The sequence below is a fragment of the Siphateles boraxobius genome, unplaced genomic scaffold (assembly GCF_051911475.1).
Source record: "Siphateles boraxobius isolate OS27281-9 unplaced genomic scaffold, OSU_SipBor_1 204, whole genome shotgun sequence".
NCBI classification, from domain to species: Eukaryota; Metazoa; Chordata; class Actinopteri; order Cypriniformes; family Leuciscidae; genus Siphateles; species Siphateles boraxobius.
Window position 1 is genome coordinate 2,416,876 of NW_027508816.1, and position 144,179 is coordinate 2,561,054.

The 144,179-nt window shown below is 44.9% G+C and overlaps 3 protein-coding genes across 5 annotated transcripts in view; all 3 read right to left on the minus strand.

The window, feature by feature from the left end:
* Positions 1-4,049: 4,049 nt before the first annotated feature.
* On the minus strand, positions 4,050-64,303 carry LOC143745476 (GTPase IMAP family member 9-like). Its single transcript, XM_077237597.1, has 5 exons — positions 64,245-64,303; positions 64,067-64,157; positions 63,930-63,968; positions 13,896-13,973; positions 4,050-4,748 (listed from the first exon to the last, which is right to left on the minus strand). Exons 2-5 carry the CDS (start codon positions 64,125-64,127, stop codon positions 4,096-4,098), a joined length of 831 nt encoding a protein of 276 aa, XP_077093712.1. The 5' UTR covers positions 64,128-64,157; positions 64,245-64,303; the 3' UTR covers positions 4,050-4,095.
* A 23,636-nt stretch (positions 64,304-87,939) lies between these two features.
* LOC143745484 (A-type potassium channel modulatory protein KCNIP2) lies at positions 87,940-105,885 on the minus strand. The gene is made up of 8 exons (XM_077237606.1): positions 105,765-105,885; positions 103,523-103,647; positions 103,298-103,367; positions 94,020-94,090; positions 93,653-93,760; positions 93,445-93,549; positions 88,651-88,713; positions 87,940-88,031 (listed from the first exon to the last, which is right to left on the minus strand). The coding sequence occupies exons 1-8, from the start codon at positions 105,877-105,879 to the stop codon at positions 87,984-87,986; spliced, it is 705 nt and encodes a 234-aa protein (XP_077093721.1). The 5' UTR covers positions 105,880-105,885; the 3' UTR covers positions 87,940-87,983.
* An 11,841-nt stretch (positions 105,886-117,726) lies between these two features.
* tp53bp2a (tumor protein p53 binding protein, 2a) overlaps positions 117,727-144,179 on the minus strand; it is a 38,902-nt gene continuing 12,449 nt past the window's right edge. The window contains exons 7-21 of one of the 3 annotated variants that reach the window (XR_013205996.1): positions 142,037-142,218; positions 141,375-141,539; positions 138,799-138,982; positions 137,565-137,615; positions 136,870-136,989; positions 136,062-136,186; positions 134,780-135,140; positions 131,377-132,122; positions 129,147-129,285; positions 127,845-127,977; positions 127,177-127,343; positions 123,854-124,053; positions 120,017-120,069; positions 118,666-118,733; positions 118,171-118,223 (exon numbers count right to left, since the gene is read on the minus strand). Coding sequence is in view for 1 of the 3 variants with exons in the window: in XM_077237607.1 (XP_077093722.1) it covers positions 120,028-120,069; positions 123,854-124,053; positions 127,177-127,343; positions 127,845-127,977; positions 129,147-129,285; positions 131,377-132,122; positions 134,780-135,140; positions 136,062-136,186; positions 136,870-136,989; positions 137,565-137,615; positions 138,799-138,982; positions 141,375-141,539; positions 142,037-142,218 (2,615 nt within the window). In the remaining 2 variants the exon portion in view is untranslated. Of the gene's footprint in view, positions 120,070-123,853; positions 124,054-127,176; positions 127,344-127,844; positions 127,978-129,146; positions 129,286-131,376; positions 132,123-134,779; positions 135,141-136,061; positions 136,187-136,869; positions 136,990-137,564; positions 137,616-138,798; positions 138,983-141,374; positions 141,540-142,036; positions 142,219-144,179 lie in introns of all 3 variants that reach the window. The other 2 variants (XR_013205995.1, XM_077237607.1) reach the window with 2 other exon arrangements.

Genomic DNA, 144,179 nt, shown 5'->3' on the forward strand with positions numbered 1-144,179 from the left:
GGCCTACTACCTGGTAACCACAATCTGTGGGAACTCACATTCAGGGAGACCCAGAGAGGCCTACTACCTGATAGCCAACGTAAGTGGGAATTCGCCTTCAGGGAGGCCTGAGTGGCCTACTACCTGATAACCACTGGTAGCTTTGAGCCCTGAGTCCGCGTGATAGTATAAGGTGGCCTGCTAAGGCCAGCCAGCTGGGGACTCGGCTATCAGGGAGGCCTGGTCGGGCCTACTAGCTAATAGCAAGTCATATTCTGCCATAAAATACACTGTTGGGAACCATACTACACAAGCATAATTTACTAATGGGCATCCAGTAGCGCTATAAGGTATGTCCCACAATGTTGGGACTCACCTCCGAGGAGGCCTGTTTAAGGCCTACTACCCATCAGTGAGTCAACTGCCCGAACCACCAAGGCCAACCACGTAAAGTGAGCTGGCCTACAGTGCCCTCTAGGGGGCTGTCCAATCAAGGAGGCCTGCTGAGGCCTACTACCTAATGGCGCTGCCTTCGTTGGCAGAAAAGCTGTTTAGACAGCGCCTACAGCATCCTGGTGCCTAATCACATTGCCCATGGCAGTGTACTCCTCAAGAAAGCTAGCACCCTTAAAACAAGGGGAGTACAACATACGCCACTCTGCCTCAACGGAGGCCCCAGTTAGTCAGGGGCCAACCATGTAAGCATGGGCTTCAGCTCAGGGCAATGCTCTGGCTTCAGGGGAGCGTACTTCGACCAAAGAAGAAGTGAAGCTTACTTCATACTCGACCCGAGCCATAGTGGTGCGAGGTAGGATAAAACAGAACTGGGAGTGAAGTGCTCAGACCTACCCTGTATCACAGGGGAATACTCACACCTCACCTTGAGGTTACCAGGGTGCGGGCCTGCCAGCGGCTCTAGGGGTGACAGAAATGTATCTGTGCCCAACCTAGGGGAGTGGGGCTTGAATGAAAGCCAAACCACCTACAAATCAGCGCTCGGGGAGTAGCTAACCGAGGTGAGTGAAGCCTAAACTGGCGGCCTAAATCCGTAGGCCAGTTCTGCACGGCAGGGTCGGGCAGGAAACCCAGTCTTCTTCGTGAAGCGAAGGACGGCCTAACCCTGCTCAGTAAAGACATATATACCACGGAGGCCTATTTGAGGCCTACCATGTCCTTATAAACCATCCTCTGCACCACGCTGCATTACTCTAGTCACCCCAGAATGCAGAGAACGGGGCGGGCCTTGGCCAAACGTCTCCCATGGGAGGAGGCTGTTTATACAGGGATGCTAGAAACCTACATTCACAAAGTGAAGGGTCAGAGGAAGAAATGCTAAATTTTTAGCAGAGCGCCTCTATTATCCCTGGCACAGCCTAGGCCAGCTACAGAGGCGGCCCTGGTGAGGGCCAGCCTGCAAGTATAGATCTATCTGAGGGCTCAGAGGAGCCACAGCCTTACTAAAGAATATAGTCTGTATTATTCCATACAAAGAGCTGCAGAATCGCTCAGCCTAATGAAAACCCAAACACAGCTCAAGGGGCGACATACTCAGGAAGAAGTCAAACGGACCCGTTGGCCGGACATAAGATCTATCTGAAGCTCTAGCGTCAGTCAACACTCTAAGTAAAACAATTTCAAGAGAGAGACCAACCACTCTACCCTGAGGTGGCTAGCAGCCCGAAGGCTAACACCGTTACCGTTCTGGCCACCTAACGGGGAACTTCAGGGCCCTGATAATCCAATAAAGTTCTCTTACCTTATTACCTTGACATGACCCCATGACTCTATACAGGGAACGAGGTCTGTAAAGAGAAATATGTTATTTTTTAATCACAAAAAATATTCTTTGAAAAGACCAGCAGCTCACCTGCGGCGTGCAAAGTGAAGACTCGCCAGATAGTTCTTTACAAACCTGGGATCCGTCACTTTACATGCCTGAAAGGGGCGTTTCCACTAACCAAGCCTAGGTGGGCCATCAGAACATAGTTCTCATCATAGGCCCATCCCCAGGCCTGATGTAATGAACGCCTGGGGGTCAGGAGAGAGGAGAGGGCAGATTTCGTGACCCTCAGGGGAGGTTATCCATTACCGATGCTGTGTGCGTTTGTGCTGGATAACCTCCCTCAAATATCTCCTGTTGCAGGAGTCACGCCTCCTCTGCGACCTGCTCCTCGAGAGAGGGGGCGCACGAGAGGCGACACTGGCTCGCTGGCCCTGCCTACGGTCCTCAGACCGTGAGGGGCCAGGCTCTCTCGCCTGCCCTGGTGCGGACGCGGATCTCAGCGGTATACAGGACTTAAATGCTGCTGAGCGCGCCTTTGCCTCTCTAAACTTCCCCACCACCGCCTCTACGGAGGTGCCAAAGAGTTTGGAAGGCGAAACTGGCGAATCGAGGAGAAAGGCTTTTTCTTTCTCCCCGATGCCAGCTAGATTTAGCCACAGATGCCTCTCCGTGGCCACCATCGCCGCCATCGAACGACCGATCGCGGCAGCGGTTTGCTTGGTAGCCCGGAGAGCCAAATCTGTGGTACGGCGCAGCTCAGCCACCGCCTCAGGGGACATCCCTGCCCCCTGGTCGAGATCCCCCAGCAGGTCGGCCTGGTATGCCTGCAGCACCGCCATGGTGTGCAGTGCAGCACCGGCCTGACCTGCTGCCGTGTGTGCTCTACCATTCAAACGAGCCGTTGTTTTCAGCGGTTTGGATGGCAGGGTTGGAGCTTTCAGTGTCGCTGCCCGCCCAGACACGAGATAGTTTGCCAACGTCTCGTCAATGGGCGGCATCGACACGTACCCATGCTCTCCGATCCCCTCAACATCAGCGAAACCGGCCCGCTGATGTTGGTGAATACGGGCAGAGTATGGGTTCTTCCATGCCTTCTCGATCTCCATGTGAAGATCAGGGAGGAATGGAAGGCTCACCTGAGCTGGTGGTGTATGGCCGGGGAGAAACCGATCATCGAGCCTACCGTGAGCAGCCTCTCTTCTAGCGCGCTGCCCAGGCAACTGCAGCCTACCAGCAGCGCGCTCCATAACATCCACCAGCTCTGCATACACGGGGCAGGATGGCTGAGCGGGTTCAGGATCTTCCTGATCATAAACCTCCTCAACCATGTCCTGCGTGTCCTGAAGAGCAGAAACTGCAGGAACAGTCGGTGAGTAATCTTCCCCATCGACCTGCAGTTCGCCCTCGTCAGCCGTCGAATCATCTGAGAGGTTTACAGCCCTCTCGAGGCGATCGACGAGCTCCATCTGGGAGCCCCATGATGCAAGTCGCCGCTCGGCCTCGGCACGAGCGGGACCTGCACCCTGAGGACCAGACGCTGAGCCCCCTTCACTCGAGAAGAGGGCCAGACGAGAGCGGAGCGTTTTAAGAGAAAAACGCTCGCAGTTTGCACAGAGGGCTCCTTCGAAAACCTCCCGTGCATGCTCTTCTCCCAGGCAAAAAACGCACAGTTCGTGTGTGTCAGCCGGTGTTAGGAACCTCGGACACGGGTCGGCACACTTACGAAAACAATCTGTCTTTCCTGTGCGTTTCAATCTCTTACCTTTTGCTCGTAACTTTGAGTAGCGTTTCAAACAAACAGTCCCTGAAGGCGATGAGAAGGTTTGTCATAATTGCAAGGCGCCCTTATATACTTCCAGGTCGCACGTTAATCATTCACGCTAATGATTCACGGGCTGTCGCCGGTCAATATGATTGACGTGATTTGATAGTGATTTCAGACACCTGTCACGCCTGAGGCGTTCCCCATAAAGTCGTTGACGTATTGTTGAGTTCCCTTCGAAAGGGAACTACTAAACTAGTAGTTTACTGAGAGTACACTTTAGTGTGTACTTTCATAAACTAAAAAAATTACTACTTGTATTAATATAGTAAACTACGAGTATACTTAAAGTTCACTTGTAGTACAGATGCATTACAAATGAGAAATCTAGTTGTGTACTTAAAGTTTACTACTGCTACACTTATAGAACACTTAAACGTATACTTTTATATACTAAAAGTGGGCCAATTTAGTCCAAGTATAATTCAGAAAATAAACTTGAAGTATACTTCTTTTTCATAAGGGATGGGAAAGTATTTTCGTAAGGGTTATGTCTCAAAAACACAGAAAGTCAAAGACACTTACAGAACTTTGCTCTGTCTAATATCTTGCTCTGAGCGGCCTGGTACATCTCGTTAGTGTAATGATGCCCTCCGTTCGCTTCCACCATCGTCTCAATCTTCTCCAGCAGTTCAGTGACCTGAGAGCGGTTCTCCATGTTTTTATTGTGGAATGAGTGAAATCTGCCTCCACACTTCTCAACAAGAGCCTGGAGATCATTACTTTCTCTGATATACTTATCTAATGGTTTCCCGTATAGTGCATCAGCGTGAGAGAACAGAATGATGGTGTAGCGTGCAGCTTCTTCTCCAAAGTTCTCCTGGATCCATTTCACTGTGTTTTTCTCCTCTTCTGTAAATCTCACACCCAGTCTGATGACCATCAGAAACACATGAGGACCAGGAGCAGACATGTAGACACACTTTTCTATTTCCTCCTTCAGTTTCTCCCCTGCCATTATCGTATCAAACAGTCCTGGAGTGTCGATGACTGAGATGCTCTTCTCATCAATCTGTTCTTCTTTTCTCTCACAGGTGTTAGTAACCGACCCTGGTGAAGCATCCCCTTTAAAACACTCTCGACCTAAGATGGTGTTTCCTGTCGCACTCTTTCCTGAACCAGTTTTACCCAGAAGAACAATCCTGAGTTCAGATGAAGCTGATCCTGTGAATCAGATTATAATTTTTAGGATTAAATAGAGCATTTAAAAATAATTACAAATATAAATTAAAACTGAGATCCGAAGTTTTAAATAAACTTGTTAAAAAGCTGGGAGTAGTAGAGCAGGAAACAACCTAACACTTTCTGACTTTCTCAGTTTGTGTAAATCCACTTAGGATTCAGGGAATTTATTGTTCCCACATTAATTTCCCTAGTCTAGTACAATTATGTGGTTTTGTTTAATTTATACAGTGCATAGTTTTTTCTTTAATAACCCTGAAAGAATGGAAGTGAAATGTGACAACATGCCCCAAAGGGCATACAGAAGAGTCTTAATATCATAGTCATACTGAAGACTAAAATTTCACTGTTTAATGTTATTTTCAGTATTATTTTCCTTTATTAATGTTCATAATAATTTGTATAATGTATTTTGTAAAGTTAGAGAGATATGGGATGAGCTATATTTTTGCATAGAAGTATGTGTGCAATGCAACATATGTTCCACTGATGATGATGTGTTCATCTGTTGTACGGTTGGCCTGTTCTTTATAATGAAAGAAATGTTTTCCCCTGATGCATATGTACCACGAATGTATACACTAAAGGACAGTTTTCTTTATATGGAAAGTGTAATGTGCCATGTATAAGCGTGAGATATGCGTTCCATTTTAACAAGGAATTTGTAAGGTCTTCAGTGGTGTATATAAGCTCAAATCCTTAGTGTAGGACCCCAGAGAAACACAAACAGCTGGCATGAGAGGGGGTGAGAGGGAAAAGATGGGGAGAGAGGACAGAGAAATGGGGAACAGAGAAATCTGGAATGAAGTCCACCTCGCCTGTAACCTTCCTCTTTTATGCCTGTTTCTCTACTGTGCTGACACATAAAAATAATAAATAAGGGATCTCTTGGCAAAATAATTGGTGTTGCTTCCGAGATTCAACCATAACGAGGAAAAGTTTAATTTTGAAGTCTACACTGTGATGGATTGTCTGCCTCTCCCTTGTAATCAGCTGATGAGGAGAATTGGTGGCGTGTGATGAGGCACACCTGACGAGAATGAAGCCTCATCACCGCCGCTGTTAAATGCTGAGCGTGCCTCTCCTCGAGAGACCGGTCTCTTCCCTGTGCATGCACACTGGTGTCTTCGTGGGTTCAGGAAGGGTGTTTGCGGAGGGATTCCCGCTTCGCTGGAGCTGTGAGTCGCCGGACCCGCGGTCTGAACGGAGAACACGCGTAACGCCGCTGACAGGCTAGGATGCCGGGCCGCTAATCCCCTTCGTTGTCGGGGCCAAGAGAGGACAAGTCGCGATGCCAAAGCCGCCGCCCCCTCACGCCTCAACCCAAGGAGAGAGAGAAGCGCGTGCGACCGCAGAACACCACCCCCTTACCTGGACCCATCCCATCTCTTCACTACCTTTCCTTCACGATTCCCTGGCACAACGAGGACACCAGATCCCCTTTTGTTTTTACACATTATTTCCCCATTTTTGGACATTTTGTGTTTATTTAATTTAATAAATGCCTCTCCGAGGCTTGAAACCACTCCTTCTGTGTCTGTTGTTTGCTTCCCCGCCACAACACTTACAGAAAGTCACATTAAGCATTCTCTTTATGACCGATTTCTAGGAGAAAAACGTCTCGTTACGTATGTAACCCTGGTTCCCTGAGCAGGGAATGAGAAACTGCAATAGCGGTCGCTATGGGAACACACTCCGGTGTGACGAATGTCTGAAGCCCTTATACCATCACGCCAATTTGATTGGCCAATAGCCAACGCTTTGCTGGGAACGGAAAGGGACCGAAGCGACCGTAGGAACATACCCAGTCCTAGGTCACAACAAGACTTTAACCAACCCCGTGGCAAACTCCATACAAGGAAGGCTAATAGAAAGAGCCTGCAGATCCCCAATTCTCTAGAGGGAGGATAGAGCCACTAAATGGCTTGAATGGTGATTCACCAGCCCTTCCAGAATGAAAGCTAAATCCCAAAAGGGAATTCATACAGGATGGAAAGGCCTAAGCTGTCTAGTCCCTTGTAGAAAAAGAGAAACCGGGGGTAACATCCTACAGAAACAATTCCCAAGGGCACATGCTCAGGTGATATAGCCGCCACATAAACCTTAAGTGTGGCAGGGGCTGCTCCTGCTGAAAAACGACTCTGTAGGAACTCCAGTATTGAACTCACAGGGCAAGGAACTGGGTCCAGGTTGTGTTGGCCATACCAAGAGATGAACAGCCTCCATTTAAAAGCATACAAGCGCCTCGTAGAAGGGGCCCCAGAATTAAGAACAGTGTCTGTAATCTCAGCTGAGAGAATGGAATGGATAATCATGCCCCGCTCAGGGGTCACACCCACAACTTCCATAAGTATCCATAATGGGGATGCCAAACCGTACCCTGGGCCTGAGTCAACAGGTCCGGTCTGAGGGGAACCTCCCAAAGAGGGTTGACTAACAGACTTACCAGGTCTGAGAACCATATCTGAGTGGGCCAAAACTGGACCACAAGCAAAAGACGTCTAACCTTGGCTGTTCTCACTCTGAGAAGAACCGCCGAGAGTAACCGAATTGGTGGGAAGGCGTAAAGTCTGGCTCTGGGCCACTCCTGGGTCGGTCTCGTTCTCCCTAGACCTGTGCGGGATGAGCTGGCGAAAAACTGCGACTGCGGTTTCGCTGCTTGAAATTTTTACACCACAGTGGTCACAGACTCACCAAATAGGGCGTCTTTTAGATATGGGGGCATCCAGCATGAAGGTTTTGTCCTTTTCTTTGATGTCAGTAAAAGTGAGCCAAAGGTGAGCCAAGTAGCCCGCCTGAGCTCCTCTTTAGCCTCTGGTGTCATACCTTCCCCTTCATCTAGCTCTTTAAGTAGCTCTGCTTGATAAGCCTGAAGTACACCCCCAGAGTGAAGAGAAGCTTCTGCCTGTCCAGCGGCCATGTATGATTTTCCAACCAAAGCTGAAGTAATCCTGCAAGGTTTGGATGGCAGCAAGGGCCGTGACTTCCAAGCTGGAGCTGAAGTCGGGGCGACATGGGCCGCAAGCATTTCTTCAGTGGGCGGCATTTCCACATAGCCATTTTAGGAACCATGGCGAAATCAGCGGGGTTAGTAATGCGTGCCGAAAATAGCTGCTGCCAAGACTCGTGGTGGAGGTCTTGGAAGAAGGGGAGAGGCTTAAGGGGCTAAACTGGCTGGCCAAATATCGATCTGCCAGTTTCGACTGGGCCTGAGTTTGCGCTGGCTCGCACTCCCATTCTAGTCCCAGCTTGTCTACAGCTCATTGTACGACAGAGAAGTGCGTTTCTCCTTTTGAGAGGTTGTCCACTGAGCGTTTGTCCACTGAGGGAAGGAGAGAACTAAACCCATCGCCTATGAGCTCCTCAGAGTCCTCAGAGGCCGCTGTAGACAGTACATCATCGTCAAACGGGCCACACCCAAAAGAAATATGCGCGAGGTCTTCTTTTATCAGAAAGCAGGCGAGCCTGGAGCGCAAAACTTTTAAACGCAGGCTATCGCAGTGTCGACAGTCAGATAGGCCGCTAAGCGCCATCTGAGCGTGATTAAGGCCCAAACATAGCATGCACCTGTTGTTAGTGTCTCCTCCTGCGATGAACCTGTCGCACGGGTCGATGCATTTCCTGTAGCTCATCTTGTCTGCTTGAGAGGAGTGAAACTTCTCTGAAGTATGGCAACGAACACAAGAAATACCCTTTCTTACGGGCAACAGAAAATCCGCTTCCTGAAGGAAAAAAATCATGATCAAATAGCGCGCAGCACACTGATATGAAGCTACTTGTACTCTTAGTATTTTCTGGGCATATTTCTGAAGTCACCTTCATTTATACTGCGCTTTTAATAATACAGATTGTTTTTAAGCAGCTTAACAGTGATAATAGGAAATTAAAGTAACAGAACTGTTTTGGCTTTACAGCAGCTCTAGAATAAAGTTATTGTCCAGCTAAAGTTAGTTTTGATTGATTAACTTCCGTTGCAACGATCATTAGTTATTAACTTAGGGGCCGCTAACACGACACTGTTCTAACAGAAAACCTTTAATGTGATCCGGCCGCTCATTTGCACAAAACAGTGCCTAGTGGCTTGAGAATGCAAACCATGAAATAGGTTCCAAGGTACAAGCCTTGAAAAATTTATAATACAGAATTTTTTATCGCTTCCGCGTAGCCACGTAAACCGGAATTATCCATACGTTTTATCTGTACAGAGGTAAAGGGAAGGAGGCCTTCACAAAGGAGAGACTAGTGACACTTCACGACTGCGTTGTCGCCGTGTCCAGGCGCAGGTAATTCATCAGATCCGGATACGGCCTGGATCCGGCGGACTGCGGTAAAGCTTGGGATAAACAGAGTGACTAATATTAGCGTAGACGCCATCCTTCTTATGATGTAATGAGTACATCAGGATATGAGGGAAGTGTTGCCGGTTTCTGCTGACCTAATCTATGCAGCCTATAATGTGTCATGTGTAAGTCTATAATGTGTTATGTGTATGCTAGGTCAAAGAGATGTGTTTTAGTCTAGATTTGAACTGACAGACTGTGTCTGCTTCCCGGAGAATGTTAGGAAGTCTGTTCCAAAGTTTTGGTGCTAAATAGGAAAAGGATCTACCGCCAGCAGTCGGTTTTGATATTCTAGGTATTATCAACTGGCCAGAATTTTGAGATCGCAATAGACGTGAAGGACTATAATGCGTTAACAGCTCGCTCAAGTACTGGGGAGCTAAACCATTTAGTGCTTTGTAAATAATCAGCAATATTTAAAAATGTATATGATGTGTAATAGGGAGCCAATGCAGTGTTGACAGAACCGGGCTAATATGGTCATACTTCCTGGTTCTGGTAAGAACTGCTGCATTTTGGACCAGCTGTAATTTGTTTATTAAGCGTGCAGGGCAACCACCCATAATAGCATTACAATAATCTATCCTTGATGTTATGAACGCATTGTCACAGTGTTGGTTTGTGTTTTCCCCGGGTGTCCACTTGAGGTCTCTTTCCCTTACTGTCACCATTCATTCTGGAACTGCATTTCCCACGATCCTTTGTCTGTTCTCATCACTCATCATTGCACGCAGCTGTTTTCCATTACATTGTTTAGTTCTGTGTATAAATACCCTGTCTGTTTCAGTCCATGTCACGGAGTCGTTGTTTTATGTCCCCACACTTCTGAGGTTTGTTTCTGCTCGTTTCTCGTTTTTGTTGTTTTGTTCTTGGATTGCTTATACGGTGTTTGACCCTTGCCTGGACTGGATTACGTGTACGGATTACCCAATAAATATACTGCTACTGAATCTACTGTTTCCCTGTGTGTGCGTCGTGACAGAACGACTCCGTCATCAAGATCCAGCGGTATGTTTTTTAATATCTCTTCCCCAGCCACCGAGCGGGAGAGAAGGGATTTGTTTGAGGGGACCCGGTTGGTCAAGTTTCGCGGGACCCGTGGAGGTCGCAGTGGAGGAGGTGGTCGAGAGGAATTCCAACACCATTTTCCACTCAGGCCCCTCTTCGACCCTGGGCTGGTGCGATTCAGTCCAGAGTTTCATCCGGCGCTGTTTCCATCCAGCCCAGAGCGCGCACTTCACCAGCGGAAACGGCGGAGGAGGAGGAAGACCTCTAGCTTCTCCAAAGGCCCGGAGGCCGTGTCCCAGCAGCCCGCCGCTTTTCTGGAGGCTGATTCAGAGATGGTTCACGTCCCGTTTGCCCAGTCAGAGACTGTTCACGTCCCGTTTGCCCAGTCAGAGACTGTTCACGTCGCGTCTGCCCAGTCAGAGACTGTTCACGTCACGTCTGCCCAGCGAGAGACTGTTCACGTCACGTCTGCCCAGTGAGAGACTGTTCACGTCACGTCTGCCCAGCGAGAGACTGTTCACGTCACGTCTGCCCAGCGAGAGACTGTTCACGTCACGTCTGCCCAGCGAGAGACTGTTCACGTCACGTCTGCCCAGCGAGAGACTGTTCACGTCACGTCTGCCCAGCGAGAGACTGTTCACGTCACGTCTGCCCAGCGAGAGACTGTTCACGTCACGTCTGCCCAGCGAGAGACTGTTCACGTCACGTCTGCCCAGCGAGAGACTGTTCACGTCACGTCTGCCCAGCGAGAGACTGTTCACGTCACGTCTGCCCAGCGAGAGACAGTGCACGCTCTGTCTGCCCAGTCAGAGACAGTGCACGTCCAGTCTGCCCAGTCAGAGACAGTGCACGTCCAGTCTGCCCAGTCAGAGACTGAGCACTGCCAGTCTGCCCAGTCAGAGACTGAGCACGTCCAGTCTGCCCAGTCAGAGACTGAGCACGTCCAGTCTGCCCAGTCAGAGACTGAGCACGTCCAGTCTGCCCAGTCTGAGACAGATCTGGAAATGCCCATTTGTGTGGCCGCCAAGGCACTTACGGACTATCTGGAGCGTCTGGCTCGGATCCTGGACATGCCCGTGTCTGCTGTTCCAGAGCCGGAGCCAGTGTCTCCTGTTTCAGAGCCGGAGCCAGTGTCTGCTGTTCCAGAGCCGGAGGCAGAGCCAGTGCCTGTTCCAGAGCCGGAGGCAGAGCCAGTGCCTGTTCCAGAGCCGGAGGCAGAAACAATGCCCGTTCTGGAGCCGGAGGGAGAACCAATGCCCGTTCTGGAGCCGGAGGCAGAGCCAGTGCCCGTTCCAGAGCCGGAGGCAGAGCCAGTGTATTTTCCAGAGCCGGAGGCAGAGCCAAGGCCTGTTCCAGAGCTGGAGCCAATGTCTGTTCCAGCGCCAGAGCCAGTGTTTTTTTCTGTGTTTGTGTTTGTTCTTGTGACTGTTACAGTTCTTGTGTCTGTTCCTGAGCCGGTGTCTGTTGTTCCTGAGCCGGTGTCTGTTGTTCCTGAGCCGGTGTCTGCTGTACCTGAGCCGGTGTCTGCTGTACCTGAGCCGGTGTCTGCTGTACCTGAGCCGGTGTCTGCTGTACCTGAGCCGGTGTCTGCTGTACCTGAGCCGGTGTCTGCTGTTCCTCAGCCTGAGCCACCGTCGTGGCCGCCCGAGGGGTCTTCACCGCCCTGGCCGCCTGAGGGGTCTTCACCCCCCTGGCCGCCCGAGGGGTCTTCACCGCCCTGGCCGCCCGAGGGGGTCTTCACCGCCCTGGCCGCCCGAGGGGTCTTCACCGCCCTGGCCGCCCGAGGGGTCTTCACCGCCCTGGCCGCCCGAGGGGTCTTCACCGCCCTGGCCGCCCGATAGGTCTTCTGGTTTGCCCTGGTCGCCCGATGGACTGTCTGCTTGGCCCTGGGTGCCCGATGGACTGTCTGCTTCGCCCTGGCCGCCCGATGGACTGTCTGCTTCGCCCTGGTCGACCGATGGACTGTCTGCTTCGCCCTGGCCGCCCGATGGACTGTCTGCTTCGCCCTGGCCGCCCGATGGACTGTCCGCTTCGCCCTGGCCGCCGGCTAAACCATCACCCCCTGTCTCGGTTTCCTTCCATGGACCTGGCCCCCCATCCCTCCCCCTGATCCTCCACCGTTCCACCTCCCTCCTGGACTCTTGTTTTGTTTGTTTTTTGTGGGTCTTGGAGCGTCTGGTAGCCACTCCGTAGAGGGGGGGTTATGTCACAGTGTTGGTTTGTGTTTTCCCCGGGTGTCCACTAGAGGTCTCTTTCCCTTACTGTCACCATTCATTCTGGAACTGCATTTCCCACTATCTTTTGTCTGTTCTCATCACTCATCATTGCACGCAGCTGTTTTCCATTACATTGTTTAGTTCTGTGTATAAATACCCTGTCTGTTTCAGTCCATGTCACGGAGTCGTTGTTTTATGTCCCCACACTTCTGAGGTTTGTTTCTGCTCGTTTCTCGTTTTGTTCTTGGATTGCTTATACGGTGTTTGACCCTTGCCTGGACTGGATTACGTGTACGGATTACCCAATAAATATACTGCTACTGGATCTGTTTCCCTGTGTGTGCGTCGTGACACGCATGAACTAATTGTTACGCATTTGTCATTGAGAGCATATGACGTAATTTAGATATATTTTTAAGAAGGAAAAATGCAGGTTTACAGATACCAGACATGTGACTTTCAAATGAAAGAATGCTATCAAAGAGCACACACACACACACACACACACAAACACACACACATACACACACACACACATACACACACACACACACAAACACACACACACACACCCAGGTTCCTAACCGACGACGAAGACTTGACAGAGCAGCCATCAAGTGTTAGACAGTATTCTAGGTTAGTAGGCCTATGTGAGGAAGTTTTTTGTCCAATAATTAGTATCTCTGTTTTTTCAGAATTAAGTAGTAGGAAATTACAAGTCATCCAGTTTTTTATATCAGCTATGCATTCCGTTAATTTTGTGAATTGATAAATTTTGTCAGGGCGTGAAGAAATATACAGCTGAGTATCATCAGCATAACAGTGAAAACTAAAGCCATGCTTCCTAATGATATCTCCTAAGGGTTGCATGTACAGAGTGAACAGCAGCGGTCCTAGTACTGAGCCTTGTGGTACACCATACTGAACTTTTGACCTGATCTCTTAATTTACTGCTACAAACTGATAACGGTCAGATGAGTATGATTTAAACCATGCTAATGCAATTCCACTTATGCCAACATAATTTTCAAGTCTATTTAAAAGAATGGTGTGGTCAAAGGTATCAATTGTCTTTTAATATCACTGTCTTAATGCATTGAACTGTTTTCTTTTAAATGGGTTTCTTTTGGAGGAAACAGCTTAACGTGTAATTAAAGGTGTTGTGTTCCTATGCTGGGCTCATCTGCTTTTCTGTACACATTATGCTTTATTAGTTTGGTGTTTACTGAGTTTGGTCTGTTAATGCCACTGCCTTATTACTGTACATTAAGCCACGTTAAGCGTTTTTCACCTTAAGTGTTTTAGAATGTCCCTTTAAATGTCCCTTTAGAATGCATTTAACTATAACATAACCATAAACAAAGTCACTTATTGTCACTTTGTTAAAAAGACATCTTTTTAATCTTTTAAGCATTTCAATTCTAATCAATCCTATGAACTTGTACTTTCAACTTTGCATTGTGTACTGTGAATATGAATGCCTCTTATGACATGATTGTGATGTTCCTCATTTGTAAGGTCATTTGGATAAGTCTCTGCTAAATCAATAAATGTGAAATATATACTTGTAGTTCTGTCTTCTGTCCATTGCTGTATCCTTCCATGATTCAGTGGCCTCCGTCTCACAGCAGAGGATTTTCTTCCTAAAATGACATTGCATATCAGTTGTGACAGATGCAAGCTGCATTTGATCAAATAGCAAATGTCAAATGCTGAGCGCTTTCAGAAATAAATGTCAATGTAAAGTCAATTTATACTTCTGCGTCGAACTCATGCCGCAGCTATGTCGTAGGCTGTGTATGGCGCGCTTACCCTTCAGTGTACCCTGACGTGTATGGCGAGTGCATAGTGCCACGGATAACCTACCGAAGGAGACAGTCGTGTACTTTTATGTGAGAGAAGCGGTACGTCGCACTACAGACACATGACACCAACGCGTGACTCCAACGTCGTTGAGAAGTTTGTCGGACCACAGACACGTGACACCAACGTGTGACTCCAACGCCGTTGAGAAGTACGTCGCACCACCGACACGTGACACCAACGTGTGACTCAATTTTTATATTTCCTTTTTTATCTTTCTTATCAATACTAACTTTTTTCTTTTCTTTTCTTGTGTTCTGATGACATTGAATATATAATTGATAAAAATTGTGTATTGTATACAAAGTTGTGTATGTCATTAATGTCATCTCTGAATTGTTTACAAACATGATAAAAAAATATTTAAAAAGAATTCACTCACTTTCTACTGGAGATGAGGACTATGCAAATTATACACTGTAGCAAGGTTCAGTTGTTTTGGGAAGAAGGAGGCGAGAACCGGCGAACATTCAAAAACTTTAATAATAAAATAAAACAAATACAAAAACTATATGTCTGCCAGCAGCCCCTCGCGGACGACTGCTGGCTACACAAAACACAAATAAAACACAGGCCTGTCCTCTCTCGATCATCACAGTTGTCACTCCTCCTTTATGCTTCCGCTCCTCCGTGAAATATGCGACACGGGTGCGTCGCGCAGATGTCGTTCATTAACAATCACGTCACCGGCCTCGCGCCATTCTCTCACGTCCCTCGGCATCGCCCTGCTTGCCACATACACCATCAAAGTCGAAATTTTATGTAATTTGCACAATTATTAACAACAACAACAACTTTAAAATTGAACAGATTAATTAATTAATTGTAATCTATAAAGATAATATTCTGGAATGTGTCATTCTGAGTTTTACCTTTTGATTTATTATTTAAGAAAATGATTATTCTTATTTTCAAGAAATCAACAATGACAAAATATAAGACAGGAAAATAGTATTTTAATCACAAAATGCAAAACAATTTAGGTGCATGTTCAAATGTTTTAACTAGGGCTGTCAGTAACGATTATTTCATTTATATATTTTTTGGTAATAAAGATAGATCTAAGTGAACAATAGCCTTTAGTATGACTTAAATATATATAACAAATGAGGCAATAATAATTGGTTCAAATAAAGCAGAGGTACTCAACAGGCGGCCCATCGGCATTAGTTTTATGGCCCGCGTCATGCAAAAGATGAATGCACTTTTTTTTATAATTTGAGCTCAAAGGTTGCGCAAATATTAGACAGCTTGACTTATGTAGCCTATGTATACCATGGACGCTTTGGATAATCCGTGGGTCGATTAATAAAAAATAACATTCATCATCGTCATTGTGATGTGTGTGGAATGTTTAATGGGACTTTAGGCTATATAGCTAGCTACTTGATATCTTCGAAATATACCATTAACTTGCTAAGCGCAACAAATAGCGAAACAAGCGGTAAAGCTGTCAGGCAACTTTTGTGTGCGCGCAACGCAAAGCTTGTGCATTCAGAGCTGCGCATTTTCACTTAATTGAAATATCACATTTTCATCATTTAGAGCTCATAACTTAATAAAACAAGCTGTGTTACTGTATGACGAATGATTACTTCAAATGTTGATGTATGTGCGATGTAGCCTACTTTAGGCTATCTGAATTAAATACATAGCCTACACATCTCTCAGTTTTGCTCACTTGCCAGCAATTATAGGCTACTCCTCCGTGTGCCATAGGTTGCCGACCCCTGGCATAGGCTATTAAAGAAATGTAATTTTGCCAAAGATGCAGCCTACTCCACTGTAATAGCCTGTGTTACGATAGCATCGCGCTTAACACTGGGAATTTTAATTGTAATGTGATGATCGGGTGCGGATCTCTAAATCTGAGAAAATCATTGGTGATGGTAAGTTTGTTTTTAACAGCTGATTCGGGTGACTTTAGAGCTGATCAGCGCATCTCTCTGCAATGTGTAATTGGCCGATGGTCCTCTTAAAATTCAAATTGTCAATGGGTTATAAACAGAAAGTAAGCAAAAAGCGCTCCCATTACAGTGACGAGCTGTCATCATGTCAACGAGTTCATGGCACTCTTGCAAAACCTCCCGTTATAACTGGAAATTTAGTTTGGAACGGGGCACGGCTCGCATGAAACTCTTTTTTTGCATTAATATTGCTAGAAAACTGTTAATCCACTTTATTGTTCCAGATTTAAAAAAAAAAATCATGTTCAGTATTACTTTAAACAAAGACTAGCAAGACTTACCTAGCAAGATAGGTAATAAACTGCATTTCTAAATAAGTAAAAACTGTAAAAATTGTCGTAAATAAAGTCTTACGATGCAAGTTGTAATTTGTGGCCCTTCACATATTATGTGGTTTAAATGTGGCCAAGTTTGCATCTGAACTTGAGTACCCCTGAAATAAAGTATCAAAAGTGAATAATTACATAATTTTATTCAACAACACTATTAAAATACATGAAGAAATGTATAAACAATGTACTTATGTATATTATGTATGATAGCAAATGCCAGAGGCCTGACGATTGTTGTTACACTTTACATCAAGAGCAAACCATTGTTTATCTAATGTTTAATTGCACTTAATCTGTAATGTTTAGCTATAGCCAACAGTTTCATTTTGAAATCTCAAACATCTATTTGCATATTTATAAATATATTGGTTCATTCTCTTGTGATGTTGGCGTATGTTTTTAAGTTGCTAAATTGGTTCAACAGCACAAGTATCGTCCATATTCCCAAATGCACGTTATTGTGGGAAAAGTACCAAAGCATAGAATAAAATAATATAAGGAATGTACATTTTTGCCACAAACTCAACTCTGTTGAACAGAATAGGACCAGAGGGTTAAAGGGATAATGATCTTTATGTTGTCCCTGTCACATAATGCACACAAGAAAAGGTAAGATCCAAGCGCAGTTTATTAGGGTAATCCGTACTCACAATCCAGCCAGGAAAAAGGTCAAAATCCATAATCGACAGTCCAAAAACAAGAAACAATCAAAAGTGGAACCGAGAAGTGCTACAAGACAATAAACAAGGAATCCACAATGAACACAGAAACAGACAGGGTATAAATAGCCAGGTGCAAACGATGTGAGTGGGAACAGCTGTGTGCAATGATCAGATGATGAGTACAGACAAAGGAATATGGGAATTGAAGTTCTTGATGGGTTGGAGACCATAAGGGAGAGAGACCTCTATTGGACACCCAGGGAACCCCAACCCAGACATTGTGACATAACCCCCACTCTACGGAGCGGCTACCAGACGCTCCAAGACACAACTTCAAAACAAAACAAGAGTCCAGGAGGGAGGTGGAACGGTGGAGGACCAGGGGGAGGGATGGGGGGCCAGGTCCATGAAGCGGAACAGGAACAAGGGGTGACGGCTTAGCCGGCAGCCAGGGCGAAACAGAGAGTCCAACAGGCGGCCAGGGCGAAGCAGACAGTCCATCGGGCGGCCAGGGCGAAGCAGACAGTCCATCAGGCGGCCAGGGCGAAGCAGACGACAGTCCATCGGGGAGCCATGGCGGAGGCGACCCTTCGGGCGGCCACGATCCCTCGGGCGGCCATGGCGGAGGAACAGGAACAGACCCAGGCTCAGGAACAGGCACAGACACTGGCTCAGGCACAGACACCGGCTCAGGCACAGGAACAGACACCGGCTCAGCGGTGGCTATCTTGTCCAGAGACACTGGCTCGGCAGACGTGACGTGATCAGTCTCTGGATAGGCCGACGTGACGTGAACAGTCTCTGGATCAGCAGACGTGACCTGAACAGTCTCAGGCTCGACAGGTGGCATCGGCAGGGCAAGGAACTTGGGCGGCGCCGACAGAGCGAGGAAACTGGGTGGGGCCAGCAGAGCAAGGAACCTGGGCGGTGCCAGCAGGGCAAGGAGCTGGGGCGGTGCCGGCAGGGTGAGACGCTTGGGGATGGCTTCCAGGCCCTGTGGGATCGCAGACGTCCCTCTCCTCCTCCGTTTGCGAGATCTCGGCGGTGCTGCAGCCTCTCTGATCACCACTGGCGGTGCAATAGGGAGAGTGGGCATCTCTGGGACAATCGAAGTCGGGTCCTCCAGGGCTACAGCAGGCTGCTCGGGGACAGCCTCCGAGGCTACAGCAGGCTGCTCGGGAAGGTCCTCCGGGACAACAGCAGGCTGCTCGGGGACGGCCTCTGGGACGGCCTCCAGGATGACAGCGGGCTGCTCGGGAGCGCCAAGCTTTCCGCCTCTGGAGCCGCTGCAGGTTCTCCGAGGTCCACTGGGACCGCTGCAATTTGCCTCACTGGAAGGTTCTCTCATCGGTCCTGTCCTCTCCTACGGCCTCCACGAGTCCCAGAAAATCTGGCTAGGCGGGTTCCCTCAAAGGATTGTTTGTAGTAAGGAGTGCTAGCTGAACAGGTACCCGTTGTGCTGGCGGAAAGGGGTTCCGGGGAGCTGCTAGTAGCAGTATTGGACCCTCCCTTCTCCCACTTGACATCTGGCAGCTATGTTCTCCTCAGACCTTCAAGCACACATAGCAAAAATTTCAAATAACGTCATAGGAGACCCAGATCGTAATGCACACAAGAAAAGGTAAGATCCAAGCGCAGTTTATTAGGGTAATCCGTACTAACAATCCAGCCAGGCAAAAGGTCAAAATCCATAAACGACAGTCCAAAAACAAGAAACAATCAAGAGTGGAACTGAGAAGTGCAACAAGACAATAAACAAGGAATCCACAATGAACACAGAAACAGACAGGGTATAAATAGCCAGGTGCAAACGATGTGAGTGGGAACAGCTGTGTGCAATGATCAGATGATGAGTACAGACAAAGGATTATGGGAATTGCAGTTCATGATGAGTTGGTGACGATAAGGGAGAGAGACCTCTATTGGACACCCAGGGAACCCCAACCCAGACATTGTGACAGTCCCACACCTGTATTTATTTTTCTTTCTTCTTTGGAAAATAAAAATAACATAGAGAGAAACACACATAATCAGAGAGTAGCTTATTTCTTTTAGTTTTGAATTGTTTTGTTTAAAGACATTTCAAGCTCTCTATAGATATATGTCTCATGTCTGTGAGGCATAGTTTCGGTTAATTTATATTGAGATGCGCACCAGTTTACGTGCAATGCAAGTGACCGCGCCCGCGCCTCCATGATATGATTATATTGTCTGCTGTATTTGCTTATTTTTTATTAAATACAGGCAATTGGTTAATGGAAAAATTTATTAAAATTAAGATACAATTTATACATAATGAAAATTCACTTTAAAGAAAGGCTTTCTTAAAAACAAAACTTAATGAAGTGGTCAAAATAATGTCTGACCCATTCCATGTCTCCCAATATATTTAGAATCCTATCTTACTCATGCTGTTCACTTTTCATAATAACATAGATGGGGAAAAAAATAACATTATAATATTTTAACAAATATGAAACTAAATGCGCTTATGTAATGGCTACAATACGTAGCCTATAGTATATAGGCCTACAGACTCTTTATTTGTACAAATTGCTGCAAATTCATTTAATTCTGAATTGATGGAAGTGTCTCAGTGGTTCATGTAGGTTGTCTACAAACCGGAAGGTTGGTGGTTCTATCCCTGGTTCCACCTGACCAAGTGTAGAGGTCTCCATGAGCAAAACACCTAACCCCAGCTGTAGGAGCCAAAATGTATTATAAGGGTTATGTGTTGTTCTCATTTTTGACCATTGAGTGGCGCTGTGATATCAGTGTATATAGGTAGCCTTCCTTATGTTGTAGATAGGTGTGTTGACCCGGAAGGGCAAAAAGGTTTTGACCACAAAAACGAAAGCGGTGAACCAATGTAAACTTCTCTTTAATACAAAGAAAAAGCAAAATTGAACATTATGCACGGTGGTGTTGTGTAGTCAATAAACGTGTACGGTGATGCAACGGAAGAATGGTCTTCTCTTTTCTTATGGAGGAAGTAAACAATGTAACACCAAACCGCAAGAAAGTGATTCAACCTAATTACTCCGGGACCAAACAACTCAGTAGCTTGAAGTATTGGATTTAGCTCCTACAATTCAAGTCAAAACCTTGCATGTGGAACTTTGTTTGGAACTTCAGTACGTTTGGGTACAAGGAAGAGGTGTATGTTAACGCGATGTATGTTAACCGGAGTCGCTGGATTTTGTCTGTGCAAATGCGTTGCTGTTTGCAGTCAGTGTAAAGGACGTCACGATGCTGGATTGATATTCTCTAAAACCAGTTGAAGAAACAAAGGACCATCTAATGTCGCCCAACGCACTGAGGTATGTGTAGCGCTACACTGTTTTATGGCCATTAAGTTGTGTGCACACGGAATTAAATGAAATAAATGGTCTGATCGCCAACGCGGGCGGATAAAAGACTTTGATAGTGACTGTGTGAACTATTAAAAAAAAGACTAATCCTTATGGAGACACAAAAAGTAACTGTGGGGTCTGGTGTATCAGCTGTAAAATCAAATATGTGGTTAGCAATGTGGAAGTACAAACTGAAAAACATGTGGTTAAACTTTTATAAAAGCATTAGCTGATAAATTGGATAAGTTTCAAGCTGGCAGAAAAGACAAATTGAATAAGGCAGATAATATAAGAAAATCCTTGCAAGAGTGTATTCAAAAGGGTGACAAATTACAGGTACAATATGCACTTAAAGAGTTCATTGAGGTATGTGATAATGCTAAAAGCATTCATGAGTCCGTATTGGGTTTATTGTCACCTGATGAAAGAGAAGAACAAGAAACGTCCCGGGTTACGTATGTAACCCTAGTTCCCCGAAGGGACGGACGCTGCGTGTAATCGCAGTGGGAACGCCCTCCAGCGTAACGCGTCTGAAGCATGAATGAAATCAGTCAATGGAGAGATGGAGCGTCATAGCGAGTGACGTCATCGACCAGGAAGCTATAAATATCCCCTTAGCACACAATACGCCAGCTTAAAGTTACTGAAGCAAGCGACCCAAGGGCATGCCGGGAGTATGGCAGGACACGCAGCGTCCGTCCCTTCGGGGAACTAGGGTTACATATGTAACCCGGGACGTTCCCCTTCAGGGACTACCGCTGCGTGTAATCGCAGTGGGAACGCAATACCCACATCCCCATACGACCAAATCCCCGTCGTGTGTCATTAGGAGACACAAACCGACGAGAGAACCTGAGCCCCGGGAGTGGAGCTAAGATCAAGGGAATAAATTCTAACGAAAGTGTGCGGTGAGGACCAGCCTGCTGCATCACAAACGTCCTGAAGAGAAGCTCCTGAAAGAAGAGCTGTAGAGGCAGCCATACTCCTGGTGGAATGAGCCCTTACAGCCAAAGGTGAAGGCTGATGGGCCGAACCGTAAGCAAGCGAGATGGCCTCGACCACCCACTTGCTCATCCTTTGCTTAGATGCCGGACACCCTTTCTTAGGTGACCCAAAACAGACAAACAGTTTTTCCGATCTCTTCCACAGGGCAGCTCTGTGGACATAAGCATCTAAAGCCCTAACGGGGCACAGCAAATTAAGTCACTTCTGGTCTGACGTCAGAAAAGGCGGAGGACAGAAAGCCTGCAGAACTATAGGTCTAACAAAAGTAGTTGGCACCTTAGGAGCATAACCTGGTCTCGGACAGAGAAAGGCCTTAACCATACCAGGAGCAAATTCCAGGCACGAGGGAGCCACCGAAAGTGCTTGAATATCTCCAATTCTTTTTAGAGATGAGATAGCGAGAAGAAGGATAGTCTTTAGCGTAAGAAACTTTTCTGAAACTTCCTCGATGGGCTCGAAAGGAGCTAGGGAGAGACCTTCTAAGACAATGGCCAGATCCCAAGCTGGTACCCTCGTGCGAACTGCAGGCCTCAGCCTCAAGGCGCCACGAAGGAAGCGAGATATAAGTGGGTGTCTCCCGAGAGAACCTCTGCTCGAAGGGGCGTGGTAAGCAGCTAAGGCCGCCACGTACACCTTCAGTGTGGAGTGGGATAACCCTGTGGAAAGACGGTCCTGCAGGAAATCCAGCACTGTACCAACCGGGCAGTTAACTGGGTCCTGCTGGCGCTCTCCACACCAAGAGGTGAAAAGTTTCCAGCTCGCGGCATATAACTTCCTCGTGGCGGGAGCTCTGGATTGGAGGATGGTCTCAACGACCTCAGTCGAGAGACCAGAATCTATGAGCTGGGCCCCCTCAGAGGCCAAGCCCACAGCCTCCATAGTTCTGGGCGGGGGTGAAGGATCGACCCACTCGCCTGAGAGAGTAGATCTCTCCTGATCGGTATCTCCAGGGGAGAGCCGTCGAGGAGAGACACTAGGTCCGCAAACCATACTCGGGCCGGCCAGAACGGGGCTATTAGCAGAAGACTGAGCCCGTCCCGGCGAACCCTCTCCAGAACTCCCGGGAGCAGAGCGATCGGGGGAAAAGCGTACAAACGTGACCTCGGCCACAGATGTACCATCGCGTCCAACCCCAGTAGGGCTGGCAGGCTGAGAGAGAACCACAGTGGACAGTGTGATGTCTCTCGGGAAGCAAATAGGTCTACCTCGGCACGACCAAAATGTTCCCATAGGAGCTCCACCACCTCGGGGTGAAGACTCCATTCCCCGGGCCTCGGCCCCTGCCTCGACAGGATGTCTGCCCTCTGATTTAAATACCCCGGGAGATAAATAGCTCTCAGAGAAAGAATTTTCCCCTGGGACCATAGAAGGATCTGACGTGCCAGTTTGTAAAGTGGGCGAGAACGCAGACCCCCCTGATGGTTGATATAAGAGACCACCGATGTGTTGTCTGACCGGACAAGAACATGGTGGCCCCTTAGGTCTGGGAGGAAATTTTTCAGAGCCTGAAACACTGCCAACATCTCTAGACAATTTATGTGCCATAGACGGTGACGGTCCTCCCAGAGACCCTGAGCTGGGCGACCAATCATGATCGCCCACACCCCGTGAGAGAGGCATCTGTCGTTAGCATGACGCGACGACAAGGAGCTCCCAACACAGGGCCTTGGGACAGAAACCGAGCATCTTTCCACATAACCAGGGCGTGATGACACCATCGCGAACTCATGATCATGCGAAGCGGATTTCCCCTCGGGGAGAATCCCCTGGTTCTGAGCCACCACTGTAACGGTCTCTTGTGCAGGAGGCCAAAAGGTATCACGTTGGACGCAGCTGCCATGAGACCTAACAGTCTCTGGAACTGTTTTACAGTGGATGACTGGCCTAGCTTGACCTGATCTACTGCGGCGAGAATCGAAGCAACACGAGCAGGTGACAACTGTGCCTGCATCGTCGTCAAATCCCACACTACACCGAGAAAAGTGGTTCTCTGTAATGGAGAAAGAACACTCTTCTTGGCGTTGCGCCTCAACCCCAACCTCTTGATGTGAGCAAGAACGACATCTCGATGCCGAACCGCATGTTGTTCTGATTGAGCTAGAATTAACCAATCGTCTATATAGTTCAGAATACGGATGCCCTGCAGCCTCAGCGGGGCTATAGCCGCATCCATACACTTCGTGAACGTGCGGGGTGACAGTGCTAGACCGAACGGAAGAACCCTGTTATTGGTAAGCTTCGCCCCCGAAAGCGAACCTCAGGAACTTCCTGTGTTGAGGTTGGATAAATACGTGGAAGTAACCGTCCTTTAGATCTATCGTGACGAACCAGTCCTCGGATCTGATTTGACACGATCTGCTTAAGAGTGAGCATCTTGAATTTGAGCTTTCCTACAGCGCGATTTAAGGGATGCAGATCTAGAAAGGGACGCAGCCCTCCATCTTTTTTCGGAAAGATGAAGAACTGGCTGTAGTATCCTAACTCCCTACTGGGTGGAGGAACCCGCTCTATAGCTCCTTTCGCTAAGGGAACCAGCCTCTCGAGGCTGGCCTCTGGATGAACATCCCGAGTGACAGACACAGCGCCCTGTAACGTACTGGCAGGGAACAGCTGGTCTGGGCACTCCACAACCCTCCTCGGAGGGGGCGAGCGTCCCTCGGGAAATCGCTCGCCGAGTCTCTCTACGCCCTGTATAGGCAGGGTTAGTAGAGCAGACCCCTGAGGGCATCGGGAAAGACAGGGCACCGTGTTTTTGTGCAGTGAACTCAAGTCTTCCACGATGGGGACCACCCTCAGAGTCCTGACGTTCAGCACGTCAGGATTTTTTCGACGCGGCCTTCTTGGCGATAATGACTGTCCTCAGATCAGCCCGACCCCGAGAAGGTCGCGCCGGAGAGCGCCCCGCCTCGTCCCTCCAGTTTCTCTGCGGGGGGGCACGAGACGCGACACTCCGTTTCTGCTCCGCTCTTTTTGAAGTACTCGGCGGCTGGGACTGCCCTCGCTCAGCAGCCCCAGCGACACGCACTTTAAGGGGCATAAATTTCTGAAAAGCAGCCGCCTGTTTCTTCTCTTCCTGGAACCTCTCCGTGACAGAGTGAAGAGCGTCACCGAAGAGGCCCGCAGGCGAAACTGGAGCATTAAAAGGAGAGTCTTATCTTTCTCCTTCATAGAGGTCTGACTCAACCACAAGTGTCTCTCTGTGGCCACCATGCCGTAGACCGGCCGATAGATTTAGCGGTCTCCTTGGTGGCCCGGAGAGTGAGATCAGCAGTCTGCCTGAGCTCATTAATCATATCCACAGAAATTTCACCCCCCTCACAAGCATCTTTAAGCAGGTCAGCCTGATAAGCCTGCATAATGGCCATAGTGCGCCGAGTAAGCCTTCCCCACTAACACAGAAGTATATATATATATATTTTTTTTAGTGGCTTAGAGGGCAGAGCCGGTGCTTTAAGTGAAGATGACGAAGCAGGAGAGAGATAGCTCCTCTGCCTTCGGCATGGTCACGTACCCTGAAGCTTTTGCACCAAAAATGTTTCTATAAGCATTAGCCTGGTTAGTATAAATTTCTATTTGAAACAGGTCTAACCCAGGTCTTTGAAACCTCAGAGTGAAGATCTGGGAAGAATGGTAAGCACCGGCGAGAAGGCTGAGGACGTGCAGACAGAAGTCTATCATCTAATTTGCTTTCATTTCTAGACTCCTGCCTATCAGTTGGCCACTTTTTTTATTTTTTCGACTTTTTTTTTTTTTTTTTTTTTTTTTTACAGCCCGAGATAACACATCTGTATGTGAGTGACGAGTCAGTTTCTTCTGATGCAAAACTTTCGACATCTAGCTCCTCAGAACTGGATAATCTAAGTTCGACATCATGTGCCTCGACCCGGGCAGAAGTAACCGCCGCAGCGCGTGCTTCCAGAGCCGGGTGAGAGGCAGTAGATCTCGCTGGAGATAGCTGAGATAGGGCGGAGCCCGTCTCAACGTCGCCAGTGAGATCCATCTGCGAGCCCCAAGACAAGCGCCGCCGCTCTGCCTCAACAGAAGCGGGACCCGAGCTTCGGGGAGCTCGCAGCAAACCACTCTCCTCGAAGAGCGATCGCCGCGAGCGCAGAGTTCTCAAGGGAAAACGCTCGCAATGCTCACAATCGACCCCCTCGAGAGCCGACTGGGCATGCAGCAATCCCAAACATGCAACACACAGCTAATGTGTATCCCCACCCGTGATGTATCGTGTACAGGGGGAAACACACTTTCTATATTGCTCGCTCGTCACTTTGACACTCATATTGTTTTTTATATATATATATATATATATATAGTGAGAAACTCCTGTCTAAACAGACAAACACAATCGCTAGATTTCAGACACACACAGAGCTTGCTGAAGTAACAAAAAGCTGGCGTATTGTGTGCTAAGGGGATATTTATAGCTTCCTGGTCGATGACGTCACTCGCTATGACGCTCCATCTCTCCATTGACTGATTTCATTCATGCTTCAGACGCGTTACGCTGGAGGGCGTTCCCACTGCGATTACACGCAGCGGTAGTCCCTGAAGGGGAACGTGGTTTAAGGCAAAAACTATGTTTTATGATGAATGCATTGCTGATGCAAATCAATGGGTTTTGTGTAATGAAGGTAATGTGTCTGTAAGAGAATGTGATGTTATTGATGATGGTATTATTAATCCAAATGACAGTGTGTCCAATGTGGAAAGTAAATGTTCAAAATGCAGCAAGAGCAGTAATAGAAGCAGCACTGCATCCTCTGCCAGGGTAAAAGCAGAAGCAGATAGAGCTGCACTTGTTGCTCGTGCTGCTTGTTTAAAAGATATGCATGCTCTTGAGGAACAGGAGCAGCAGTTAAGGAGAAAAAGGGAGCAGCTCGATTTGGAGGCTGCATCTACTGCTAAATTGGCTGTTTTGGAGGCTTTTGAATAAAAAAGCTCTTCTCAAGGATCTACAAGTGTTAAGAGTTTCCAATTGGAAAAGGAAGGAAGTAAATCTGGCAATGAATTAAATCCTATGGCACTGGCATACAAACCCGGACAAGTGAAATCAGTTCAACAAAGTGTTCATACATTTCTCCCTGGCCAAATAGTTGATGTGCCACCTAAAACAAGTGAGAGTTAGATTAACATTGTTACAAGCCAACAGTATGCTGTTGATAAACAACGACAGACAACAGCTGCTCATGGAATATCACAACACCCAACTTTTCAATTAAAGGACAAGCGGTCTGTATGTTATGATGCCACTGGTCAGAATACATCTGATGGTATACTTAACATCATGCATAAGCAAAATGAAATCACAACTGCCATGCTTCAACATCAGCGTTCAATGTCATTGCCACCAAGAGATTTTCCCATATTTGATGGAGATTCTCTTTAATACAGAACCTTTATAAAAGCTTTTGAACAAGGTGTGGAAGAAAAAGCCAGTAAAGCAGATTGTTTGTATTATTTAGAGCAATTTACTCTTGGGCAACCACGAGATCTGATACGTAGTTGTCAACACATGGCTCCTGAGCGTGGTTATACAGTAGCAAAGAATCTTTTAAAAGAACACTTCGGCAATGAGTACAAAATTGCTACTGCCTATATTGAAAAGGCTCTGGCTTGGAAGCCTGTGAAAAACGAGGATGTGAAATCACTGCAAGCTTATGCACTGTTCTTGCGTGGCTGTTGCAATGTAATGGGGGAGCTTCAGCACATGCAAGAAATGGATATGCCTGTAAACATGCGAAATGTTATCTCCAAATTGCCATTCAAGCTGAGGGATCAGTGGAGAGTAACAGCTTATGACATAATGGAAACAAGTAATCGTCGAGCTTGTTTTGCCGATTTGGTCACATTCATAGAACGTCATGTCCGAATTCTTTCTGACCCCTTGTTTGGTGATATACAGTCGTCATTATGTGTCACTGGAACAAAGACATTGACAAGATTTAGCTCACAGCCCAAGGAAAGAATGAAGGGAAATAACTTTGCTATCACAGTAGCAAACATAGACTCAATTTCAGGATCTGGGAGTTCAAAATCAGACTCAGCCAAGGCTGAAAAGGATGATTGCCTATGTTGTTCTAATAATCCCTCATGGAAGCAGTGTGATCAGTTCGATTTAATGAAAGCATAAGGAAAAGATCGATTTTCTTAGGAAAAGGGGAGTTTGCTTTGCATGCTTGTGTACTGGGCACATGAGCAAGGATTGTAATGGGCGACTGAATTGCAAAGTTTGTCATCAAACTGACCCGACAGTTCTTCATATCAAAAGGCAATCAGAAACTGTGAAACAGTCGTTATGTGACAAGTTAGTTTCTTCCAGAACAGGTGGGCATACAGGGGTCGGTAATGACCCATGTGCATTGTCTATTCTCCCAGTACTAGTTAAATCCATCAAAGGAAACAATGTCATAAAAACATATGCATTTCTGGATCCTGGCAGTTCAGCTACGTTCTGCTCAGAACAGCTTATACAGTAGCTGAATATTTCAGGCAAACAGGTCAAGTTCCTGCTCAGTACAATGGGGCAACAATCCGTAGTTCCAGCTTATTCTTTGACTGGTTTGGAAGTATCCAGTCTGGATTGCAATAACTTCTATCCGCTTCCTGAAGTGCTCACACAGCAGAAAATGTCAGCTAGCACTGACAACTTAATAACATCTGAGGATTTGGCTAAGTTTCCATACCAATCAAATGTGCACATCCCAAACATCAAAGCAAATGTTGATTTGCTGAATGGTACCAATGCTTCCAAGATGTTGTAACCTTGGGAGATAGTTAACAGCTGTGGGACTGGCCCATACACTGTTAGGACAGTTTTGGGATGGGTAGTTAATGGTCCACTGAATGGAAATAGTGGAGCATTAGGAATGGAGATTCCCACTGCTACAGTGAATCAGAATGCTGTGTGCAGATTGGAGGAAATGTAAATGAATCAATACACTCATGACTTCAATGAAAGCACAGTGAAGAAAGAAATGTCCAGGGAGGACATCAAGTTCATGGAAATCATGGAGCACTCAGCAGTACTTCAAAATGGGAAGTATTGTTTGAAATTGCCCTTTAAGACCAAAGAAGTATATCTGCCTAACAACTTTGCAGTAGCAAAACAAAGGGTCCTTGGTTTGAAGAAGAAGTTTCTCAACAATCATAATTTTCATTTACAAAGGGCCATGAAAGATAAGATTGCAACATTACGCAGCGCCTACGGAAACGCTACAAAAAGGAGCGTGCGAGGGCTAATTTCTATAAAGACCCATTCAAATTCGTAAAGAAGTTATTCACCAGTGAGAAGAATGGCACTTTAAAAGCATCTAGGGTTGAGCTAGAGAGATATTTGGAGGAAACGCATACAGATGCGAAAAAGGCATGAGCCTATGTCAATTCCGTCAGACATCCCACCTATCAATCCACCAGAATACCAAATGGAGGTCTGTGCACATAAGTGGAAAGAGATAGAGCAGGTTGTGAGAAAGGCAAGGGCTTCATCATCTCCAGGGCCTAATGGAGTTCCCTACAGAGTGTTCAAGAGTGCTTCAGGAGTTATACGAATTCTGTGGAAATTGATAAAAGTGGCATGGGAAAAGCAGGTTGTACCTAGAGCATGGCGCCGAGCAGGTGGAGTCTTTATACCTAAAGAAAAAGATGCTACAAACATCAGTTTGTATTATTTCACTATTAAAAGTCGAAGGTAAGATTTTCTTCAGCATTATTGCCCAGAGATTGTCAACCTACCTATTAAAGAATGGCTTCATTGACACTTCAGTTAAAAAAGCGGGCATTCCAGGGTTCACAGGATGCTTAGAATACATCAATGTTATCTGGCAACGAATTCAATCAGCTAAAAAGGAGAGGAAGGAGCTCCATGTGATATTCTTTGATTTGGCTAATGCATATGGTTCAGTGCCACATGAGCTTCTTTGGGCAGCATTTAATTTTTTCAGGGTACCGTATGTCGATAACAAATTTAGTGACAGCCTATTTTGGAGATTTGCAATTTAGTTTCTCAACTCCACAATTCAGCACTACATGGCAATGCTTAGAAGTTGGAATAATGGCAGGATGCACAATTTCTCCACTGGCTTTTACCATGGCAATGGAAGTAATCATCAGGGCATCAAAATGGGTAGTAGGAGGAGAGCGCTTGGCTTCTGGGATGCGACTACCACCAATCAGAGCATACATGGATGACATGACAACCGTGACTACAACAGTAGGCTGCACTAATCGGTTATTGGGTAAGTTAACTGATAACATTGAATGGGCACGAATGCAATTTAAGCCCTCTAAATCGAGGAGCATCTCGATAATCAAAGGTGGTAGATAAAACATTCTTCATTAATGGTGAGGCAATACCAACAGTTTCTGAGAAGCGAGTTGTAAAGACTCTGGGGCGGATCTAATCCGTGGGGAATTTGCATATCATAATTAATAATTGGTAATTAATAATAATTCATACATGTTTGGATTAGATCAGTCTTACATGTTAATAAAACTCCCGATAAGGGATGATATGTCATTTTACCTGCATGCATGTCTGTGTATCCTTGCACTTAACCACAAGTTGATTGCAATTAACTACACGGACCACGTCTTACAAAACAGGCTAAATTAATTAGCTCAATTGTCAGACTAATATTTGTGGGACTCCACAATATCATCTTACTTTATAGGATTTCAGGAAAAGCAATTCTGTGGCCACAAGAATTGGGTTTCCTGCCCTATAAACACATACTCTTTAAAGTATCTTTAATTTGTAAGCTTGTTGCTATAAGATCTTTTGGCACTTAAGGGACTTGAAAATGAGCAAAAAGGCAGTACATCAATCAGATGAATATAATGAATTTAATAAGGCAGAACTACTTATGTATTTACTACGGTTACATGGGATATATGTATTTACAAACATAATAAACAACAATACACGATAAGGCATCGATGAACGAGAAATGCATAGAGTGTGGACAATGGAAACACGTGTGAGAGGGGAAGAGGAAGAGAGAGAGAGAGAGAGAGAGAGCATTGGCAACATTCCCCCTGACAGTCCCCTGTCTGTAACAACACGAAAACATCATCTTAATGCTTCTTAGAAGCTCTATAAAGAGATATACTTAAGTTTCTGGGTCTCTCTGTGTCGCGGCATTCCTGCGCGTGCGTGAGCGGAGTCCTTTAGGAAGCGTCACTGGGTGCTGCTTGGCGCGCGTGTTGAACGGAGTTTCCAAGTCTTTGGGGTAACATTACCAAAGGAAAATAGTTCGGCTAAGTTCGTTTCACTTTGTGGAAGTGAATAGAGTCGACTACGGAAAACAAAACTTTGACTAACAAAGAAAAGAAATAAAGATCTCTACGGGGAAATCACGCGGAGTTAACGTCACATCTTCGCATGGCTGGTGAAGAAGCGTGTGTGCGTCTCTCGCCACGTGGTCACGTGCGCGTGTTTCTCCTTCAAAACGAGCGCGCGCTCGTTTAAAGGTCCCTTGTAGATGGATTTGCTGAAGAGATATGTCACGCGGTGTTCTTTTCACTCGTCGATTGGAATTAAACACGGAGACTTATCTAAGACTGAAAAACACAAACTAAACCAGAAACAAATAAAAGAAAGGCGAAGAGCTCGCCCGGAGGCGAGACCTTACATTATGACACAAAGACAGGCGAAGTAACATAGCGAGCGGAGGGGGGAAGCGTCATTTATCACCTTGGAGAAATCCGGCCTCTTCCTGTTGACTTGGCCAATTAGAGGGTTGGAATTTCACAGGCGGGACTTTGGTTTTTATTGCTCTTTGTCTAAGAGAGAGACATTTGAAACCGACGAAATTAGGGTGTTTAAGAGCAGAATCTTCACAATTCTTATAATACTAATGTGTCACAAGTTTAGCAAAATGTAATGTCAATTAACAAATGGGGAATGAAGATTGGAGTTTATCGAGACCAAACTTGCCACAAATGGATTTGGTTAAACATTAGTTGGCAAAGTTTAAAACATTATCGCATTAGAGTTGTCGAGAAACATAGACCAAACCACAAAAAGGCAACTCATGAAATAGGGAACTTAGATACATTGTTCATACAATTCTCAAGTGGATATATAATAGCATATATATATATATGAATACAGGATTCATTTCTCCTCCTTGGTTAGAATTCAGAGAGGGCCACAGTTCTGTGAACATTCCTTTGGGTCGTAAACGCCGTTATCTAAGAACACCAGTGATGTTAGTTTTGGTCTCTTTTCACTCCAAAGATGGAAAACATAGTAAACTATATTTTACTGGATATTACTGTACGTATTCTGATTGATCACACCGAAAGCATTCTGGAGGTGTCCAGAACTATGTGTACAAGTTATGGGAATAGACAGTTATATTTAAAATGCATAATGAAGGTATTTATAATTCACTTTAAGCTACGATAAAATCATAGTCATTCCAATGTGACATGGGCAAATGGACACACATAAAAACACATTGAATATATCTGGTTAAATGTCTTTTAAAGAAAAGAAGTTTCTTTTCGCTTTGGAATCCACTTCCTTTGGGACATTCCGATCAGTCATAAAATGTCTTGTAATCGGACACCACGCTCTGTCCTGAGTGTGGTCTTCACTGGTGGGGGAATGTGTGTGTGTGTGTGTTTGTGTGTGTGTGTTTGGGTTAATTTACATTCAGAGATTTTTGGTCTTTAGCCGGATGTATTTAGTTATTCAGATTCACCCACTTAGCCCAGTCCTTACAGAGTGAAGAGTCTTGGAAGATGGTACGATGGGGATCTAAAGGAGACAGTTCGAGTGGGAGAAGTTAGACGACAAGCAGTGGAAGGGTTGAAGAGCATAAACAGCTGCGCTCTACCAGGGAAACTAAAACTCTGGTGCTTTCAGTTTGGTCTACTGCCGAGGTTGCTGTGGCCACTGACTGTGTACGAGGTTCCTTTGACAACAGTGGATAAGCTGGAAGCGTTAATAAGTTCATATATCAGGAAATGGTTGGGAGTTCCACGCTGCCTCAGCAGAGTGGGACTTTATAGTAAAGGAGTATTGCAGCTGCCAGTCTCTGCTTTAACCGAGGAGTTTAAGTGTGCCAAGGTCAGACTGGAAATGACTTTAGCAGAGTCACGCGACAAATGTGTAAGGGAGGCAGCCCCTGTGGTAAAAACTGGTAGAAAGTGGTCAGCAAAGAAATCTGTGGAAGAGGCAAAGGCTGCCCTTCAAATTGGTGATATCGTGGGACAGGTACAGCATGGGAGAGGGGGTTTTGGGCTCAGTTTAGCTCCTCCTAAATGGCACAAGGCAGCCCCAGCTCAAAGGAGGAAGCTCGTAGTCAACGAGGTGCGAAAGCAGGAGAAGAGGATGAGGTGTATAAAGGCCATTTCCCAGGCCAAGCAGGGAGAGTGGATGAGATGGGAGAGTGTGGAACAACGCAAAATGGGATGGCAAGACCTTTGGTCAATGGAAGAGGGTAGGATCAGTTTCCTTATTAGGTCAACATATGATGTTCTCCCATCACCACAGAACCTAAACCTCTGGGTAGGAGAGGATCCCTCTTGTCCTTTGTGTTCATCACCTGCCACATTAAGGCACATTTTGACAGGATGTAAGGTGGCTCTTAGCCAAGGTCGGTCTACTTGGCGCCATAACCAAGTACTCCGATGTTTGGCTTTAGCATTGGAAGACAAGCGTAACATGACCAATAAGTTGCCACCTGTTCTGGCAAAACATTACATACAGAAGACCATATTCCTCCGCCCAGGCGAGCAACCACCAAGAAAAGGTGTTAAAACCAATTCTCGCCCAGGACAACTGGAAGCTGCTAGGGACTGGAAAATGCTGGCTGATCTTGATCAACGGTTTATTTTTCCACATGAGATTGCCACCACTAACCTCCGGCCAGATATTGTTTTGTGGTCTGGATCAGCACGCATTGTTCAACTGATAGAGTTAACAGTGCCATGGGAGGATGCTGTAGATGAGGCATATGAGAGGAAGAAACTGCGGTATGCTCAGCTGGCCACTGAAGCAGAACAGCGAGGATGGAGAGTCCGGGTTTATCCAGTGGAAGTGGGTTGTCGAGGATTTGTGGCACATTCCACAACCCGGTTCCTTAGAGACGTCGGATTCAGTGGCCAAGAGTTGCGTCGCACAGTAAAGAACTTATCTGAAGCAGCAGAGAGGAGCAGCAACTGGCTGTGGTTGAGACGGAAAGATTCTGGCTGGCTGTGTACAGGCCATGCTATGGTTTCGAAAAATTCTTGAAAATTTGAAGAGTCTGTTGGCTTATTTGTATAGTCTGCATATTAATTACAGTTATTACGTTCCTGTGTATTTTGCGTGAATGAGGATTGGTGTTTGGACAGATATTGTGTTTTGCGGTAGTATGCCATACGGAACCGTTGTCACTGACCGCTTTAACGTCCGCAGTGGGGCTCGACAGCCTTAGTCAAACCGGTTGGCGCGTATGGTCGGGTTTGAAAGAGGTTGAGAGATTGTGGTTGGGTCACATGTGAACTACGAGGAAGGAGCAACCTCAGCAGCAGGAGGGAGGTAAAGGTCAGTAAGCTGGGCTGAGTTAAGTGGGGGACGGAGGGGGTTGACTCTGGGACGCCAGAGTCACTGTCGAGCCCTCTTGAGGTGTTGTGGGCTAGTCGACGAAACACTGAGGACGGAAGGTGCCCACTTGAAGACCCTAGAGATGTCCCCTACTCTGCTCAATCCAGACGGTTGTCATGAGGGGACCACACTGTGGTTGCAGCCGTTGTGTGTGCAAATACACTGCAGCTATTAACACCAGACAGAAGGAGATTCACATCACTATTTGGAAAGAAGCGTAAATGGATGGAGAACCATAGGTTACAGTAAAGCGACGTCTTAGTTGGTGCTTATCTTGGCGAAATCCGAGTACAAATCAGCATGAAGTTTTAACATCTACTCTTGTGTAATGGAAATCATCAGGAATATACAGGATACATGAATGATGTCATCAGCAAGGGCTATGCAGAACAAATACCTCAAGAACAACTACATTGTGAAATTGGGAAAGTATGGTACATCCCTCATCATGGTGTCCACCATCCGAGAAAGGGATCTATTCGTGTTGTGTTTGACTGTTGAGCCACATTTAAAAGGAACGCCTTTGAACAATAAACTTCTACAGGGTCCTAATCTTACCAGCTCTTTGCTTGGAGTTCTCACTCACTTCAGGCAAGAACACGTAGCCTTTATGGGTGACATTCAGGCTATGTTCAATCAAGTGAAGGTAGCTGAAGAGGACAGCAATTTATTTCGCTTTCTTTGGTGGCCAAATGGAAACATATCTGAGAGACTTGTGGAATATAGGATGACTGTACATTTATTTGGTGCAGTTTCCTGTCCGAGTTGTGCAAGTTACGCACTGAAGAAAACTGCAGATGACAATCAGTCTGAGTTTCCAGCTCATATGATCCAATCTGTCAAGCAAAATTTCTATGTGGATGATTGTTTGCAGAGTTCAGTTACGGAAGAGGAAGCTATAAACACGATGAAGGATCTCATTGCTTTAGAAAGAGCTTTATTGCCAAGTGTGCTTGCACACACAAGGAATTTGTTTTGGTACTGAGGCTTCAAGTGGACAAATACAAATACAACAAGAAACATAATACTACAAATTCTAAGAATAAAAAATAAAATATAAATATATGAGAATAAAAGTATCACTGTTGGGTTTAGTCAGAAAAGACATTTTCAGATTTAAAGATTATGAACATATATTACAGTGTTTTGAATATTATGAATAAATAAATCTACATATAAGTATCACCTGAGTTGAAGGGTATTGCACTAAACAGTGGGAGTATTGCATTTAAGGCATATGCCTTGGGAGGAGTGTTAACTGTTCAGGAGGGAAATGGCCTGTGGGAAGAAACTGTTCCTGTGCCTAGATGTTCTAGTGGCCAGTGATCTGAGTCGCCGTCTTGACGGTAACAGTTCAAACAGGTGGTGTCCAGGGTGAGTGGAGTCTCTGATGATTTTACCTGCTCTCTTCCTCACTCTGGCAGAGTACAGGTCCTGGAGGTTTGGCAGGGGGGCACCAATAATCCTCTCCGCAGTCCGGACTGTCCGTTGTAGTCTCCTGATGTCTGATTTGGTAGCTGAACCAAACCAGACAGTGATGGAAGTGCATAAGACAGACTCAATGACGGCTGAGTAGAACTGAATCAGCAGCTCCTGTGGCAAGTTGAACTTCCTCAGCTGGCGAAGGAAGTACAGTCTCTGCTGGGCCTTTTTCACAGTGGAGTCAATGTGATTGTCCCACTTCAGGTCCTGAGAGATGATAGTGCCCAGGAACCTGAATGACTCCACCGCTTCCACAGTGCTGTTAATGGTGAGTGGGGGGAGTGCTGGGCTGTTCCTCCTGAAGTCCACGATCATCTCCACTGTTTTGAGCGTGTTCAGCTCAAGGTTGTTATAACTGCACCAGACAGCCAGCTGTTCAACCTCCAGTCTGTAAGCAGACTCGTCACCGTTTCGGATGAGACCGATGACAGTAGTGTCGTCGGCAAATTTCAGGAGCTTGACAGTGGGGTCTTTAGAAGTGCAGTCATTAGTGTACAGGGAGAAGAGCAATGGGGAGAGAACGCACCCTTGGGGAGCGCCAGTGCTGGTGGTGAGAGTCCTGGATGTGAGTTTCCCCAGTCTCACTCGCTGCTGCCGGTCCGTCAGGAAGCTGGTGATCCACCGACAGATCGAGGATGGTATGGAGAGCTGGGTCAGTTTAGCTGTGAGAAGATCAGGGATGATGGTATTGAAGGCCGAACTGAAGTCCACAAAGAGGATCCTTGCATAAGTCCCAGGTCTGTCTAGATGTTGCAGGATATAATGCAGTCCCATGTTGACTGCATCATCCACAGACCTGTTTGCTCTGTAAGCAAACTGAAAGGGATCCAGCAGGGGTTCAGTGATGTCCTTCAGGTGGGCCAACAACAGTCTTTCAAACGACTTCATGACCACAGACGTGAGAGCGACAGGTCTGTAGTCATTAAGTCCAGTGATTTTGGGTTTTTTGGGGACAGGAATGATAGTGGAGCGTTTAAAGCAGCAGGGAACTTCACACTGCTCCAATGATCTATTGAAGATCTAGGTGAAGACCGGGGCCAGTTGGTCAGCGCAGGCTTTTAAACAAGCAGATGAGATGCCGTCTGGGCCTGAGGCTTTCCTAGTCTTCTGTTTTTTGAAGACTCTGCTCACGTCCTCCACACAGACCTTAAGCTCAGGTTGGAGGGCAGGAGAGGGGAGTGGGAGTGCAGGAGGTGATGGTGAATGTGTGAAGTGCAGATCAGACCGGGTGTGTGGTGTGAATGAGGGCTTTTCAAACCTGCAATAAAATGAGTTTAAATCATCAGCCAGGTGTTGATTGTCCACAGATCGGGGGGATGGTGACTTGTAGTTGGTGGTGTTCCTCAGGCCATTCCAGACTGATGATGGGTCGTTGGCTGAAAACTGTTTTTTCAGTTTATCAGAGTAGCTTCTTTCAGCAACTCTGATCTCCTTTGTCAGTCTGTTTCTGGCCTGGTTATACAAGATTTTATCCACACTTCTGTAGGCATCCTCTTTGGCATGACGAAGGTGTTTGAGTTTCCCAGTAAACCATGGTTTATCATTAGTGAATGATAAGAATGTCCTGGTAGGAATGCATGTATCCTCACAGAAACTTATACATGATGTTACAGTATCTGTGAGCTCATCCAGATCATTGGTAGCTGCATCAAAAATAGTCCAATCAGTGCAATCAAAGCAGGCCTGTAGATTCTGCTCTGCTTCATTAGTCCATCTTTTTGCAGTCCTTCTTACAGGTTTAGCTGATTTCAGTTTCTGCCTGTAGGTCGGTATGAGATGAACCAAACAGTGATCAGAGAGCCCTAAAGCTGCCCGTGAGATGGAGTGATACGCATTTTTTATTGTGGAGTAACAGTGGTCCAGTATATTACTGTCTCTGGTGGGACATGTAACGTGCTGTCTGTATTTTGGTAGTTCACGGGAAAGATTTCCTTTATTAAAATCCCCAAGAATGATTAAAAGAGAGTCTGGGTACCTTTTTTCCGTTTCAGCTATCTGTTCAGCCAGCTGTTGTAGCGCCGCGCTCACGCACGCGTCTGGAGGGATGTAAACATTCACGAGAATGAAAGAGGAAAACGTCTCGGTTACGTATGTAACCCTAGTTCCCTGATAGGGAACGAGACGCTGCGTCAAACGCTGCGGGAACGCCCCTGCGTTGTGCGTCATGAAGCACGTATGGAATCAGCCCAATGGAGAGATGAAACGTCATAGGCGGGTGACGTCATCGACCAGGAAACTATAAAGCACCCCAAAAACACAAGCGCATTAGCTTCTGATAGGCTTGAAGGAAGCGCTAACGGGAGTGCCGGGAGTATGGCGGAGCGACGCAGCGTCTCGTTCCCTATCAGGGAACTAGGGTTACATACGTAACCGAGACGTTCCCTTTCAAGGGAACTTCGAGCTGCGTCAAACGCTGCGGGAACGCGAATACCCACGTCGCCATAGGACCAAATGACCGTCATGTGAGACTAGCGCACAGAGGACGAGAGCACCTGTGCCCCAGGGGTAGAGCTTAAGTCTAGGTCATAGAACTTAATAAAAGTATGCGGTGAAGACCATCCAGCCGCATCACAAACATCACTCAGGGAAACCCCCGACAAAAGAGCTTTAGAAGCAGCCATACTCCTGGTAGAGTGAGCTCGGACAACCAAAGATGAAGGCTGGCCAGCCGACTCATAAGCAAGTGAGATAGCCTCAACCACCCACTTGCTCATTCTCTGTTTAGACGCCGGACACCCTTTCCTGGGTGGCCCGAAACATACAAAAAGTTGTTCTGATTTCCTCCACAGGGCAGCTCTGTGGACATAAGCGTCTAATGCCCTAACAGGGCAGAGTGAATTAAGTTTCTCCTGGTCCGATGACATAAATGGAGGAGGACAGAAAGCCTGCAGAACCGTAGGTCTAACAATATTAGTAGGAACCTTAGGAACGTAACCTGGTCTAGGATGCAGAAAAGCTTTAACCATGCCAGGTGCAAATTCCAGGCACGAGGGTGAAACCGACAGAGCCTGCAAATCTCCGATTCTTTTTAGTGAAGAGATAGCAAGCAAAAAGATAGTCTTAAAAGTGAGAAACTTCTCGGGAACTTCCTCGATAGGTTCAAAAGGAGCTAGGGAAAGACCTTCTAATACAATGGCCAGATCCCAAGTCGGCACCCTCGTACGAACTGCTGGCCTCAGCCTCAAAGTGCCACGGAGGAAACGAGTTATAAGCGGGTGTCTCCCAAGAGAAACTCCACTGAAAGGGACGTGGTAAGCAGCTAGTGCCGCCACATACACCTTTAGTGTGGAGGGGGATAACCCTGTGGAGAAGCGCTCCTGCAGGAATTCCAGCACTGCACCCACTGGGCAGTTAACTGGGTCCTGCAGGTGTTCTCCACACCAAGAAGTGAAAAGTTTCCACTTCAAGGCATAAAGCTTCCTCGTGGATGGAGCTCTGGAGTTAAGAATGGTCTCAACAACCTCGGTTGAGAGACCGGAGTCTATGAGCTGGGCCCCCTCAGAGGCCAAGCCCACAGTTTCCACAATTCTGGGCGGGGGTGAAGTATCGTGCCCCCCGCCTGGGAGAGTAGATCCCTCCTGACCGGGAGCTCCAAAGGAGAACCGTCCAGGAGAGAAATCAGGTCCGCAAACCATACTCGGGCCGGCCAGAACGGGGCTACTAGTAGTAGACTGACCCCGTCCCGGCGGACCCTCTCCAGAACTCCTGGTAACAGAGCAATCGGGGGAAAAGCGTACAGACGTGACCTCGGCCACGGCTGCACCATAGCATCCAACCCCAGGGGGGCTGGAAGAGTGATGGAGAACCACCGATGACAATGAGTGGTCTCCTTGGAAGCGAATAGGTCCACCTCGGCGCGACCGAAACTCAACCAAAGGAGCTCCACCACCTCGGGGTGGAGTCTCCATTCCCCTGGCCTCGGCCCCTGCCTCGACAGGGAGTCTGCTACCACATTCAAATACCCAGGGAGATACATTGCTCTCAGAGATAGTAGCTTCCCTTGGGACCACAGGAGGATCTGACGGGCCAACTTGTAAAGCCGGCGAGACCGCAGGCCCCCCTGATGATTTATATAAGAGACCACCGACGTGTTGTCTGATTGAACTAACACATGATGGCCTCTCAGGTCTGTTAGGAAGTGTTTCAGAGCCTGAAACACAGCCAACATCTCTAGACAATTTATGTGCCACGAAAGATGATGATCCTGCCACAGACCTTGGGCTGGGCGACCACTCATGACCGCCCCCCACCCTGTGAGGGAAGCATCCGTCGTTAGCGTTATGCGACGACAAAGAGCCCCCAGCACAGGACCTTTGGATAGGAACCAAGTTTCTCTCCACATGACCAGAGCACGAAGGCAGCGCCGCGTGACTTTGAACGTGCGGAGCGGATTTCCCCTCGGGGAGAATCCCTTGGTCCTGAGCCACCACTGTAGCGGTCTCATGTACAACAGGCCGCAAGGTATAACGTTGGACGCTGCTGCCATCAGACCCAACAGTCTCTGAAACTGCTTGACAGTGAGTAGCTGGCCTAGCTTCACTTGTTTCACAGCTGAGAGAATCGAAGCGATGCGGGTCGGAGAGAGTCGCGCCCGCATCGATACCGAATCCCAAACGACACCCAGAAAAGTGGTCTTCTGGGAAGGAGATAATACACTTTTCTTTGCGTTCAGCCTCAACCCCAACTTTCTGATATGAGCGAGGACGACATCTCGATGCCGAACCGCCATCTGCTCGGTCTGAGCTAAAATCAACCAACCGTCGATGTAATTGAGAATACGAATGCCCTGAAGCCTCAGAGGCACTAGTGCTGCATCCATGCATTTCGTGAAAGTGCGGGGAGATAAAGCTAGGCCAAACGGAAGAACCCTGTACTGGTACGCCTCGCCCCCGAAGGCGAACCTCAGGAACTTCCTGTGTTGTGGAAGGATGGACACATGGAAGTATGCGTCCTTCAGATCTATCGTGACAAACCAGTCCTCGGACCTGATTTGAGACACGATCTGCTTGATAGTGAGCATCTTGAATTTTAGCTTCCCTACCGAGCGATTCAATATGCGCAGGTCTAAAATTGGACGCAACCCCCCATCCTTCTTTGGAACGATGAAATATCGGCTGTAATAACCTGACTCCAAACTGGGAGGAGGAACCCGTTCTATAGCCTCTTTTTGAAGGAGCGTTTTCACCTCTTGTTCCAATACCAGAGCCTGCTCGGGGCCCACCACTGTGTGCAGAACCCCTCTGAATTTTGGTGGACGACACCTGAACTGGATAGCATAACCCTTTTCTACTGTCTGCAGGACCCAATGAGATATTTTTGGAAGGCTTTTCCACTCTGCCAGAAATTCTACTAAGGGTACCAGCCTCTCGAGACTGGCCTCTGGTGTAACTTGAGCAGCAGACGCAGCGTCCTGTAACGGCGCACCGGCAGGGAACAACTGGTCTGACCGCTCTGAGACCCTCCTCAGAGGGAGCGAGCGTCCCTCGGGAAAGCGCTCGCTGGGATCGTCTGTGCCCCGGCATAAAGGCGGGGTTGGCAGAACGAGCCCCTGAGGGCACCGAGGAGGAATGGGCACCGTAAAAAGAGGTGAACACCTTTCCGCCTCGGTGGGGACCACCCTCAGCATCCTGAACGGCTTGGCGTCAGGACTTCTTCTTAGCCGAAGCCTTCTTAGCCAATATAACTGTCCTCAGATCAGTTCTTCTGGGAGAAGGCTTCGGCTGAGAGTGTCGCGGCTGAGCCCACTGTCCAGCAGGGGGAGCACGAGACGCGACACTCTGCCTCTGCTGCGCTCTATGTGATGAGCTCGAAGACGGCCGGGGCTGCTCCCGCCCAGCAGCCCCAGGGACATGAACTTTAAGGGGAAGAAACTTTTTAAAAGCTGCAGTTTGTTTCTTTTCTTCTTGGAATTTATCGATAACTGAATTCACAGCATCACCAAACAACCCCATGGGAGAAAGAGGAGCATCTAAAAGAAAAGCTTTTTCTCTCTCTTTAATATTAGTCTGATTTAACCACAAATGTCTTTCTGCGGCCACCAGAGCTGCCATAGAACGACCCATTAATTTGGCCGATTCTCTGGTGGCACGCAGGGATAAATCAGCAGCCTGACGCAGTTCGCGAACTACGTCAGTACTGACCTCCTCACTCTCACTCATGTCCCTTAGCAGATCAGCCTGGTATGCCTGCAAGATTGACATAGTATGCAGACATGACGCAGCCTGACCTGCTGCCGAATATGCTTTACCCACCAAAGCCGAAGTGTTTCTTAAAGGCTTGGTGGGTAATGCCGGTGCCTTAAAAGATGATGCTGCTTCGGGGGAGAGATGGCTCGCAAGCGTCTCTTCCACACGAGGCAAAGCACCATAACCATGAGCCTTGGCTCCCATAATATTAGCGTATGTTGAAGTCTGGGGACTAAACACTCTATAGGACACCGGTTTTCTCCATGATTTCGACACCTCGGTGTGGAGATCATGGAAAAACGGCAGGCACCGGCGTGGAGGCTGCACACGTGACGACAAAAATCTCTCATCCAACTTTGATTTAGAAACAGACTCCTGACTAGTCACTGGCCATTCAATATTAAGTTTTTCAACAGCTCTTGTTAACACCTCCATAAGCTCATCACTCTCAGGAGTGTGGGGTGGCGAATCCTCCACATCTCCCTCAACACTAACAACATCAAGTTCCTCAGAACTGGATAGCTGCAGCATTGGTGCCTCAGCCCGAGCGGAAGAAACCGCAGCGCGTGCTTCCGAACCCGGGACTGAGGCACTGGATCTCACAGGTGAAGGGAGAGATAAGGCAGAGCCCGTCTCAAACCCCGCTGTGAGATCCATCTGCGATCCCCACGATAAGCGCCGCCGCTCTGCCTCGGCAGAAGCGGGACCCGAACCGCGGGGAGCGCGCACCGAACCGCTCTCCTCAAAGAGCGATCGGCGGGAGCGGAGCGTCCTTAACGGCAAACGCTCGCAATGCTCACAGTCTGCTCCCTCGAGAGCAAACTGGGCATGCTGAACTCCCAAACAAACAACACAAAGATCATGTGTATCCCCGCTCGTTAAATAACGCGAGCAGGGAGGAACACACTTTCTAAACTGCTGTTCGTCCGCCATAATCTCTCAATATATATATATATAGGGATAAATTGTTTGTGTGGTGCAGGGTATGTAAGACAGACAATATCACACAGGGACAGATTCACATGTAGCGCGACTGAAAGCACAGAAGCTAATGCGCTTGTGTTTTTGGGGTGCTTTATAGTTTCCTGGTCGATGACGTCACCCGCCTATGACGTTTCATCTCTCCATTGGGCTGATTCCATACGTGCTTCATGACGCACAACGCAGGGGCGTTCCCGCAGCGTTTGACGCAGCTCGAAGTTCCCTTGAAAGGGAACTCCCGAGGCGAGTAGAACGGTTTACAGTTTATGAAATGTGCCTCTGAATTAGAAGAGCACATCTTCTTCAGTGTTGTTACATCTGAACACCAACTTTCGTTAATGTAGAAACACAATCCACCTCCTCTTGTTTTCCCCGTTAAGCACAGAGCAGCAGAGTTTAAAAAGTCCTTGTTAGTGTGGGTGAGGAGAAGTTCATCCGTTTTGTTAGGAAGGGATCGGAGATTCGCGAGATGAATACTGGGGAGTGCAGTGCGCAGGCCGCGCTCGCGGAGTTTAACCAGCGCGCCGGCGCGCTTCCCGCGTTTGCGTCTGAACGCGCGTTTGAACAACAACGCTGCCCCTCCGACGAGAATGTCCTGCAAGACGTCCGAATAATCAAAAACTGTAGAAAAGTTATCTGGTTTGTGTTTCCTAATGTCCAGTAGTTCGTCTTTGGTGAAACTGATAGGAAAAGAATGACTAAACGCAGAACAAACGAACAAAAACAACACAATAGCTGGAGAACTCCACACCGAGGCAGCCGTCTGCGGCGCCATCTTGGATCGCCAGAAAGACGATCTTTATGTCAGAAAGGAGGATTCATTTTGGAAAAATGGATCAGTAATAGTCGTGCAGTATTGCAAACTGTGTCAGGAGATCAAAAGGCTAAAGACCTGAAGGAGTTAGATTTGGATAGAGATAAACTTCCACTTGAAAGGGCATTGGGCCTACAATGGTGTGTGGAAACAGACTCTTTCAAATTCAAGTTGAATGTAAAACCGCAGTCTTTTACCAGACGTAGCATGATTTCAATCACCAGCTCTGTGTATGATCCTCTGGGATTTTTGGGTCCAGTCGTGTTGTCTGCCAAGATAATGCAACAAGAACTCTGTTGAAGAGGTTGTAGATGGGATGATGCTATACCACAGGACATATTATGCCAGTGGAAGAGATGGGTGGAGGATCTGGAGTCGCTAGTTGTATTCACTGTGGACAGGTGTATTAGGCCTGGTGATTTTGGAGAGCTCAAGCATTTTCCGTTTACACCATTTTGCTGATGCCAGTATGAATGGATATGGCACAGTTACATACATCAGAATGTTGAATTATGAGAAACGTATTCACATGCTTTTCTACTTGGTAAAGCCAGAGTGACACCATTGAAGGCAGTAACCATTCCCCGTTTGGAGTACAGCAGCTGTGCTTGCTACCAAAGTAGATGCAATGCTAAAAGAAGAATTGAATATCCAGTTGGACGATTCAGTCTTCTGGACCGACAGTACAGCAGTACTAAAGTACATCAACAACAAAGACAAGCGTTTTCATACATTTGTAGCTAACCATTCGAGAAACCATTGAACCCTCACAATGGAGATATGTAAGTTCTAAGGACAATCCAGCTGATGATGCTTCAAGAAGAATGAAGATTGGAGACTTTCTAAACAACAGCAGGTTGCTTGAAGGTCCAGCCTTCTTGTGGTTGAATGAGGAGTATTGGACTATGGATACACTAAATGTCACGATAGATTCCGATGATGCAGAGGTTAAGCGAGAATCAACAGTAAACGCCATTAGTGTGAATGAAGTGTCTAATCCTACTGACCAACTAATCGGTTACTTTTCTGAGTGGAGGAGGCTCAAAGTAGCGGTGGCCTGGTTTCTCAAACTGAAAATGATCTTATGGGAAAGAATTCGCTTGAGAAAGAAGCAGAAGGCTACAAATGCTGATCATCCAAAGAACAATAAGGACGTTGGTGTACAGTCTAAGGAATCAAGAGTTAGGCCTACAACAACGCCTAAGAGTCTCATTTTGACAGTAGATGATCTACAAGGAGCAGAGGAAGCCATCATTTGTTATTGTCAGCAAAATAAATTTAGTGAGGAAATTTCTGCTCTTTCATCTGGGAAAGTGTCAGTGAATCGACAAAGTCCTATTTATCGGTTGGATCCATTTTTGGATGATGAAATGTTAAGAGTTGGAGGAAGATTGAGTAAAGCAGCTATGCCTGAAGAGGTCAAGCACCCGCTTACACTTGGTAAAGATCAGCATATTTCTATGCTTATTCTAAAACATTTGCATGAAAGTTTGGGCCATGGTGGACGAAGCCATACGTTATCCATGGTTAGGAGGAAAGTCTGGATTACTAATTCCCACTCAGCTGTCTGGAAGATCATTTCTGGGTGTGGGTTTTGTAGACGTCATAATCAGGGTTTCCGTTGTCCTGTAATTACCGGACATTGGCCGGGGAAAAAATGAAATGTCAGACAAAATTAAATCTCTCCGGTCAAATTGTCTAATTAAAATTGCCTAATAATCCCGCCCCCTAACACAATCTGAATTTGAGAATAAGCCTAAAATGTATAAAGCAAAAATACACCGACCTTTGGCTATGTTATAAATATAAAGGAACAGGCTCTACCGTTTGAAAGTTATGAAACAACATCGCATGCTGCATTTCAAATAAAGCGCACGCCTAAAACGGCTGTATAGACCTAAACAACGAACGATTGAGTGAGACGTTTCAAATATGGCCAGGCCCAGGCAGACTAGCCTTAAAAGCTTTTTTCAGAGGCCAGAGGATGGTGAATCAGGAACATCTCATTATAGCCTATAGATCAGTGGTTCTAATCCGCGCACTCGTACAGTTTTTTTTTTTTTTTCTCATCAAAACTGAATAGCCTATGTTCATCAGTGCATGGTTACAGTCTATATCAAGCAGGGACACGTTCGTGTGCATTTTATTTTGTGATTTCACCAGAATGAATAGAGAGTCTCCACAACGGCGATAGATTGAAACGCGCGTCCGAGTGAAGATTGCGCAACTCGCGCAGCGTGTCGTCCATGCAGCTGATAGCAGCGGACACGAGCGCTCAGCTTGATTTCAAAAACAACAGATTTTAGCGCTAGATCTCTTATTTAATGGCGAATAAATGAATGATCTGCTAGTTAACCGGAGATGTTTTATTTATTTGTATTAGGTACATCCGTGCCTCAATGTTTCAAAAAGTGAATGTGTGTGAAACCATAGTAAAAAACAATTGGCGTTGATTGACGCCAATCGGACGTTCATGTTTTTTTCCGTCTATTTGAAAGTTAAGCTAATAATAACAACATGTTGCATTCTATACGGCCTGATTATGTAATTTTTTTAAGTTACATAGACTGCCTCCAGTTTTCCTCAACTTGACTAATTAAGAGGACGTTCCCTATCAGGGAACTCGAGCTGCGTGACAACGCTTTGGGAACGCCCCTGCGTGAGTGCGTCATGAAGCACGTATGAAATCAGTCCAATGGCGAGACGGAACGTCATAGGCGGGTGACGTCACCGACCAGGAAACTATATAAGCACCCCAAAACACAAGCGCGTCAGCTTCTGAGTCTTCAGCAAGCGCTCTGTGTGAGAATATATCAGTCTGTGTCTCAAAGTGTTTTTGTCTGTCCTTAGTGTTTGCTAGGCAGGAGTTTTTCACTTATAAATAACTATAAAGAGACAATATATATATATATATATATATATATGTAATATGGCGAGCGAACAGCAGTTCAGAAAGTCTGTTCATCCCTGCCCACGTTTTATCACGGGTGGGGACACTCACGATCTGTGTGTTGTTTGTATGGGAGTGCAGCATGCCCAGTCAGCTCTCGAGGGAGCTGATTGTGTGCATTGCGAGCGTATGTCTATGATAACGCTCCGCTCCTGCCGAGCCCTCTTCGAGAAGAGCGGTTCGGTGCGCGCTCCCCGCGGTTCGGGTCCCGCTGCGGCCGAGGCACAGCGGAGGCTTCAATCGTGGGGTTCACAGACGGGCTCTGCCCTATCTCAGCCCTTACCTGGTAGATCCAGCACCATCACTTCAGCTATCCAGTTCTGAGGAACTGGATGTTGAAAGTGTGGATGCTGCAGAGACTGGGGACTCGTCGCTTCAGTCTCCTGCTAGTGAGGAGCTTATAGAGGTGTTGACTCGTGCAGTTGAAAAATTAAGCATTGAGTGGCCAGCTGATCGTCAGGAATTTAGATCTAAGAGTAAGCTGGATGAGAGATTTTTGCCATCTCGCGCTGCACCTCCACGCCGGTGTCTACCTTTCTTTCCTGATCTCCACACCGAGGTGTGGAGATCATGGAATAGACCAGTTTCTTCCAGAATATTTACTCAACCAACATCTATTTATTCTAATTTTTCTGAGGCAAAAACTTATGGTTACCGGGCGATGCCTAAGGCTGAGGAAGTGTTGGCGAGCCACCTTTCTCCTGTCAGGGCATAGTCTTTTAAGACACCGGCGTTGCCCACCAAACCACGAAGAAATACCTCGGCTTTGGTGGGCAAAGCTTACTCGGCGGCTGGACAGGCAGCATCTTGTCCTCATACTATGTCAATTCTTCAAGCTTACCAAGCTGATTTGTTAAAAGACATTAGTGAGGGGGAGGAATTAAGTGCTGATGTATTAAGAGAGTTACGTCAGGCAGCCGATCTCTCTCTCCGTGCCACCAAGGAGACGGCCAGATCAGTAGGCCGTTCTATGGCAGCCCTGGTGGCAACGGAGAGGCACTTATGGCTTAATCTTTCTAATATGAAGGAAAAAGAAAAATCCTTCCTTCTGGACACTCCGCTGTCGACTGCTGGCCTCTTCGGTGACTCCGTAAGTACTGTCATCGAGAGGTTTCAGGAAGAAAAAAAGCAGGCGGCGGCGCTCCAGAAGTTCCTCCCCCTCAGGGTGCCTGCTCCCGCCCAGCAGCCCCGGCCGTCGAGTAGCTCCTCGCACAGGGCGCAACAGAAAAGGAGCGTCGCGTCTCGCGCTCCTCCCCAGCAAGACTGGGCCGAGGCGCGGCGCTCTCAGACAAGGTCTTCCAGGGGCAAAGCCGATCTGAGGACGGTTATTGTCGCCAGGAAGGCTTCGTCGAAGAAGAAGCCCTGACGCCACACACGTCAGGGTACTGAGGGTGGTCCCCACCGAGAGAGAAAGGTGTTCGCTGCTGTACACGGCGCCCATTCTCTCTCGGTGCCTCAGGGGCCCGTTCTGCCATCCCTGCCTGCGTGCCGGGGCGTAGACGGTCCCAGCGAGCGCTTTCCCGAGGGACGCTCGCTCGCTCCGAGGAGCGGTGTGCAGCAGTTAGACCAGTTGTTCCCTGCCGGTGCGCCGTTACAGGGCACTGTGTCTGCCACTCAAAATATTCCAGAGGCCAGTCTCGAGAGACTGGTACCCTTAGTAGAATTTTTGGCGGATTGGAAGAGTCTTCCAAATATATCTCAGTGGGTCCTGCAGACTATCGAGCATTCAGCGATTCAGTTAAGATCACGCCCACCATGCTTCAGAGGGGTTCTTCCTACAGTGGTGGACCCCGAGCAGGCTCTGGTTATGGAACAGGAGGTGAAAACTCTTCTGCTGAAGGGGGCTATAGAACGAGTTCTTCCTCCCAGCAGAGAGTTGGGTTATTACAGCCTATATTTCATCGTTCCGAAGAAGGATGGGGGGGTTGCGTCCAATTTTAGATCTGCACCTATTAAATCGCTCAGTAGGGAAGCTCAAGTTCAAGATGCTGACTCCCAAGCAGATCGTGTCACAGATCAGGTCCGAGGACTGGTTTGTCACAATAGATCTAAAGGACGCATACTTCCATATTTCCATCCTTCCACAACATAGGAAGTTCCTGAGGTTCGCTTTCGGGGGCGAAGCGTACCAATATCTGGTTCTTCCGTTCGGCCTAGCACTGTCTCCCCAATTTTCACGAAATGTATGGATACAGCTCTGGCTCTGTTGCGACTCCAGGGCATCCGCATTTTAAACTATATCGACGATTGGTTGATTCTGGCTCAATCGGAGCATCAGGCGATTCGGCATCGAGATGTCGTTCTCGCCCATATAAAGAAGTTGGGGTTGAGGCTCAACACCAAGAAGAGTGTGCTTTCTCCAGTACAGAGGACCACTTTTCTGGGTGTGGTTTGGGATTCAACGACGATGCAGGGACGTCTGTTTCCTGCTCGTATAGCTTCGATTCTCTCAGCCGTCAAACAGGCAAAGCTAGGCCAGTCACTCACTGTAAAAGAATATCAGAGAATTCTGAGTCTGATGGCAGCAGCGTCCAACGTTATACCTTGCGGCCTGCTGTACATGAGTCCACTGCAGTGGTGGCTCAGGACCAAGGGGTTCTCCCCGAGGGGAAACCCGCTCCGCAAGATCAGGGTCACGCGACGGTGTCTCCGTGCTCTGGTTATGTGGAAAGAACCTTGGTTCCTGTCCCAAGGGCCTGTGTTGGGGGCTCCGTGTCGTCATGTGACACTAACCACGGATGCCTCTCTCACAGGCTGGGGGGCGATCATGAGTGGTCGCTCAGCTCAGGGTCTGTGGCAGGACCATCATCTTCATTGGCATATAAATTGTCTAGAAATGCTGGCGGTGAAACACTTCCTCCCAGACCTGAGAGGTCATCATGTTCTTGTCCGGTCAGACAACACATCGGTGGTCTCTTATATAAACCATCCGGGGGGTCTGCGTTCTCGCCCGTTATACAAGCTGGCCCGCCAGATCCTTCTATGGTCTCAGGGGAAGCTTCTTTCATTAAGGGCGATTTATATCCCAGGGTATTTAAATCAGGGGGCAGACATCCTGTTGAGGCAGGGTCCGAGGCCCGGGGAATGGAGACTCCACCCCGAGGTGGTGGAGCTCCTATGGAAACATTTCGGTTGTGCCGAGGTAAACCTATTTGCATCCAGGGAAATATCACACTGCCAACTGTGGTTTTCCCTAAGTCCTCCAGCCACTCTGGGGTTGGACGCGATGGTACAGGAGTGGCCGAGGTCACGCCTGTACGCTTTTACCCCGATTGCTCTGCTCCCAGGAGTTCTGGAGAGGGTTCGCCGGAACAGGGTCAGTCTACTGTTGGTAGCCCCGTACTGGCCGGCACGAGTTTGGTTTGCTGACCTAATTTCTCTCCTCGACGGCTCTCCCCTGGAGATTCCGATCACGAGGGACCTTCTCTCTCAGGCGAGCGGGTCGATACTTCACTCCCTCCCAGAACTATGGAGGTTGTGGGCTTGGCCTCTGAGGGGGCCCTAGCTCATAGAATCTGGTCTCTCGACTGAGGTCGTGGAGACTCCAGAGCTCCGGCCACAAGGAAATTATATGCCTTGAGGTGGAAAATGTTCACCTCTTGGTGTGGAGAACACCAGCTGGACCCAGTTAACTACCCAGTGGGTGCAGTGCTGGAATTCCTTCAGGAGCGCTTCTCCACAGGGTTATCCCACTCCACACTGAAGGTGTATGTGGCGGCCCTATCTGCTTACCACGTCCCTTTAAGTGGAGCATCTCTCGGGAGACACCCACTTGTAACCCGTTTCCTTCGTGGCACTGAGGCCATCAGTTCGCACGAGGGTGCCGACCTGGGACCTGGCGGTTGTTCTAGAAGGTCTCTCTCTAGCACCGTTCGAGCCCATTGAAGAAGTTTCTGAGAAATTCCTCACTATAAAACTATATTTCTTCTTGCTATATCTTCATTAAAAAGAATAGGAGATATTCAAGCTCTGTCGGTCTCCCCCTCAATGCTTGGAATTTTCACCCGGCATGGTTAAGGCTTTCCTCCTCCCTAGACCGGGGTATGTTCCCAAGGTTCCTACTAATTTGGTCAGGCCTATTGTACTGCAGGCTTTCTGTTCTCTTCCATTTTTGACGTCGGACCAAGAGAAACTAAATCTGCTCTGCCCAGTTATGGCTCTAGATACGTATGTCCACAGAGCTGCCCTGTGGAGAAAGAGTGAACAACTATTCGTTTGCTTTGGACCCCCTAAGAAGGGCTGTCCAGTATTTAAGCAGAGGTTGAGCAAGTGGGTGGTCGAGGCCATCTCACTTGCCTACGAGTCTGCCGGTCAGCCTTCTCCTTTGGCTGTCCGGGCTCATTCAACCAGGAGTATGGCTGCCTCTAAGGCTATTTTGTCAGGAGTATCAATCCAGGACGTTTGGGACGCGGCAGGATCGTCCTCACCGCATACATTCGTAAAGTTTTATCATCTTGACTTTAGCTCCACTCCAGGGGCGCAGGTGCTTTCGTCCGAATGTGCGCTCTGACTTCACACGACGGACACTTGCGCTTATGGCGGCGTTAGTATTAGCGTTCCGAAAGCGTTGTCACGCAGCTCGAGTTCCCTGATAGGGAACGTCTCGGGTTACGTATGTAACCCTAGTTCCCTGAAGGGAACGAGACGCTGCGTGTCTGTGCCATACTCCCAGCATGCCCGTGAGCACTTGCTTCAGTTTTATCAGAAGCTGATGCGCTTGTGTTTTGGGGTGCTTATATAGTTTCCTGGTCGGTGACGTCACCCGCCTATGAAGTTCCGTCTCGCCATTGGACTGATTTCATACGTGCTTCATGACGCACTCACGCAGGGGCGTTCCCAAAGCGTTGTCACGCAGTGTCTCGTTCCCTTCAGGGAACTAGGGTTACATACATAGCCAGAGACGATATTTGACCGGCATATCATCAAAATGTCCGTAAAATGAAACCTCTGCCGGTCACTTTGACCGGCACCATTTTTTTCTAGCGGAAACTCTGGTCATAATAGAAGAGCAGTTGAACAAAAAATGGCAGATCTCCCAGCTAGAAATGTTTTGTTCTAAAAATGTTCTGAGAACATTACCATGCAGTGTTCTAATAATGTTTTCAGCGGGTAGTTTTATTTTGGTTCCCAGAACGTTCTCCTAAAAGCTAGGATAACATTCTCTAAAAACATTCTAAATATGTTTAATGCTAACATTGTTAGAACATTATTCGCTAATGTTCTTATAACATTTTCAGCGGGTAGTTTTCTTTTTGTTCCCAGAATGTTCTTAAAAGATCGGATAACATTCTCTTAAAACATTCTAAAAATGTTTAATGCTAATATTTTTAGAACATTATTCTCTAATGTTCTTATAACATTTTCAGCCGGTAGTTTTATTTTTGTTCCCAGAATGTTCTCTATAAAGATTACATAACATTCTCTAAGAACACTCTGAAAATATTTTGTGATGACCTTCTATAAAGGTTTAATCATAACATTTTTAGAACATTACATCCCCTAACATTCTTATAAAGTTTTTAGCGGGAAGTTTTATTTTTGTTCCCAAAATGTTCTCTTAAACAAAAAAAATGCTTAGCTATAACATTGTTAAAACATAAAATTTTATTAATCTCAAAACTAAAACATCAAAATCTAAAGCATCCACATAAATTATTAGAAGTTCTGCGTACAGTAAATGCCCAACATTACATGAAGAACTCCATAAAGTCCAATGTGCAATCATGCGTCTTGACTGCTGTGTTTGCTCAGAGCGCTCATCATCAGTCTTTGCTTGTCTTGGTTATTGCAGAAGAATAATACAGTCATCTGTATTAATATGTGTTCTACTGTTCTCTCTTCTAGTTGTCCAGCTGCTCTCCCAGTTAGCAGCATTGAACTCTATTCTCTCTGTGCATGGTAGAGTTTTTCCTCATAGCCTATAAAAGAAGATCATGCAACAGTGTAAAGAGAAATAATACAAATACATACATATTAAGATCACAAGCAATATTGACATTGAAAACTTTCAAAATTAGCCAGCCTAATTAGTAATCAGAAATTATGTAAAGACTAATTTATTGAAAGTATAAATATGATACCTTATGAGTATCTTTTTTGTTTCTGTAATTTAAAACATATACTTAATCCATTATATACCTATTAATAACACAACTAGAGGCTAAATTATTTGAACAAAAGTTGATGTTGGCTTGAGAAGCCTGAACCTCGAACCAGGACTGGAACTCAGGTCGCCGAGAGCACAGCTCCAGCATGGCACAGCGCTGCCCACAACAAGGCTATTGCTCTGACTTAACAGCGGTTATATTGTCTATGGATCGTTACATTTCTTAAAGATTTCTGCTTGTTTTAAATCAGATGCAGATAAAGTAGCACTGCATTTGAATGCATTGGCGATATAACTATTACTAGAGTGAATTAATCATACCTGTAAGTGCAGCGTCTCTTTGCTATTAGTGAAGCTGTACGTTTTAGTTACTTCAAAATTAGAAAGAAACATATGCTAAGCTAGTTATTTTAAAGCTAGTTATTTTAGTCAATAAAGTTTTAAATATGGATATTTTTCTTACACAAACGCATCGATTTGCTTCAAAAGGCCTTTATAACCCCGCCAGAGCCGTGTGGATTACTTTTATCATGGATGGATGCACTTTTATAGACTTAAAACAGAAACGGCCATTCACTGCCATTATAAAGCTCGGAAGAGCCAGGACATTTTTTTATATAACTCAGATTGTATTTGTCTGAAAGAAGAATGTCATATACACCAAGGATGACTTGAGGGGGAGTAAATCATGTTAATTCTCATTTTTGGATGTCTTTTGGATAAGATCATTTATGGTCTGTGTTAGGTGCTTTTAGCACTAAAGCTCTAGGAGTTAAAGCAGCACTAGGTAACTTTTCAACCTTCATAATATATTTCCAAGTCTCTTGTGATGGTACATCGACTTACAATAGGTTGAATGACACGTCTGTCATAGCCTGATGGGGTCTGTAGCGTTTTTAATCGTACTTTTAAACTTTTCGGGTTTCGGGTAGTAACCGGCGAACAAAGAGAACTACAAAATTCGACTGCTTTACGGCATATACGTCACTTCCACCACACAGCCATGTCCAAGTGATCTGAAGGCGAAGGCGTTTCCTAGTATGTCACGTATACGCAGACTGGTGCATAGATATATACACTAGATGTCGCCTTGGCTAAGGTTTCGTTCCACTGAACTACCGTCGCCAATGCGACATCTAGTGTATATATCTCTATGCACCAGTCTGCGTACACGTGACACACGGAAGCGCCCGCGCCTTCAGATCACTTGGACGTGGCTGTGTACAAAAGGTAAAAACTATATAAATACTGTTTGTTTTCTCACACCAACCGCTCGTTTCGTGTCTTAGGCCATCAATGTGTACTTACGATGGGGAATTGTTTAATTTGGACGAAGGGGAATTGTTTTAATTTGGACTCTGTGCATGCTCTTTGAGGTGGTGACCATAGCCCTGCATTATATGACTGACAGACAAGAACGGTTTGACCTAAAAATATCAAAATTGAATCTACTGCGGAAAAAAAGACACCTACATCTTGGATGCCCTTGAGGTTAGCTAAAACATACCAAAATTTAATTTCAAAGTCAAGCTATCTTATCCTCCGTATATCTTCATGAATCAAGTAATGATAGTAGAGTAGCGAATTATCAATCTGGTAGCTAGTAAACGATATTCTAGTTTTTGATGGTTATCTATCGCTAGCATTCTCGTTCTGATTTGAACTTTGCAATCGATGAAATGCAAATATTTGACCTAAAAAGTGTAGTCTACTCAACATGTACAAAGAAAGGAGGAAGATTATTAATATTATCATTGTGTTCATAGCTTCTCATTTGTTACATGTGTAAAGTTACTTGATTGTGTAATTTCCGATTATTGATAGCTACAGAGGCAAACGGGATTCTTGTCGCAATTTTTTCGGATGACGAATTTCCACCCTCATGTTGTTCTTGTGCAATACTTCTGTGTGATTAGATTCTACAAACATGAAGGGTTGTTGTGTTCAGTGCATGACTAAGTTACCTCAACAAAAGTCGAACTCAAATGTGTTGCTTGTTCTGAATAATCAGCAAAGTAATTACCCTTTTATGTGATTTTTGTCTTCTCACATTCCTGCTCATCACTAGCAACTAGAAAACACTGCTGAGTGTAACCACACAGACGTGTGTCTTGTAGAATGCAAATTCATGTACATTCAGAATGAATAGCTATAGTCTAGACACTAGCTCACTTCTGCTAGGACAATTATATTCATATGACATGCTGAAATATATGCCACAGTACCTGGGATGCAAACATTTCACACGGGACGCAAGCAGAACACCTGCATGTGACCTCCTCCTGTAGTGTTCAGAGCTATCATGGTTGTCAACAAATGCAGGTGCATGTAGGATGACAGAGTTTACGACAGTAGTAGAGGACAATACTGTTTCCTAACTGTAGGGGGACCCCGAGAGCAAAAGTTACCTGGTGTTACTTTAAGAGTTGAACATTTTTGTCTCAGAAATCAGAATAATAATAATAATATTTAGTTTAAATAGGTTAACAATATGTTGGCTTTCCTAAACCAACATAATTATTTCCTAATATTTGAACAAGATTACTATAATCTGTACTATAATATAAAGGTAATTCTATGAAGATTTACAACAAGTTACAAAACCACCTACCAGTTACAAGGCTCTTTAGCGCCCATATCCATTCACCTCTGCAGGTTTATGTTTGCCAGATTGTGTCCTTTACATTGACCATCAGCCCCAGAGTAATTAACGTTACCTGAAATATTTTAAAACATGGTCTGTCAACATACAACGATATTACAAGGACATACAATATTTGCTAGAAACACAAAAAAACGTTGAAAACGTTTTAGACTGAATACTTTTTCCAATTTTCCCATTACCTCTTTATGAATTACTGAAATATTATTAACTTTTACTTTCAAAAGGCATTAAGATTAACACTTCTAAGTTGCAAAAATAGAGTATTCATATAGCCTACATAGAACACAATATTATAGTAGGCTACCTTTGTTGTAAATGGAGACTTTATTGCGTCATCGGTTTTATATTAATCTTCAAACAGGCAGTTGGGAGTCTGGATTAAAACAAATCTAGCTGTTATTCCAAAGTAACATAATATACTCAGATTTAATGCGACTGTCATACAATTCTAAGAAAATAAAATCTAACACTGAAAGACATTGATATATCAAGGATAAGAGAAAGCTATATGTAAACTAAAAAATACACACAAAAAAAAAAAAAACTTACAGTTGTGAAAGAGCCCTGTTTCGTTGACCAGGAGTTCTGTTGTTTGGCAATTTAGACAACGGCATTTTGCGCCGATTTCTTCAACAAAAACGTTACTTTCTTTGCGCTGTGTGTCGATTTCAAATGTTCTTACGTCATGAGAAAGTCACGCTGTGATTGGTGGTTTTAAACGTCGATCCACAGTGGCCCCCAATCAGCTTCTCTTCTCTTGTAAACACATTTCGCGCAACAGTTCACACAGTTCAGAGTGATATCCTCCAAACACGTTGCAAATGCTGTTTTGATAATGTTCCTCTTTTACTATGGAACATTATGCCAATATTTTATAGGTTAAAATAATTCTACAATCTGTACTTAAACAGCTTCCCTAAAATATACTTTAAATGTTATGAGCTTTTGTTACTCATCATATTATGAGATTTTGTCATCTCAGGCCAATAATGTCCTCAAAACATTTGATGAATGTTGCTTCGATAATGTTCCTCCATTGTTATTGTGCTAATGATTTATAAAAGGTAACAACATCCCTAAAAAAAATCCTCAAAATGTTTCATGCAAAATGTTAAAAAGTAAATTGAAAGGAATGTTTTATTAAAAACATCTGATCATCTCAGGCCTCAATGATATCCTCAAAACATTTTGCGAACGTTGATATGATAATGTTCCTCCTCTGTTATTATGGGACATTGTGTCAATGTTTTATAAAAGATCATTCTACAAACTTTTAGCTCAACAACATCCTGAAAATGTTACATATAAAATGTTCTTGCTTTGTTAACACGTCACATTACAAGAAGGTTTTATAAAAAACAATCTGTCATCTCAGGACTAAATAATATCCTCAAAACATTTTAGGAACGTTGATATGATAATGTTCCTCTCCTGTTATTATGGAACATTGTACCAATGTTTTATTGAGAACATTGTATAATCTGTTATCTCAACAACATTCCCAAAACATCCTCAAAATGTTACAGTTAAAACGTTATATCTTAGTTTACATTTAACCTTATAGGAACATTATTTGAAATGAGAAAACATCCTTAAAAAACATTGTTTGAACATTACATTCAAATGTTTTCTTTAAAACATTAACCAAACTTGTAGGGAATGTTAGCCAAAGTTCTGAGAACGTTCCCTGCTAGCTGGGCTTCCAAAGGAAAGGATCCTTCTCGATCTACCACCATTTACCAACACAGGAGTAGATTAGCCTACTTCAGACCAATGGAAGTAAAAAGAGGAAGAGTAACTTGTAAAAGATATGGAGTATTGTTCACCTGTATGGCAACTAGGGCAATTCATCTTGAGGTAGCAAGTTCACTAGAAACGGATGCATATATTAATGCATTACAACGTTTCATCAGTAGAAGAGGACAAGTGGTACATTAAGATCAGATACTGGTACTAACTTTATTGGAGCACAAAGAGAGTTGAAGGAGGCTCTTGCAACATTAAATCATGACAAAAGTCAAGGAGTATTGTCACAGGTTGTAATTCTTTGGAGGTTTAATCCACCAGCAGGCTCACACCATGGTGGTATATGGGAAAGAATAATACGCTCTGTGAAAAAGGTTCTCAGTTATGTTCTACATCAACAAAAGGTAGATGATGATGGACTTCACACAGTTTTCTGTGAAGTGGAATCCATTTTGAATGATCGACCAATTAACTATCGAAGTATAGTCCTAATGATCTGGAGCCTCTCACGCCCAATCATCTTCTTCTCTTAAAATGGAAACCAGCTTTACCACCTGGGGCTCTATTTTAACGATCTAAAACGCAAGTGTCAAGCGCAAAGCGCAAGTAACTTTGTGGGCGGGTCTTGGGCGCTGTTGCTATTTTACCAGCGGGATAAATGACTCTTTCGCCCGACGCAAGTTTAAAAGGGGTTGGTCTGAAATAGCTTCATTATTCATAGGTGTGGTTTGGGCGTAACGTGAAATAAACCAATCAGAGCGTCATCCAAAATACCCTTTAAGAGCAGGTGCGCATGTTGCATGGCGGATTGTTATTATTGTGGCGCATTTACCAGGCGCGCTTCAGAATCGGTTCACAGCCGAGGAGATCGATGTTCTCGTCAGGGCTGTAAAAGAAAGAGAGGTGACATTGGGGATGGGACAAACCCACCCAAATCAATAGAAAGCTCAACTTAACTGGTAAATTAAAGAGTAAGGTATTTAATGTACTTACATTATGGTAAAGGTGATTTCGCAGTCTTCAGATTTTTTTTCCCCCTGGTTCTTGACGGACAAACTAATTTGTCAGATGTCCTTATATACATATGTGTCCGGCCACTATTGGGCAAACAGGTCTGATCCGTCATTACTACAATTTGCCTGAAAAATCTGGGTAAATGTGTAAGCTAGATTTATGCCTATTTTTTCACATCTTCATGGACACCACAATGTGGTAATATTTTTCCTTGTTATAATGTATGATTTGCAAAAATAAAAACTGCTGCATCTGTGTTGATGAGAGAATCAAAGTGTATGCGCGTTGTGCACGCGCTACATTATGGCCAAGCATGCGCGCTTAAAATAGCATAATGAACAACGCGCAACGCGCCACTGACTTTAGACTAGGTTTTTTTTGGTCAGTGGCGGAATTGTTTTCTGGAACTGCAAAATAGCACTAGGGAATGTTTGCGCCGAAACATGCCTCTTTTTTGCGCCGACCCGCCCAGGGAGCGCAAGTTCATTTCAAGTTCATTTCACGGGTGCAAAATAGAATGATACATGAGTCAGTGTACAAAGTCATTTGCGCCGGGTGCAAGATAGAGCCCCTGGTGTGTTTGAACCTCATGACCAGTATGTGAGAAGACGATGGAGACAAGTGCAATATCTTTCAGATTTGTTCTGGAAAAGATGGCTATGGGAGTACCTGCCTTTGCTTCAAGAGAGACAAAAGTGGAATCAGAAGAAAAGGAGTTTGTCTGTTGGAGACATTGTGGTGTGGACTCGTCAGCTCCTCTGGGTTCTTGGGTTCTTGGCAAGATCATTGAGGTTTTTCCAGATAAGTATGGTCTAGTGTGTTCTGTGAGGCTGCAGACTGAAACCAGCATCATGGAAAGACCAATAACAAAACTTTGTCTATTACATCAAGTGTAAATAACACCATTTAGACTTGGGTGTATGGTAATGTTTTTTGGCTCCTTTTTTCATTGTATTTGAATTGTTAGGTTTGTTTACCATTAACAATTAGGGGTCAGCGTGTAGGAGCCAAAATGTATTTATAAGGGTTATGTGTTGTTCTCATTTTGGACCATTGAGTGGCGCTGTGATATCAGTGTATACAGGTAGCCTTCCTTATGTTGTAGATGCGTGATTTATTCCCCCAAACCACTTCAGCGGAAATCCCGCCCTGCAGCAGATTTCATTGGTTTAGGTTACAGTGACGGGTAGGTTTAGGCATAGACATCATATAGATACAGGACACATTGAATATTTTGTTCACAAAATACAACTTATAGTACAGTAATGTTAAATGTTGAATCTTACTTGTGAAAAGTAATCCCCGAGTGCTGGTCCGCCGATTTGAGCAGGAATATGCTGCACAGTGCTCTGGCATCTACTGCTGCTATGCAACGCAAATAGGAGTATGACCGGTTTAAGATGGCGGCCGCATTTCTTGCGCCACAGCGGCCAATAGGGCATCTAGTCTCTATATGATGTCTATGGGTTTAGGGATCAGTGTTTGGTGTAGGCAATCAGTACAGTGATTGACATGACCAATGAAAACTTTAGAATCGGCTGCAGGGCTGAAGTGGTTTGGGGAAAAAAATCACGCGTTGTAGATGGGTGTGTTGGCCCAGAAGGGCAAAAAGGTTTTGACCGCAAAAACGAAAGCGGTGAACCAATGTAAACTTCTCTTTAATACAAAGAAAAAGCAAAATTGGACATTATGCACAGTGGTGTTGTGTAGTCAATAAACGTGTACGGTGATGCAACGGAAGAATGTTCTTCTCTTTTCTTATGGAGGAAGTAAACAATGTAACACCAAACCGCAAGAAAGTGATTCAACCTAATTACTCCGGGACCAAACAACTCCTGGATGGTGCCTTACATGGCTGACACTGCCATCGGTGTATGAATGAGTGAATGAATGGGTGAATGTGAGGCAATATGTAAATGCTTTGGTGGCCATGGGTCTGTTGAAAGCGATATATAAATGCAGTCCATTTACCATAGCAATACATATCTGCAACATTTATCAAGTTCACGGATAATTTTGCGTGCATTTATTAATCATTTTGATACTAAAATCATAATAAAGTATAGGCTATTATATACACAAAAAAAAATCAGATGAGCCCAAAATATGAACGTAACGTGTTTAATTAAACGTTAAGCATTTTCCTCCCATAGAAATCTATTATAAGGCTTAATGCATAGAATGTCCCCTTATTATGTCGAAATAACAATTATGTTGAAATAATGAGAGATTGTGTAGAAATAACAGATACAGGTCCTTCTAAAAAAATTAGCATATTGTGATAAAGTTAATTATTTTCCATAGTGTAATGATAAAAATTAAACTTTCATATATTTTAGATTCATTGCACACCAACTGAAATATTTCAGGTCTTTTATTGTTTTAATACTGATGATTTTGGCATACAGCTCATGAAAACCCAAAATTCCTGTCTCAAAAAATTAGCATATCATGAAAAGGGTCTCTAAACAAGCTATTAACCTAATCATCTGAATCAACTAATTAACTCTAAACACCTGCAAAAGATTCCTGAGGCTTTTAAAAACTCCCAGCCTGTTACATTACTCAAAACCGCAATCATGGGTAAGACTGCCGACCTGACTGCTGTCCAGAAGGCCATCATTGACACCCTCAAGCAAGAGGGTAAAACACAGAAAGAAATTTCTGAACAAATAGGCTGTTCCCAGAGTGCTGTATCAAGGCACCTCAGTGGGAAGTCTGTGGGAAGGAAAAAGTGTGGCAAAAAACGCTGCACAACGAGAAGAGGTGACCGGACCCTGAGGAAGATTGTGGAGAAGGACCGATTCCAGACCTTGGGGGACCTGCGGAAGCAGTGGACTGAGTCTGGAGTAGAAACATCCAGAGCCACCGTGCACAGGCGTGTGCAGGAAATGGGCTACAGGTGCCGCATTCCCCAGGTCAAGACACTTTTGAACCAGAAACAGCGGCAGAAGTGCCTGACCTGGGCTACAGAGAAGCAGCACTGGACTGTTGCTCAGTTTTGCATGTCATTCGGAAATCAAGGTGCCAGAGTCTGGAGGAAGACTGGGGAGAAGGAAATGCCAAAATGCCTGAAGTCCAGTGTCAAGTACCCACAGTCAGTGATGGTCTGGGGTGCCATGTCAGCTGCTGGTGTTGGTCCACTGTGTTTTATCAAGGGCAGGGTCAATGCAGCTAGCTATCAGGAGATTTTGGAGCACTTCATGCTTCCATCTGCTGAAAAGCTTTATGGAGATAAAGATTTCATTTTTCAGCACGACCTGGCACCTGCTCACAGTGCCAAAACCACTGGTAAATGGTTTACTGACCATGGTATTACTGTGCTCAATTGGCCTGCCAACTCTCCTGACCTGAACCCCATAGAGAATCTGTGGGATATTGTGAAGAGAAAGTTGAGAGACGCAAGACCCAACACTCTGGATGAGCTTAAGGCTGCTATCGAAGCATCCTGGGCCTCCATAACACCTCAGCAGTGCCACAGGCTGATCGCCTCCATGCCACGCCGCACTGAAGCAGTCATTTCTGCAAAAGGATTCCCGACCAAGTATTGAGTGCATAACTGAACATAATTATTTGAAGGTTGACTTTTTTTGTTGTATTAAAAACACTTCTTTTATTGGTCGGATGAAATATGCTAATTTTTTGAGACAGGAATTTTGGGTTTTCATGAGCTGTATGCCAAAATCATCAGTATTAAAACAATAAAACACCTGAAATATTTCAGTTGGTGTGCAATGAATCTAAAATATATGAAAGTTTAATTTTTATCATTACATTATGGAAAATAATGAACTTTATCACAATATGCTAATTTTTTGAGAAGGACCTGTATTATGTTGAAATAACGACTTATTATGCCGCAATAACAGATATTATGTCGAATAACAACTTATGTCGAAATAACGAGATATTATGTCGAAATAACGACTTATTATGCCGAAATAACAGATAGTATGTCAAATAATGAATTATTATGTCGAAATAACGAGATATAATGTTGAAATAACGACTTAATATCTTGAAATAACTTGAGATAAGTTTTCTTGTTTTCTTCACAGATTGCTTCCAGAAATAATTTTTGTGGGTGATATCGGGGTGTTTTGGTCTTTCTTGGGGGTGCTGAAGCACTGCGAGCCCCTCCCTAGCGCTGCCCATATCAAACATTGAATACACTTATAGTTATTACGTCCACACTTATAGCTATTACGATTGTTACGTCCAAAGACGTATTGGTTGTTTTTTTTTATTCCCCGTTTCTCTCTCTCCCTCTCTTTACCATAAGCAGGAAGTAATGGCTGCCACCTGACTCCAATGATTGGTAACCTGATGTGATTGGAGGAGGAGAAGAAGCTGTGGGGATTTAAGCAGCCTGATTCCATAGACCTGGGTGTGTGTGTGTGGAGGTTGCATCGTGTGGTACCAAATCTCAACCCCGAAGTTCTGTTGAATATTCTTTCTGATTATATTTGGTTTATTGATCCTCTTCAGTGTTATCGTGTGAACACTCTAGTGGTAATTGGTGCCTACGACAAGACTTTCTAGTTATGTTGTAAGATATTATTTACTTATAGTCATCTGGGTAAAGTATTCTTTATTGGTATTATTATGTTAAGTCTTTGGGGAAAGGATTGGTAGAGAGGTGGGTGTTTTGCTTTATTGTATCTTGTTTTCTCCTGTTTAAGTTATTTAGGGAGTTAGAGTATTCATTGCATTTTTCTTTTCTTTTCTTGTGTAGCCTAGTTAATTTTCCCAGTAATAGTTAGACGGTTTATGTTTGTTATTTTTCCATTTCCCCCTCTTGAAGCCTTGAAATCCTCCCACACCCATAAGAATAAAACCGCTTGATTCTTCTTGAGTTTGTCTTGGGTTATTCTTGTTAAACTATTGGGGTTGGGAGATGAACCTGGCTGCCTCCACACATCACACCATTTTTGTTCCTTTTATTTTATTCTGTTACACGTTCCTTCAAACCCTAGACTAAATGGGAACGTAACACGCACCAGTGGCCCTTTTTGGGAAATAAGTTAACTAATTACTGTAAAAGCAATAGCCTAACAATCTACTAATGCAAACTTTGAAATGTTTTTCAATGACATTACTATGTTTTTCAATGCTTCGAAAGGCGACATAAATGGAGACGACGTGTGCATCAGGCATCTTATAAGGCGACGTACAGAGGGACAACGTGTGTATTCGGCGTCTTATTAGGCAACGTGCTTGGTTCAGATGTCATGATTTATTTATGCATTTCTCACATCCGCCGTCACCACGTCGCCGTCAGCTATACGTTCCTACTGTGACGTCGCCGCCAGTCTGTCGTCTGCTGTCTCTGTCAATCCCATTCAAAAATAGACACGGACTGACGGCGACGGAAGGGTAGACTGCTCCTTCTCCTTCTTCAGGGTAGTCTTGCACTCTGTACTCATATGGCACTATGCACTCGCCATAAGCGATCGCCAAAAAGTGCACAAATCACACCTCATAGTCAGAACCGCTCCCTAGGGTTTAATTGCACGTCAATGCAGACAACGACGCAGAAATATAAATGAAAACCAACGCGTAGACTACAGTGTAGAGGCTCCGGCATAGGTCCGACGCAGAAGTCTCAATACACATACACACACATATGCAGTGCTGAAAAAAATACTTTGAAACTGCTTTTCTAAGCTACTCATAATTAAAAGTAGTTAAGCATCAACCAAGCTAGCATTATAAAACTTCAGTTAGCCAAACTACAAACTAACAAAAAGTATATAACTAGCTATAACTAAAAAACAGACTCATTTATATAAAACATAATGTGATGAGCAGCAGCTTTCAATTAATGATCTGAAATGTGTGATGTGAAAAAAAGTGAAACGACTGAATCTTACCTGATGAATTATTACCATCTTCTTTTGAAATTAGAGGTACTGTGAAGATACAAATGCCATTTTTTTAATTGATATTTTAAAATATTGTTTGTGTCTGATTATATCTAGGTTTTATGCAGTACTGTACTAGTACATACCTCTGTCACTCATTTTCTTTCTGTTTGGTTTTGGCTTCTCAGTTGAGAAGCTGTCAATCATTCAATCACTTATTTGTCAAGCACACGAGATCTGTTTAAACACGGAGTAAATGGACGTGAAAAGCTTAAATCAGCATATAAATTCAGTTAAGTAAAAGCTAAATAAATCAGCACAGACCAGCAGTTAGGCTATCAGCTCTTCTTCACGGTCAGTGCAGGCAGTCTCTGAAGCTCTTACACCGTGGGTAAAACAAGTGTAGCAGTCAAAATAACTGAAGTTACAGAGAATGATGCCTTATTCTCACATCTTCCTCTTCTGTGGTTTCCTTAACCTCTGTTGTAAGCTGTAGTCGCTCATGAACGATTCTCCATCATAAGAAAAGTCACCAGTAGCACTTCTAATAACATGTTTAAAACATTTCCTGGCATTTCCTATGCAAGCACAAGGCAAAAAACATTTCAAAACCTAATTTTTTTGTCTTTATTCTGTCAGGCAGAATAAGATCCTGTACGGCATACTGACAAATCCCACTTTAATAAGCTTTTTGTGGTAGGTAGGGGGACACGAAGACCTGTGGAAGAATTGTGTGAGGCATGATTGGAAAGGGTGCTAGGATTAATAATTGTCACACAAATTAGACCAGGTGAAAAAAGGCAAGGCAAGTTTATTTATATAGCACATTTCATACACAATGGTAATTCAAAGTGCTTTACATAGAAGAAATTAAAATAATCAAAAGAAAGAGGAATAATTAAAAGTTTAGAATAAAAAATAAAATAAAATACAGTACAAACAGTCGGACGAACAGTGGTATAGTGCTCATTCAGTAAATGCACAGCTAAACAGATGTGTTTTGAGTCTGGATTTGAATGTGACTACTGTAGGAGCACATCTGATCTCTTCTGGAAGCTGGTTCCAGCTGAGGCTGGCATAGTAGCTAAAAGCAGACTCGCCATGCTTAGAGTGAACCCTTGGTATTTCTAGCCGATGTGATCCTAATGATCTGAGTGATCTGTTGGGTTTATATTCAGTCAGAATATCTGCAATGTATTGAGGTCCTAGGCCATTTAGTGATTTATATACCAGTAATAATACTTTAAAATCAATCCTAAATGTAACTGGGAGCCAGTGTAAAGCCCTGAGGACTGGTGAGATATGTTCTTACTTTTTGTCCCCACAGCAATCTTAGTTTGGCGTGTAATACGCACCAGATTAGATGGGTTTGCTGTATGGCTTTTGAAGGCCTTTCTATCATGTAATCGAACAGCAATAGAGAAAGATACAGGCACACTGGGTTCCCGCTTGTTCTGTAAACATTTGAGAAAGTTACTGTTATCATAGCGGGGACCCGACACATATCACTGAGAGCTGGTATCAGTTGTTTTCAAATCAAGAACTAATTTAAAGGGAGACAAACGATCAGAAGAGTAGAAGGTGAACAGTAAGCTGGGCTCTTTGATTGTTCAGGAGCGAGCTGATGGTTATTGCAGTGCATAGTTACTGCTTCCATGGTTTTGTTTACTGTTTTCTAAGCGTAATGTTATGTTCCTTGTTTGTTGCAGCTAGTGATTGCAAAATGAGGCTTCCTGAACCACTGAGACCTCGCAGCCCATTGCTTCACCCAAAGGCACTGTTGACAAATAATTTTCAGGGGAAGTTGCTAAAGACTGATCGTTTTGTTGCAAAAAGTTGCAAAATGACGTTGGACGTCATTGCACATTGACGTCATTACGTAATCGCTATGTAGATATTATAATAAGGTAGATATTATTTGAAATGCTCATTTAGATTTGTTTGTAAAAAAAAAATATATATATATATATAAGTAATACAAACAACACTTTTTCATGATCAGATTTTTAAATACAACATTGATATTGAACAGTTAAAACCTTTCGAACAATTACATTTAATGTAGGCTATTTTCCTATTAACCTGTGAAACTACATATGAAATGTGCTTAAATTATTTTACCAAAAATGTGAAATGCATGCTACTGCTGCCCGCAGCCTCTGTGCCTGGCCAGAGCCATATAGAGTTATATAAGGGCTATATAGACCTTATGTAGCCCCGCCCCTGCGTTCGTTGTATTTTGTCTTCCGGTTTTCACAGCGTTTTCCACATTTCCACAGCGATCTTAAGGAATTATGAATGAACCGCTCAGTATATTTAGCTAGCTTGTACGCGTGTTGTTTGGATTAGAGTCACTTTTCAAAAGTTGCTAAAAGTTGCCTAATACATTTTAAAAACTGCTAAATTTGTTGCCATGTGCTTTTTGAAAAAAAAGTTGCTAGATCTAGCAACAAAATTGCTAAGTTGGCAACACTGCCCAAAGGTGTTACGTAAAAGTACAGACGGATACAAATGCAAGTAAAAAGTACTTTTAATGAGAATAATGTTAGTCCCAGAGTGTAAAGCTGTAGGCAACAGGAGAGCGATGACGCAGGGACTTCGATGGGAATTTATAAATATAAACTCCATCTACGAGTCGCGGCGGTGGGGGAACTGGGACCAGCGGATTAATGTGTGAATGAAACACGGGTTTGATCTTGGAAACATGAAAGGAGGGATGAATTCTCCTGTATGCCGGAGGAAGTTTGAGTCGGACTGCCACCGGACTAATAATCTTGGTGACAGGGAATGGGCAAATAAATCTTGGTGACAGGGAACGGGCCAATAAATCTGGGAGCTAACTTGTTGGAAACGGAACAGAGCAGAAGGTTCTTGGTAGAATGCCACACTTTTTGACCCACGACGTATACAGGAGGCTTCAACCGGTGGCGATCAGTCTTAACCTTGGTGCGAGCCCCCACCTGAAGAAGAGTATCACGGGCTCTACTCCATGTGTGGCGGCACCTCTGGACGAAGGCGTGAGCGGAGGGGACCGCGACCTCGGATTCCAAACTGGGAAAAATAGGTGGCTGGTAACCTAAGCTACACTCAAATGGAGAGAGGCCCGTAGATGACACTGGTAAAGAGTTATGGGCGTACTCAACCAGAGAGATTTGCTGAGTCCAGGAGGAAGGATTCTTCGATAACAAACATCGCAACACTCTCTCCAAATCTTGGTTGGCTCTCTCGGTTTGGCCATTGCTTTGGGGGTGGAAACCCGAAGATAGACTAACCATCGCCCCCAGTAACCTACAAAACTCTTGCCAAAATTTAGACACAAATTGGTGTCCCCTGTCGGAAACCACGTCCATCGGGAGGCCATGAAGCCGAAAGACGTGATCTATGACAGTTACCGCTGTCTCCCTAGCAGATGGTAATTTGGGCAAGGGGATGAAATGAGCCGCCTTCGAGAACCAGTCCACTATGGTCAAAACGACCATTTTACCTTGTGAGGGTGGGGGAGCGGGAATAAAATCTAGCACTATGTGGGACCAGGGTCTCGAAGGGACAGACAGCGGATGGAGTAACCCATCTGGGGGTCGACTGGAAGTCTTACCAGTGGCACAAATCAAACAAGCCAAAACAAAATTGCAAATGTCGTGAGCCATCAATGGCCACCAGAATCGTTGCTTGACCAAAAATCTGGTGCGATTGACTCCTTGATGACACGGCATGTTGGAACAATGCCCCCACTGAATGACGTCGGACCGTAACCCCTCCGGCACAAACAATCGATTCGGTGGACCACTGGGCGGAGGCATTACCCCTTCTAAGGCTGTCCTGACCTTCGATTCGACCTCCCATGTAAGAGTGGAGACCACTAATGTCTCGGGTAAAATACACTCGGAAGTAGACGGGCTTTCGGAAGGATCAAGAATACGCGAAAAAGAATCGAGTTTGACATTTTTGGAACCCGGGCGGTACGAGAGAGAAAAATCAAATTGTCCGAAAAAAAGTGCCCACCGAGCCTGTCTGGAGTTGAGTCTTTTGGCAGACCTGGTATATTTCAGGTTCTTATGGTCAGTCCAAACAATAAAAGAAACCTGGTATATTTCAGGTTCTTATGGTCAGTCCAAACAATAAAAGGTACCCCCGACCCTTCTAACCAATGACGCCATTCTTCCAACGCTAACTTGACTCTGTTACCAATGTCATAATTACGTTTGGCGGGTGATAAACGGTGGGACAAAAGAACGCAGGGGTGCATCTTCTTGTCCGAAGAAGAGCGTTGAGACAGAACTGCACCGACCTCCACCATGAACTGACGGGAGGGATCAGGGGCTTTAAGAATGGGGGCCAAAACAAAGTGGCTCTAAAGTTTGGCGAATACAGCCTCAGCTGTATCGGGCAACCTGAACGTCGTTCTGGGGGAGGTCAAGGCAGTCAGACGAGCGGCTAGTTGGCTGAAGTTGCGAATGAAACGACGGTAAAAATTGGCGAATCCCAGAAACCTCTGTAGGGCCTTACAGGAATCTGAGCTTGGCCAATGTCCCACAGCCTTAACCCTCTGAGGTTGGCTATCGCGCGGGCACGATAGTCTTGCTTTTTTTCTTATCAGTGCAAAAGAGACTCAAATAACTCCGTCGATTTTTGTCATACAGGCAAGTGTTATACATCATTAAAAACTGTGAAATGTCTTCTTTTATTTGTGTACACTAATAATAAAAACAAAAAGTTGTGTTTTTCGTAAAAAAAAGAAAAAAACATGATGCGCGTTCTGTCTTCTCTCTTAATGTGAAGTTCATTCTGAAACGCTACAGAAAAGATCTGTAACTCAGCCAATAATTGCCACCCACACGTGAAAGTAATGTCTTTACAAAGCTTGAAGTCTCCTTTTTTAAATGAAGTAAATCATATCAAAAACAAATATTCTCGGTTTAAGAAATCCGTATGAAAGCAACAAACTTGTACAGTTTCTCCAGCCCGAGCTCATTAACTTTAATTTGACCACACCCACACACGCGCGAGCTGTTCTCATGCAAATGATCCACATGAATGAACGCAGAGCTGTTAACGCCCTCATCAGCTCGAAACAAAGAATCAGCGACTACAGTATTTCTCTGCTTTTCATCAGTTTGGAAGACTGTTTGTGCAGTGGATTTACCTTGGATTTACCTCAGAAGAAGACGTTTTGATTATGAGAACAATTTTTAAGGTAAGAGACATAATAGTAAGTGTTTTATTGTTGCATAAACTTTACATTGTAGATACTAAACTGGTGCCAGCCTAAAATGTTATGAAATGAGATGCTAGTATGAGTGTTTATTCTAATATGGTGAATATTTTATTCCAACCACCAAGAAAAGGTGCTAACACCAATTCTCGCCCAGGACAACTGGAAGATGCTAGGGACTGGAAGATGCTGGCTGATCTTGATCAACGGCTTATTTTTCCACCTGAGATTGCCACCACTAACCTACGACCAGATATTGTTTTGTGGTCTGGATCAGCACGCATTGTTCAACTGATAGAGTTAACAGTGCCATGGGAGGATGCGGTAGATGAGGCATATGAGAGGAAGAAACTGCGGTATGCTCATCTGGCCACTGAAGCAGAACCACGAGGATGGAGAGTCCGGGTTTATCCAGTGGAAGTGGGTTGTCGAGGTTTTGTGGCACACTCTACAACCGGGTTCCTCAGAGACGTCGGATTCAGAGGCCAAGAGTTGCGTCGCACAGTAAAGAACTTATCTGAAGCAGCAGATAGGAGCAGCAACTGGCTGTGGTTGAGACGGAAAGATTCTAGCTTGCTGTGTACAGGCCGCCATGCTACGGTTTCGTAGAATTCTTGAAAACTTGAAGACTCTGTTGGTTTATTTGTAGAGGTTGTATAGTATTTACAGTCATTGCGTTCCTGTGTATATTGCGTGAATGACGGGTGGTTAGGCAGATATTGTGTTTTGCGGTAGGTAGTATGCCATACGGAACTGTTGCCACTGAAACTGCATATTAACGCACCAGTGGGGCTCGACAGCCTTAGTCAAACGGGTTGGCGCGTATGGTTTTGTTGCGGAGAGATTGTGGTTAGGTCTCAGCAGCAGGAGGGACGCCAGAGTCACTGTCGAGCCCTCTTGAGGTGTCGTGGGCTAGTCGACGAAACACTGAGGACGGAAGGTGCCCACTTGAAGACCCTAGAGATGTTCCCTACTCCGCTCAATCCAGACGGTTGTCACGCTGGTCCACTAGGGAGACCATACTGTAGTTGCAGCCGTCGTGTGTGCTGACGCGCCAAGTACACTGCAGTCGTTAACGCCGGACAGAAGGGGAGTCACACCACCATATGGAAAGAAGCGTAAATGGCTGAAGCATAGTTTACTGTAAATCTACGTCTTAGTGTTGCTTGTCTTGGCGAAAGCCAAGTACAAATCAGCATGAAGTTTTAACATCTACTCTCGTGTAATGGAAATCATTTACAAAATACATATACATATATACACTGCCGTTCAAAAGTTTGGGGTCGGTAAGATTTTTAATGTTTTTAAAAGAAGTCACTTATGCTCACCAAGGCTGTATTTATTTGATTAAAAATACAAAACCAACCCAGTAATATTGTGTAATATTATTTCAATGTAAATCAGCTGTTTTCTATGTGAATATATAGTAAAAAGCATAATTTATTCTTGTGATCAAAGCTGAATTTTCAGCATCATTACTCCAGTCTTCAGTCACATGAACCTTCAGAAATCAGTATAATATGATGATGTGATGCTCAAGAAACATTTATGATTATTATCAATTTTGAAAACAGTTGTGTACCTTTTTTTAGGATTCTTTGATGAACAGAAAGTTAAAAACAACAGCATTTATTTGAAATAGAATCTTTTGTAACATTATAAATGTCTTTACTGTCACTTTTGATCAATTTAATTCCTCCTTGATGAATAAAAGTATTGATCCATTTTATTTATTTCCCCCAAAAAATAAAATAAAAATTCTTACTGACCCCAAAGTTTTGAACGGTAGTGTTTAATGTTACAAAAGATTATTTTTCAGATAAATGCTGTTCTTTTGAACTTTCTATTCATCAAAGAATCCTGAAATAAAAATATAAATAACTGTTTTCAACATTGATGATAATGAAAAATGTTTCTTGAGCATCAAATCATCATATTATACTGATTTCTGAAGGATCATGTGACACTGAAGACTGGAGTATTGATGCTGAAAATTCAGCTTTAAACACAAAAATAAATTACACTTTACTATATATTTACATAGAAAACAGCTGATTTACATTGAAATATTATTTCACAATATTACTGGGTTTGTTTTGTATTTTTAATCAAATAAATTCACCTCTCCCCGATCTCACATGCTCCTTGTCACCTGAGTTCTAGAACTGCACTTCCCATCATTCCCCTCTGCTATCATTAGGTTCCATCCCTGCCTGGTTTCTCCATTCAGTCTCATCACTCCCACCTGTTAATCGTTACCTACCCTTTATCTGGACTGCTCAGTTCTATGTTCTTTGCGAAGTCTTGTTTTGCCACGCTACATGCTGAATCAGAAAGTTATTGTTTATATCGACGACATCTTGATTTTTTCAGAGACCCTCGAAGCACACGTCCAGGATGTGCGTGCAGTCCTCAAACGCCTAATTGAGAACCAGTTATACGCCAAGACTCAGAAGTGCGAATTTCATCAGACCCGGATCGCCTTCCTAGGATATATCATCAGCGCCAAGGGGGTTCTCATGGATGACAGCAAGGTCAAAGCTGTGGTGGACTGGCCTCAACCTTCCTCTGTGAAAGAATTACAGCGATTCCTGGGCTTTGCCAATTTTTATCGTAGGTTTATACGTAATTTCAGTCTCATTGTGGCTCCTCTAACATCTCTTCTCCAGGGGGGGGGGGGGGGGGGGGGGCGCTTCCGGTGGTCTTCCGAATGCACTTCAGCGTTTTCCCGGCTGAAAGAGAGGTTCACGTCCGCACCCATTCTCCATCATCCTAACCCGGAGAGCGAGTTTATCGTGGAGGTTGACGCTTCTAGCACTGGAGTTGGTGCAATCCTGTCACAACGCCACGGTAACCCCGCTAAAATGTTTCCCTGTGCTTTTTTCTCCCGCAAGCTTAATTCGGCGGAGCGCAATTATGATGTGGGCGACCGAGAGCTTCTGGCCATGAAAGCAGCCTTGGAGGAGTGGAGGCACTGGCTGGAGGGTGCATGTCAGCCTTTCACCGTCCTCACTGACCACAGAAATCTTGAATATATCAGGTCCGCCAAGCGTTTGAATGCTCGTCAGGCTCGCTGGTCACTGTTCTTCTCTCGATTTAATTTCAGGATCACGTACAGACCTGGGTCCAAGAACGGGAAGGCCGATGCTCTGTCTCGTCAGTTCGAGGAGTTCAATGAGATTTCCAAGCCAGAACCCATCCTTTCCTCCACTCTGATCGTTGCTCCAGTGCAGTGGGACATCATCTGGGAGGTTACCGAGGCACAACAAGCTCTTCCTATTCCGCCGGAATGTCCAGAGAATCGCCTTTTCGTGCCTCTCGAACTCCGTGATCGGGTGCTTCAATGGGTTCACAGCACACTCAGCGCTGGACATCCAGGTATCTCTGCTACAGTACAGCTAGTCTCCAACCGCTTCTGGTGGTCCACCCTCCGGGCTGATGTTATCAAATTCATTCACCAATGTTCCATTTGTAACACTGTCAAATCTTCCCACCTTAAACCTGCATCTTACAGCCATTGCCAGTGCCTCAACGCCCATGGTCTCATATCGCTGTGGATTTCGTAACTGATTTGCCTCTGTCTCAGGGATTTACCACAGTTCTGTCAGTCGTGGATCGCCTCTCCAAGTCCTGTCGTTTTATCCCCCTGAAGGGTCTGCCCACTGCCATGCAGACTGCGGAGGTGCTTCTCAACCACGTATTTCGTCTTTTTGGTCTCCCCGAGGACATCGTCTCCGACCGTGGCCCCCAGTTCACTTCCCGCATTTGGAGAGAACTCTGCTCCAAACTCAACATCAATGTCAGCCTCACCTCGGGATACCATCCGCAGGCCAACGGTCAGGTTGAACGGTTGAACCAGGACCTCATTCGCTTTCTGCGGACGTACTGTCACGAGAACCAACAGGACTGGAGCCGCTTCCTGGTCTGGGCGGAGTACGCCCAAAATTCCCTGGTAAAGCCTGCCACTGGTCTAACACCCTTCCAGTGTGTTTTAGGTTTTCAACCTCCCCTCTTCCCGTGGGCAGGAGAACCGTCAGACCTCCCTGCGGTGGATGCGTGGCTGCAACGCAGCGAGGCCACTTGGAATGCCGCTCATGTCCATCTGCGACGTGCCATCCGTCACTATCAGCTGCATGCGGATCGAAGGAGGCGTGAGGGTCCCCGGTATTGGCCTGGTCAGTGGGTCTGGCTTTCCACCCGTGATCTGCGTTTGAGGCTCCCAAGCAAGAAGCTATCCCCTCGCTTCATCGGGCCCTTCAAGATTCTTCGGCAGATCACTCCGGTCTCGTTTCGGCTGGAACTCCCAGCACATTATAGAATCTCACCCACCTTTCATATGTCTCTTTTCAGACCCGCTGCTGCTCCCAGGAGAGAGGAGGTCCCTGAGGAGGTCGGTCACGTGCAGGCTCCCCCCATTGAGGTCGGAGGCGAGGAGGCGTACCGGGTACGAGAGATCCTGGACTCCAGATGCCGCGGCGGGACACTGCAATATTTGATTGACTGGGAGGGGTATGGCCCCGAGGAACGTTACTGGGTCAGGTCTCAGGACGTCCTGGACCCTGCTCTGCTTAACACTTACCATCACACTCACGCAGATCGTCCAGCTCCAAGACCCCGTGGAAGACCTCGTCGTCCAGGTCCTCGCTTCCGGAGCCGCTCGCAGGAGGGGGGCTCTGTCACGGAGCGCGCGGCTGTCACTGAGCGCGCGCCTTCACCTCTCCCCGATCTCACACGCTCCTTGTCACCTGAGTTCTAGAACTGCACTTCCCATCATTCCCCTCTGCTATCATTAGGTTCCATCCCTGCCTGGTTTCTCCATTCAGTCTCATCACTCCCACCTGTTAATCGTTACCTACCCTTTATCTGGACTGCTCAGTTCTATGTTCTTTGCGAAGTCTTGTTTTGCCACGCTACATGCTGAAACGTGTGCATTTGTTTCATGTCAGTGATTCCTTGTTTTATTACCTGTTTGAATAAAGTGCTGCAGATGGATTCGACTGCCTCTTCTCCGTCATTACAATATATATATATATATATATATATATATATATGTGTGTGTGTGTGTGTGTGTGTGGGAGTGTAAAATCTAAAATGTATTCCCAAAATCGTGCAGCCCTATAGTTTGTCTTGATATCAACATGTTTACAGGTGTTTATTTATTTTTTAGAAAGGGACCAGATGCCACTGGATGAGTCCTGCTGACTTCAACATTCACATGACTCTGTACATGAACATAGTAAAATGAAAAATCAAACACCTTGGACATGACAGGTATATTGGCTACTATGTTTCAGGAATGGCACAAAGGTGTGTGACTGTTAAAGTCTTTGTCTTTATATCAGTGTGTTTACTAATGTGCTTTTTGTCCTTTGTTGTGTATCCTTGGATTATGTTGTGTTGTAAATAAATCCAGACAACCTAAAAGCCATTATTTTTTAAATTTCTTCTCATTCTTTGTGCAAGGCTCCTCATAATGATTGGGCCTGATAACACCTAATAGGGCCATTAGGGGAGGGTCTTTGTCTTCTCAGGTGTAAAATGCATTCATATTAATGAGAGATTCACGCCTCCTCGCATAAAGCTTTCTCACACAAAACACGTCATACAAATTTTAAATCAATATATGTTATCTAAATGAGTGTGCAGGATGATTTTCACATAGTTTTGGAGCAAATATTCTAGGCTACGTGATACAATTTTCAAAAGTCTTGTGAAGAAATAATCACTATGGGTTTTATGACCTTATTTCAGTGACATTTGTTTTTTGTTTTTTCACAAACCACGCATAAACGTTATTATCTTAAAACTTCAAACTTTTACATACATGCTGCTGACATCTTACTGTAGCAGAGTTTGTGCTTAATACAATGTAATAAGACTTTAGCCATGAACATGTTATAAGTAACAGAAATAAGCACAAATGTCAGAGCATGTCAGAACACCTCCAGGACCCAGAAAACACCTCAGACCCCAGAGGGTTAACCTTGTCAGGGTCCATACTTACTCCCTCAGAAGAGATGATGTTCCCTAGAAAAGAAACAGACTGAAAAACACATTTCTCTGTCTTGAGAAAAAGCCCATTCTCTAACAGCCTCTGAAGCACTCGCCTGACATGCGGAACGTGTTCCTGGAGAGAAGATTAAACAATCTATATGTCATCCAGGTAGACATATTCAATTCAATTCAATTCAAATTTATTTGTATAGCGCTTTTCACAATACACATTGTCTCAAAGCAGCTTTACAGAAAGTGCATTTCGGAAATGTACATAGAAAAATACAGTTAGTTAGTCAAATATTAATTTATGGCATAACATATCGCCGGCTTTGAGTCGTCTCTTCACAGGCGTCGAGTCGTCTCTTCACAGGCGTTGGGGCATTTGAAGTCTCCGTGAGAGGCTGGATACAAACTGGAGCTGACGAACGCTATTTACCTCGGGACTAGCGTCCCGAGATAACAGCAGAAAGGCAGATGGGAAATAATTAGCATAGCTGATGTTCATAATGTTAATGCATTCGAACTGATTCAGCAGTAGTATTAAAGGTTAAGCATTAAGTGAATGCTTGGTTAAAGAGATGCGTCTTTAATCTAGTTTTAAACTGGGACAGTGAGTCTGAGTCTCGAACAATGTCAGGAAGGCTATTCCAGAGTTTAGGAGCTAAATGTGAGAACGCCCTTCCTCCTTTAGTGGACTTAGATATCCTAGGAATGACCAGAAGCCTCGAATTTAGTGATCTTAAAGAGCGCGATGGATTGTATGGCAATAGAAGGTCCATTAAATACACAGGAGCTGAACCATTTAGGGCTTTATAGGTCAGTAGGAATACTTTGTAATTGATACGTAACTTAATAGGTAATCAGTGTAGATATGATAAAATAGGTGTTATATGATCATATTTTCTTGATCTAGTAAGAACTCTAGCGGCTGCATTTTGCACTAACTGTAGCTTGTTTATTGAGGATGCAGGACAACCAGCTAATAAAGCATTACAGTAATCTAGTCTCGAGGTCATGAATGCATGAACTAACTTTTCTGCATCAGAAACAGATAGCATGTTACATATCTTAGCAATGTTTCTAAGGTGGAAAAAGGCTGTTCTTGTAATATATGAAATATGATTTTCGAAAGTCAAGTTGCGGTCTAGTATAACACCCAGGTCTTTTACTGTGGTGGATAAAGTAACAGGACATCCTTCTAAATTAAAGTTGCATTGTAAGGGATTTTGTGGGTAGTTTTTTGGACCAATAAGTAGTACCTCCGTTTTATCTGAATTTAATAGCAGGAAATTACACGTCATCCAGCATTTTATATCATTTAGACACTCTGTCAATTAAGATAAGTTAGTGTTTTCATCTGGTCATGATGAGATATATAATTGAGTGTCATCAGCATAGCAGTGGAAATTAATTCCATGTTTTCTTATAATATTACCAAGTGGCAGCATGTATATTGAGAATAGCAGAGGGCCTAACACCGATCCTTGCGGCACTCCATAGTCCGCTGACGTTATCTTTGATTTTTCCCCATTTAAACAGACAAAATGGTAACGGTCTGATAAGTACGATCTAAACCAGCTTAATGCCTGTCCCTGAACACCAGTGTAGTTTTGTAGTCGATCCAAGAGTATTTTATGATCTATAGTGTCGAACGCAGCGCTAAGATCGAGTAGAACTAGTATTGAGATACAGCCTTGGTCAGAAGCTAAAAGTAAATCATTTGTAATTTTAACTAGCGCAGTTTCTGTGGTATGATGCGGTCTGAATCCCGACTGGAATTTTTCATAGATATCATTTTCTTGCAAGAAAGAGCACAATTGAGCGGACACAACTTTTTCTAGTATTTTAGACAAAAATGGAAGATTTGAGATGGGTCTGTAATTTGCTAAGTTATTTGGATCTAATTGCGGTTTCTTAATGAGAGGTTTTATTACTGCCAGCTTGAAAATTTTTGGAACATGACCTAAAAATAAAGATGAGTTAATAATATTAAGAAGAGGCTCTTCCACTACAGGTAACACTTCTTTCAGTAGTTTAGTGGGTATTGGATCTAATAAACATGTTGTTGGTTTAGATGCAATGATAAGTTTATTTAGCTCTTCCTGTCCTATAGTTGTAAAGCGGTGTAGTTGTTCTAGAGGGGCCATAATTGAGGTTGAATCATAAGACATCATAGAGGATTGTATATTTACAATTGTGTTTCGGATGCTTTCTATTTTCTCATTGTAGTAGTGTCACATGCCTGTCCTGTCTTGTGTTGCACATGGGTGTTTTGTTATTTTGGGCCATGTGCTCTGGTCGTTGTCTGATCCCTCCCCCTCGTTACCTGATTATTGTTTGAGTTCTTCCACCTGTCCCCTCTTGATTTGTTCCCTTCTTAAGTCTCCTCTTGTTTGCAGTCTTTGTCGGATCGTTGTCTAATGTCTCCTGTTCCCCGTTCCCCACTTCATGTTAAGGTTCAGTTGTTTCATTCTTATTTATTGTGTTTTTCCCCCTCGTGGGTTTTTGCTTTGTGTTTGTTTATTTTTGTAATAAATTACCATTCTCTGCATTTGAGTCCTCACACCTTTTTTTATCTTGCACGTTCCGTGACATAACGATCCGACCAAATGAGGACTCAGCGGAGAAGAGGGGCCATGCCAGAGACTGTTTACGTTCTGTCTACCCAGCGAGAGACTGTTCACGTTCCGTCTGCCCAGCGAGAGACTGTTCACGTTCCGTCTGCCCAGCGAGAGACTGTTCACGTTCCGTCTGCCCAGCGAGAGACTGTTCACGTCCCGTCTGCCCAGTCTGAGACAGATCCGGAAATGCCCATTTGTGTGGCCGCCAAGGCACTCACGGACTATCTGGAGCGTCTGGCTCGGATCCTGGACATGCCCGTGTCTGCTGTTCCAGAGCCGGAGCCAGTGTCTCCTGTTTCAGAGCCGGAGCCAGTGCCCGTTCCAGAGCCGGAGGCAGAGCCAGTGCCCGTTCCAGAGCCGGAGGCAGAGCCAGTGCCCGTTCCAGAGCCGGAGGCAGAGCCAGTGCCCGTTCCAGAGCCGGAGGCAGAGCCAGTGCCCGTTCCAGAGCCGGAGGCAGAGCCAGTGCCCGTTCCAGAGCCGGAGGCAGAGCCAGTGCCCGTTCCAGAGCCGGAGGCAGAGCCAGTGCCCGTTCCAGAGCCGGAGGCAGAGCCAGTGCCCGTTCCAGAGCCGGAGGCAGAGCCAGTGCCCGTTCCAGAGCCGGAGGCAGAGCCAGTGCCCGTTCCAGAGCCGGAGGCAGAGCCAGTGCCCGTTCCAGAGCTGGAGCCAATGTCTGTTCCAGAGCCAGCGCCTGTTCCAGCGCCAGAGCCAGTGTTTGTTTCTGTGTTTGTGTTTGTTCTTGTGACTGTTACAGTTCTTGTGTCTGTCCCTGAGACGGTGTCTGTTGTTCCTGAGCCGGTGTCCGCTGTTCCTGAGCCGGTGTCCGCTGTTCCTGAGCCGGTGTCCGCTGTTCCTGAGCCGGTGTCCGCTGTACCTGAGCCGGTGTCCGCTGTACCTGAGCCGGTGTCCGCTGTTCCTGAGCCGGTGTCCGCTGTACCTGAGCCGGTGTCCGCTGTACCTGAGCCGGTGTCCGCTGTACCTGAGCCGGTGTCCGCTGTACCTGAGCCGGTGTCCGCTGTACCTGAGCCGGTGTCCGCTGTACCTGAGCCGGTGTCCGCTGTACCTGAGCCGGTGTCCGCTGTTCCTGAGCCACCGTCGTGGCCACCCGAGGGGTCTTCACCGCCCTGGCCGCCCGAGGGGTCGTCTGCTTCGCCCTGGCCGCCCGAGGGGTCGTCTGCTTCGCCCTGGCCGCCCGATGGACTGTCTGCTTCGCCCTGGCCGCCCGATGGACTGTCTGCTTCGCCCTGGCCTCCCAGGAGTAAGCGTTCTGTCCCTCCCGTCCCGCCCTGGTCTGTCCCTCCCGTCTCGCCCTGGTCTGTCCCTCCCGTCTCGCCCTGGTCTGTCCCTCCCGTCCCGCCCTGGTCTGTCCCTCCCGTCCCGCCCTGGTCTGTCCCTCCCGTCCCGCCCTGGTGTTTCCTTCCTGTCCGACCCTGGTCTTATGGAGCGTCTGGTAGCCGCTCCGTAGGGAGGGGGTAGTGTCACATGCCTGTCCTGTCTTGTGTTGCACATGGGTGTTTTGTTATTTTGGGCCATGTGCTCTGGTCGTTGTCTGATCCCTCCCCCTCGTTACCTGATTATTGTTTGAGTTCTTCCACCTGTCCCCTCTTGATTTGTTCCCTTCTTAAGTCTCCTCTTGTTTGCAGTCTTTGTCGGATCGTTGTCTAATGTCTCCTGTTCCCCGTTCGCCACTTCATGTTAAGGTTCAGTTGTTTCATTCTTATTTATTGTGTTTTTCCCCCTCGTGGGTTTTTGCTTTGTGTTTGTTTATTTTTGTAATAAATTACCATTCTCTGCATTTGAGTCCTCACACCTTTTTTTATCTTGCACGTTCCGTGACATATAGTTCATGAAATCATTATTACTATATTGTAACGGAATATTTTGCTCTGGTGATGTTTGTTTATTTGTTAGTCTAGCCACGGTGTTGAATAAAAACCTTGGATTATTTTGGTTATTTTCTATTAGTTTGCGGAGATGCTCAGCCCTGGCTGCTTTTAGAGCCTTTTTATAACGTGACATACTGTCTTTCCACGCGATTCTAAAGACCTCTAAATTAGTTTGTTTCCATTTACGCTCTAAGTTACGAGTTTCTCTCTTGATTGCATGCGTAGAACTGTTGTACCATGGTGCTTTAGTTTTCTCTCTAACCTTTTTTAATCTAATTGGTGCAACAATATCTAGTGTACTAGAGAACATGGTGCTCAAACTGCTAGTCATTTCCTCTAGTTCATCTGGTTGTTTGGGTGCACTGATCAGCTGAGATAGATCAGGTAAGCTATTTGAGAATCTATCTATAGTGGTTGGAAGGATTGTTCTGCCTGGTCGATAACGTGGCGCAACATGACAAATTTCAGCAGTACGTATTACGCAAGATACCATGTAATGATCAGTGAGATCGTCACTTTTCGGTATAATATTTATATCAGTTGGATTGGTTCCATATGATATAATTAAATCTAGTGTATGATTTAGACGATGAGTGGGACCACTGACGTTTTGCGTGACCCCAAAGAGTTTAATAAATCTGTAAACGCAGCCCCTAATGCATCATTTGTATTATCTACGTGTATGTTAAAGTCTCCAACAATTATTGCTTTATCGACATTGACCAATAGATCTGAGAGAAAGTATGCAAACTCTTTTAGGAAGTCAGCATAGGGCCCTGGAGGTCTATATAGGGTAGCCAAGGCTAGAGATAATATGGATTTGTTTCTTACATCTAAGAGCGTAACATTTAGCACAAGTACTTCAAACGAATTAAACCTGTGACCTGTTTTCTGAGTAACATTAAGAATATCTCTATAGATTGTTGCAACACCGCCGCCACGACCGATCAGACGGGGCTCATGCTTATAACAGTATCCTGGTGGAGTAGACTCATTTAGACCGAAATAATCATTTGGTTTAAGCCAGGTTTCAGTAAGGCAAAGTACATCGAAACTGTTATCTGTGACCATTTCATTTACAATGACCGCCTTAGGTGTGAGCGATCTAATGTTTAGAAGACCTAGCTTTAGAAATTGTTTTTGTTCACTGATATTTAGATTTTCTGGTTTAATTACAATAAGATTTTTGCTAGATCCTACACTAGATTTATTGTTTGGCCTCACTAAGCGAGGGATAGACACAGTTTCTATATAATGTTCTACAGTACTTATATCAATTAAGTTGGGACAGCAAAGACTGTGATTTGGACTTTGACTTACTAGTCATATGGTGTGTAACGTCTTGGAGATGTTGTCCGACAGAACAGCCGCTCCGATTCTGCTGGGGTCCAGGCCATCAGCACGGTAGAGCCTAGGTCGCTCCCAGAACAGATTCCAATTATTTACAAAGAGCAGTTTCTGTTCATTACACCATGACATTAACCATTCATTTAGAGCCAATAATCTACTGAACCTTTCTTGTCCTAGTCGGTACGTGGGAAGCGGTCCAGACACGATGATCGTTGCTTCAGGCGATGTGCTGCGAACCGTCTCGATCAGGCTTCTGTAGTCCTTCTTCAGAACCTCCGTCTGCCGCAGCCTGATGTCGTTCGTTCCCGCGTGTAGCACGACAGCTCCGACGCGCTCGTCACCGTTCAGGATCTCGGGAATCTGTGCAGCGACATCAAGAACATGAGCACCAGGAAAGCAGTGAGTGCGCACCTTACGCTTACCTGAGGTAGCACGGACATGACGGACCATGGAAGTGCCGATGATCATGGCGGCGTCACGTTCCGACTCGCGAAGAGGGGAGAAGCGGTTCCGGGTGGAAATCTCGAAGACCGGGAGGGGCGGGGAGGTCCTTGGTCTGGTCCTGGCTGGTGTCTTCCGCTGTGGGATCACCCAGGGTCCATGGTGTTACCTCGGTGCCGGAGTGAGTGAAGGCAGAGATGATCGCGTCCTCCTGGGCAGAGAAACGCACGGAGTAGACGAAGTCGGAGTCAAAAAGTTACTAACCACTGACTTGTGAGCATCGGCGCGTGATGTTTCAAGCGCTGATCGCCGATCTCGCAGCTCGGCTTGCTTCACCAGTAGAACACGGATCTGCTTCTCCACCGACTCCAGCTCCAATCGTACCGAAAACAGCTCGAATGTGTCCTCAACTGCACTCAGAGGTAACGTTAGACACACATCCGATATGTTCGCCATTATAACAGATGAACAGTAAATTAGTAGTGATACTACCAATATCACTACTAATTTAGGACTGAAATGATGGATATAACCCGTATCCTTTCAGTGAAACGGGTGTAAAATGAGAGGGTCGATAGGCGCGAGGCCACGCGTGAAATGCTAGCGGGCTAAAGGCTAGTAGCCGAGCATCGCAAAGTTGGATCTAAGTAGCGATATCAAAGCAATCCGATTGTTTTTTATAAGGAATAGTGTCGAGGATAAGTTCACATGATATAAAAATAGAAAGTGCTTGTTTATAAATGAGTGGTAAAGAAGAAAATCAGGGATTAATGAATCAATTCGACGGAGCTCCAAACACATACACAGACCGCACGCACAAACACAAACACAGACCGCACAGACCGCACGTAATACATATATGAACTGATCTACCATATCTCTCAGCACGTCATTGATGAGTGCCTGGAAAACCGCCGGGGAGTTGAACAGCCCAAAAGGCATGACCAAGTATTCAAAATGCCCCCTGGGGGTGTTAAAGGCGGTTTTACATTCATCCCCCTTCTGAATGCGAACCAAATAATAGGCGTTACGTAAGTCCAGTTTTGTGAAAATGGATGCTCCCTGCAACCTCTCAAGCTGAAGACATCAACGGCAAGGGATAGGTATTCTTTCCCGGGATGTTGTTCAGCTCTCGGTAATCAATACAAGGTCGCAGGGAACCATCCTTCCCCCATCCGCCCCCGTTGGAGAAGAGGAAGGCTGGATAAAACCCGCTGCGAGAGAATCAGAAGTATATTTCTCCATGGGCTCCCTCTCAGGAATAGAAAGAGAGTAAAGTTTGCCCTTAGGCAGAGACTTACCTGGCAGTAAATCTATGGCACAATCATACGGACGATGCGGAGGAAGAGAGGCAGCACGGGACTTACTGAACACTTCCTTCAGATCGAGGTACTCCCTGGGCACGTATGATAAATCCACTGTCTTCTCCTGAAACACAGATCCAGACACAGACGGACAAGCAGGCACACGGAGTTCAAGCCTAAATCCACTCTTGGATTGTGCCGCACCAGCCAAGGATGGCCCAAAACTATGGGTGCTAACGGGGAGTCCATGAGGAGAAATGTGATGTTCTCAGTGTGGTTGCCTGACGTAATGAGGGTTATGGGACCTGTGGTATGGGAAATATGGGGAAGTTCTTGTCCATTAGGAGCATTAACAGAGATCTGATGGGTGAGTGGTGTAATGGGGAGGTGAAACTTGTGGGCGAAGTGAAGGTCCATGAAGTTACCTTCAGCTCCGGAATCAAGCAATGCCTGGCAGGTGTGAGTGTGGTTGGCCCATCTCAGTCTTACCGGAAGGAGAGTTGATGGTGAGGACTTCTCGGCGGAGATCCCACCCAATAGTAGCCTCTTCATTACTACCGGGCTTGCTCTTTTACTGGACACGAGTGTAAGAGTCCTGTGGATCTCCGCCTCTCTTTCTCCTCCCGAGAAAGCCGAGCTCTCCCCACCTGCATGGGCTCATGATTAACGATGGGACTGACCATGTTCTCCTCACTGGCCAACCGACCCTCTGTGCCTCCGGAAGTGCGGACAGGGCGAGTGTATCGCTCCATGCGGTTGAGGCGAGCATCTACTCGTAGAGCCAGATCAATAAGTCCGTTGAGATTCTTGGGAAGTTCCAGGATGTAGATCTCCTTTTGAACACGGTCGGCCAGTCCATGCAGGAACATATCCCACTGCGCCTCCTCGTACCACTTGCACTCTGACGCCAAGGTGGGGAACTCGATGGAATAATCAGTGACGGGACGATCACCCTGTCTGAGATCCGCGAGCAGTCTGGCAGGTTCCTTGCCCACCACCCCACGGTCGAATACTCTCTTTATTTCGGCAGCGGGTGTCTGGAACGAGGCGCAGCATGGGACTTGATTCTCTCACACCGCCGTTCTCCAATGCTGCTCGACCATAATGATGGCAGAGATGTGACGTTTCCGTGTGAATTCCCTGCTACTTGAAAACAAAGAAGATGGCGGCTGCTGCTGGCGAACAGTGGTCTTTGGAATCGGCTTTGGCCGCGACTCTGGAGGTCTTGGAGTTAAACTTTTCTTTGAGAAAAGAACAAAGAACGGCAAGTCATTCTTAAAAAAGGAAGATGTGTTCTGAGTTTTGCCGGCCGGATACGGCAAAAGTTTAATATATCAACTAGCTCCGCTGGTGGGAAAACGCATGGGACTCACTCAGCCACAACCGCTCGTTGCTCTGGTTGGTTGTAGCGCTATCCTATTGTGTGCAGAGGGAATCTGAAAGACAACTGTTTATCCCGCCCCTCCGATTGAGGCATGCCAATGGTGAGTTCCCAGACCTAACATCTTGATGTGGGTCTGGCTTGCCAGGCTAACTCTCTGACAACAACTGCTTCTACTACTCCTGACAACACACACAAGGTGGCGCGAGTTTCGAACCCCCTTTATCCGGAAGCGACACTCAGACCGAGCAGAACACGTAGGGTGCTTCTCAATTCTTATTTGTGCATCCTCGTTTCCTTTCCCCGCGTCTCAGCTCCACCCCCTGTAGGATACGAGTGAAGGCTGGAAGGAAAGAAAATGAGGACAGAGGAATCGAATTAAAGTTTTTTTATACATTGGAATACTTGATCCCTCGAGTGTCACTTCACAGCGTCATCAGCAGCGCTCAAAGGATCTGCCTTTGTTGTTGAAGTTTGGTTATTTAAGAAATTAGTAATAAATAATAATAAAGCAAGATACCCGGTTGAAATATGTGAGATGTGTGGTTTATATAAACTACAAAGGTAAAGTATAAATTAAAATGATTGTGAACGATGTGAAGGGGAGGAGAATGTATACGTGAAGAATGAGCACATGTATTATTTCAGACTCATCGCTGATAAAGATTATGAAAAAAGGGATTGGTGAACCAGGCGTGACTCTTGCTGTCACAGGTGACTTTCATGAGGTTTATCTTTTCTTCTGTGCATTATGTTGAATAATAATCAGAGTATGACAGCAGGACTAGATAATGTGTGTGTTGTGTTCAGATCTTCAGGTGGAGTCTCCTGAGAGAGTGACAGAAGGACATTCAGTCCGTCTGACATGTAAAAGCATGAAACCCACCCAAATAATATATAATTCCGATATATTTATTTATCGGTTTAAACCAAAGGTTGGACTCGATATATTGTTCCTTACAACTTACCAAAGATCCAGTGATCATGGATATTGACATGCCGCTAGGAATCCTGTGTGCCTGATTTTTTGTCGGTGTTTATTTAAAAACATCCCTTTATGCAGAATATACAATGGTAAATATTTAATGGATGTGTTGTCAAAACAGTATATAACAATACAATATATGGGTATGATTTTACCCCATAATTCAGCATACTGGCACAAAATGATAACTTTAAATCCTCCTTTCTCTGCCCGGATCCAGTTGTTTCTGTGAATTGCAGCGATTAATTTGCTCCTCTGTTCTGTAGTTTTCAGCAGTCTGTAGAAATATACCTTAGATTTCTTGTCAAATCCAGTTTTAGAATCAATCTAAAACTTATAAATATCACTAAACTAAAAATCTAAAAGAAAAAGAAGAAGAGGAAGATGAAAAAGAGGAAGATAATGATGATGAAGAAGAAGAGGAAGATAGTGATGAAGAGGAAGAAGAAGAAGAGGAGGAATGCACGATGAGCAGACATGGCCACAAATACATCAAAAAGTGGTTTGTTATACTTCCTCATCAAATATTTAAAATATAAAATACAAAAAAACAGGTGTGAGAAATGTATTTAATTAAAATACAAGAAATTTGTTTATAAATACAAGAATACAGAATATAATATTTACATGGAATTATTGAATAAGTGACATTGACAACTCTATTGACAATATATCTTCAAGAGGTGGGTAATAAGACCAAATCTGACTTCATGATAATGCTATATATATATATATATATATAAGCAATAATTATAAAGCAAAGAGTCGTTAAGTTTTTCAGGTAAAGAATAGGTCTATTTAACAGTAGCATTCAAGTCAGAAATAATACAGAAATTGAACAATAAAATCCAAAACAGAACACTGCTTCACTGTTTGAGCTAAAGGTGATTCTTATTATAGCTGCTTATTAAGTGATTCATTCATTCAGTGATTTCATTCAAAAGAAAGAAAACAGAAAAAGACAAACTAAATGAGCAAGTGATATGAATGGAGTTGGACACATGCAGATAAAGCTTTCGACTTATACTTAAATATATTAGTATTCTCCAAACAAAGAAATGCAAATATTGTGAAACATAAAATGGGGTTTAAAAAGATGTGTACATTTCTGAAATACATAACTTATACAGTTACCTCTGATAACAGATCACTCTAAATTGTACTGTGGACTCATGCATTTTCTCTAAAGCTGCTTTGAAATTATATGTATTGTGAAAAGCGCTATACAAATAAATGTGAATTGAAATTGAATTGAATTCAGTCACACCTGACCTTGACCAATGACATATTGGAGTACATATCAGTAACCAGCATTCTAGTTCATAGTTCCTGGCCACCAGAGACTGTTAAACAAGTCACAAGGACTGAACCCTAAACATTGTCTGTAAATACAGCAGAGCTAACTGAAGTCGGGGAGGCAACATTTAGACAGTATAATCTTGTAAATGTAAAAGGTGATACCCATGTGGCTGTTGCACGTGTGTCTGATAGGGAGATTCCACGAAGTGGGAACAGCACACGAAGAATAGCACTTCACAAACGTTGGAACTGGGTGACCTACCAAGTGGTAAGCATTGGAAACGGTGTCTATTCCCCAATGAGATTGAGCCGTTGCTTAGACAAGGATGCACCTCTCCGACAGGGACCAAAATGGATAAACAACTATCCGTTGGTGTGCCATGACGCTGTTGTTGACACATATCACAACAATGCTTGAGCTGGACAGTGCTGGATTAGGAGCATCATCAGAAGGGCAAATCACAGAATAGTGAGCAAACCGTGTTGACACCTTAGGCTAAAAATCTGGGCTTGGGCAAAGCATGATTATCCTCTGGTCACCACCAAATGCATTGTGGAATGACTGCAGCTCACTGACCCTCTTGGCTGATGTTATGGCCAAAAGAAAGGCAGTCTTTGTAGAAAGATACTAATATGAGCTTGTTCGAGAGGCTCGTAAGAGACGCTGAACACCAGCTATGAAGTACCATTAGTCATAGATAAATAAAGTGAAAGCATCAAGTGGGCTAAAGAGTTCCAGGTCATCGGTATATCTGCATTTTGGGTTGGAACATCAAAGATTCTGTTTGAGGGCTTCATCAGGGGATTCTGCAACGGAAGATATACAGTTCTCCACTGGAGGCATGTTACCAAGACCCATCTCCTGTGCACCGGCCATTGCCGCCAAAGTACGTGCCACCCGGTTCAGTCCAGCTGCTGGGGATGGACAAAATCCAGAAACAAATACATCCATAAAGTTGGGGCAAACCGGCATTAAGAAATTATCTGGCCGAGAAACTGGACGGCTCACAAGGTTTGAAGGACCTAGAACTGGGAAATGTGGGTCCAGAGGTCGAGCCCTCATCACTATGGGACTACTGAGACTGGGACAATGGAGATGATGTGTCTTCCAATAAGGAATATTGACCTTGCTCAGGCTCAACCAAGGAGTCCAAAGCAGCCAGCGAGACAGTATCCATATCCTCTTGAGAAAAGCTAACGGATGGTTCATGGCAAGGTAACGGAGAAGTAGGCATGCATGTCTCCCTACCATCAACTTCTTTACTGGAACATCACCCGCCGGTAAAGAGTTTCTGGACTGTACTAACCATCTCTGGCATTTGGAACAATGAAATAGAATAAAAAAATTCAATAAACATATGGATAAAACCAAATCTGTGCACACTGATGTTTAGAGCTACACAAAGAGCACTTTAAAAAAATTGCGCCTCTGTCTTCAGGGAAGATGGTCACACAAATTAAGTTTCTCTTGGGTGTCCAGATTTTGTGTCTCTGAGAAAAAATAAATATATATAGGCCTATGGGAAATGTTTAACTTCGTGATGGAGAGTGAAGAATGTGGTTCTGAAGTTCACAGCCGGGCAGAAAATCCTAAAAGACGCTGTCAAACAGACGCATTGACCGCATGATATTCTCATCCTCAAATTAACAGAAAAGAAAGAAGAGTAATTAGCAAGAGTCACATTTTCCTGTGGGATATTACAGAAAGCAGATTTAACAACTAAACTGGGTAAGTTATCCCAGAGTAAGCTGTATACCTCAGCTTTCAGTACCCAGAACTGGGGGAACTTTCAGGGTATGTTAGTAATCAACAACACATAACCATGACAGTCTCATTCTTTTTTTTTTGGTTTTGTTTTCATTCTGTTCCCTGTTTCGGTTTGGTATTTAGTTCTGTTTGCTAGTAAGTTTTCATAGTTACTCATTAGTATTATACCTGTTCTTAGTTTTGTTGATTACTTTGTGTGTATTTAAGCTCTAAGTTTTCTCTATTCATGGTTCAGTGTCGTTTTAGTTTTCTGTATACATTTGATCTATTTATATATATAAAAAAAGCTATTTAGTGTGATACATAGGCTTGCCACAGTATACAGTTATACTGATTATGAGGTAAAGGGACAATGTCTGCTGCTTAATGATCTCAGGATTAATGTCATGGTAAGTTAAACTTGCTTTCTGCAATTCTCCCTTGAAGTATTTTATGTCTGAATTTGTTTGTATTGCATTCGGATAACAGTAATCAGTGATAGAGATTAACTTTTTGACATGACTCCATGAACTCCTCAATGGTGACCACTCCATCACGGTTTCTGTCCATTTTCTGGGAAAAAAATGATCAAGTTCAGGATGACTTCGAGCCTTGAAGTCTTACATTTCCAGTCATGCATTTAGCGCAAATGCAGTTCGTCAAAGTCATCATCTTACAATTGCTTAATTCACTATTCTATAAATGGTTCTATATAGAAGCTTAAAGGGTTCTCTCAGGCGCTTCATAAATAGAACATTTTAGCGGTTCCCATCAGGGGATCATTTTATGGATTTAGTTTCAGTTAATTTTAATTTTAAGTCTTTTTTTATTTTGATTACATTTTATGAATTAAACAATTTGTTAACATACTTTATCACCGGAGAGAATTAAAACAACCTTTTAAACATGAAAGTATTATGCAATCATTTAAGAATTTTTTCCTTTAATATAACCTTTTGGCATAAAGGGTTCTTTAAAATAAGTCAAGAAACCAGGGGTTCTATATAGATGTCAGGGTTATGTTCAGTTGTCCTGTGTTTTATGTATGTTTCCTTTTTTCTAATTTTCCAGCTTGTGTTAATTACCATGTTTGTTGCCTTGGTTACTGATTCAATTACACCTGTGGTTCATTTCATTGAGATGTGTATTTAAGCCTTGTGTTCCCCTTCGAGGGAACTCGCACTGCGTCGTCGTCGTGACGACACTAGGGGAATGCCCCCAGCGTAGCGCGTCTGAAGCATGAATGAAATCTGTCCAATCCTGATTGGTGCTGTGTCATGACGTAGTAGATGACGGCATAACCGGAAAATACAAAGGGACGCCCAGCACACACACACATTAGCTTTTTTGCTCTTCAGCTAAAGCGCTCTGTGTGATCTGTTCGTCCTATTTATTGTTGTTTGTCCCATATATATTTGCAGTGACATCAAGCACAATATATAAGATGTCTAGCGAGCAATTTAGACAGTGTGTGCATCCGTGTCCGCGCTACATTACGGGCACGGACACACACCAGCTGTGTGTGTATTGTCTGGGCACGCAGCACGCTAGAGCGGCTCTCGAGGGAGCCACTTGTAGCGAGTGTGAGAAGCTGCCGCTCAGGGCTTTGCGCTCGCGGCTGCCCCGTGTTTGATTCAAGCGGCCAGGCTCGCGAGCCTCGCGGTTCTGGGCCCGCGGTTGCCGAGGCAGCGCGACGCCGCAAATCGTGGGGCTCGCAGATGGATCTCTCAGGGGGACACGGGACTGCTACGGCATCTTCCCGGTCCTCGTCTGAGGATTCAGAGGTTCTCCCGCCCCGTGCGGAAGCCCGCGAAGCGGCTTCTTCCCGCGAGGCGGAGGACCCGATGTTTCAGTTATCTGGATCTGAGTCAGATCATTTAAACATTGAGGTGGGTGATGTGGACATTGATCAGCCACTTCACGCGCCTGCTCAAGAGGAGCTAGTGGAGGTTTTGACCCGCGCTGTGGCCAAACTAAGAATTGATTGGCCACAAGAAGAATTGCAGATCCAGCAACGAAGCAAACTGGATGAGAAATTTTTTAAGCGCAGGTCTCAACCTCCACGCCGGAGCCTTCCGTTTTTTCCTGACTTGCACAATGAGTTGGTGTGTTTGGTGTGTGTGGAGAGGCATTTATGGTTGAATTTGTCGGGGATGAAGGAGAGAGAAAAACATTTTCTCCTAGACTCCCCAATTTCACCGTCTGGCCTCTTCGGCGGCGCGGTTGATACCGTCGTCGGGAGGTTTCAGGAGGATAAAAAACAGTCGGCGGCCTTACAGCAATACCTCTCTCGCCGTTCTGGCTCCTCGAGGAAGGCTGCCTCTAAAGGGCAGCCTCGGCCGCCTGCCGGCTCCTCGCATCGACAGGTGCAAAAAGAGAGTGTCGCCTCCCGCGCCCCTCCCGAGGGAGCTTGGCAAAGGAGGCGGCGCTCTCGCGGTAAGCCTTCCGAGCCTAAGGTCGATCTGAGAACCGTCCTTCAGGCAAAGAAGGCTTCCTCCAAGCGGTCCTAATTGCGGCCAGACCGCTGAGAGCTGTCCACTGTGGTTCTCTCTCAGGTATCCAGCTCCGCTGGGGCTGGACGCTATGACCCAGACGTGGCCGAGGCTGCGTCTGTACGCATTTCCCCCGATTGCTCTGCTCCCGGGAGTCTTGGAGCGGGTCCGCCGGGAAGGGATCAGCCTACTTTTAGTAGCACCCTGCTGGCCAACCCGGATATGGTTCTCGGACATTGTAGCACTGCAAGACGGCCTCCCGTGGCAGGTCCCTCTGAGGAGGGATCTGCTGTCTCAGGCAGGGGGCACAATATTTCACCCCCGGCCAGAGCTGTGGAACCTCTGGGTCTGGCCCCTGAGGGGGCTCGGTACCTAGAGGCTGGCCTGTCAGCAGATTTTGTCGAGACCCTACTCAGCTCCAGGGCTCCTTCCACCAGGAGACTGTACAGCCTAAAGTGGAATGTGTTTTCCACTTGGTGTAGAGAGCGTGAGGTGGACCCAGTTAACTCCCCAGTGGCTTCAGTGCTGGAGTTCCTCCAAGATCGTTTCTCCGCCGGTCTTACCCCGTCCACACTTAAGGTGTATGTGGCTGCCATTGCGGCTTTCCACTCGCCTATAGGTGCTGGGCCCTTGGGAAAGCACCATATGGTTGTACGTTTCCTCCATGGGGCTCGGAGGATGAGGCCTGCGGCTCACTCCAGAGTCCCAACTTGGGACCTGGCGGTAGTTCTTGAAGGGTTGGCTGAGGCCCCCTTTGAACCACTGGAGTCGGCTGAGGCAAAGAACCTGACCTTCAAGGTGGCCTTTCTCCTTGCCATCACCTCTCTGAGGAGGGTGGGGGATCTCCAGGCCTTGGCTATAACGCCAACTTGCCTGGAGTTTGCCCCTGGCGGTGTCAAGGCCATCTTGCATCCTAGACCGGGCTATGTGCCCAAGGTGCCGTCTACTGTGGCACGGTCGGTGGTTCTTCAGGCCTTCCATCCTCTACCTCATGGGACGGCGGAAGAGGGGAGACTTCACCTGCTCTGCCCAGTCAGAGCTCTAAGGGTTTATTTGGAGAAGTCTTCTCAGTGGAGGAAGTCAGACCAGTTGTTGGTGTGCTTTGGTTCACCCAAGAAAGGGCTGCCTGCATCTAAACAGACAATCAGCAATTGGATTGTCCAGGCTATAGCCACGGCTTATCAGGTGCGCAATTTGCCTTCACCTATGGCCGTGAGGGCACATTCCACCAGGAGCATGGCCTCCTCGCTGGCCCTCCTTTCTGGCGTCTCGCTTCAGGAGATCTGCGAGGCGGCCGGGTGGGCTACCCCGCACACCTTCATACGTTTCTACAGTCTGCAACTCCCTGTGACGCCTGGCGCCAGAGTGCTCGCGTCCTAAGTGTGCCTGGTCTTCCAGCTTCACACTAGGGCGGGCGTGATTACAGTGTGGCATAGTGGGCATTTCGTTCCCCTAGGGTCGTCACGACGACGACGCAGTGCGAGTTCCCTCGAAGGGGAACGTCTCGGGTTACGACTGTTACCCTATTTCCCGAGAAGGGAACGAGACACTGCAAGAGACACTACAGTCGTAACCCGAGACGTTTCTTTCAGTTCTTTGTCAGTTCTCGTTCCGATATAGCCTACCCCGGTGGTTCTGTTCTTGTGCCCTGAGTTTTTGGTTTTTCTTTGTTTGATAAAAACAGTATACAGCTGCGCTTAGATCGTTTCCTCCCATTTTATTTCAACCGGACTGTGACAGAAGAACTGATCAAATATGGATCTAGCAGCAGATCATATCCTCCTCTTCTCGAAGGGGAACCAGTCCCTAGAGAGGCACACTTGGAGTTTGAGGGGATGAAGTGGAGCCCTACCCCCTCTACTGTGGCAGAGGAAGATTTAGTGATTTTACCGGTTGACTGAGAGTGAGTGTATCCTGCCTGACTTGTCACCCTGCACTGAACCTGTTACAGCACCGAGTTAATGGAGTCTGTGTTCCCGCCCTGCCTCCCACTTCCACCTCCTGGGACTCTGTCAAGTCAACCTACTGAGAAATGTCTGCCTGTTCCATATTCGCTAAGATGGACATTACTAAGAGGTCTGCCTGTTCGGTGTCGGCCAAGAGTTTAATTCCTGAGAGATTTGTCTGTCCTGTGTCTACCTAGAGTTATTCGTGAAATTCCTGTCCGCACTGCCCAGTCCTTCAGCCCTTCCATCACTGTCTCCTCTCAGCCCTTCTGCTCCTTCCATGCTGGCTCTGCCTCCCGCCTGGATCTGCCCTGGGCTCGCCAGTGTTTGCCAGTCCAGCCCTAGAGTGTCGACCCACTAGTTCTCGTCACTCCACCTCGGCCTGTCGACCAGTCGGCTCCACCTTGGCTCCACCCAGGACCATCATCCCTACAACTCCACCGGCATTCCTTGTCCCTCTGGCTTCACCTTGGTCAGTAGTCGCTTAACCTGCGCCATGGACTTCATGTCCCTCTACCGCTTAGGCTCCGGCAGGCTACTCCTTCCCTTCAGCTCCGCATTGGTCCTCATATCCCCCCGCCATTATCTCAGTCCTCAGGCACCCTGCAGTCAGTCGTCCCCCTGGTTTCAGCTTCTAAGCCTCCACTATGGCTCCTCCCCCCCTTGACTCCACTGTGGGTCTGCATCCTGGTCCTCCTGCTGGATATTCCGCCCTGGCTCCTCCCACATTCTTCTCCAACTTAGCCCTGCCTGTCCTATGTGCCTGCTCTGTGTCCCCCACCTAAGCACCCTCATGCCCTCCTCTGTTAGACTCCTCTAACACGCCTTCTTGATTCTTATTGAACTTCCTGTGTGTTTGAGTTTACCTGAAAGAAGTGTTCCACATGTTCTCTGGGAATATCGTCATGCATGGATGGATACACGTACTTCCCCATCATATCATAAATCGACTTCATGATTTTCATCATCTCCTGAGAGACCGAAACCACATACACACAGATATTTTTACACGGGTCTTTCTATACGCGCCAATGCGATATATTCATGTAAATACTGATGACCCCATCAACAAACCCCTTTTGTGATGAATCCATCTTTATCATTGTCATAGAAATTAAATGCCCAATTTAGCCGGTCATACATTGAGCCTCTAAGGATGAGTGACAGTCCAGCAACAAATTCCTGTAAAATAAACAACAACAGAAGAAGAAAAATAAATCAACTGAATATATAAATCTTTACTAGAGAGTGTTGTAGGTTCTTCAAATGTTCTTTGTCTCTCTTAGTTGAGTTCATGGAGAGTTTTCTACCAGCTGGTGGTCTGAATCAAGTGTGAAGACAAACAGGACCAGGACTGAAAACCACTGGTCTAGAAAGAAAACCTGGCTCTCAAATGTTCACATTATCATGCCAGTACCTCAAACGTAAGGCTACAGCTTACCTGAAAACTCAAACAGCCATTCTTGTTAGTATCAAATGCCTCGAATAGGAAATGTGCATAATTGCTTGAATCTGAGAGAGAGAGAGAGAGAGAGAGAGAGAGAGAGAGAAAGAGAGAGGGGGGGGGGGGGAATTTGAATAAAAAAAATACTCTGCCTACTATTAAAAGACTATCATTTGGGTCCAAGCAGTTTGGAAAAAGGAAGGAAACAACCAAAACTGGCAAGGTTTTAAAAAACAAAACAATTCTAGTTACACACAAGTTGACACACAATGATACATGCTAAAAACATCACATGCATATTCCCTGGTCATACATGTAATATGAACAGTACAAATGGCTTAGGAGGGGAAGGATTTTTGAGTCAAGGAGTTTTTTATAGATTACAATGGAATCAGAGATATGCATTGTGTTGGACCTCATTCAATGATAATAATTTTGATTCTAGCACATATTTTTATGAAGATATACTTATTTATTGATCGATCCAAGTATCGATTATTGATCGATACTTATTTTGTCGATCCAAGATGGCGCCGCAGACGGCTGCATCGGTGTGGAGCTCTCCAGCTATTGTGTTGTTTTTGTTCATTTGTTCTGCGTTTAGTCATTCTTTTCCTATCAGTTTCACCAAAGACGAACTACTGGACATTAGGAAACACACACCAGATAACTTTTCTACAGTTTTTGATTATTCGGACGTCTTGCAGGACATTCTCGTCGGAGGGGCAGCGTTGTTGTTCAAACGCGCGGTCAGACGTAAACGCGGGAAGCGCGCCACAAAATACAGACAGCACGTTACATGTCCCACCAGAGACAGTAATATACTGGACCACTGTTACACCACAATAAAAAATGCGTATCACTCCGTCTCACGAGCAGCTTTGGGGATCTCTGATCACTGTTTGGTTCATCTCATACCGACCTACAGGCAGAAACTGAAATCAGCTAAACCTGTAATAAGGACTGCAAAAAGATTGACTAATGAAGCAGAGCGGAATCTACAGGCCTGCTTTGATTGCACTGATTGGACTGTTTTTGAAGCTGCTACCAACGATCTGGATGAGCTCACAGATACTGTAACATCATATAAAAGTTTCTGTGAGGATACATGCATTCCTACCAGGACATTCTTATCATTTACTAATGATAAACCATGGTCTACTGGGAAACTCAAACACCTTCGTCATGCCAAAGAGGATGCCTACAGAAGTGGGGATAAAATCTTGTATAACCAGGCCAGAAACAGACTGACAAAGGAGATCAGAGTTGCTAAAAGAAGCTACTCTGCTAAACTGAAAAAACTGTTTTCAGCCAACGACCCATCATCAGTCTGGAATGGCCTGAGGAACATCACCAACTACAAGTCACCATCCCCCCGATCTGTGGACAATCAACACCTGGCTGATGATTTAAACTCATTTTATTGCAGGTTTGAAAAGCCCTCATTCACACCACACACCAGGTCTGATCTGCACTTCACACATTCACCATCACCTCCTGCACTCCCACTCCCCCCTCCTGCCATCCAACCTCAGCTTAAGGTCTGTGTGGAGGACGTGAGCAGAGTCTTCAAAAAACAGAAGACTAGGAAAGCCTCAGGCCCAGACGGCATCTCATCTGCTTGTTTAAAAGCCTGCGCTGACCAACTGGCCCCGGTCTTCACGCAGATCTTCAATAGATCATTGGAGCAGTGTGAAGTTCCCTGCTGCTTCAAACGATCCACTATCATTCCTGTCCCCAAAAAACCCAAAATCACTGGACTTAATGACTACAGACCTGTCGCTCTCACGTCTGTGGTCATGAAGTCGTTTGAAAGACTGGTGTTGGCCCACCTGAAGGACATCACTGGACCCTTGCTGGATCCCTTTCAGTTTGCTTACAGAGCAAACAGGTCTGTGGATGATGCAGTCAACATGGGACTGCATTATATCCTGCAACATCTCGACAGACCAGGGACTTATGCAAGGATCCTCTTTGTGGACTTCAGTTCGGCCTTCAATACCATCATGCCTGGTCTTCTCACAGCCAAACTGACCCAGCTCTCCATACCATCCTCGATCTGTCAGTGGAACACCAGCTTCCTGACGGACCGGCAGCAGCGAGTGAGACTGGGGAAACTCACATCCAGGACTCTCACCACCAGCACTGGCGCACCCCAAGGGTGCGTTCTCTCCCCACTGCTCTTCTCCCTTCTCTGCTCTTCTACTAATGACTGCACTTCTAAAGACCCCACTGTCAAGCTCCTGAAATTTGCATCCGAAACGGTGACAAGTCTGCTTACAGACTGGAGGTTGAACAGCTGGCTGTCTGGTGCAGTTATAACAACCTTGAGCTGAACACGCTCAAAACAGTGGAGATGATCGTGGACTTCAGGAGGAACAGCCCAGCACTCCCCCACTCACCATCATGAACGTCCCGGGTTACGTATGTAACCCTAGTTCCCCGAAGGGACGGACGCTGCGTGAAATCGCAGTGGGAACGCCCTCAGCGTGACGCGTCTGAAGCATGAATGAAATCAGTCAATGGAGAGAATGAGCGTACGGCGAGTGACGTCATCGACCAGGAAGCTATAAATATCCCCTGAGTACACAACACGCCAGCTTAAAAGTTACTGAAGCAGCGACCCAAGGGGATGCCGAGAGTATGGCAGGACACGCAGCGTCCGTCCCTTCGGGGAACTAGGGTTACATACGTAACCCGGGACGTTCCCCTTCAGGGACTACCGCTGCGTGAAATCGCAGTGGGAACGCAATACCCACATCCCCATACGACCAAATCCCCGTCGTGTGTCATTAGGAGACACAAACCGACGAGAGAACCTGAGCCCCGGGAGTGGAGCTAAGATCGAGGGAATAAAATCTAACGAAAGTGTGCGGTGAGGACCAGCCTGCCGCATCACAAACGTCCTGAAGAGAAGCTCCTGAAAGAAGAGCTGTAGAAGCAGCCATACTCCGGGTGGAATGAGCCCTTACAGCCAAAGTGAAGGCTGATGGGCCGAACCATAAGCAAGTGGGATGGCCTCGACCACCCACTTGCTCATCCTTTTTCTAGATGCAGGACACCCTTTCTTAGGTGACCCAAACAGACGAACATTTGTTCCGATCTCCTCCACAGGGCAGCTCTGTGGACGTAAGCATCAAAACCCAAACTGGGCACAGCAAATTAATTTTCTCCTGGTCTGACGTCAGAAAAGGCGGAGGACAGAAAACCTGCAGAACTATAGGTCTAACTGAAACAGTTGGAACCTTAGGAACATAACCTGGTCTCGGAAAGAGAAAGGCCTTAACCAACCAGGAGCAAATTCCAGGCACGAGGGAGCCACCGAAAGTGCTTGAATATCTCCAATTCTTTTTAGAGATGAGATAGCGAGAAGAAGGATAGTCTTTAGAGTAAGAAACTTTTCCGAAACTTCCTCGATGGGCTCGAAAGGAGCAAGGGAGAGACCTTCTAAGATGACGGCCAGATCCCAAGCTGGTACCCTTGTGCGAACTGCAGGCCTCAGCCTCAAGGTGACACGAAGGAAGCGAGACATAAGCGGGTGTTTCCCGAGGGAACCTCCCCTTGAAGGGGTGTGGTAAGCAGCTAAGGCCGCCACATACACCTTCAGTGTGGAGTGGGATAACCCTGTGGAGAGACGGTCCTGCAGGAAATCCAGGACTGTACCAACCGGGCAGTTAACTGGGTCCTGCTGGCGCTCTCCACACCAAGAGGTGAAAAGTTTCCACCTCGCGGCATATAACTTCCTCGTGGAGGGAGCTCTGGATCGGAGGATGGTCTCAACGACCTCAGCCGAGAGACCAGAATCTATGAGCTGGGCCCCCTCAGAGGCCAAGCCCACAGCCTCCATAGCTCTAGACGGGGGTGAAGGATCGACCCACTCGCCTGAGAGAGCAGATCTCTCCTGATCGGTATCTCTAGGGGAGAGCCGTTGAGGAGAGACACTAGGTCCGCAAACCATACCCGGGCCGACCAGAACCGGGCTATTAGCAGGAGACTGAGCCCGTCCCGGCGAACCCTCTCCAGAACTCCTGGGAGCAGAGCGATCGGGGGAAAAGCGTACAAGCGTGACCTCGGCCACGGATGTACCATCGCATCCAACCCCAGCGGGGCTGGATGGCTGAGAGAGAACCACAGCGGGCAGTGTGATGTTTCTCGAGAAGCAAATAGGTCTACCTCGGCAAGACCGAAATGTTTCCATAGGAGTTCCACCACCTCGGGGTGAAGACTCCATTCCCCGGGCCTCGGCCCCTGTCTTAACAGGATGTCTGCCCCCTGATTTAAATACCCCGGGAGATAAAAGCTCTCAGAGAAAGAATTTTCCCCTGGGACCATAGAAGGATCTGACGTGCCAGTTTGTAAAGCGGGCAAGAACGCAAACCCCCCTGATGGTTGATATAAGAAACCACCGATGTGTTGTCTGTCTGGACAAGAACATGGTGGCCCCTTAGGTCTGGGGGGAAGTGTTTCAGAGCCTGAAACACCGCCAACATCTCTAGGCAGTTTAAGTGCCACAGACGATGATGGTCCTCCCACAGACCCTGAGCCCACCCGTGAGAGAGGCATCTGTCATTAGCATAACGCGACGACAAGGAGCTCCTAACACAGGGCCTTGGGACAGAAACCAAGGATCTTTCCACATGATCAGGGCGTGATGACACCGTCGCAAACTCACGATCATGCGAAGCGGATTTCCCCTCGGGGAGAATCCCTTGGTCCTGAGCCACCACTGTAACAGTCTCATGTGCAAGAGGCCAAGAGGTATCACGTTGGACGCAGCTGCCATGAGACCTAGCAGTCTCTGGAACTGTTTTACAGTGGATGACTGGCCTAGCTTGACCTGATCTACTGCAGCGAGAATCAAAGCAATACGAGCAGGTGACAATCGTGCCTGCATCGTCGTTGAATCCCACACTACACCTAGAAAAGTGGTTCTCTGTAATGGAGAAAGAACACTCTTTTTGGCGTTGAGCCTCAGCCCCAGTCACTTGATATTAGCAAGAACGACATCTCGGTGCCGAACCGCCTGTTGTTCCGATTGAGCTAGAATCAAGCAATTGTCTATATAGTACAGAAAGCGGATGCCCTGTAACCTCAGCGGGGCTATAGCAGCATCCGTACACTTCGTGAATGTTCGGGGTGACAGTGCTAGGCCGAACGGAAGAACCCGATATTGGTACGCTTCGCCCCCGAAAGCGAACCTCAGGAACTTCCTGTGTTGAGGGAGGATAGATACATGGAAGTAAACGTCCTTTAGATCTATCATGACAAACCAGTCCTCGGATCTGATTTGAACATCCCCAGTGACAGACACAGCGCCCTGTAACGTACTGGCAGGGAACAGCTGGTCTGGGCACTCCACAACCCTCCTCGGAGGGGGCGAGCGTCCCTCGGGAAATCGCTCGCCGAGTCTCTCTACGCCCTGTGAAGGCAGGGTTAGTAGAGCAGACCACTGAGGGCATCGGAAAAGACAGGGCACCGTGTTCTTGTGCAGTGAACTCAGGTCTTTCACGATAGGGACCACCCTCAGAACCCTGACGTTCAGCACGTCAGGATTTATTTTTTTTCCGATGAAGTAGTATCCTAACTCCCTGCTGGGTGGGGGACCCATTCCGCCAGGAACTCTACTAAGGGAACCAGCCTCTCGAGGCTGGCCTCCGGATGAACATCCCGAGTGACAGACACAGCGCCCTGTAACATACTGGCAGGAAACAGCTGGTCTGAGCACTCCACAACCCTCCTTGGAGGGGGCGAGCGTCCCTCGGGAAATCGCTCGCCGAGTCTCTCTACGCCCTGTATAGGCAGGGTTAGTAGAACAGACCCCTGAGGGCATCGAGAAAGACAGGGCACCGTGTTTTTGTGCGGTGAACTCAAGTTTTTCCCGATGGGGACCACCCTCAGAGTCCTGACGTTCAGCCCGTCAGGACTTTTTCGACGCGGCCTTTCTGGCGACAATGACTGTCCTCAGATCAGTCCTGCCCCGAGAAGGCCGCGCCGGAGAGCACCCCGCCTCGTCCCTCCAGTTTCTCTGCAGGGGGGCACGAGACGTGACACTCCGCTTCTGCTGTGCTCTTTTTGAAGACGACCTCGACGAAAGACTTTGCTCTGGTTGAACATTCTGCGTGACAGACACAGTGCCCTGTAACGGCGCACCGGCAGGGAACGACTGGTCTGAACACACTAGAACCCTCCTTAGAGGCGGCGAGCGTCCCTCGGGAAAGCACTCGCCAGACCCTTCTACGCCCTGTTTCGGCAGGGTTAGTAGGACGGGCCCCTGAGGGCGCCGGGAGAGACAGGGCACCCTTAAGGGAGGTGAACGCAAGTCTCTCTCGGCGGGGACCCCCCTCAGATTTCCTTTGAGCAGGTCGGCCTGAAAAGCCTGCATAAAAGTCATCGTATGCAAACATGCAGCCGCCTGCCGAGCCACCGAGTAAGCCTTCCCCACCAGCACAGAGGTATATATATTTATTTATTTATTTTTTTGGTGGAAGAGCCGGTGCTTTAAGTGAAGACGATGAAGCAGGAGAGAGATAGCTCGCAAGCATCTCCTCCGCCTACAGTATCGTCACATAACCAGCAGATTTAGCACCAACAATGTTACCATAAGCATTGGACTGATTTGTGTAAATTCTGCTTGAAACCGGTCTAACCCAGGTCTTTGAAACCTCAGCATGAAGATCTGGGAAGAACGGTAAGCACCGGCTAGAAGGTTGAGGTCGTGCAGACAGAAATCTATCATCTAGATTGCTTTTAATTCTAGAAACCTGTCTATCAGCTGGCCACTCGATACTGTTATTTTTTTTTTTTTAGCTTTTCAACAGCCCGAGATAATGCATCCATCAAACCTTCTTCATTTGCAGTATAATGTGATAAACTAGTTTTCTCTGATAATAAACTTTCGACATCCAGCTCCTCAGAACTGGAAAATCTCAATTCAACATCATCATGTGCCTCCACCCGGGCAGAAGTAACCGCCGCAGCGCGTGCTTCCAGAGCCGGGTGAGAGGCACTAGATCTCGTCGGAGATAGCTGAGATAGGGCGGAGCCCGTCTCAACGTCGCCAGCGAGATCCATCTGCGAGCCCCAAGGCAAGCGCCGCCGCTCTGCCTCAACAGAAGCGGGACCCGAGCCTCGGGGAGCTCGCAGCAAATCACTCTCCTCGAAGAGCGATCGCCGCGAGCGCAGAGTTCTCAAGGGAAAACGCTCGCAATGCTGACAATCGACTCCCTCGAGAGCCGACTGGGCATTGCTGCACTCCCAAACAAGCCACACTTAGCTCGTGTGAATCCCCACCCGTGATGTGTTTTCTTTTTTTCGAGTACAGGGGGGAACACACTTCTTATACTGCTCGCTCATATTGGTTTTTTTATATAAAATATATATAGTGAAAACTCCTGACAAAACAGACAAACACAATCGACAGATTCAGACACACACAGAGCTGCTGAAGTAACTAAAAGCTGGCGTGTTGTGTACTCAGGGGATATTTATAGCTTCCTGGTCGATGACGTCACTCGCCGTACGCTCATTCTCTCCATTGACTGATTTCATTCATGCTTCAGACGCGTCACGCTGAGGGCGTTCCCACTGCGATTTCACGCAGCGGTAGTCCCTGAAGGGGAACAGCACTGTGGAAGCAGTGGAGTCATTCAGGTTCCTGGGCACTTCCATCTCTCAGGACCTGAAGTGGGATAATCACATTGACTCCATTGTGAAAAAGGCCCAGCAGAGACTGTACTTCCTTCGCCACCTGAGGAAGTTCAACTTGCCACAGGAGCTGCTGATTCAGTTTTACTCAGCCGTCATTGAGTCTGTCTTATGCACTTCCATCACTGTCTGGTTTGGTTCAGCTACCAAATCAGACATCAGGAGACTACAACGGACAGTCCGGACTGCAGAGAGGATTATTGGTGCCCCCCTGCCAAACCTCCAGGACCTGTACTCTTCCAGAGTGAGGAAGAGAGCAGGTAAAATCATCACAGACTCCACTCACCCTGGACACCTCCTGTTTGAACTGTTACCGTCAAGACGGCGACTCAGATCACTGGCCACAAGAACATCTCGGCACAGGAACAGTTTCTTCCCACAGGCCATTTTCCTTCTGAACAGTTAACACTCCTCCCAAGGCATATGCCTTAAGTGCAATACTCCCACTGTTTTGTGCAATACCCTACAACTCAGGTGATACTTATATGTAGATTTATTTATTCATAATATTCAAAACACTGTAATATATGTTCATAATCTGTAAATTCTCATATATTTATATTTTTATTTTTTATTCTTAGAATTTGTAGTATTATGTTTCTTGTTGTATTTGTATTTGTATATGTCCACTGGAAGCCTCAGTACCAAAACAAATTCCTTGTGTGTGCAAGCACACTTGGAAATAAAGCTCTTTCTGATTCTGATTATTGTTTGCACATGATTAGTGAACCCTCCAGCCAAGTTTGAGATCTTTGTGATTTGCATTTTTTACTCCAAACACATTTTTGGGAAGTAAAACAATAATGAAAATTCAAGCAAAAATGTGACGTCGGAGCTTAGAGCCCTAAAAATCAGAGCCAGGGAGTCTAGACCTTCAGGTAGATGATCAGGTTTATGTTCTGTTTCCAGGGTGACTGATTATGCCATTGTTTGTTGCTATGGTTACTGATTGCTTTGCGCGCCTGTTTCTTAGGTGAGTTTACACCATGACGTAATTATAATTATTATGATATTCCAACTTGTAAAAAGCATTTACGTCCTCATAGAACTCATAATTGCAGCTTGTTAACTGGGAATTTTCAGAGAGCTCCTACTTGTACCATGTGACCGCTGCATCACTAGATTCAGTTGCCCAGTGATCGTGTTCATTGAAACACATAGTTTCCAGGATGTGAAAAGCTCCAAGTAAAATGTCACGTGTTGTCATCTCGAAATTATGGTAATGACAGCATGATGTGCGCGCAGCACTTGTGTTTAGTTTTTAGCCCTTGGTTTAGTTCTCCTCACTGTCTGGTATAGTCTTTACTTTAGCACTTACTTTTTAGGCTGAAAAGCCTTTGTTTTATAAATAAAAGTAAATCTGCTGCAATTGTGATCCTCTGCTCCTTCCTGGCCTGCACTGTGACATTCATTGATTGTTATAAATATAGGCATTAATTTATAATTCATTAAAATAAAAAATATTACCATTTATATTTTTAAGAATATACTATTTTTACTTTAAATTATTAAGAAAAATATTAATATATAGAGATATAATCAGAAGGTATATTGGAGCAATGCTGTCTCACCTCCCTGTGGGAAGAACTGAGAGTAAATGAGTTTAAAGATGTCCTCGTTCACCACTCCACTGGGACATTCCTGAAACGCACAACAGTTCCTAACATAAAAATGAATTAAGAATAAAATCGAAACGTAGACCAAATAGTAACAATTATTTGTTCCATATGATGGTGATATTCCCAGCTGAAGTACTGGCTTTCCACCTTATATTATTTTAGTAGAGGAAAACTCACATTTTTGAAGGCCCTGTAGAGGAACTGCAGCTCTGTCTTGCTGAATCTGGTCTCTTCCTGTAGCATTTCCAGACCTTCAGGTCGATGGCAAACAAAGGAAATTTCGATCTCATCCTCTTTGCTCTCTGTAAGAAAAACACACACACATATATATATATATATGGTGCTTAATACTTTTGTGATAAATCACACTTACTTTCAAAATATGCAAAGTAATTCATGTAAAAAACATAATAACTATTATTTTAGACTCTGATGCCGCACTTCTTGCTGCCAGCTGGTGGTGCTATGACTGTGAACCACAATAACAACATCCATGTGATCAGCCCTCATGAGCACTCTCGGTCCATTCCCCGTGCACTACACTCTCTCTTGATGGAGATAAGGTTTTCCTTAAGCCTAATTTCCTTCATGCCGAAATGCTTCCCTGCGTTCACATCGGAGGTGCTAGAGCAGTCTGCTTTTCACCCTACACGTAGCATCGAAGGCTGAATGCCCTGTGAAACACAAGTTTCATGTCCTGCCTGTACACAGCAGTTATGTGTGTGCGTCAGTATGGCGGGTTCATGATTATGGGATGTGTCAGGCTCAGCCCCTTTGGGTGACAGTCTTCCTCTGGCTTACAGAACCTCTCTGTGAGTCTATTGGGCGATCGGGAAGCTGTCCATGTCTCTCGCATAGGGTGATCTCGAACACAAGATGATGAGAAAGAAAACAATAGGTTACTGACGTAACCCCTGTTTTCTGAAACATCGAATGGAGAGATCCACCAGCTTTGTCCCGCTTGCCACACGAGAAGCGAATATACTTAGTGGAGAATAGCAGCGATTGCAGGCATTATATGCCCTCAGGTAAGGGGGCGGGGCCTGACCTGGCATTGGCTGCGCGCTTCTGTCTGTCTAGCCAGACTTGGTGCAATTGGATGCTTCTGCAGAGGTCAGGTACGGATGCCCTGCCCATAGGTGGATCTCTCCACTCGATGTTTCAGAGAACCAGGGCTACGACAGTAACCTATTGTTTTAGGACGTTACAAAATAAACTGCGCCGGAATAGACTTTACAGGCGAAAACACTTTTCAGACTGGATGGAGATATCCAGCTTTATGAATGAATGAATGAGGCATTTATACAGCGCTTTCATATGTCTACTGTAGGCCTACACCCAAAGCGCTTTACAATCATACCAGGGAATCTCTCCTCAACCACCACCAGTGGTTATATATATATATATATATATATATATTATATCTGAGGAAATCACGAGATCCGGCCAAATGATTTGATACAGAATGATGCACTAACGTAACGTAAAATGTATCCAGAATGTATTTACGGGGAAGAGCGAGTGCGGTTACTGTTAAGTGTTCTCGGCCCAGGTGGCGTTGCCTAAAGACGAGCACAAAAACACTTAAGCTTCGAGTCATAATGCCACATAAAGTTTGGACCAGGATTGTGGTGCGACTCCGGCGGAGTCTGTGTGCTCGCGATAGGCAACGCCATGGTAATGCATGTTGGTAGATTAGCACCTGTAGAGTTTCCTCTTGTTGAAAGCCCAGATAAAAGCAAAAAGCTAATTTTGTTTCGATCCATGTCTGAGGCAGTTCGACTTCACAAACACATTTCTTTACATACACACACACACACACACTACCACTACTACTACTACTATTACTGACCTGACCATTTGAATGATAGTGTATCACAGTTTCCACAATAATTATAACATTGATAAAATCATGAATGTTTCTTGAGCATCAAATCATCATATTATAGTGATTTCTGAAGGATCATGTGACACTGAAGACTGGAGTAATGATGCTGAAAATACAGATTTGATCACAGGAATAAATTACACTTTACTATATACTCACATAGAAAACAGCTGATTTACATTAGAATTATATTTCACTGTTTTTAGGTTTTTTGAGCTTTGATGAGCAGAAGAGAGTCTTTCGAAAATATTAATAGATCTTAATTATTCCAAACTTCTGTGTACAGAGAACAAATATAGGCTTTAAACGTTTGTGCTTTTTTAAAGCCAATAATTTGACAACTTAACATTTATTTACAAAAGCACCACATTGATATAAGTGAAAAACATGCTTAAAATCTGAATAACATCAGAGCTGGAGCTCAGTGTGGATCAGTCTCGAGTCGTGTCCCGTTCCCATCATCCCTACTCTCCTGTGACCTCAAGACACGGTAAAAAGCAAAGAGCACATATACAAGATTCAGACACTCACCTCCTCCACGAAACCAGCAGTACAGAGGGAAGAAGGAGAGCAGCATCAACACATACAGCGTTCCTCCTTTCTCCTCCGGCAGCAGAAGATCGAGACCTCGGTGTTCCTGTGCCATGCTTTACTGAAGCTGTGTGTGTGTGTGTGTGTGTGTGTGTGTGTGTGTGTGTGTGTGTGTGTGTGTGTGTGTGTGTGTGTGTGTGTGTGTGTGTGTGTGTGTGTGTGTGTGTGTGTGTGTGTGTGAGGTTTGAGCGACCTCCCTCCCACACACTCCGACCACTTTCCACTGCTCTTTCTTTACACTTCATGACGGTTTATAGAGCAACAAAAGCCTGCATAAGTAATTCATCACTGTTTTGAAAGGGCCTGTTTTCACAGTCACACAGGGTGGGAAAGTACAGTTGACACGTAGGCCATTATTATTGGCTCTTTTCCACCTGATTATGTGTAAACATTGCCTAGTTCCACTGGGAAATACTCAAAACCAGTCGCCATCCCAGCATGCATCAAAATAACTCTTAGTATGGCATGTATATTTTCTAAGGAAAATCTCATAAAATCAATAAAACTGTTCAGTGTTCACACAGCAGCAGAATACAGTCGCCAGTCTGTTATTGAGTCCTTAATACAACTACATTCACACACAGTTCGGTTATTTACTGGAGAACTGAACTAAAACAGATGTGGGAAAGGCAATATAAAAGTGTCCCGCTCCCAAAACCGGCGAGTCGGGACACACTCCTTCAGCCAAACCAAACACTGTCATAAACACACACATTTCAAAAGGTTTGTTGAATGCCTCTTTTACAGAGTCTAAGGTGTTTCGTGTGATCTCAAAAAGACGTATGATTCAGTGAGAAGTCATGTATGATTCTGTACGCCGCTGCATGAACTGATCATTACGTTTCTGAGTATCTTATCCTCCTCAAGACAACAGCCAGAAACTCCAGATTTGACTTCATCGTTGTTTAACCTCAGGTTGTGTTCGGGTCATAATGACATGGAGAGGATTTTCCCGTACCTGAAAATGCTAGTAAATGATATTGTATTGGTCTAAAATTTACTGACTTTAGTCTAACAACGTCCCAACTGTTTTTTTATACTTTTTTGTTTTTCCCCCACATGTAACACTTGTGATGTTCTCACTTATAAATCTCTTGTTATGCTACATCATCACCAATTATTGGATTCAATCTTTTAGCCAACTTGTTTTCTTTCAGTTAGAGCCGTTTTTATATTTCTTTTTGGAATTTATCAATCGTAGGCCTTATTTATCTCAGTGCTTTAATGTTTAACCAGGAAATCTGTTTTGAAATGCTTTTATTATGCACAAAATGGCACAAAACACACTTGTGATGTTCCCTGTTAAAGAATGACTGGCCTACAAAAACATTGCTTATAAATCACGTTATGCTTTTTATCAGCAAACATTGATCTGAGCTTATATTGTTCAAAAAATGGCCGCCCATTTAGAACGAATGGGGGAGTCGAAAATCAGAAAAACAATTAGTGTTCAGGAGTGTGTTCATCATGTTCAGGAATGTGTTCATGTTCAGGAGTGTGTTCATGTTCATCATGTTCAGGAGTGTGTTCATCATGTTCAGGAGTGTGTTCATCATGTTCAGGAGTGTGTTCATGTTCATCATGTTCAGGAGTGTGTTCATGTTCATCATGTTCAGAGTGTGTTCATCATGTTCAGGAATGTGTTCATGTTCAGGAGTGTGTTCATGTTCATCATGTTCAGGAGTGTGTTCATCATGTTCAGGAGTGTGTTCATCATGTTCAGGAGTGTGTTCATGTTCATCATGTTCAGGAGTGTGTTCATGTTCATCATGTTCAGAGTGTGTTCATCATGTTCAGGAGTGAGTTCATGTTCAGGAGTGTGTTCAACATGTTCAGGAGTGTGTTCATCATGTTCAGGAGTGAGTTCATGTTCAGGAGTGTGTTCATGTTCATCATGTTCAGGAGTGTGTTCATCATGTTCAGGAGTGTGTTCATCATGTTCAGGAGTGTGTTCATCATGTTCAGGAGTGTGTTCATCATGTTCAGGAGTGTGTTCATCATGTTCAGGAGTGTGTTCATCATGTTCCGGAGTGTGTTCAGAGTGTGTTCATCATGTTCAGAGTGTGTTCATCATGTTCAGAGTGTGTTCATCATGTTCAGGAGTGTGTTCATCATGTTCAGGAGTGTGTTCATCATGTTCCGGAGTGTGTTCAGGAGTGTGTTCATCATGTTCAGAGTGTGTTCATCATGTTCAGAGTGTGTTCATCATGTTCAGGAGTGTGTTCATCATGTTCAGGAGTGTGTTCATCATGTTCAGGAGTGTGTTCATGTTCATCATGTTCAGGAGTGTGTTCATGTTCATCATGTTCAGAGTGTGTTCATCATGTTCAGGAGTGAGTTCATGTTCAGGAGTGTGTTCATCATGTTCAGGAGTGTGTTCATCATGTTCAGGAGTGAGTTCATGTTCAGGAGTGTGTTCATGTTCATCATGTTCAGGAGTGTGTTCATCATGTTCAGGAGTGTGTTCATCATGTTCAGGAGTGTGTTCATCATGTTCAGGAGTGTGTTCATCATGTTCAGAGTGTGTTCATCATGTTCAGGAGTGTGTTCATCATGTTCAGGAGTGTGTTCATCATGTTCAGGAGTGTGTTCATCATGTTCAGAGTGTGTTCATCATGTTCAGGAGTGTGTTCATCATGTTCAGGAGTGTGTTCATCATGTTCAGGAGTGAGTTCATGTTCAGGAGTGTGTTCATGTTCATCATGTTCAGGAGTGTGTTCATCATGTTCAGGAGTGTGTTCATCATGTTCAGGAGTGTGTTCATCATGTTCAGGAGTGTGTTCATCATGTTCAGAGTGTGTTCATCATGTTCAGGAGTGTGTTCATCATGTTCAGGAGTGTGTTCATCTTCAGGAGTGTGTTCATGTTCAGGAGTGTGTTCATGTTCAGGGTTGTGTTCAGAGTGTGTTCATGTTCAGAGTGTGTTCATCATGTTCCGGAGTGTGTTCAGAGTGTGTTCGTCATGTTCAGAGTGTGTTCATCATGTTCAGGAGTGTGTTCATGTTCAGGAGTGTGTTCATGTTCAGAGTGTGTTCATCATGTTCCGGAGTGTGTTCAGAGTGTGTTCATGTTCAGAGTGTGTTCATCATGTTCCGGAGTGTGTTCAGAGTGTGTTCATGTTCAGAGTGTGTTCATCATGTTCAGAGTGTGTTCATCATGTTCAGGAGTGTGTTCATCATGTTCAGGAGTGTGTTCATCATGTTCAGGGGTGTGTTCATCATGTTCAGGGGTGTGTTCATGTTCAGGAGTGTGTTCATGTTCAGAGTGTGTTCATCATGTTCAGAGTGTGTTCATCATGTTCAGGAGTGTGTTCATCATGTTCACGAGTATGTTCATCATGTTCAGGAGTGTGTTCATCATGTTCAGGAGTGTGTTCAGAGTGTGTTCATGTTCAGAGTGTGTTCATCATGTTCCGGAGTGTGTTCAGAGTGTGTTCATGTTCAGACTGTGTTCATCATGTTCAGGAGTGTGTTCATCATGTTCAGGAGTGTGTTCATCGTGTTCAGGAGTATGTTCATCATGTTCCGGAGTGTGTTCATCATGTTCAGGAGTGTGTGTTCATCATGTTCAGGAGTGTGTTCAGAGTGTCTTCATCATGTTCCGGAGTGTGTTCAGAGTGTGTTCATGTTCAGAGTGTGTTCTTCATGTTCAGAGTGTGTTCTTCATGTTCAGAGTGTGTTCATCATGTTCAGGAGTGTGTTCATCATGTTCAGGAGTGTGTTCATCATGTTCAGGAGTGTGTTCATCATGTTCAGGAGTGTGTAAATCATGTTCAGGAGTGTGTTCATCATGTTCAGGAGTGTGTTCATCATGTTCCGGAGTGTGTTCAGAGTGTGTTCATGTTCAGAGTGCGTTCATAATGTTCAGAGTGTGAAAAGGTAAGTTGTACATAGAACTGGGCTCCTGCAGGAGCAGAAAAGATAATGCTGCTGCGGCGGAGGATCAAGTTTGGATGGAGAAATGGAGCTTCTGCGGGAGCGTAGTAGGTTATGCTGTAGTGTAAAGACTTGGTTCTGACTTTCTTTTGAATTATCCGATGAGCCATTTGGCTGGAGAACGAGCTCCTGATGGGAAGGAAGAGATGATGCTGCTGCGGTGTTGGAACCAAACTTGCTTTCAACTTGCTTTCCAAGCTGTCTGAAAGGCGAGTTGGACAGAGAGCTGAGCTCCTGCGGGAGCGGAAGAGATGGTACTGCTGTGGCAGTGGAGCAAGTTGGAATTGGGAAACGTAGCTCCTGGGGGAGCGGAGTAGATGACATTGCAACGGAAGTGGAACCCAAACTTGCTTTCCAGCGGCATAAAGGTGGATTGGAGGAAAAAACTGAGCTCCAGCGGGAGCATGAGAGAACATCTCTGCTGCGGCAGTAGGGGAAATTTCCAGATAAAATTGAATAGCCTCTATTTTAGTGTTTTGAATATTTTTCTGATCTTTTCACAGGGCATATAGTGCGGGAGTGGGCACCGCCGCAGTAGTTGCAGACGTGCAGGTAACGGCAACGTTGTCTTGAGCATCCCCCAGGAGTTAAAATTATGGCAGACTTGGTCATGAGATTTGGAGATGGGTTTAAAATCTTTGGATGGTGAGTCGAAATGTACTGGTCGTGGGATGTAACTGGTATATTTTCCCTGGGATGCAACTGGGCAAGGGGGAGATGAAGGGTTAACCAGATGACAGCTTATGGTGGAGTGAGCGAGTGATCTGCATACTGCACAAGAGATGTTGCAGTAGCCCAGGAACACTCTGGAGGTCTGTTTCCAGTGCACCCCAGTAAGGGCACTGGTTCCATTGAGCAACGCTGACGGCGCATTTAGCTGAGAATAGTTTATGGTATGTAAAGAAATGAGACCCTCCGTAAGATAACGCGAGCCCAGCTATTATCGCGAGATATATATATTTTTTTTTTTAACTGAAAAATCCCCTACTTCTATTTGGCAATCTGAAGTGGATTGAGGAAGTAAAGATAGCAGGGAAGATAAATCAATGTCTGCAACTGAGAGGATTTGTGTTCTGATGTTGTTGGCTACTGGGGTTGGTTCCAAGGCTGTAGCGTTTGGAGGGAGACCCGCGCTCGCTGGACGGGAGAGAGTAAAGATAAGTACATAGTACATCCGCTGGGAGACCCATGCTCGCTGGACGGAAGAGAAAACGCAAGTACTCTACCGGAAAAGTTCTCACTGCGTTCGCTGCGAGACCAAATGCTCGCTGGACAAAAAGAGAAAACAGGAAAGAGGAACATGATTACTCGACCTGGAGATTTTCACTGCGTCCGCTGTGAGACCAAATGCTCGCTGGACGGAAAGAGAGAGAGACCCCCGGTGGACGACCCAGGGGGTTTTAATCAATGAGGGTTTGGTGGGCTTTTTTAATGTGGAACCGGTTGGTCCTGATATAGCTTTGGAAAGCATCTGAGGACCATCTTCCGAGAGCTTGGATCTGCTGTTGGGTGTCTGTACGAGTGTCACTTCACTCGTACAGAACACACAGCTACACACTTCACTCGTACAGAACACACAGCTACACACTTCACTCGTACAGAACACACAGCTACACACTTCACTCGTACAGAACAAACAGCTACACACTTCACTCGTACAGAACGCACAGCTACACACTTCACTCGTACAGAACACACAGCTAAACCCTTCACTCGTACAGAACACACAGCTACACACTTCACTCGTACAGAACACACAGCTACACACTTCACTCGTACACAGCTACACACTTCACTCGTACAGAACACACAGCTACACACTTCACTCGTACAGAACAAACAGCTACACACTTCACTCGTACAGAACGCACAGCTACACACTTCACTCGTACAGAACACACAGCTAAACCCTTCACTCGTACAGAACACACAGCTACACACTTCACTCGTACAGAACACACAGCTACACACTTCACTCGTACACAGCTACACACTTCACTCGTACAGAACACACAGCTACACACTTCACTCGTACAGAACGCACAGCTACACACTTCACTCGTACACAGCTACACACTTCACTCGTACAGAACACACAGCTACACACTTCACTCGTACAGAACACACAGATACACACTTCACTCGTACAGAACACACAGCTACACACTTAACTCGTACAGAACACACAGCTACACACTTCACTCGTACAGAACACACAGCTACACACTTCACTCGTACAGAACACACAGCTACACACTTCACTCGTACAGAACACACAGCTACACACTTCACTCGTACAGAACACACAGCTACACACTTCACTCGAACAGAACACACAGCTACACACTTCACTCGTACAGAACACACAGCTACACACTTCACTCGTACAGAACACACAGCTACACACTTCACTCGTACAGAACACACAGCTACACACTTCACTCGTACAGAACACACAGCTACACACTTCACTCGTACAGAACGCACAGCTACACACTTCACTCGTACAGAACGCACAGCTACACATTTCACTTGTACAGAACGCACAGCTACACACTTCACTTGTACAGAACGCACAGCTACACACTTCACTCGTACAGAACACACAGATACACACTTCACTCGTACAGAACACACAGCTACACACTTCACTCGTACAGAACACACAGATACACACTTCACTCGTACAGAACACACAGCTACACACTTCACTCGTACAGAACACACAGCTACACACTTGACTTCACTCATACAGAACACACAGCTACACACTTCACTCGTACAGAACACACAGCTACACACTTCACTCGTACAGAACACACTTCACTCGTACACAGCTACACACTTCACTCGTACAGAACACACAGCTACACACTTCACTCGTACAGAACACACAGCTACATACTTCACTCGTACAGAACACACAGCTACACACTTCACTCGTACAGAACAAACAGCTACACACTTCACTCGTACAGAACACACAGCTACACACTTCACTCGTACAGAACACACAGATACACACTTCACTCGTACAGAACACACAGCTACACACTTCACTCGTACAGAACACACAGCTACACACTTGACTTCACTCATACAGAACACACAGCTACACACTTCACTCGTACAGAACACACAGCTACACACTTCACTCGTACAGAACACACTTCACTCGTACAGAACACACAGCTACATACTTCACTCGTACAGAACACACAGCTACACACTTCACTCGTACAGAACAAACAGCTACACACTTCACTCGTACAGAACACACAGCTACACACTTCACTCGTACAGAACACACAGCTACACACTTCACTCGTACAAAACACACAGCTACACACTTCACTCATACAGAACACACAGCTACACACTTCACTCGTACAGAACACACAGCTACACACTTCACTCGTACAGAACACACAGCTACACACTTCACTCGTACAGAACAAACAGCTACACACTTCACTCGTACAGAACACACAGCTACACACTTCACTCGTACAGAACACACAGATACACACTTCACTCGTACAGAACACACAGCTACACACTTCACTCGTACAGAACACACAGCTACACACTTCACTCGTACAGAACACACAGCTACACACTTCACTCGTACAGAACACACAGCTACACACTTCACTCGTACAGAACACACAGCTACACACTTCACTCGTACAGAACACACAGCTACACACTTCACTCGTACAGAACAAACAGCTACACACTTCACTCGTACAGAACACACAGCTACACACTTCACTCGTACAGAACACACAGATACACACTTCACTCGTACAGAACACACAGATACACACTTCACTCGTACAGAACACACAGATACACACTTCACTCGTACAGAACACACAGCTACACACTTCACTCGTACAGAACACACAGCTACACACTTCACTCGTACAGAACAAACAGCTACACACTTCACTCGTACAGAACACACAGCTACACACTTCACTCGTACAGAACACACAGATACACACTTCACTCGTACAGAACACACAGCTACACACTTCACTCGTACAGAACACACAGATACACACTTCACTCGTACAGAACACACAGCTACACACTTCACTCGTACAGAACACACAGCTACACACTTCACTCGAACAGAACACACAGCTACACACTTCACTCGTACAGAACAAACAGCTACACACTTCACTCGTACAGAACACACAGCTACACACTTCACTCGTACAGAACACACAGCTACACACTTCACTCGTACAGAACACACAGATACACACTTCACTCGTACAGAACACACAGATACACACTTCACTCGAACAGAACACACAGCTACACACTTCACTCGTACAGAACACACAGCTACACACTTCACTCGTACAGAACACACAGCTACACACTTCACTCGTACAGAACACACAGCTACACACTTCACTCGTACAGAACACACAGCTACACACTTCACTCGTACAGAACAAACAGCTACACACTTCACTCGTACAGAACACACAGCTACACACTTCACTCGTACAGAACACACAGATACACACTTCACTCGTACAGAACAAACAGCTACACACTTCACTCGTACAGAACACACAGATACACACTTCACTCGTACAGAACACACAGATACACACTTCACTCGTACAGAACACACAGATACACACTTCACTCGTACAGAACACACAGCTACACACTTCACTCGTACAGAACGCACAGCTACACACTTCACTCGTACAGAACACACAGCTACACACTTCACTCGTACAGAACGCACAGCTACACACTTCACTCGTACAGAACGCACAGCTACACACTTCACTCGTACAGAACGCACAGCTACACACTTCACTCGTACAGAACACACAGCTACACACTTCACTCGTACAGAACGCACAGCTACACACTTCACTCGTACAGAACGCACAGCTACACACTTCACTCGTACAGAACACACAGCTACACACTTCACTCGTACAGAACACACAGCTACACACTTCACTCGTACAGAACACACAGCTACACACTTCACTCGTACAGAACACACAGCTACACACTTGACTTCACTCGTACAGAACGCACAGCTACACACTTCACTCGTACAGAACGCACAGCTACACACTTCACTCGTACAGAACGCACAGCTACACACTTCACTCGTACAGAACACACAGCTACACACTTCACTCGTACAGAACACACAGCTACACACTTGACTTCACTCATACAGAACACACAGCTACACACTTCATTCGTACAGAACACACAGCTACACACTTCACTCATACAGAACGCACAGCTACACACTTCACTCGTACAGAACACACAGCTACACACTTCACTCATACAGAACACACAGCAACACACTTCACTCATACAGAACACACAGCTACACACTTCACTCGTACAGAACACACAGCTACACACTTGACTTCACTCGTACAGAACGCACAGCTACACACTTCATTCGTACAGAACACACAGCTACACACTTCACTCGTACAGAACGCACAGCTACACACTTCACTCGTACAGAACAAACAGCTACACACTTCACTCGTACAGAACACACAGCTACACACTTCACTCGTACAGAACACACAGATACACACTTCACTCGTACAGAACACACAGCTACACACTTCACTCGTACAGAACGCACAGCTACACACTTCACTCGTACAGAACACACAGCTACACACTTCACTCGTACAGAACACACAGCTACACACTTGACTTCACTCATACAGAACACACAGCTACACACTTCACTCGTACAGAACACACAGCTACACACTTCACTCGTACAGAACACACTTCACTCGTACAGAACACACAGCTACACACTTCACTCGTACAGAACACACTTCACTCGTACAGAACACACAGCTACACACTTCACTCGTACAGAACACACAGCTACATACTTCACTCGTACAGAACACACAGCTAAACACTTCATTCGTACAGAACACACAGCTAAACCCTTCACTCGTACAGAACACACAGCTACACACTTCACTCGTACAGAACACACAGCTACACACTTCACTCGTACAGAACACACAGCTACACACTTCACTCGTACAGAACACACAGCTACACACTTCACTCGTACAGAACACACAGCTACACACTTGACTTCACTCATACAGAACACACAGCTACACACTTCACTCGTACAGAACACACAGCTACACACTTCACTCGTACAGAACACACTTCACTCGTACAGAACACACAGCTACACACTTCACTCGTACAGAACACACAGCTACACACTTCACTCGTACAGAACACACTTCACTCGTACAGAACACACAGCTACACACTTCACTCGTACAGAACAAACAGCTACACACTTCACTCGTACAGAACAAACAGCTACACACTTCATTCGTACAGAACAAACAGCTACACACTTCACTCGTACAGAACACACAGCTACACACTTCACTCGTACAGAACACACAGATACACACTTCACTCGTACAGAACAAACAGCTACACACTTCACTCATACAGAAAACACAAAAACACACTTAACTCGTACAGAACACACAGCTACACACTTCACTCGTACAGAACACACAGCTACACACTTAACTCGTACAGAACACACAGCTACACACTTCACTCATACAGAACACACAGCTACATACTTCACTCATACAGAACACACAACTACACACTTCACTCGTACAGAACACACAGCTACACACTTCACTCGTACAGAACACACAGCTACACACTTCACTCATACAGAACACACAGCTACATACTTCACTCATACAGAACACACAACTACACACTTCACTCGTACAGAACACACAGCTACACACTTCACTCGTACAGAACACACAGCTACACACTTCACTCGTACAGAACACACAGCTACACACTTCACTCGTACAGAACACACAGATACACACTTCACTCGTACAGAACAAACAGCTACACACTTCACTCATACAGAAAACACAAAAACACACTTAACTCGTACAGAACACACAGCTACACACTTCACTCGTACAGAACACACAGCTACACACTTAACTCGTACAGAACACACAGCTACACACTTCACTCATACAGAACACACAGCTACATACTTCACTCATACAGAACACACAACTACACACTTCACTCGTACAGAACACACAGCTACACACTTAACTCGTACAGAACACACAGCTACACACTTCACTCATACAGAACACACAGCTACATACTTCACTCATACAGAACACACAACTACACACTTCACTCGTACAGAACACACAGCTACACACTTCACTCGTACAGAACACACAGCTACACACTTCACTCATACAGAACACACAGCTACATACTTCACTCATACAGAACACACAACTACACACTTCACTCGTACAGAACACACAGCTACACACTTCACTCATACAGAACACACAGCTACATACTTCACTCATACAGAACACACAACTACACACTTCACTCGTACAGAACACACAGATACACACTTCACTCGTACAGAACACACAGCTACACACTTAACTCGTACAGAACACACAGCTACACACTTCACTCGTACAGAACACACAGCTACACACTTCACTCATACAGAACACACAGCTACATACTTCACTCATACAGAACACACAACTACACACTTCACTCGTACAGAACACACAGCTACACACTTCACTCGTACAGAACACACAGCTACACACTTCACTCGTACAGAACACACAGCTACACACTTCACTCGTACAGAACACACAGCTACACACTTCACTCGTACAGAACACACAGCTACACACTTCACTCGTACAGAACACACAGCTACACACTTCACTCGTACAGAACACACAGCTACACACTTCACTCGTACAGAACGCACAGCTACACACTTCACTCGTACAGAACGCACAGCTACACACTTCACTCGTACAGAACGCACAGCTACACACTTCACTCATGAAAACGGTTCAGTGGCTTTTTATTCTTTGATCACATTAAACCTCCAGCTGGTTTGTCAAATAACAGAGTCTGAAGATGTACAAAAACAGGTTTGTTTGCTGAACAGAAGAAAGGAATGCATAATAAAATCTGTCACAATATTACGTTAATCTCCAGTCTCAATGGACTTTCATAATCAAGGCAGAAATTCACTGTAATAACCTAACTTTTCCAGCATGGTTCAACAAATACATTTACATTTCAGTTGTTAAACATTTGTGCATATGAGAAAAACATCAAAATTTTGTCCAAGATTGGCTTGTCGCCAAAAATCCTTCAATAAAGCGCAGAATACAAAATACAGGCCACAATAACCTGTGAAAATATATTTTAGTGGAAAAAGTCTTGATATACAAATATAAAGTTCATTCTAATCTGCTAATTCTATTCAATCATATTGTGAAAAGAGACAGAAAGAATGAATATCACAGTAACATCCAACAGGACTGAAGTAGAAGCGTGATGAAGAGTTTCACTAGCGATGATGATGATAATGATGAAGAGTTTCACTAGCGCTGATGATGATAATGATGAAGAGTTTCACTAGCGCTGATGATGATGAAGAGTTTCACTAGCGCTGATGATGATAATGATGAAGAGTTTCACTAGCGCTGATGATGATAATGATGAAGAGTTTCACTAGCGCTGATGATGATAATGATGAAGAGTTTCACTAGCGATGATGATGATAATGATGAAGAGTTTCACTAGCGCTGATGATGATAATGATGAAGAGTTTCACTAGCGATGATGATGATAATGATGAAGAGTTTCACTAGCGCTGATGATGATGATGATGATGAAGAGTTTCACTAGCGCTGATGATGATAATGATGAAGAGTTTCACTAGCGCTGATGATGATAATGATGATGAGTTTCACTAGCGCTGATGATGATGATGATGATGAAGAGTTTCACTAGCGCTGATGATTATGATGATGAAGAGTTTCACTAGCGCTGATGATGATGAGTTTCACTAGCGCTGATGATGATGATGATGAAGAGTTTCACTAGCGCTGATGATGATAAAGAGTTTCACTAGCGCTGATGATGATGAAGAGTTTCACTAGCGCTGATGATGATGATGAAGAGTTTCACTAGCGCTGATGATGATGATGAGTTTCACTAGCGCTGATGATGATGATGATGAAGAGTTTCACTAGCGCTGATGATGATGAAGAGTTTCACTAGCGCTGATGATGATGATGATGAAGAGTTTCACTAGCGCTGATGATGATGAAGAGTTTCACTAGCGCTGATGATGATGATGATGAAGAGTTTCACTAGCGCTGATGATGATGAAGAGTTTCACTAGCGCTGATGATGATGATGATGATGAAGAGTTTCACTAGCGCTGATGATGATGATGAAGAGTTTCACTAGCGCTGATGATGATGATGAAGAGTTTCACTAGCGCTGATGATGATGATGATGAAGAGTTTCACTAGCGCTGATGATGATCATGAAGAGTTTCACTAGCGCTGATGATGATGATGATGGGTTTCACTAGCGCTGATGATGATGATGAAGAGTTTCACTAGCGCTGATGATGATCATGAAGAGTTTCACTAGCGCTGATGATGATGATGATGAAGAGTTTCACTAGCGCTGATGATGATGAAGAGTTTCACTAGCGCTGATGATGATGATGATGATGAAGAGTTTCACTAGCGCTGATGATGATGATGAAGAGTTTCACTAGCGCTGATGATGATGATGAAGAGTTTCACTAGCGCTGATGATGATCATGAAGAGTTTCACTAGCGCTGATGATGATGATGATGAGTTTCACTAGCGCTGATGATGAAGAGTTTCACTAGCGCTGATGATGATGATGAAGAGTTTCACTAGCGCTGATGATGATGAAGAGGTTAGCGCTGATGATCATGAAGAGTTTCACTAGCGCTGATGATGATGATGATGAGTTTCACTAGCGCTGATGATGATGATGAAGAGTTTCACTAGCGCTGATGATGATGAAGAGGTTCAATAGTGCTGATGATGATGAAGAGTTTCACTAGCGCTGATGATGATGATGAAGAGTTTCACTAGCGCTGATGATGATGATGAAGAGTTTCACTAGCGCTGATGATGATGAAGAGTTTCACTAGCGCTGATGATGATGATGAAGAGTTTCACTAGCGCTGATGATGATGATGAAGAGTTTCACTAGCGCTGATGATGATGAAGAGTTTCACTAGCGCTGATGATGATGAAGAGTTTCACTAGCGCTGATGATGATGATGATTGAAGTCTTCGCTCATTTAAGCCAGACTCCTGTGGCGAGGTTTGATTCTTGGATACAACTGTTGAGGAAGAAAAGAAAACGATTATGATACACACAGACAGTGTTTCTTTGGCTTTAGCATGTCAGTTAGAAATATCAATTATAGGTTCACAAATACTGCATGCATATTTTGCAATTCAGGCTTTAATGAAGCGACACCAAAGGTAAATGGAGTAGACCACAGCGCATAGCAAACGTTTCTGTATTTTTGCAGACTTTTGTCTGATGAATGTTGTAAACTTCATCAATTATGAAACTAATTCAAACTGCTGTAAATCAGCTCTAAAGAGACTGTCATTATTCAGCTCATTTTGATTTTGCCAATATTCTGAATTATGGGGTAAAATCATACCCTATCGCTGCGGCACCATCCTCCCCGCTTCTCAGTGTTGATCTGCAAGATTTGTGCAAACGCGCTGCAGGGAAACAAAATATTCTGTGGCCGACCGTGGTAGCAGAGACTGCAGAGTCTCACTATGAGGGTAAGAGGCTGCCGAGTTTTCCAGAGCTCCTGGAGGAGGTTGCGGTTACGTGGAAGGACAAGCCAAGGAGGATCCGCTCTCCAAGGATCCGAGGGGATGGAGAAGGAAGGCCTTCTCCGAATGCTCCCCACAGAGCCATCAGTTGCCTCGCACTTGCAACCGAAGCGCACGGCAGCTGCAAATCCGACGTTGCCATCTAAAGCGGACCGATTCCAGATGAGCATGAAGGAATGTGTTTATAAAGCAGTCATGCTCTCTGTCAGGGCCATAAACGCAATCTCTCTGCTGACCGCATACCAAGCGGAGCTGCAAGACGAAGCATCTACCATGCCAGGTCACACACACTGGGAAGAGATCTGTGTTGTCACGGATCTCTCTCTGCGTCTGGGAAAGCCATGTCCACAATGGTTATCCAGGAGAGAGGACGATGGCTTAATCTGGCTAATCTCTCCTACAGAGAATAAGAAGCCATCCTGGATGGTCCGGTAATTGCAGAGGGCATTTTCGGCTCAGCTCTGGCACTGATGCAAAAGAGATGTGAAGAGAAAAAGAGGGATGATGAGGCCTTGCAACTCTGCACCACCTCCGCCACCCCGACAGACCTTCGCACAAGCGACGGCCCGCCCATCCCCTAACTTTCGCATTGCGAGACGGCATAGGCTGACCGTGAATGCAGCGGGTCAGAGCGGAGTCCAGGAACAGAAATCTGCCTGGCCTAGGAAGAACTGTCCTCCTGCAGCAGCTCAGAGCTCCTCATCCCCATCTTCAGGGAGCGAGGAGGAGGAAGACAGTTTGACGGGGTCTTCCCCAGGGAAGGGAGTCAACAGCCCCCCAGCTTGCTATCTCCCGACCCTCAGTCGCTCAGCGTTCGACAAGTCACAAGTTTTACAGTTCCCAGATGTTCTGTAGGGAAAACAGCGCCCGGTTGGGTCAGGGGAAGCAGAGCGGTGAAAAGAAAAAGAGACGGTGCAGTGGTGCACACCCACCCACTAGTCAAAAGCACTTTTCATGTTCAAAATTAAAAGATTTCACTGTACCCTCAGAGAATGTTGCAAAACATAAATGTTTTTGCTCAAAGAACAGATTATAACGTGTCCTCGGGAAGCTATCAATCCCTTGGAGGTGATGAGCCACTCTGACTCTGCCCAAGCGCTAAAAGCCCACGCATGCACAGTACAGACCACAAACTCGTTCTCGACTCAGCCACTCGATGGCACCAGAAAGCTGTGAATAAACAATTGGTGTGCCCCTTCCCCCCCACATTTCAAAGGGATAATTCATTGATAGGTGCGGGGAGAGTTAAAGCATGTTCTTCAGGAAGAAATTTACTTTGCTCAGATGGGACCACTCTTATCGCCCTTTTCTTAAACAAAGCCACAGTGGGTTTTACTCGAGATAATTTGTCATCCCAAAGAAAGGAACTCGTGCCCTTCGTCCCATATTAGATCTGCGTGCACTGAACAAATACTTAAAGTACAAGGTCAGAATGCTCACTCATTCTACACTCCTAAAACTGGTGCAGCCAGACGATTGGTTTACATCAATTGACCTGAAAGACGCATATTTTCACAAAGATATATCCACCCCACAGGAAATTCCTGAGGTTTGCTTTCCTTGGAGTGACATACGAATATCTACCCTTTCTACCCTTTGGCATGTCTCTCAGCCCAAGAGTATTTATAAAATGTACAGAAGCATCCCTGACCCCACTCAGGGAGAAAGGCATTCGCTACTTACATACACGACTGGTTGGTGACAGCTCAGTCAGAGCGAGAAGCAGAGATCTCACAATCATTCTTCTGGGACATATACAAAAACTGGGCTTACAATTAAACACCGAAAAGAGTGTTTTGATTCCCACACAGTCTATAACATATCTGGGGCTGTCACTGGAGTGGGTGACCTCCAGAGTGTGACAGTCAGAGGACAGGGTGGGGAAATTCACCCAAAGCCTGGGCGAATTTCAGAGGGGGAAAAGGGTCTCTTTCTGCACATGCCTCAGGCTATTGGGACTGATGGCCTCAGCCCTGATAGTTATTCTCCTAGGCAGACTGTTTATGAGGGTATTTCAGCGCTGGGCAGCGTCTCTGAGGCTGGACCCATTACGCCACTCCCGAAGGAGAGTGAGAGTGACGTCAGAGACGGTCTTGGCACTGCGCCAGTGGAGTCACCCAACCTTTCTAGTTCAAGGGGTATCCATAGGCGTTGTTCAAGCCAGAAATGTCATAACGACGGACGCGTCATTGTCAGGTTGGGGGGCATTCACGAGGGCAGGATAGTGAATGGAAGATGGGGTCATCATCTGACCAATCTTCACATAAACTATCTGGAAATGCTGGCCGTGTTTCTAACGTTGAAACATTTTCTCCCTTAACTGAAAGGGCATCATGTTCTCGTGAGAACGGACAACACTACAGTTGTGGCTTATATAAATCAACAGGGAGGCCTCAGATCACTTCTCTTGCACATGCTGGCACGCAAACTGATTTTGTGGAGCAATGCCAATCTTTTATCCCTGAGAGCGACGCACGTACAGTGTGTCACGAACCAAGGTGCAAATCTGCTGTCCAGCGGCAATCCCCTTTACGAAGAGTGGAAATTGAACAAGTAAGTGGTAGAACAGATTTGGTAAATATACGGCAGAGCAACAGTGGGCCTGTACACGTCCCGTGACAATGCTCAGTGTCCTCTGTTTTTCTCCCTGAAAGATCAGAGCGCGCCTCTGGGGATCGATGCACTAGCGCACGAATGGCCCCGTACTCTTCTTTACGCATCCCCACCGATAGCGTTTATATCCCCAACACTCTACAGAGTGAGGGAGGAGGGCAGACCCGTGGTCTCTCCCGTTACGCAGAGATGTATTGTCACAGGCAGGGGGGAGATCTTTCATCCCCACCCAGAATACCTGGCACTATGAGTGGTTCAATTTGAATTTGGGCTGTCTTGATAACTGCAATACTGTAATACCACGCTACTGAGAAGCCAACCGCCGAAGAATGCAAGTAACCGCAGCAACCGCGATATTCGCGTGTTTTCTTTTTTCATGAGGCTATACCCTTCTTGTTTTGAACTTCATGCATGTGTATTGAATGTTAAATAAGTTAAATGATGTCACTACTAGCCTTTTGTCTGCTGTTAGCGTCACGTCACCTCAGCTAATCCGCCTCTTTGCACATTTTTCGTTTATCCGGGAGTGACGCTGCCAAGATGGCGACGGCCGGCTCCGCCCACTTTGGGCTTCAGAAATGCTCTTCAGAAACATTACAGTCTATGGTCTCTACTCTAGCGTGGGAGAGCATGAGTGTGTGTGGTGTCACTCACCCCCAGCAGGTTTCGGGGTGCGTACCCCTCTCTGTCGCCCATGCGCACCCACCACCACTCGGTTTCGTCCTCGTCCTCCCTGCGGCTCACGCTCATGCTGTCGCCCTCTCTGAAGCACAGCTCGTCCTCCTGCTCGCTCTCGTAGTCCCACAGGCCGTACACCACGCCTCGGTTCATGATGCCCATCTTCTCCTGCACACCTGTGAACACACAAGAACACAGCGGTCAAACACACACACCGCTGAGGACGCTCGAGTTGAGGTCATAAGTGTCATATATAATGCTGCAGTTATTACTAGCAACAAACAAAAGATTAGCCCACAGGTAATCTTTGTAATCAGGCTGGATTTGATGGGTTTTATCAAACCCTGAGTTGTGCTGGTTGTGTGGTACGGGCCTCTGAAACCGGTTATTATAGAGTCAGAGCTGTCTCCTAAATGTAAAATCTTTTAGTCTGTGCTGTTTTCTGTTGATGCATGAACAAACTTCATGAAACATTTGTTGCACACCTGCCATTCAATAATCACAATAATCTTTGTGCTTTGTTACTTTTAATATGAAGCACTTGATAAAAAAGTGTTTTCTCTGAGGCACATGTTATGAGAACATGTTACATCCAAGTGGATGCTCACAATGGTGGTGGTTGAGGAGAGACCCCGACATGATTGTGAAGCGCTTTGGGTGTACAGTAGTACATATGAAAGCGCTATATAAATGCCTCATTCATTCATTCTTGCAGAAAATCAAGAAAAACAACAGATTCAAACAATAAGACTAACTTCGTATATAACAATGATTTGTTTTTTGTCGATGAATGTATCCAAACAGTTGCTCACCTGTCTGATAAAACACATAATATATTAAAAGCGTCTTTTGTGTTTCCATGGTTTCTACGGAAGTAAATCCGGAATTCGAGGTTAACGCGGATATGATGTCATGGCCCGTTACACTCGTTAACACTGCTGATTTCTCTGGATTTAAACATTGTAGTCCCACAGACTAAGACTCTTATCTAGCCAAACATTTATGTAAGGAACAATTGACAACAGGCCATTGAATTATTAGAAAAATAATGCGGTCGCGAAGCGGAGTGGCCGTTACACCTCAGGTGTGCATTATTTTTCTAATAATTCAACGGCCTGAAGTCAATTATTCCGCTTATACTATAGTTACCACACCTCGAAACATTGTTAAGATGATGCATTTCAAGACGTTTGTCAAGCTTTTGTCATTAAAACGCTCTTGTATGTAGGAGTAATTTCTTAAGCATCTAATCCCATGCCTCCGTTGCTAATTCCAAAACGTCATTTTAGAGTTAGTAACGGAGGGTTGAGCCACTGATAGCAGACTAATGATGGGGACACACTTACGACTCGCTGAAACATTCGAAGACTGACTGTTTCCATCGACTGTAGCAGGTCTTAAACACCGACTGTGAACACAGACTGAACGCGCTGAACATGCGTTTGGGCATGATCTGTCATATTGTCATAAGTATCAAATTACATCCATAACTGGCCTTAGTAAGTGTGTTCACGGCTTTATGCAGTTATTAGGCTAATGCAGTTATTTTAGAGAGAGAGAGAGAGAGAGATGTTGCAAAAATGAGACAGAAAAACATGCGTCAATATTATTATTTATTTATTTATTCAATTCGTTTTAATTCATTCGTTAATTCTTGTTTTCTAATATTGACAGTAGATAACCTAGTAAATAAAATACACAAAGCCCTTTTAACAAGTAGGCCTGTCAATAATTATTTATTTGTTATATTATCTGGAATAATTACGAAAACCCGTGCAGCAGGACTATCAATTCATTTTATATATTCAGTTTAATTTTCTATTTATTATAGATAGGACTATATACTAGTGATGCACGATATATCGGCCGCCGATATAATATCGGCCGATATGGTCAATTAGTTACACATCGGTATCGTTCCGATGTCAAAACAGGCCGATAATCATCCCTGTGTATTTGACGTGTGTGTAGGCGGGGATGTTTGTTTATGTGCTGAAGCAGCTGCTGGAGGCGGCGGCACTCTGCCTTGTTCTGACCGACCATCAAAGTATTGTCGCGCTGGAGTTTCGGGGTTATGATGTAGCAATTAAATCACCTCAGACACACACGTAAATTACATGTTTCACAGTGATTATTACTTTTGTTAGATTATTGAATAATGGCATACTCTCGCGGGGAAATTGTTGAAAGTGGCTTTGAAACGTAAACACCAAGATCAAGGTAAGAATGACACACGACATGGGTGCATAAAAAAGATAATCTTTAAAATCCAGTAATAGCTAGCGGTAGCCTTTAGCTAGCGATGCTACTTCACAAACTAGACACAAACACGTTTCGAGCCATAATCAAATACTTATCTGGTAACAAGCGCTGCATTAGAGCAGGCTTGTATGATATCTTAATTCACAGCCCGCAATACAAGGCTACATGTAGGCTAACGTTACAACTGAAATAAAATGCTAGTTCTCGTCTGTCAATGACAGTCCACTGACTGAAAACTACGCGAGTTGGTTGGTTGGAGCCGCAACAACACACCTATACACCAGAAGCAGGAATGTAGTAATTTAGAGCTTACCTTTTGTTGAACCCTGGTTAAAATCCATGTCAAACAACCGACGTGAAAGCAAATCCATTACAATGCGGAACTAATAGATATATTTCTTTAGGGACACCTAATCTGTTGCCCTACCGTGTGTGTGGCGCACGCGGGTTTGAGAGAGAGAGAGAGAGAGAGAGAGAGAGAGAGAGAGAGAGAGAGAGAGAGAGAGAGAGAGAGAGAGAGAGAGAGAGAGAGGGGCGCGGGCGTGATCGAACAGTGGAAACATAAAAACATACTCCGTCATTTTGTTCATACAAGACATTCCAACTATTCTCACTACTTCAACTTCTTGTTTATACATGTGAAGCCATTTTTATCACAGAGAGTCTAATAGGGTTAATATTGATTACAATTTAAGTGTTATCATAACATGAACTATTGTACAATGTTCACAGAATACAGTGACTTGGTCTCAAGTGAGTTAGATGTTTATTGAGAATACTCAGGGTTGGCTTATTCATAGTGTGAATTCAGGACACACTTATATCCTTTATAAAAATGTATTTTTATATAAATATTTATTTTTTCTTCTGAAAATCTGATGACATTTTTTGCACACGGGTAAAGGTGCCCAATATCAGTCCTTTCTGAAAATAAATTACAAAAGTAAAAAAAAAAAAAAGTGTTTTGGAAAAAAGCTCTTTATTTGATCATCATAAAAAGTGTAACCGCAGTGCTTGTGTGTGTGTGTGTAACGCACCGTAGAGGAACTGCGAGCACTGTGTGTATCCCTCCTCCATCTCCTCACACTTGTCCGCTGCCGTCTGCATGTCGCTGTAGGTCATGGCGAACACAGCGGCCCCAGACTCCACCAGGAACTTACACACCGACACGTTATTACAGGAGGCCGCGCAGTGCAGGGGAGTCCTGGAACACACACACACACACAGGGTTACGGCTGGAACACACTCTCTCACACACACACACACACTCACACACACACACTCAATCTCACACACACACACACACACACACACACACACACACACACACACACACACACACACACACACACACACACACACTCTCACACCAATGAATCTCTGGAACACACACACACGGTAACTCACTGCACTCTTAGTGTGATATTTATTAACTATATTAAACAATATAAATCTAGAGTAAATCCCGCTGTGTAAGTGGTCACTCTAAATGCACACCCGCACTAGTGTACTAATGTACAACACTACATCACGTAGAGTATGCGTGCACTCTCAGGGTGTGTGTGAGGGATATACTCGATGATGTCAGATTTCACATCGTTAAAACAACAATCAGGATATTATGGCAGACGATATATCTCGTGTGTGTGTGTGTGTGTGTGTGTGTGTGTGTGTGTGTGTGTGTGTGTGTGTGAGCGCGCCTCACCACCCGTCGCTGTCCGCTGCGTTCACACTGACTCCGTACTGAACCAGGAATCTCACGATCTCGGTGTGGCCGGCACACACAGCGTTGTGGAGCGCAGTGATGCCCTCGTCGTTCGGCTGACTCGGGTCCTCCACCTGACGGGCCACAAACACAAACATTCATTGTTTCCATTATATTACTGAAAACCTTGAGATATAACGTACGCTTGTTGTGTGTATTGCCTAACCGTAAGCTTGCTCAGAAATGGTGACAAAAATATTGTATTTTTTAAATAAATACAAAAAATTTAATCTTTTTCGTTGAACGTCATTTAAATAAACATTAAACTTTTATTAGCCCAAATATTCGAATACAATATTTCTGAATCTCATGCCTGGTCTTAACCCTTTATTGGCTCATTTGCCCAACCTGTCCTTCCTCGTTTGCGGCTCTATTGATTCTCCTTGTGTTTGATTCTCCTGTGCCAGATTGTGCTCTACACAACTTTTGCCCCACAGGGTAGTTTTTGATGTTTGATTTTGTTTAAATAAAAGCCCATCTCTGTGCGAGTCCTTGCCTCATCCGTCAACCCCAACCCTGGCAATCACAACCAGATTCTTAAATTCATGGTACTTGCACAAGGGTCAAAGGATTGGAATAATTATGATTTAATTTTTATTTTATATTTATATTTTTATTATTTTTATTCTGCTCACCAATCCTACTTTTATTTGATCAAAAATACAGTAAAAACACTGAAATATTTGTAAAATTTAAAATGGCAAGACTTTTCAAAAACATAAAAAATTCTTAAATTCCCCCAGTGGTGAAAATCCAGCTTTTAATGTTGTTTATATGTCTATGTGGTGTTTTTAATATGCTTTAAGACAAAGCATGTGTAAATTCATAAGTGGACAGCATTGCTGAGTATTTCCTCCTTAAAACTGCAGTGAACCAAAGACAGTCTCAAAAACACGCTTTGAAATCGCTGGTGTTTCTGACGTCACAAACTACCTTGTAACCAATCAGATCAACATGTGATCGTCAACGAGTGGATCTCTGAGTGAGTGAGTGAGTGGAGGCGGGGCTCATTTGCATATTCATAGAACCATGCATACTAAATGAGGCAAGGGTGTCGAGTTATATTAAAGATATTTTAAGACACAATTTTTTCAAGGAAATTTGGTGAGTTTTAAGGGATAAAATTATTGACTTCAGTGGGACTTTTGACCGGCAATGTATAATAAAACAATAATAATCAATCAGTCACACACTCACGGACATCCAGTACATCTTCAGGTTTAAAGTGTGAAATGTAACTTTCCTCATGTATGATGCGCTGCACCTGATCCAACTCTCCCTCCAGAGACGAGTCCAGTAGGAGAGCCAGAGGATTGAAGTGCACTCTCATGCTGTGCTCGATGCGCTCCGATCCGGCCTTGCGCAGGTTCGTCCTCTTCCCCTGCACACACAACACACACATCTCACACTCATGCTTTTCACAGACGCTTTCAGCCCACGTGACATGCAGTGAATTCGAGGTACGGAAGTTATACAGGAAAGGCTGCAGCTCAAACACAAGGGACTGATCACTGATCCGATTTACCAAATAACTAAAAACATTAGAAGCTTTAGCCTCTTAAACTACAGTCGGCCTGGAAAATCTGAAAATCATTAAAAAAAAGATTTTTCAGACTGGTCCAGCTAATGCACATCCAGCTGTGTGTGTGTATGTGATATATATATATATATGTCTGTTTTGTTGAGTGTCCTCATAAGAGTCTTAAATGATTTAAATTAAGTCTTAAATGAACGTAGAGATTTGTGAGAAGCCATAGTGGACGTTATTGAGTGCACTTATTCAATCCCACATTGCACTGCAGTAACGAGTGTACAGCTTGTGTACGCTCAACGGCTGTCCGAATTCTCTCACTCGTTTTCATTCACTCCTTCAAGTGCACAGTATTAGTGGACTAACGTAGGGAATAGGCCTTACTTAGTGAATGAGGGTTTAGGGGGCGATTTCAGATTCAACCCATGTTCTCAAGCAGGGAAAAATAGAGGACGCTAACAACGCGCTGACAGACTGGACCGAGCAGGGAATATTATGGAACAAAGTCTCAACTTTCAAATTTTGGTCTGTCAAAGAAAATTAAACAATAAATACGCCTAGCGTTTTGTGGCTCTTTAATTTGTCGTGAGAGATTGCCTCAGTTAAAGCCAAGTTCAAATCCACCGACGTTAATCACTCTCCTGACTGCTTTGTCGGACAAAAATTGTGGATTTTGATTGGTCAGATCGCATGTCAAACAAACTCCCTGCTAAGAATGAATTGACGCTAATTTAAAAGTTAAAGTTAAGTGCGCACTGCCGCACCAGCTTTGTATAAGCGTTGTAAAAAAAAATTAGTTTTATTTTCAAATTAGCGCCGATTCAGGGCACAATAACAAAACAGTGCTGCTCCGCACGACCACACCAATATGAATACCTGTGCAAACGCGCGCATTTTACGTTTGCCTTTAAATGAATGATTTAAAAGCCCCCGCCGGTGATACCGGCATTACCACACGTCGATTAACCGGTGGGAAAATATCCTCACCGTCACATCCCTAATGTTTATATTTGAGTATTAGAGTAGAAAGTAAAAAAACTGCCTTGAGTGTAATTTAAATGTTTGTATTCAGATCAGCTGTTAATTGTAGAGTTTACAGCTTCAGTTCAAAGAGATTATTGGAGAAAAACACTGAACCTGATACACATATACAAATCAATCAATGTCGGAATTGAACTGAATCGAGATCGAAATTGAATCACATGGCAAGCCTGTGAATTGAACTGAATCAAGACCGGAATTGAATCACATTGCAAACCTGTGAATTTAACGGAATCAAGATCAGAATTGAATCACGTTGCAAACCTGTGAATTTAACGGAATCAAGATCAGAATTGAATCACGTTGCAAGCCTGTGAATTGAACTGATTCGAGATCGAAATTGAACCACATTGCAAGCCTGTGAATTGAACTGAATCGAGATTGGAATTGAATCACATTGCAAGCCTGTGAATTGAACTGAATCGAGATCGAAATTGAATCACATGGCAAGCCTGTGAATTGAACTGAATCAAGACCGGAATTGAATCACATTGCAAACCTGTGAATTTAACTGAATCAAGACCGGAATTGAATCACGTTGCAAGCCTGTGAATTGAACTGATTCGAGATCGAAATTGAATCACATTGCAAGCCTGTGAATTGAACTGAATCGAGATTGGAATTGAATCACATTGCAAGCCTGTGAATTAAACTGAATCGAGATCGTTATTGAATCACATTGCAAGCCTGTGAATTGAACTGAATCGAGATTGGAATTGAATCACATTGCAAGCCTGTGAATTAAACTGAATCGAGATCGTTATTGAATCACATTGCAAGCCTGTGAATTGAACTGAATCGAGATTGAAATTGAATCCCACTGCAAACCTGTGGAATCTCGAAATCTTTGTAATTGAATTGAAATGTGTGAATATCAAGTGTTCACTAGACAGGACTTACGGGTGGAAAGGGAACCTGTCCGGTGACCTCCGGGGGCTTCATGTTGAAGGTGTCTTCTGGAGGCTCCTGCTCGGCTCCGCTGGGATAGGGAGGTGGAGGATATGGAGGGAAGTCTTCAATGAGGCTCTCAGCAGGAGGAGGAGGAGGAGGAGGAGGAGGAGGGGGGCTGGCCGGCTGAGGAGGTGGAGGGGAGATCGCAGCGTGGGGTTGTTCAGCCGGAGGTGGAGGGAAGATCGCAGCGTGGGGTTGTGGAGCCGGGTGTGGAGGCGGTGGTGGAGGAGGAGGAGGGACGTTCTCTGCTTCCGTTTCTGTCGGTTTCGGTCGCTGGAGGCACGCTCCTTCAGCTCTCGCCGTCGTCGTCGGCTTCTCCTCGTCTCCCGCAGGACTCGCTGTGGTCTCCATCGCGGCCAGAGTGGTCTTCTGGTACAGGAGCTTCTGAATGTTGGGGCCGCCGGGGCCCTCGGGCTCCGTGATGGAGCTGCGCTTTTTCAGGGGTCTCGGCGCGTTGTAGAGTCTCTTGCGGAGAGCCTCCAGGTCCACGTCGCTCTGGTGGCGGTAGGGGTTCGTGATGAAGGGCAGGAGCTTGGTGGGACTGAGGGGTCTGGGAATGCGCTCGGGCTCCTGAGTTTCGGGAGCAGGACTGTGGTCCTTCTCGGTCTCGGGGACACTGGGCGGGTCCAGATACGGGTTCTCAGGGAGCTGGTTTTGAGACGGCTGGCCTGTGGACGTCACTGGCTTCCCGTAAACTACATGGACAGGAATATGATGAAAAATGAAAAAAAAAAATTCACAATTATTATTTTTTTTACATTCTTAAAGGTGCAGTGCGTAATTTTTAGCAGCATCTAGTAGTGAGGTTGTGAAATGAAACCAACAGAAGTTACGGTGGCCAACAGGAAAATATTTCATCATCTGAGACAGCAGAGAGTAGCCAGTTAAGCAATGGGGTTTCTTAAAGATAAATTAAGAAATAGGGTTTACTTAATTATTCAGTAAAACGATATGATATTGTGAATATTATTGTGACTTGTTCATCATTGTGTCAGTGTTTTATTCGCTGACTTTAGCAGCTTCTTTGCACGAAGAACAACATAGTGACGAAACACGTTTGTCCATTCAGGGCCAACGTAGAAACATGTCGATGTAAGGGGACCCGCTGTGTGTGTAGAAAGAAATGGCTCATTCTAAGGTAATAAAAACATAACAGTTCATGATGTAAGGTCTTTATACACCACTGAAAACATTGTTATGTATATGATATTGCATTTGTCAACAGATCCTCCTAAATATTAATAACTTTATTAGCGTCGACTCCAGCGGACGATATCGTTCTGTTTATTCGTGCTTGTCTGCCACTTTAAACACTCGAGTTTATTACAGCACGATGGATTCTGATTGGCCGTCAATGTTTTTAGGGTTGATCCGCTGGATAAATTTGTTCCGAAAGTGATTCCAACGATATTGTTTTAAGCATTTTATCCAAACAAGCAATTTCTCACAGAGCCAACAATATTCGTAGTGTACAATGGCAAGCTAGATTAACGCTTTGATATACTTCAAGCAAAATCTTGAATTCATTTTGAACAAAATCAGGCCAAAACGAAGATCAAATTGGGAGTTCATATCGAGATCTTTCTGGTAAAGTTTGCTTTGGCTGGTAAACACCTTCAAACTCCCATTGGTCGGTGTGGTGATGATGTAGTAGGTGGGTGTGGCTCTGACGCTCCGCCTTCTTTGAGCAGTAAATCTTAATTTCTTCTGCTTTTGAGGAAGGTTTATTTGTTCATCTCTCAATCATCATTGTATTGGATTGCATTATATGTTTTAAAACTACAGAGCTTTGATCACAAATCTAATGATTTAAATATTATCTTACTAAGAAATATTATTAGTAGATATGGAATGACGACTTTTTTCGGCATTGATGTGAAAGGAACGGATCCAGTCATGTATGTTGTATGTAATCTGTTGCAAGTCGCTCTGCTAAATGATTTGAATGTCCTGCTGAGAACGGGCCTGACTAGGGTTGGAAATCGAAAGTCGATTCCAAACACTTGACAACCGGAATCGGATACTTGTAATAAAATTTAAATTCTTTTCGATTATTTTGTGAGCATTTCAATATGACTTTAAAGTAAACCATTCAAGCACGAGACGACTGTTTTCTGTGCTGCACATGTGTATCAATATATTGGATCCGTGCACCTCTTAAAGTGACAGCAGCCTATAGGCTACAGTTGTAATAAGTCGCCCTGTATAAGTCGTTCTGCTAAACGATTGAATGTCATGCTGAAAGCGTGCCGGACAGGGCTGGACTGGGACTAAAAATCGGCCCAGGCATTTTGGCCGAGACTGGCCCACTACATATAATCATAAACACAACCAATCTTTTCACGCCCCTGAATATGTATACTAACTCCTATTAAAACCACTAATGCCATGTAGACTATGAGTGAGTAGGAATGAGTAAGAGTTAATAGATGAAATAACTACTAATTGTAAAATACAAATCGAACTACTCTACAATGATGAATCCTAAAACAAGCTAGAAGCTGCATTGGCATAGCAATACCAGTGTGTGACACAGGATTTTTTGGTAAATCTGTGGTGAACGGACCTCTGTCCCTTTAGGGGGGTTCGGGGGAGAAAAATCTGAAAATCTGTTCGGGGGAATACTTTTTCTGTATTCCCTTAAATTGCTTTTGTAATTAATTCATTAATTTAAATAATTAATTTTAGTTTGGGCTAAAGCCCCGAATACCCACTGACCTTAGAACCGCCCCTGATCGTCAACTATGCAGATGTGTAAATAATGCGTAACTGGGTAATGGGTTCCTCGCTCATCGCCTCAGTGTTCTTCTGAAAGTAGCCTATAGTTCTGCTTACCACAGTTCTCTACACTCACTCATTCTCTCCTGATCCTCCTCAATATCCTCATCAGACACTTGAAGGGCCCGTTTCTTTTTTTCACGCTATTTCTCTGCACATTCTTTGCGTTTCTTCTCCATCTCTGACTATTTTGACAGATACACACTGACACTGCACGCTCTCTCAGAGCCCAAAGGGGGAGGAGTTTAAAGATGGGATCGGACAAGCCCAGTGTCAATCAAGAAAAGAACCAATGGGCCGCTCATCTACGTGTTTCATGGGCCGGTCTGTGAAAAAACAAAACCTACGCTGACTTTTTTTGTCCAATGCATTACACCGGCACAAAGATCCCAGCGCCGCCGATTAAGCAAAACTAAACTAATGGCCCGCCGATGTACGAGTATTATGGGCCGTTCAGACAAAAAAAAATTTTTTTTTTTAAAGAATGATCTGCATCGGCCCAAAAAGCACGTCGGCCCACCGGGATAGTGCCGGGTATGCCCGATGGCCAGTCCAGCCCTGGTGCCGGACTCACCGCTGATGAAGTTGCTGCTGCGGGTCTGCGCGCGGCCCAGGGCTCCCGTCACGCTCTGCTGCGTGTAAATGTTGTAGATGGAGCTGGTGTCCAGCATCTTGGGCTTCAGCACGACTTCTTTGGCCCCGGGAGGATCGGGACTGAAGGGGTGTACGGTGGCGGCCGGAGGAGGCTCGGGCTTCGAGGGAAGGGGTAAGGTACTACCCTGTGGTAAAGCATGCTGGGAACCAGTGGGAGGCTGCTGGGAGGATTTACTTTTGCCTGGGAAGGTCCCGGCGTTGAGGCCCGTCTTGGGCAGGCCGGCCTGTTTAGGTTTACTGGGAACTGGAGGAGGAACCTTCACTGTGTTCTTCACGGCGCTCTGAGAGTAAAGAAACATCAGTGTCACTTTTTAAATATCAACAAAAGGCCAAACGTTTGTAATTCAATAGTGTAAAACAGCTGTTTTCTATGAGAATATATAGTAATGTATTTATTCCAAAGCTGAATTTCTTGCATATTGAGATGAAAAGACCGCACACTGCAGGACAAACGTTTGGAATATATTGAAGTCTCTTCTGCTCACCAAGGCTGCATTTATTTGAAATATTATTAGAATGTAAAACACATATATATGTGAATATATAGTAAAATTTAATTTATTCCTGAATTTTCAGCATCATTACTCTCGTCTGCAGTGTCACATGATCCTTCAGAAATCAGTATAATATGATGATATGATGCAGAGTTATTAGAAATGTATATTTGCGCTTAATTCTTATTATAGATTATAATCTTATTGTTATCAATGTTTAAAGCAGTTTTCCCAGCAAAATATTTTTTGGAAAATATGGTTCAGGATTCTCTGATGAATAGAAAGTTCAAAAGAACAGCATTTATTTGAAATAGAATCTTTGTAACATTAAAAATGTCACTTTTGATCAATTTAATGTGTATGTGCTGAATAAAAGTCTCAATTTCTTTCTTTTTTTAAAAATCTGACGGTTCCCACAAAAACATGAAGCAGCACGACTGTTTTCAACATTGATAATAATCATAAATGTTTCTCGAGCATCAAATCATCATATTATAGTGATTTCTGAAGGATCATGTGACACTGAAGACTGGAGTAATGATGCTGAAAATTCAGCTTTGATCACAGGAATAAATTACACTTTACTATATATTCACATAGAAAACAGATGATTTACATTGGAATAATATTTCACTGTTTTTATGTTTTTTGTTTTTTAAAAGTATAGTAAAACACACTCATATGTGTGTGTGCACATGTGTCCAGTACCTGTGCGTCTCTGACGAGGTCCTCGCTGCTCTGGTTCTTGCGTAGAGAAGCTGCGGGCGCTTCGATGGACTCAAACATGGAGGCGGGGCGCACCCTGGGGTCCCGTTTCAGCACCTCTGCTTTATCTGGAGCACAAGCACATGTATCAACTCACAATACATGATCCGAGTCTAAGGGGCTGTTCACACTGGACACTTCATGCGTGCTCTGTGATCTGATAGCTATCCGATCGGGTTTTTGTTTTGTTTTGTACGATCACTCAAACGACTTCAGGAGGAGGTCTGTGACGCTCCAGACGAAGTGTAAATGCATCTGGTTGTTGAAACCACATATGTAAATGTTACTACTCCCAGCAATGCTAAACAATAAACGTGTGAGCGTGTTTTAGGCTATATGTCGCGCTACTGATTATCTATTCATTAAACCAATGTGCAAACTATCGCAAATCAAAAGTGAAAGTAAGTAGCAGACGCTAAACACACAATCATCTTCATTCACAGTAAAGAAACTAAATGCTCTTACTAGTGCTGTTGCTCTCTCTTACTGCAGTCTTTGATTATGAAATTAGCTGATGATCAATAAAACGCAATCAAATCTGTTGCTTTCGGTGACGTGAACTCCATTAAATCTGCATATAGAGCAGGAATTGAAGATCGGTTTTATATCCGTTTTGCGGAAACACATTTATGTCCAGGTGTCCATGGAATGGCTTTGATAAATCAGATAGCTATCGGATCTGAGGCCAGGTGTGCACAGCCCTGAGTCTGCGGTACAGAACCGCTGAGGGATGAGGGGTGTGGAGGGTCACCTGGGTTATTAGATGCCTGGGTCACCAAGCGTGGGAGACTGGTGGACCCGTCATTAATGGAGGACTTCGCATTGGCCGCACTCCAGTTAGACGGCTTTGAGGACACTTTTGAGTGCAGACCTGCAGAAATAAAGAGCACCTGTATGTTGTTCTCCATGTTCATCTCTCTTTAGTGTGTAATGCTGCTGTTTGAGCATGTAAAAGCTCTGCAAAGCTCCAGTTTTTCTCTAAATGAGTGTCACTGTTTCTGGACTCCCTGAAATTATTTCATGCAATGAAAATAGAGCACTTATAATATGTCAGTAAATTTAAAAGCACTTGTTAAGAGATGGTCATATTCACTGTAAAATAAATGTGTGTGGGTTACAGCAAGTGCTGGTTAAGTAACGTGATAACTTAGAGGTTTATTAGAGGCAAGAGGTTAGGTTAATTACTTGATCGTTAATTTAAACAACGGCGGTTATAGGAATTTATTTAAATTGACATACCTAGTGCTTACTTACGGCTGTTACTGTCAAGCTCCACAAAAGGCAATTATTAACACATTATAAAGCACCATAAATGTTTTTGTGCACTTTATTATTGTGCCAGATCGCCGCAGTGTCTCTTCAGCAAGCCGACGCACACACTGAGCAACTGAAACTGAAGTAAGTTGCAGAAACACACTCATGTAAAGCAGAGACGAATGATCTTACCAGTGCTGATGCCGCCCTCTCTCCTATCACGGCCTCGGATCTTGGCATTAGCTGATGATAAATGAAACGCAGCTCATATCTGTTGCTTTCGTCCAACAGAACAGATATAACACACGAGGTGTTTGAGCACAAGATCTCTTCTCTGTGCACTGAACTTCTGCTTTAAGCACATCATTCAGAAGTGCATCATAATATTATGATGTTTCGCACACTGAAAGATTATCAAAAGCGTTGTTCTGACGTACCTATCATATCTTGTTGCCCCATTAAAAAGCTGCAAGATCCATTTAAAATAAACGTCTTTTAATTTTATATCATTTATTTTCTTAAAGCCAACATAATATTTTACATTTATGTATAAACGTAAACAATTTATATTATATTTATCTATAAATCTTATAAATTGTTTAGGTGTACACTACGTTGATCTGTACGATTTTTAAATGTTTTTCACACTGAAGAGTAATGATGCTGAAAGTTCAGCTTCGATCACAGGAATACACAGCTTATTTGTATTTGAAAATATTTAGAAATGTTATTTTAAATTGTCAAAATATTTCAGAATATTTGATTTTTTGCTGTATTTGTGATCAGATAAATGAGAGACTCCATTCAAAAACATTAATCTTAACAATCTAAAACTTTTGAACAGTAGTGTATATAAATCTAAATCTAATATATATTGTTTACCATGAATGCTAATAAAATACAAATTACTATTTGTATTCTTATAAAATGCATTTTAATCAGATTGTTTATAAAAAAATGACACATTATTTGCATAGATCTTCTCGGTCTAAAATAACTCCTCAAATGTGACCCTGGATCACAAAACCAGTCACATGTCACACGGTATATTTGTGGGAATAGCCAACAATACATGTTAAAATTATCGATTTTTCTTTTTGGCCAAAAATCAATAGGATGTCAAGTAAATATCATGTTCCATGAAGATATTTTATAAATTTCCTACCGTAAATATATATAAAAACATATTTTTTTGAGTGGATGCTGCAAAATTTTCTCAATGTTTTGATTTTTTTGCACCGTCAGATTCCACATTTTCAATAGTTGTATCTCGGCCAAATATTGCACTATCCTTACAAACAATACATTAATGGAAAGCTTATTTACTAAGCTTATTTTATTCACAATGTAAATATAAATCTAAAAATATTGACCCTTGTGACTGGTTTTGTGGCCCAGGGTCTCGGATGTGAATGTGTGTGCAAACCTGCTGCGGGATGAGCGCTCTTCTCCTGATGCGGGACCGTTGCACTGCCTTCTGGGTAAGTGTGTTTGATGAGCAGGTCCTGTTTGCTGGAGCCCCGGGGCATCGTGGAGGACTGGATATACGGGCCGACGGCCGCCACACGGGACACTCCTGTCAGCGGAGCCGGCTGGCCATCGGGAGGACACTGTGGAGAACACCTCAATCACATCACTGAGCACATCAGCACACACACCTTACGTGCGTCCCACATCGCGTACTTGTGCACTATTCTATGCCATTTTGTAGTACAAGTAGTGTGTTCACATGTGACACAGCTCTTATCTTAAAGGGATAGTTCACCCAAAAATGTCAATTCTGTCAGTATTTACTCTCCCTCTTCAACCCGTAAGACCTTCGTTCATCTTCGGAACATGAATTAAGATATTTGTGATTAAATCTGAGAGCTGGATCACTCCTCCGTAGGCTTCTAAGGGATTGAAACTTGCCAGCCCCCGAAAAGTTATTAAAGACATCGTTAAAATAGTCCAAGTGACTACAGTGGCTCAATCTTAAGTTTATCAAGCGACGAGAATACTTTTTGTGCGCAAAAATAAACATAAATAACGACTTTATTTCAACTATTGATGTCCTTCTCTGTGCGCCTCGAGTGAGTTCACTAGTGTGACAGCATAAGCTTCTGTGTTGTACGTCACACGTAGGCTCACTATTGGCCGACGCTGGTCATGTGTGTGATGTGTCTGCCGTACAACACAGAAGCGCTGCTATATATAATATATATACATACACCAGGGTTCCTGCACTCTTTTTAAAGTCAAATTTAAGTCTTTTTAAGACCTGAAGAAATCAAAATGAATACTGTACATTAGCGGTGTGCAATACTGACAAAAATATATCTCGATATTTTAAACGTTTTGTTGATAATAATTAAATGATATTTTACTGATTGTGTTTTTGTGCTGGTGCCATGGCTGGTTTAGGCCTGTTGTTGACAGCAGACTCACGAAGATATTCATATTTTTCATATTCTATGCAGTGGTCAGTTCACAGCAGTGACAGAAATGATTAATTAATGTGCAATATTTGCCACCTTAAATTGATTTCCAGGGGCATTTTCACCAATATATGGAAATTTTTTCATAAAACTCATTTAGAATTATGCATCACCTTTTATGTCAAATACTAACATTCAAATTATTCAAATTAAATTATACAGTAATTATACTTATTTATACAATAATACTTAATTACACAATTATACAGTACCACCGTTACCAGTCAAAGTAAATCATTCAATCAAAATACATCTTTGCAGTGCAGAGGTGACACAGAAGCGGCATCAGAAGTGGCATTAATATTTACACTTCATGCTATAGATATATATTTTTTTAAATCAATATTCAATATTTAAATATGAAATGATTTCTAATTTTAACGTTTTAATTAAAGGGTACTTTAAATATGAAACTGAAACCGCCAGTAGGCGGCGGCAAGTCACTGTGTTAATGTTGAGGGATTCATTCATTCATTCGACCGATTTGTTCAAACGGCTGATTCATTCGGGAAAGAAACAAGTGATTGTTCATTTTAATCGTTAAAATGACTCGTTCAAAACGTGGATTTCAGTCAAGAAATCATCGATGTCTGTTGCATTTAGACTCTGCTACGGTTTCATTTTGAAATTCTAGTCGGCGAAATAAAGGGAAAACAAACAATATTGACAATATGGTGTCTAAAAAGTAACTCACAATGTTAATTTATTTTTAATTGAACTATTGTATAACATAAATATATCACACTTGTGCATGGGAAAACGGCACTCACTGATGTGATATTCTAATATAAGAACATAATATGATATAAATATAAGACAAAAACTAATTTGGGGACATGCCTATAACTGCACACATCACGCAGTGAAAGCACGAGAGACAAACGCGATGTCAGCTCACAGTGCCTCATACATCGTTAAAACAATGATTACAATATCATAGTAGACAATACACATCGCACACCTCTACGCACATAAAGAATGAACTTACAACTGAACTGACATTTGCCAACTTTCTTCTTCTTCTCTCCTCTCTCGCGTGCAGGAGACAGACGTTATTCTGCCGCCAATGTGATGCGAATTGTCACGTGAACAAGTAAATCCACAAAGATAGAATAATAAAAAATAATACTACGCTAATTAGATAGTTTTAATTTGGAAAACGTTTAGATATGTCTAAGTCGAAGTGTCATCTAAAATTTAAGACCTTTCAGAAGTAAAAATAAGACTTTTTATGGCCTTATATTTTAAAAATCTAATTTAAGACTTTCCGCGGGAACCCTGATATACACTTTGCTTATTGCGCTCGTTTAAACCCTCTTGTGGGCACAGGAGACAACACAGTACTTTTATCCTCTAACATTAAGTATTGCCTCTAGAATTCAAATATAATTCGAATTTCGCTAATATTTAAGAAAGAAATTCAAATTGAGGTTTATAGATATTTTGACAGCCCTAATAAACAAAATGTGATGGAAAACAGCAGAACAGATCCTCTTTAATGAGTGTAACGAGTGTCGTCACTCACGGGAAGGTTTTCTTTCTGCTGTAGCGCCGCCTTCTTCTTCCACAAGCGGTCTCGCAGCTCATTCACTCGCTTGTCCATGTTGGCCACCTCATGGTTCCTCTTGTTCAAGTTCTCTCTCTGCTGCTGTAGTCTGGTGTTCTGCTCCAGGTTCATGTTCTTCCTTATCTGGTGAACACACACACACACGTACGTTTGTATGCTATCTTTGTGGGGACTCTCCATGTAATGCTTTTTATACTGTACAAATTGTATATTCTGTCCCCTTAAACTAACCCTACCCCTGAAAATACCCGTCACACACACACACACACACACACACACACACACACACACACACACACACACACACACACACACACACACACACACACACACACACTAACCCAACCCCTAAACCTACCCATCACACACAACTTTCTGCATTTTTACATGTTCAAAAAAACACAATTTATTATGTTTATTAATACATTTTCCTTGTGAGAACCATCAAAAAGACCACTGTACCACACACACAATCAGATGCCGTGAACACAGGTTCACTCACACACACACACACACAGTCAGATGCTCTGAACACAGGTTCACACACACAGTCAGATGCTCTGAACACAGGTTCACACACACAGTCAGATGCTGTGAACACACACTCTCTCGGGCAGTACCTGCAGGTCCCTGTAGAGTCGGTCCAGCTCGGCCCCTGAGCTCGGGTCCTTTTGGAGCGAGTCCATCGGCCCGAGTTTCAGGCTCTCCAGCTGTTTACTCAGATCCTCCACTCTAGACACGGCCATCACCAGCTCCTTCTGCTTCTGGAGGAGGAGCCCGTTCATCTGCTCCACCTGCTCCACTGAAGCACACACACAGTATGACTTACACTGATGAGCTCCAGATCCTTAGCTGCAAATTTGCTTTTTGGATAAGTACATGATCCACCAAATTCATTTCCACATGATTATTCAGATATAACAAATACGTGTTTATATTTAGATTCAATAGTCTACTTAAGCACCACGTAAACACCTTCAAAAGTAAACACCATCAAAGTCAGTAGTAAGGTTATTATAGTTAGCTAACACTGAAATTCAAACCATAAAATAAGCATTAATTGAAATAAAACTACACTAGGGCCCAATGATTTCCACGATGCAGAAAACGAACAATTGAATCCAGTCATAAAAACGGAATTTACTGAAGAACGCGGAATCTGTCAAAAAAATTTTAATCTCTAGCGTCACTTCATCAACGTTTTACAGTTTCATCTGAGAAAAACATACATAATAAACACAGAACGTAATGACGAACACGGTTGCCCAGCCCTGTTTGTTTGAACTGGGAGAGGGGTCAATTGCCATCATTATGTTACACGTCAAGTTCAAGGCTTACTCTTTTGGTGTAAATTGATATGTGCGGCCGTCTGCCGAAAGCTAGTTATTTTAGTCTATGAAGTTTTAAATATGGATATTTTTCTTACACAAACGCATCGCTTCACTTCAGAAGGCCTTCAAATGGAAAAGCACGGGGGCCTTACGGAAGCGGTCAAGCAGCTCCGCAGAGCTACTGCCCTTGCGCTGCGTGTAACTAAGCACACTGCATGCACGATTGGGCAGGTTTGGTGGCTGTTGAGTGCCACCTATGGCTAAATCTCACAGAAATCCACAAAAAGAGAAGGTCTTCCTACTGGGCGCCCCAATCTCCCAGTCAGGTTTGTTTGGAGAGGCGGTCAATTCAGTGGTTAACAAATTCCAAACTGCTAAGACGGAATCGGCTGCCCTTAAGCAGTTTATGACTAGGAGGGCTTGTGACCCTCCTACTCCTCCCGCGCCCAGAGACCGCTTCGCACACCGGAAAAAGGCCTCTAGAAGGAGTGACGAGCCGGGATATCCCCCACCTCGCAAGGTCTGAGGAGCTCATGGCCATCCGATGCCCAGCCAGCGCCTCCGGAGATGCGTTGACCTGTGGTAGCCAGCTAAAGCTTCGCAGGGGTGTTCCTGATCCACGTGTCAGGAAACGGAGAGCTTCCCCCATCTCAGAAGGGAGGGTCAGACCGCTGAAGCGTATCTGTTTCCCCTTAAGCTGCTCTCCAGATCAAAATCGGTTATACCCCCCGCCATGCGCGCTTGGGGATACAGAGTCAGCCTGCCAAAACCATCTTCCTGTATTGTAGGATAGAGACGCTCCAGGCTATCTCCCCTCAAAACATCTTCTCGCTCGAGCTGTTTCACCCATGGAAGGAGACGCATCTGGCTTTCTCCCCGTGTTGAATGCTCCAGCCTCTATGCTAGACCCCAGAATGAGAGAGACCTCCTCAGTGACCCTTCTGGGTCAATCTTCACCGTCAGAGGACGCCTCAGGCCCTCCTCCAGTTGTTTTAGCTCTGTGCCCACCACCTCTCACTGGCAGTCACGCAGGGAGTCTGGTGACTGGAGACTTCTGCCAGGTGTATCGCGATGTGTTCTCGGCACAATCCAAATCGGATACACACTCCAGTTCCGCCGCAATCCTCCTTGCTTTGATGGGGCTCACCCCACTGTCACGAACAGCGCCCTAGAAGCTTCTGTTCAGCAGCAAGAAGTGATGTCCCTCCTCCTGAAGGGAGTGATAGAGGTTCCTCCTTCGGACTTGGACCGCGGCTTCTTCAGCCGCTAATTTCTCGTCCCAAAGAAGGCCTTCGCCTGATTTTTCCCTCTACAAAGGGAAGTTCAAGATGCTGACGTTAAAAAAACTATCCTGGCGCAGATTCGAACAGGGGACTGGTTCGTCATGGTGGACCTGAAGGACGCCTATTTCCACATCCAGGTCGTTCCACGG

Bases quoted from the DNA above. Each gene is read 5' to 3' on its own strand.
- LOC143745476 (XM_077237597.1), bottom strand. From the start codon at position 64,127: ATGATTGACAGCTTCTCAACTGAGAAGCCAAAACCAAACAGAAAGAAA. The intron at 63,969-64,066 runs GTATGTACTAGT...GTATCTTCACAG, and splicing joins AAAGAAAATGAGTGACAGAG to TACCTCTAATTTCAAAAGAA. The intron at 4,749-13,895 runs GTATATATTTCA...TCTGATTCACAG, and splicing joins GACAGAAGACAGAACTACAA to GATCAGCTTCATCTGAACTC.
- LOC143745484 (XM_077237606.1), bottom strand. From the start codon at position 105,879: ATGGCACAGGAACACCGAGGTCTCGATCTTCTGCTGCCGGAGGAGAAA. The intron at 93,550-93,652 runs GTTTGTTGATGG...TCGGTCTCTCAG, and splicing joins ATGGATTCATCACAAAAGGG to GAGATGATGAAAATCATGAA. The intron at 88,032-88,650 runs GTTAATCTCTAT...TGTTAATTTGAG, and splicing joins TCATGGAGTCATGTCAAAAA to GATGAGAATATCATGCGGTC.